The sequence below is a fragment of the Hetaerina americana genome, unplaced genomic scaffold, assembly GCF_022747635.1.
Source record: "Hetaerina americana unplaced genomic scaffold, ioHetAmer1.1.p SCAF_10, whole genome shotgun sequence".
In the NCBI taxonomy this organism is placed as follows: Eukaryota; Metazoa; Arthropoda; class Insecta; order Odonata; family Calopterygidae; genus Hetaerina; species Hetaerina americana.
The window spans coordinates 13,708,246-13,852,424 of record NW_027286070.1 but is presented as its reverse complement, the minus strand read 5'-3'; the positions used below and the strand labels follow the sequence as shown (position 1 = coordinate 13,852,424).

The following is a 144,179-nucleotide window of genomic DNA, read 5'->3' as shown; positions in this document are numbered from 1 at the left end:
GGCACCTGGTGTTTGGCCAGGAACTCACGGACTCGTAGCACGTCGTGGCAAGGCGCGTTGTCGTGATGGAGTTGCCAGGTAGCGGAGATGTCTTTTCTCGTCCTGGTGACCCTTTTTCGGAGTCTTTCTAGCTCATCCACGAATTAGGCAGCGTTAATTGTCTGTCTTTCAGGAGCAAACTCCTTATGAACCACTCCTATGCGGTCGAAAAACAAAATAAGCATTTTTCATTGTTTTCACTTTTGATTTTCTCATTCTTGTCTTTTTGGGCTTGGGGGACTGGTCGGTGTGCCACTCAGAGCTTTAGCATTTTGTTACTGGGTCGTGTTCAAAAGCCCAGGTTTCATCGCCAGTGATGAATTTGTTCAAATAATCAAGTTCGTTTCCAATATGTTGCAAAATTTCACTTGAAATTTCCGCTCGGTTGGTCTTTTGGGTGTCTGACAGCACCTTGGCACACACTTTTCTCATCGCTAGTTCTTCATAAACAATGTAAAGCACAACAGTAGACGACAAGTTCAGCTCATTGGTAACCATCTTGACACTCAATTGACGGCCAGAGTCCAAAAATTGTCGAACACGAGCCATATTGTTGTCGGTTTTGCTGGCTGACGGCAGCCCAGAGGGTTGTTCGTCGTGAACCTCTTCACGGCCCTCCTTAAAGGCCTTTATCCACGTCGAAACTTGTGAGTAGGAAAGATCAGAGTCCCCTTAAGTCTCACGAATGATTTTGTTTGTCTCCTCAAGAGAGTTTTTCAGTTTAGCACAAAACTTAATCGCGTAACGTTACTCGATCGTCGATTTCATTTTGTTCGTGACACGATTGGCGTACAGAGGTTTACAATAACCGGTGTCCTACGGCTTCCACAACTTGCAGAGCACTATGACCAATGTTTTGGCAAATTGTAATATCTACTTCACCTATTCCAAGTAATTTGACCCCACTCCAACCAATAAAAGCGGCGCGGGAAATTTAATTGCATTACTTTCAAAACGCACCCAGTAATCTCACTTCTCCAACCTGAATGTGACATATTTTCTTTACTTTTCGTTCATTTAATTTATCTAATCTCCTTCTCATCCAAATCTCAAAATTCTCCAAACTGCGCTTTCGCTTGTATCCTCGACCAGGTTTCCATATCATACAAAATAACCCAGGGTGTTATTTATTCCCACAGGCTTCTGCGATTTCATTTCCTGAAATGGCTTTCAATCCCATAGTCTATTATTACTGAGTCTCATCAATTCTTACGGATATAACATTTCCTTTCCATGTAGAAATGAACTGGCCAATTTTCTTTATCATATACTTCCTCTGGGACGTGGGATTTTTAGTGGTTGGTGCTGGGCTACCGAATCGACTTGGAGGATACTTGAGGGCCTGAGTTTGATTTCCAGGCAACTCCATGCATTCTCCATGCATTCTCTTGGCAACTCCATGCATCATCCAAGCTGTGTGATTTTTTGAGTGCCAGATCATCCTGGGAAACCATAGGCGTCACTGGGAAAAACTGTCTCACTTACCTCGATGTTTGAATTTCACTTACCGTAAATCTCATCACTAGGCGAATTTCCAACTCTCTTTCGGGCTTACTCTAGTACTATATGATTCTTGTGATGGTGATAGATTGTAAACATTATTGACGAACGCAACGGTATCACTTCATTTATTAATTCCAATAAAATATGACGGAACCAAATAAGAAAATGAGTACTTGCAACTAAGGGACATGGCCAACTGGATCGTGGTATGTCATGTCCAGCAGCGGAAGAGAAAAGTTATCCGCTGTTGATATCACACGAAATTCTTGCGAAATGGAATAGACAGCAGGAGCATAGAAAAAGTAACAGGAACGGGCTGAACCAGTTAGAATAGGGCCTTGCAATGCTACGACCATGTTCAGAAAAGGGAAATTATACATTATAAAGCATGAGATGAAGACAGAAAATATATAAATTTTAGGACTGTGAGAGGTGATAAGAAAGGAAAACAGGGATTATTGAGTTGATACTTAAGGAGTATCCGGCACAGACGATAAAGCAGACCGAAGACTCGGGTTATTGACTTCAGGACGTGAGAAATTTATGTTATTTTATTTCTTTTGGACCTATGGGGTGCAAGTTGATACTCCCGGTCTTTAAAACATGTAGCCTACGATCCTGAGTCTACTTTGATTACACTCTATCATTCGCTGCGTTTTATAATCCTCTTATAAGGATCGCGCTCAACAGGAATTGCCATTTTGTTGATTTAGTCTAATAGATCGGAGACGAAAAAAGTGAAATTGAGGTAGTGAAATCCATGCTCAAGGTGAAACGGCTCCAATCAACCTTCCGGCTTCAATTTCCATTTCTGAGTCAATTCTCACGGAGTTCATTTCCTCTGTTGAAAAAACACTGCAGAGTAATCCTTCACAGATTTCCCCACGGAGATGGTGCAATATTTGTTTCGCTGCCTCCTTTCCCAGTGGAAATGGAGAAAATTAGGGAGATGTTTCTTCCAGCCTTTCTCCTTTCCCTTCCCTCGAACGGGAAACCACAGATGTTTCTAGCTTTTAGGACCCGATCCCTTTTGAAAATTTCTCAAACACTTCTTCAGACGTCGTGTTCGCCTGAGTAAATACTCCCCCGGCTAAAGGAAAGGCAGTCAGCCGTCCGTAGCGCTAATTCTCGAGGAACAGCCCCCCCCTCTCTCTCTCTAGTTCTCTCTCTCCCTTTCTACGTTTTCTGATCATGTTCACCCCCTCCAACGTCGTCCACTCCCCTCCCCTCCGTCACCCCGTCATCCCCAAACCTCTTGAGATTATGTGTGAGAGGTTGCGATGGAAGAGCCTTATGTTATTGTCTCGTGTGCGTGGAAGGGTGCGGATGGGGATGCGAGACCTTTTATTCCCCTGCCACCTTTACCTCTTGCTCTCTCTCTCTCTCTTTGCCAAGAAGGGCAGAGATGCCCTAAAGGAGGAGGATGAGAGAGAGGAAGGGGGAAGTTTTGCTCCTCCTCTCCGGCCATCCTCCCTGAAAACTTCGCTCCCACAGCTTTTGTTCGCGGCAAAGGAAGTGCAAAATCTCGGCGAGCGAAAATGAGTAGGTGGAAGGGCGTTGTGGCAAAGGAGGGGTTCGCAGAATGAAGATGGTGCGGAGGCGATCGTAAGGATGCAGGGCGTGAAAAGGAATAAGGTAGGGGGGCTTGCCAAAGTAGGAAGGAAGGAACTCGGGGGCTTCTCTCGCTAATAAAATACCCCTCCTACCTCTCGCCGAATGAAGACAACGAGCACCTTCATCTTGCCACCACTCCGAAGTTCGACGAGAATGTGACATCGGGGGGTGAGGGGATGGGGGCGAGTAGGATGGGAGGGAGTGGGAAGTGGAGGATTTGCGTGAGGGAGGGTGTTCTTTTCTCACCCCTCTCTCTCCTTTTGACGCACCGTTTGTCACGCCGAGATAGATGGCCTATCGACCCAAGGGTGAAAATGAAACCAGCAGGGAGCCTCATTGGGTTTCACCTTGCGCAGCCAGTGGCTGCTCATAGCCGAGGCAACAGTTCGGGAGATATTACTTCCATTTTGGTGTCATGCGGTATAAGATAAATAATGTGGGATTAAAACTACGGCATTCGCAGACGCAAGTTGAATAATTTTTTGATAGTTTTGAGAATTTTTGTAAGTATCTAAATAAAGCTTTTTTACTCTCCTTTTCTGTGTTCACGATCTGAAAATTAATTTGCTTGATTGGGGACTAAATGAAAACCCCAAGGTGGTATAAAGGTTTACATTTTTTTCGATAAATAGGATAAAAGTTTACAAAATAACATAGGCTATGCCATATTTGGATACTCTTTTCTAAAAATATTTGAAAACCGAAAAACCCATTTTTATGTAAACTAAGCCACATATTTCACCAGGAGATGACAGCATATATTTGACTACTCATTAGCACTTTAATTTATTTACATCAATGAGGAGCTACAATTAAACTACTGCATCGTTTATCTAGTGTTTACAAACGTACATTATGGTTTAAGCCGACAGCTAAGAAGATGCTTCGTGTATTGTAAGCAACCGCCGCAAAATTCGATGGTTTCGAATTGTCTTTCAAATTTAACTTTAAAAGTGCATATTTTTTCGGTTAATTTGCTACTTCAAAATTCGATGGTCACAAATTTTTTCTTTAAGAAATAAATTTTAAAGTGCATATGTTCGCTTTTTCGAATTTAGTGCTCATTTTGCCCAGCAAAATCTATTAATCTGGTACTCGCACGCCACCACAAGGGTACATGTATGTGGCAGGATATGATTATGTACTAAGCATGCAACATCAAAAAGTAAGTTTTTCTTTACTTTTAGTTACATCATAGTTTTTTAAATAATTGTTCAAATGAAGGTCAAGTTAACTTCAGGTAAATACTCGTACCCTACACTCTCTATATTAGGGCTCAGAGCTCTAAGAGGTCCATGACATGACAAGCCCTTCCACCAAGTCAAAGTTGTGGTCCATTCGTAGGGAAATATAGTTTTATTTGGAAATTAATTTTCTGCCACCTATTCTTTAAAGTAGATTTGCTAGTTTAACTTTAAGCCAGATTAATATAAATTAAAATAAGACATTTAAAAAAGATTAGAGATCAGGATTTTCTGAATGTTTTCAAGAATTTTCAAAAGTGTAACCTACAATCATACCGTTGATTTATGTTACTTTTCGATCGAAGTTTTTTTTCATTTGTTAGGTTTAAGGACTGTCGAGATTCTTTCATTATCTAATGGTATGTTTTTAAGTTTCAATGATTTATTCAATCATAAATCCATTGAGTACACATGTTTAATATTGGAGGCAAAGATTTCCTGTCCTGGAGAGAATATTGCTTGATGAAATTTTCAGTTTTGTTAAGATACAATATAATATTATATACAATATTTACTTTCGAAAAAATTTCTTACTTCCGGGGCGCAGTAGTCCCGTGAATAAACCTCTGAACTACTAGTCGGAGGGCCTGGGTTTGGTTCCGGGTGATGCCACTGGGCACCGTCAGTTTCTATCTACCAGCATTGTAACTGCCGGCCACCGCTAGTGTTTGTGGCAGGATTAATTACAATGGATAGTAGAATGTAGCCATATGAAATGTGGATGCTGAGAAGGATGGAAAATGAGGAAGTGGATAAATAGGAAAATTAACTAGGATGTGTTAGGCATGGTGAGGGTGGAGAGGAAACTGCCGAGAGAAATCCAAAGGAGGCCATTAAGATGAATTCATAGCTCTTCATGCTCTATCTTCATGAAAATTCCATGAAAATCTGTTTGATCCATGATCATGAACGAACACTAAGTTACATTTTAAATTCCATTCGCGTAGGGTGATATACTCTACGGAAGCAAAGATACAACATCATCAAAAAGTTCGAAGTATATTGCGCACAGTGAGGCACGTGGAGGGAGGGGATATTAATGCGAAATAAGAGTAAATAAATGGAGCAAGTGCAGTTAACCAGCATATGAAATATAATCTTGGGATAAATCTGATGGATAATTCCCACCATGCCCATTTCAAAGATCATAGGACGTTACTTGAGCGCTTTGAATCGAGTAGTGGATCTATAGATTATATAAGAGGAGATCTTTTCATACATGAGCAAAAATAAATATTGCATCCTTCCATCCTGCAAAAAATTTGAATAACATGTTAAATATAGATATATAGACGCTAATATGGAGACAGCAACATACCTCGCAGTCTATAATTTTATGACAAGAGATATTAGGTATGCAATATTAGTTTTTTGCACAGAATTAATGTCCATTTTCAATTTTATAAAGCCAAAAATATTTCCCAAGGGAGAGAGAATCCCATCGTCCGCCCCTGGCTGGGGCAGAAGGGAATTTTCAAGAAGAAGAAAATATATGAGGCAGGACTATATTAATATAGATTCTGATCATCACGCCCCAATCCTATTTTCCATCAGATAAAAATTCTAGCCATTTAAGAAAAAATTATCCACCCTCCCTCGTTTCCTCAGGGCTTTCCTCCCCCGCGACAAACGAACTCCCTAGAGAGACACTACGTCATGGCAGGCCTGCCATCAACATTAAACCCTCACCTTCTCACAATCCTACCCCTTGTGATCGTCGATCAAGTTGGAGAAACCGGAGAACCTCTACTTTTCCACTGCCTGTTTCCCATTCGACTACCCCCAACCCTAACTTCACGTCCCGCAAACCATATGAAGTCGTCGTTCCACGTCATTTCCATTCGGCTGCACAATAGCCTCCCACAGGACCTTATGGGGCATCCACGGTGGTAGTTTCCCGGACTCTATTTCCAGCGTTTTCACCTCCGGTAGCAGAATTTTGACCCACATCTTAAATTAATTTCGAATTGTGACGTTTCCTTTACTTTTATTTAATGGTTAAAAACTCCTCAGTCGAAGTGTTTTGTAAGAAGAGGGTAACAGTAATAAGAATATTTAAAGAAGAATTTTGTTAGAGGAACAAGTTTTTAAAAGGAGGAGGGATTGATGATTGATAATTAAAGATTTGAACAAAATGCTTGAAAACTTCACTATGGAGCTGAGTGTTATATGGTTTGGAAACTTGGCCGCTGGGGTCAGAGGAAACGTGTAGCCCGAATATATGAGTGTAGAAGAGGATGACGGAAGCTAACTGTATGGAAAGAAAAATAAAATAAGTTCTAAGCGTGATGTGGGAGGAGAGAACCGGTTTTCGACCGGCAGCTGAGGTTATTGAAACTATTAGAGATTGGTAAATAATTTGCTGGAGAGAGTATTTGTACAGAATGAGGCATAGGTGGAGACAAACCTGTTGTGCTGTGTTAACAAAAGCCGCCAAGAATTTAAAGTCCCACCTGATAGACGGCATTCTCTACTTGAAGGGCACTCCACATATCACCCCAGCTTTGGTTCAGGATGCCCTTGAAAACTTTGGCCTCAGGACCCTGGATTCAATCCACCGGGATTCAAACCCTGGAATTTGCAATGGAAATCCCTTACACTAGCCACCCAACTGACTCATTTCTCTGTAGGCTATATAGTATTATTTATTGCTGCGTTTGGTAGGGTTTAGAAATGTAACAGAACTTGGGAAAAGGATCCTTCAAAAATCTACCTATACCGGTAAATAAATGATAAAATGTATAACTCTTCATACTTTTACAACTCTATAATGCTGTTACATATATGTATTTTATCCCTTTATTTTTCAACTTTACGACAATTATTAAGCTTAGCATTACGCCTTGTGGGAGGGAAGAAGAGGTTGTGTTACCGCACCCAACCGAATTAAAATAAAACGTAAATCCATATCAAAATCTCACTTCCCTCCTGGATATATGTTCGTAATTAACCAAAATAACTTAAATTCCGACCTTCATGTAATGATGACGCCCAGGCACTGAAACACGCTATGTATGTAATGTTGTGGCGTATATATCGTCCATCGTCATGACGATGGACGATGCACACTTTTCTCTTCATCTACGTCAATTTTATTATTTAATTTATGGTGATTTTATTCTTGATCAAAATTGCTTATAACACTTAATTGACTTGATACCTACAGAGCTCTTTTATTTTTATTTACTACACGGTTTAGTGGAGGTTTTTATACCAAATTTATTTCTTTTTTAACACTTTGTACTCTCACACAAAGCTAAGTCTTTGTAAATATGAACGTGGGAGGCATTAAATATCGGTTCATAAGACCATTGATACATATCTGTAAATAGTATGGATGTACAAGAGAAGTATTAGAATCCAAAATTGGAATTTTCACGGAGAAGGGACGATGAGTTTGAGTTTCGTTTTATCAATGCGATAAAGCAAACTTCCTACTTACTTTCATCAGTCTTTCACATCTGTCAACGAAGTAAATAGACCCCCCATAATAAAATATATAATATTTTTTCTTTGACAAATGTCGAGAATTAACGGTGTGGGTGGCGAAAAATGATAAGGCGGTGAAGGAAAGGGCAGAGTGCCATCGAGAGGAAAGGAGACAAGGGTGAATATAGATAATAACCCGCAGAGGTGACGTGTCATCCCCGTCAGTCTCCCGTCCCCTGCTGCCGGTGATTAGTCGACCCACCCTTCGGTGTCTTCCTCAATCCCTCCACCCTTAATTCTGACGCGAATTTTCTGGAAGGGCTATTGCTATTAATTTTGGATATTAGGTGTGATTTTGATATCTTCTTTCCGACGGCAACTTGTTTTCTTTTATTAAGTTACGAAGGACCAAATCCTCAAAGGTTGCTCGTATTTCATACCCACCCTTGTGAGAGGTTTTTTAATTTTTTTTTCTTTCACCTTTCCCACGAAAAATTTCATAATAAATCCAAGGGTTTTATGTATTTTCCTACCCTATTCCGTAATTTTTATTATTTATACACCTATGTTTTTATGCCTTATATAATACTTATACTTCACCAGTTGACAAAGTAAAAAGATTGTGATAACGTTTCAACGAGAAATATTTATACTTGACCACTTCGCAGAAGAAAAGCATTTCTTTGCATATTAATTTGAGTGTTTTGTGGCAATTATACTTGTGCGGAAATTTTTTTTGGCATTTAAATATAACTTTTATCGTTCAAAGAAGATTTCGGCCGAGATTTTGTTCGTGAATATTTCGTAACTGGATATTCATTGCATTCGTCGAATTAAATTTTATTTTCATATTTTTATTTGCTGAAGATAAAAAAATTCTAGTTTTCGCCCAGGGCAATTTTCACAATTATTCGCTTCATTAGCGTTTCTACCTTTTCATAACCACGCACATAATACAACTTGGTGAGACTCTCCCAATTATTTTTTCTCTCCGCAAAAAATACCAAGATTTTTTAATCCCTGGGTACATACTAATACGTGTAATCAAATGCTTTAACTCGATGTATTATAAGATTCGTATAACGTTACTTGAATGATTTGTATCGTTAGTATAAATTAGTCAGGAAAACTACACACGAGATCAATGTCTAAGTCCCAATCGGTATAATCCAATTACATCTCAATTTCAATCCGAATTATTTCGGCTACCCATCAACGCTGTCCTGCTGCCCTTTTTGTTTGAAAACTAAGTGACTAAGATCATTATTTTTTTATTCAGCAATACAGTATACTATCATAAATTAAAGTTTATCAAATTATTTCATATTTCATTACATTTTCCCTCCTAATGCAATAAAGGCTGAATCGGATCGGGTGTCAATGGCAGGTTTAAGCTTCTTAACAATCTTTTTTAAGATACCTGAAGGTAGTAATAAGCTACCGACCATTGTCCAAAACATTTGAGCCCACTTATGTAAAACGACCCTTTTTTGAGCTAGAATTGTGGCAAATAGCCTGCAAATTTGACAACAATACCAGTGAATAGCGCGGACAAATGTTTACTTAATGAAACTAAGAGAAATGATCCCTTCGCTATTACAAGGCAAGAGGCATCAGATTTTGTGTAATTTCAGCGGATATCAATACATATAAAAATTAAGTGTGACTCGTGAAAATAATTGTGACTTGATGCAGCAGTCGCCAATTAACTTTTGGTGTTAGCGATGTTTTGTCTCCATCACCTCAGCATTTCTAGCGTAAAACGAAGATCAACAAGGCAAGGGGTACAGTGCGCGTTCACGAGGAACACGAGTGAATTGTAATTAGGTAATTCCCATCAGGAAGCGAAAAGCAAACTCCACCTCTTAACAGGATCAACGCGCGACTTTATTTATGTCTTTCTGCTGCATTCAACGTGTCCCGGCATTTAATGATTACATTTGGGTTTTTTTTCTTTTACAGAATGATTATGTGCGATTACGCGTTCTAATCCTCCATTCCGTCTCACTCAAAATTTATAATCACTCATCGTCGGGCAGTTTGAATGAAAAGTGTGAAGCGGGAAGGAAAGGTTATGTCGTAATCACCAATGGTTTCGTTCACTTATAATTCCTACCTAATAGATTGTTGCTTGACATTGTTTCCAAGTATTAAATGAATTTTCCAATTTAATCGGTATCAATAATTAGACGTTCCGTTATATTCCCCTCTCTGAAATAATTGTTGTATTTTATGGGTTTTGACTGCTAGCTTCAATTTGATCAGCTTTCCACTTGGGAAGAGATTTGCAAATGTGTCTAAAAAAATCTGAAGTCCGCCTCTAACCAATATGCCTTTGTTTTCCCCTTAATGCATTATTTTCATATGATATACTATACTAGTATATTTATCACATTATTTCCATGTTATCTTTTACACGCAGATTAAAATATTTGGGTGGGTGTTTGGAGCATTTGGATTCAATTTAGATAAATTTTTTTCGTTAGTTTCATCTTTTCTTATTGACGACTTAGAAAAATGAACGGAAATAGACCATGAAAAGTATGAATTTCCTATTTCCTAAATGAGCTTCAAGGGAGAAATTACAAATAATTATGTGTATAAATATATGTTTAAATTTGATAATTAGTAGAAAAGCCCCTGCCAAACTTATCAGCCTCCAAAGAGATACTGAAAAAATAAAATGTCGACATGTGCACTCCTGTGATGGTCAATAAAAGACTACGGAAATGGGATGTATTCCCTATTTCCTCTGTTTACTTCTATTCAATTTAACGACTAATATGGGTGAAATGATAGAAAGTATAGGATAAGAGAGGTTATAAATAAATCGTACTAAAATAGGATACTATGTTATGTTGATGGTACGGTACCGATTCCTGAGACTGAGGTCGATCATGAGCGGAGTTTGCACTAAAACGTTTAATAAAGTCGTATAATAAACTGGCAAAAATATATACTATTGAGATATCCAATGGTAAAAAATTCTTAACAGCCACTAATAATTTTGTGAGATGTAACTGTCAGACAAAAATGATATTTTTGAGCAAGTGGAAGAAACTACGCACCTAGAAGCAAAACTGACAAGCTATTAATTGCCACAACATGAGGTGAAAACAAATATAGATAAGGTCAATGGAGAAACAGGTGCACTGAACCATATGATATGAAGAAATAGATATAAAGGAAAAGAAGCTAGAATATATTAAATAACCAGATATAACTTTTTTCCGTCGAAGATAAAGTGAAAACAACATACGAAAAATACTAAAAACAAGGTAACAGAAAACATTGGGAAGATATAGAAGCCAAGTTGGAATAATCAATAATAATGTATAGAAATAATGTATAACAACATATATACAAATTGGCCAAAAGAAAAATGTGGAATGATTACATTAACTAAATATAAAACAATGGGATAATGAAGATAATAACAAGGAATGTAGATGTTAAAAGACCTAGAAAGAGTAGGAGAAAATATTGTGGACGAGAAATTAGGAATAGGTGAAATTAAGTTATTAATAACAGGCTGAGAAGATTCTAAGGAAAAGAAAATCAACGTAAATGCGTTTATTCATACAATTTATGCCTAGCTTTCTCTTTACCATCATTTAAAAAATGTGCGAATTAAATATTCATAAGTATAATTTCCGGTGTGTAAAAGCCTAAATGAGAAAAGCTAAATTTTGTCCTCTTACCGTGTCACAACTTAGAATGTAATAAAAGATTATGTTTCCATCTGGCGGTAGGGCATATGTCTCCAGAGAGAGGGTGTAAAGAACGTATTAATTTCCAAGGCATTTGCTGGTGTGCTCTCTCCTCCCAAGGTCGAAGCAAATAGCAATTTGGGAGGAAAGACAACTGGTTTTCCACAATTGTCCTGGAAGATGAGTTGACTGCAAGATTAGATCATCCCCCTCCTTCTTTATCAACGATAATTATATGCTATGTGATGAAAAGTTAAATTCTACCGCCGGGGGGGCAGTAGTTCCAATCATTTTACTGAGAGAATTAGTAATTTTATTATGTTAATAATATTCCTTGCTTGCTTCTTTTCATTTATTTTAATTTGCTCCATTAGTTATTTCATCACATAATTTTAAAACGGGCGGTAAAGACAAAACTATCTGCGAATCGCTATTCTTTTACGTGAACTCATTGAATCAACTAGTCACTTCACCAACTGGGTGCGATAATATTCTTGATTTGTTAGCAACGGATATACCGGAAAAATTCTTAACTATAAAAGAAATTAGTGATCATAGGGAAGTAAATGCTAAGTTTTGGCTTCATGGGGTCCGATATAAGAAGACTAAAAGGAAAACTTACTTGTTTTAAAGAAGGCGACTAAAATGGCCTAAAGTGCGTGCTACGAAATCAATTTGTTAGTTTTAAGACAAATAGAAATCACCAAAATACTGAGAATACGTGGAATTACTTCCTTGATATCACACGCTCAGCAGTCAACTATTTCATTCCCAGTAAATGCATGAAAGATAACACGCAACCTAGATGGTACGCCGCGGATGTTAGAAAATCATTACGACGTCAAAGGCCTTGTCATGCAAAGATGAAAAATATTTGGGAAGATATCTCTGGTGACAAAGAGAATGAGATCACTTTTGATTGTAAGATGTTTCGGGTGAATGACAAGAATGAATTTTGGAAAGCGTTAGGGGAATGCAAAAGGAAAAGGTTAACGGAAAATTTGAATGAGAATCCAAAAGCGTTTTGCTTATATGCCAGAGAAGTTAAGGGAAAGAAGTCAAATTCAGCCAAAAATGATAAAGGCGAAAGAGTAACCAGTAGTTCGGAAAAGGCTGACTTATTAAATTTCTTCTTTCAAAGCATCTCCACTAATATCTCACAGAATACCCGATAGTATACCAAATCGTGCCGGTCAACAGATGCCCAAAATTGAATTCTCACATGATGGAATAGAGTGTTTGCTGTAAAGTATTAAGCTTAATAAATCTTCCGGGCCTGATGAAATACCCGCGCATATATTTAAGGATCAACCTTCGGAAATGGCGCCGTATCTAGAAATAATATTTCAGAAGTCGCTGGTAGATTACAAGGTTCCCAGAAATTAGAAAACGGCTAACGTAACACCAATATTCAAAAAAGGAGACGAGGAGGAACCGAGGAATCACAGACCTATTTCTCTTACATCCATTTTTGCATAGCATGGAACTTTTTGCATAGCATGGAACTTTTTGCATAGCATGGAACTGTAGTTGCTGGTTGGATCGTGAGACACCTCGATAATCAGAAGTAAATAATGAAAAATCAGCATAGTTTCCGAAAAGGTAGATCCTGCGAGGCACTGCTGGCGCTTTTCGATCATGATATTCTTATTTCGGGAGAGAGCAATGTTCCAGTGGACGCAATTTTTTTATATTTTAAGAGACCCTTTCACAAATTACCTCATAGTAAACTACTCGCAAAGCTAGAAGTACATGGCATAGATGAAAATATCCAGGGTTGGATTAAAGACTTTTTGAATGGTCGGACTCAAAGAGTAGAGATAGATGGAGTTAGCTCAAATGCAGTAGAATTTACTTCAGGTGTTCCCTAGGGAAGTGTTAACGGACGCCTTTTATTCCTTCTTTACCTTAACAACATTGATTCCGTAGTCACTAATAAGATACGTTCATTTGCCTACGATACAATGGTTAACTGTGATGTCTGTTATCCTGAGGACACAGCAGCTTTGTCAGATGACCTTAATTCTATACACCGCTGGTGCCACACTTGAAAATTAAGAGTTAAACTTTAAAAATTCCTGATTCATATATCTTTGGTAAAAGAGCAATTCCCACCCTAACGCCTACTGCATTAGGAACACCGAAATGAAATGTGTAGACTCAGTTAAATAGCTAGGTGTTGCCCTCACTCATTATCTCTCCTAGGTTAAACACATACGGGGAATGTATGGACAAGCTAACAAAAAATTAGAATTTATTAGAATAGTGCTTGGTAAAAGTGATGAAAAGGTCAAAGGAAAATGTTATCTGTCGTTGGTTAGGCCACATTTAAAATATGCCGCAAGGATTTGGGATCCACATGAAGTTGGATTAATATGCCAAATTAGATCACGTGAAGCGTAGAGGAGCTAGATTTGTAAAACGTTATGATGCTCTTTGTAGCGTATCCAAAATATTAGAGCAGCTAGGCTAGGAATCAGTCAGCGAAAGTTAAAATATAGATTGAAGCTCTTGCATAAATTAGAAGGACGTTCCTTTAACAGTGATGTTGAAAATATATTATTAACCCCATCGTACTACGGTAGGAAAGATCATACTAATAAAATTAGAGATATTAAGTGTAGAAAAGATGGATTTAAGATGTCATTTTTCCACGAACGACAGGGGATAAAAATGACATTGTCCGTCTGCGGTAGGGTTATGTTCTGGTAAAATTATTCTGGCGTGTATTCACCCCCTGTCACACACCCCAGCGGTGGATTGCAGGGTATCTATAAATGAAATAAAATAAATTTATTTCGTGGAATCCTCTTTTGACTGTGTGGACAATCGATTGGCTGGGAAAGAAGTAAGAAAATAGTGAATTAGTAAAACATGAGTTATATCTTTTTACTCGCACCAATACGCTTTAAAATTTGTGGCTATTCCAAGTTCTTAAAGTTATTTTCCTATGAGAAGCACACATCTGTTTTGCTTACATAGCAAATCTGCGATCAAACACTTAATCTGCGATCCCTATGCAACAAATTTGATGTTTCGTTTTTTTTCTCCTGGGGGCTATTAAATTTGGAAAGAATCATTCCCAATGGTTGGTCCATTTCTTCTCCTCATTATTCATTCTCTGATTTGAATACAAGAGACGGTGTAAAATGCCTACTCACCCATTATTTATTCTTATCTGCTCGGAAGAAGCGTTTCTGTCTCGTTTGCTGCTGCATACTAATCCAAACCATCTTCAAGAGTCACGTAGAGTCAGTTCCACAGGATAAACAAAACGGCATGATACTTTGCTATTCCTTGATGTTTTCTTTTATGATAAGAAATTTATAAAGGACGAGCAGCTTTTATTAACCCTAAGGGAGTCAAGTCCGTTCACGCGGATACCTGAAACGCCTCCATAGGAGTGTACGTGCATAATACCATAAATGCTTTCCTTCGGGATTATATACCATTGTCAAATATTCATAATCCCCTTAACTAGTTTTATTAACTAGTCTTAACTGTTTGGTTTATTTGTTGATTAGAGATACTAAACAGTTTTCACCTCAATGTGCAGTGTTTTTCAACCAGAATGAAGGACTTTAGATGGGGTAATTTCATTTATGAAGACTTCCTCCTTAACACGCATTTATCTTATTTGATTTGGAGAAGATCAATAATATAATGTGGCAGTGGTAGGTTTCAAGCAAAGAAGTAAAGTTCTGGGATAATTGTTAAGTAGACGATCTTAAAGTAATTATTTACAAGTATCTTTCCCGATTTGACAGCCGAGGACTTTATGTATTTGACATCCATAGCAACATTGTAATCCAATCACAGGTGATGTGTCCTTTCGTCGTGAATTTTCTGCAGAAATTAATAATCTCCAACTGCGCTCTAAACGAAATGAATTTGTTTCTCAAGAGAGAAAATTAAAGCCATATTTACACTGACTGCAGAATTTTGAACTTTCATTTATGCTGCATTTTATGGGAGCAAGTTTTCCAATAGTGATTTTTTCCATTTATTGCTCTTGAACTAGTAAATATACCTTTAAACTGCCTGCTAAAATCACAGAAATATACGAAATGCTAAAAAATAAAATTTAAAGTGATAGCATTTGACAATTTTTCAGCCTCTGCACTATGTTTGATCCTACATGAACTCAATTTCATAATAGAAGATCTGCCCCAAAAGTAGTAGTACTAAGTCGATCAAAAGAATATATTGCCAGAACTGATAAATTCGCTCAAAAGTCTTCGAAGGAGCACCCTTGTGCGCCCAAACACCACTGGCAGAGGGTTTTCCACGCTTCGTACGCCGTCTGGGAGGATGCGCCCGTAATGCTGCTAAGCTCCATTGTCACGGTATGCTGTACTGCTTACACCCAACCGTGGTGACGTCCTTTCAGCACGGATTTGAGGAATGGAAGAGGTAGAAGACTGGTGGGGCAACGTCAGGGTTGTAGGGTGGCTGAGACAGGGTTGCCACATTGTGCGGGGCCAGGTAGTCCGTTACTCAAAGAGCATTCGCGGTACCAACTTCTCATACACCTTTCTCACACCCATATTTTCGCTCACAATTCGATGCAAATCACGTTTAAGGACATAAAATTTATCATAAATCATGCGTACACTTAATCTGCGATCCCTATGCAACAAAATCTTCACTCTTTCAAGATTTTCATCACTTTTTGAGGTCAAAGGACTTTCTGAACATTCGGAAATTTCAATATCTTCTCTAACATCCCGAAACAACATGCAAAACTCATTTTCCCATGGTGTTATCACCATTAGCTACCTTCAGCATTTCATGAGTCTCTTTCCCGGTTTTGCCCGGTTGCACGCAAAATTTTATGGCGTAGTGCTGTTCCAATGACCGGTTCATGACGGAGCGTAGGGAGGTAGAGTTATAGAGGTTTCGCAAACGAACAATCCGCACTCCGCAAAGGCTGGGAGTCAACTGCTACCGACCTCCAGCTTTTGCTGAGACTCCTCCATCGAACTTAGCCAGTGAAACCACCGTTCGTCCGTTTGTCTACCCGGGAAAAAAAAGGCCATACTACTTTTGGGACTGGCCATGTATACCGTGTGCTGTTGAAATCGAAGTTAGATAATGGGGCTTTAGTCTAGTCATATGTGCCCGTCTCATTTTAACTCAACCTCATTTTACACCATGATGAATAGTTTACAATGCAAGGTGGCGACTGGCCATAGGGACTTCCAGGATATCTTCTTATTAGTACTTGGTGAGCCACCTCCAAACAATCTTTTTGTGTTTCATGTGCAAAGATGTTCTAAATTTTTCACCAATCATGGCACTCCCACTTTTTGGCACAGCTCTTAACCCTGAGCATCAAGCTCGGGCTGCTTATTAATGTTTACACGGCGGAACTTTTTGCAATCAATGTCAGTAACGGCTAATTTCTCGCTTGCATTGACTAAATACCCGAACCAAATCTATGGCCCTTTTCTTACTGCATCTCTATCAGTCAGGGAGCACAATCTACCCATAGCTGAAGGGCACTGAAGGTAAGTTTCCTATGGATCCTTAGACATGTGGGAATCGCCGGCAACGTAGAGGCTGGCAAAAAGGTGGATGAGGCAATGAGGTTTCAAAATCCACATCGATATGTGGATTTGGAAATTTCCTAAACCCTAAAGCATGACACTGAATGTTATGCAAAATTCCAGTATTCTTATCAAATTTGTTGTTATGTTACAATTCGGTTACTGGAAAACCTAAGTTAATTATAATTATTCACTACTAAATTTCTTAACGTTCTAATAACAGTAATAATAAGATGATGATCTCATTATTCCAATCGGAATAAATTAGATGAGACATTCGCATTTCTGCCATAGAATGTTAGGCAAACGTTTCTCAAGCCCTTTGAAAGGGTTGAGTGGGGCTCGAGGATCTGGGAATTTGCATTTCATTACGACAAGCTAATCGATTGACTTGCATTGTGTGTAGGTCATTTGCCCCCTAAGTTGCTGTGAACGCATTTTATTGCTTGTATCTCAAGCGTTTCCGTTATCTGTTATTTTGTTAGTTTCTCAAGTTTATGCAAACTTTTGTATTCTTTTTTACGTTAAAACTCAATTTAAATATTTGGAAAATATGAGTTGTTTTTGGTGTAATGCATCGGTAGTAATTGCTATAATATAAAGTTCTAGAGTATTCTGAACCTTTGCAGAGATTTGAATATTTTTCAATAGTATTGTTGCATTGGTAGGGATTTAACTTTTAGCCCATTTAATTTTGACGCACTGTTAAATTTGAATTCATACCCATGGCGAGTTTACTGATTGTCAGGTAAAGTAGTATAGCCTTCTGCTGGCCAGTGGCAGTATAATTTTGCCTACTTTTTGCACAACCCAAAAAAAAGTCAGAAAGATCATTTGGGCTTGAGTTACAGTTTCATTGCCATGTGAGTTTTGGCCTATCTCCAATGTCATTACATCGTACATTCCGCGGGTGTCTAAATACTGCAAGAGATAGATTTGGCTAAAATACAGGTGAAAATTATGATAAAATCCAAGAAAAACTATAAATATTAGAGCCTTAGGGAGACAATAGCAAGGTTTGTACGGCAGATCTGATCAAATTTCGCTCAAAACACGATCACCACCGAGCATTGGTTCAAATTAGAAAGTTAAAGAAAACTCTGTCAAGCGCTTTTGCCAATTTTCACGCTCGATTCCAAGGCTAAAATTGTAGTTTTGTTGATAACCATTAAAAATATTTATCCACCCGGCAATGGCCAGCCCTATGTTTGTTTTTTGAAGGTTCCCATACTTATCGCCTGAATCACAGCGTCATGACGCGCATGGATCTCTTCCTTTTCTCTCACAATGATTCAAATGACATTATCTGAGCTCTCCATCTGGTATAATTTTTATATACTGTTATCTACCAGTTTATTTCCTTCAGAGAGTATTATTGTCAATCAAACCGTTATGACCCTAAAGAATTTGGTCAAAGGTGATTTGTATGAATGTATCTTAATAATTAGGTTAATGTTTTTCCCGAGAAAAAGACATTAATATCAATATAATTACTATTATTATTAATACCTACGGGTATTATATACCGTCGTAGATATTTATTTTAATATTCAAAATTTTTGCTTTTAATAGAGGGAATATTTTAAGTTGGACTCGATTATTTAAGGACTCCCATCAAAATTTCCCATTTTAGAGTGATAATTCTCAGTTATTTTTTTAAAATGGATACCTACATTATAAAATCAAATGCCAACTCATTGATAGTTATCGATAGATTTATTGCATGCACATCAGCTCGTGGAACTCTAAATATATTTGAAGGTGCTAATGAATATGCTAATGAGCATATACAAGATCAAAAAATGAAGCATTCATTCTAATTTAAACTCCCTCGTTACTACTACAATGCACATTCTTACAGATGTCCATTTTTATACGCAGATAAAACTGATCATAAGTGGATAAGTGGTGTCCAAACACTATTATGGCCCACCTAGACTTCTAAGCACAACTTCATATTATAAACGTCTCTTTTACTACGTCTTCCATCTGCATCCGCATGTTGGCCATAGTGCACATTCTCATTCTTACTTTTCTGGGCTTAATTACAGTTTCTGCTTCTATTCTCCTTTTCTTCCTAATTAAGTTATGAGTGCAATTTATGTTAATAATAATGTCAACTGAAATGAGCCTGCTGCATAATCTGAAAATATTCCAATGTGCTTGCAAGGGAAAATGATATTTAATGCACGTTTTATAAGTTCCACTAAATTTCTGATCATGAAAAAATTGTTGATGAACAATGTGTTTTTTCTTATTTAATTTGGAGTTTCATAATTTTTGTCAATGCTTTTCCATCCTCTGCCCTGATAATCGAGTTTATTTAGAGATGCGTATGTAAAACATTAAGTAATAATAATTAATTAAATCAACAATTGTAAAGATTAAAGTAATAACCGCAATGGATACGTCTTCCACAGAGATATTAGAAATTAAGTATACAGAATGATCGCGAACCAAGACTTTATTTTGAAAAAATCTTCAACAGCAGTGAAAATATCTGTTTAAGCATTCACATTATAATTCATTTCCCTGCAGACAAGGTATAGATAAAACAACACAGTAGCAGCATTTCTTGTCTTAAGGGATAGTTGAAAATGTTCTTCGTTACATGCTTCAACAAGCACACCTTCTTAAATATCCAAATTTATTGAAATACCTTATTAATTACACTTATTTCAACAGCAATAATCATTTCATAAATATATATACAGAAAATGTATAGCATTAATGCCTTAAAAGTATTATTGTGAGGTTATACTTAAAGCATTTTTACAATTACCTTTTAACATTAACATTTTGATATAGTTATTTTGAAATTATATCTTCATTTCTAAATTAATATTCATGAAAGTATCCATGCCATCACAAAAAATTACTTGAAACACCATTCCAGGGCATAAAGGTACATTATCCATCAGATAGCATCCTTCGATGTACTGTAATTATTACCTGAAAAACAAGAGTATGAACTGTACAATTGCTACGCTCGATGCACGTTAGATATCTTTAACTACTCGAAATATTGCGTGATTCGTTTGACTTAACAAAAGATGTAAGTGGCAAAGAACGTTTTGCACCAAGATCTGATAAAATAATCTCACTTCTTGCTCTAATGTTAGTTACTTAGGTACAATTTTTCCTTGTGTTTTCTTTCTGCCATCGTATTTCACCAAAGCTATCAATAAAATTCAAACCCATATTCCCTGTGCACCAATTACGCTCTCAAACCCTCTCTGTGGCTTCAAGATAATTTGATAGCCATAGAGTTGATCCAAAGAAGGATTTACTTCAGCAGGGTTGCAAAAGCAACCAAAAGGTTATGTAGCGCACACAATCAAAACCAATATTACTGAAAACACCGCAGGTAGAAATCTGTCTCGGTGCTTTCGTTTTCTGTGTGCTTCCAGAGCATATTTATACATATCCACCACTCATAAATAATCCGAATGTCAGCGATGAAGATATTCCTGGGGCATCATTGCTTCTTTTCCCGTCAAAATATTTGTTAATATTGTCATTTTCTTCAGTTACACCATCAGTGATTCAATTTTACATTTTTTTCATAATATTTAATCAATTTTCCACAGATCTATTTGTCTAAAAAGGGTGGATGGTAAATTATAATTACTATCTAAATCGTCACGGTGCAGCTACCAAGAAGCATTATTATTTAAGTTTGATGATTTTACCTATATATATGCCCTTCTATATATAATAAACTGTCATTGAGGGTTATTCTTATAATCCTTTATTTATTCTGTATCAAATAATAATTTGCAGTGGGTAAATCAAAAAATTATTGATCCGAAAGTTTTGATAGAAGACTTTACAAACGTCTTTTCCCGTTTATTTTTAGGGGAAAGTTTTTCTAGTCTAATTCCAATAAAAATTAAAACTTAAACCTTTGGTTATTAATACATTTTATTCTTGCAAATTATCAAAGATTGCAGACGTTTCTAAACCGGTTAAATTTGGCCAGACAAATGCCATATTATTCCAAACATTACGTTCAGTCAAAGCACTTCTTTTATTCATAGACTTACAATTAAATGGAAAAGTAATATGCATAATTCGCGCCAGAATCATACTATGGACACATCGAACATCTTTTCCACTCAAATTTAAGTTTAGAGTTAGCCTGATGGTTTCATAAATGTCCATACAGAAAAAATTCATCGAAAAAATTAACTTCGGTACGTATATGGATAATGTCCATGAAAATTTACGCCACAAACTATGCAATGTGTCGTAAGTTGATTTGCGCTAAAACTAACATTGGAGACGTTTTGGAACTTGTAAAAAACACCCCTTCATGCTCCTTGTTCTAAATAGATACGCCGGGCACGTATACAAATTACGTGACCGATGAGAATTCCGCTAAGTATAAACAACGGAGTTTTGAGTGAGACAGAGCAGTTCATTTTTCTCGTAGAGTGGCACTCAGATAGTTCGCTGAAACTCACGTTAGCTTTCGAAAGGGCTGCTTCCTTTTTTTTTACCCCGCTTGACTCGACGTTTGAAGAGTCCTGCGAAGTCAAGATGAGCAAGAGCCCCCGTCCCCCCGGGACGCCCGGGAACATCCGAGACGGGAAACGGAAAGATAAATCACGCGAGTAAACGTTGGGGAGACGTGGGCGGGAATGAGGGCACTGGGCTGTCGGTCGTGTGGGAGGGGGAAAAGGGCTAAGAGCGATATCGCAACGCCGAATGTGCAGTGCGTAATGCAGATGCACACATACACATCAAACACGTACGCCTCGCAACGGGGAAAGAAAAGTTCCCCAGGGCGGAGCGGAAGTTTCCGGGTTAGGCAGTAGGCGTAGGATTGAGATGGAAGCTGTGACTAGGGCGGGGATGGAAGGATAAAGAGCGGGGATCTCGTGCTCTTGCCCTCCTCCTCCGCCCCTTCGATAAGAGGCAACGCGAGGCTGATCTTTCTACATAATGCATTGAGTTGGAGAAGAGGGGCGAAAGAGACAGAGAGGGGTAAATTGGGACAGAAATGTGAGGTGAGTGAAGATCAGTGGTCGAAGGAAGGCGGCGAGAGCGAGAAATTCGTGTTCCTCTCGGTGCGGAAAACTCTCCTCCATCCGAAACCAAAAGAACGCTAATGACTCGTAGTATATCCATCATTCCTCCAATCACGTCCGAAGCAGTTAGCTTTTTTTTATATACTTCACGCGTGCATCCAGAATCAAAAAATCTGTCGTTCGTTTCTCTTGAAGTTAAACTCATGACCTTCATTAGTTCAATCGCGTGCGCCGTATCTCCTGTTTGCCTCTGAACGAATTGGTGGTCGAATATTACAATTAAGTTTTTTTAGCGACCAAAGTAATATTTTTTTAAATCTCAATGAGTGCAAAACCTGTCCCTAGAATTGTTAAAAAGCTCGTCACTCTTGTCCTTTTCAAACCCATCACAATGCATTCCCCGGTTATAGGTCTTGGTCAAACCCCCGAGTGAGAATAGCGGTGACCGACAGTAGCCACCAGAGGGATAAAAGTCCACTAATTTCGGTCAGTAGCTTCACATCACCCCTTGTCCCCAGTGAATCGATCGCTAAGGTGCTAACGTCGGATGAAGAATCCAAGTTTCCTTCCCAACAGAAAGCACACATCTCAATATTTTTCCCCAAACAGGGGAAGTTATATACGCCGGGGTCGTGGCGGCATCGCCACATGAAATCTTCGGTGATCCGCCCCCCCCCCCGCCCCCGTCCCTTCCTCGCTCTCTTTATCCCCGTCAGAGGCCCATTCTCCCTCACAATTTGCCCCCCTTTCCTCCTTCCACCATCCCCTCACTCCTCCCGCCGCCTTCCCCAGCCGCCGTCGCCTAGAGTTCGTGTGCCCGCCGCTCAGCTGTTCTGCGCCGGGACGGCGTACGGGATCGTGGCCGCCGCGGCCCTCCGCTCCTCGATGTCCATGGCGGCCTTCATAATGGTGCCCATGTAGTTGAAGAGCGCCACCCACGCCAACTCCAGCTCGTCAGACCACGTCGCCTCCAGCGATGGCTTGATGGCCTCGATGAACTGAGGTGCGATCAGCTAACGGCCGGAAGAAAGAGAGAGAGAGATAGAGTGAAGAAAGAGAAGTTATTGGGATTCGCAATCTTGAGGAAGATTAGTCGGAAATATATTGTGATCTAATAGTCCGTAACTACTCACTGTATGTACTAACACATGCTACATTTGCCAACAGAAGTTTTACTTTGAAAACACCTCGGGAGTTAATCACTCCATCTCTGTTAAATGCACTCTTTCTCTTATTTTAAGTCTCTTAATTTTCAAAATATAGAATTAAGATTTTAAAATTCTCAATCGAACATTATTAAAATGTTTGTCTTGAATACGAACGTGTAATGACTCTTATCCCTCTTGCCACGTCTAAAACTTCGTCGGAAATCCACATTGAAGACAAATACAATGATTAATCCTAATGAGAACCTTAGGTTTGTGTTTAGCCCCTGTTAGGGGCTAGTAGATACGTGCATAAACCCTGCGGAAATTTCCAAAGTAAAACTTAAGCAGGCAAAATTAGCACGCGTTAACACGAGATGAACTCCACCTTCAATTACACTCGGGTTCTAAAGGGTATTTTTCATAATCTTGGAAAATTCCATAAGTACCTGACATCTAAATCTAATTTTACAATGAATGAATGTTCTCCAGCATAAAGAAAACTTAAAAATTGATATAAGTGTAAACATCTAAATATTATATGCATACACACTACCTGTTTCCGAGCAAAGAAAATTATAATTCTGATAAATGCTTAAAATTAAAAATTCATGAGTATTGGAAAGAATAGTCCAATTGAGAGATAAATTTGTTATTTACTTACGCCTTACCAATTAAAGAGTTCCAAGAGTAAGTATGCAATCAAATATTTTGTAACCTTTCTGCAACAATAAAAATATTTAGAGAAATTCGAAGTATGCGGAATGATGAATCAAAATCCGTCATTCATCTGCAATATTAGATGCATAGGTAGTTCAATAATGAAGGCAAAGTGATGTGCAAAGTAATAATAACTCGTCCTCCTTCTGACAGTTGTTCAGTTTCACAAAAATTTAACAAACGTCCCCTTCCCGAGGGTTTCAATTATCTTAAGAGAGAGAGAACAATATTCCTAGAAAGATCATGAGAAGTTTACGCAAACATTCAAGACAAAAATTGAAGAATCTTGGGGTATTTTGTCGATAAATCCACATACTACGAGGGTCATCCGGAAAGTAGTACCCGTTCGTGAAATAAAAAGACAAAAGTAAATATTAACAAACATAAAAAATTTTATTTGAAAGAGGATACTTCAAACTACTTCTCAACATAATCTCCAAGCAAATTAAGGCATTTGTCATAACGTGTGACAAGTTTCTGTATTCCTGCTGCATAGTCCTTCGCCGCCAGCTCATTGAGATACGCGAGGGACCCATCTTGCACAAATTTTTGCATAATGCAGATGGTGTTTAACAATTTCATGAACAATTGTTCGAGAAACATTGGGAAAATGCTCACAGATGTCATCAATTGTGACGCGCCGATCGTTCCTCACGAATTCGTCAACTGAGCTCACCAGTTGGTCTGTAATGACAGACGGTCTCCCCGAACGCTCATCGTCGTGTGTGTTCCCCCTCCCCATGTTGAAGTTGCGACACCACCGCCGAACAGACGACTCGTCCATTACATTGTCTCCATACAACTCCTTTAATTGGCGATGAATATCACATGGGCGAACGTTTCTTGCATTGAGGAATTTAATCACTGCCCTCACTTCACAACTGGCGGCGTTCTCAATTTTTTTAAACATTGTAAACAATCACAGAAACAACACAGGCAATGCTAGCGTCACGCAACTTGGCTCAGAGAAGGCAGACAAGCCACTGAAGCTATCTGACCTCGTCCAGCGGCTACTCGCGTCGTCAGCACTTCATGCGGCACGAACGGGTACTACTTTCCGGATGACCCTCGTATATTCCGAATACAAATGTCATTATTGTTAATGCCAACTAATTGATTTATCAAAGGTTTCATCCTTTGTGAGTCCTGTAGAGATTAAAAGTATCATATTCCGTTTAAGCAAGGATAAACGCAGATCAGCATGGCTTTAGGGTAATATGAATTTATACCAAGGGTCCTGCTCAAGTCTAGTATCTTGCTGCCAAATTGGGGTTCTACATGGTAGTTCATGCATAAAATAACTAATGATGATATAGAGAAACCTCAACTTAACCGAAGAGGTTGTAGAAAACCACATAAGATTGCGACCGATTTTTTAAATGAGCAGAAATTTTAAATCTACTCTTCCTGCGGCAAAGTTGAAAATCATGATACCTTTTAAACTAAATTAGAGAATGTAGCGTACCCTACAGTAGATAGTTTTATTCTCGGGTTCCAGTAGTTATTTAACATTAATTTCTAACATTTAAGTGCTACTAATTTTGAACGTCATTACAAGTAAAAATATTCCTCAAAGGAGGCCATTGCCCCCCACATTCATCTTTCCCTGCTTCAATTGGCTACTTTTAGGCCAAACTTGTTCTTATACACTATAATTACGCTTAAGTGGAAATAATTTATGTAACGCTGAGCAGATAATACATTTACCTCCGTCACCAAATATGAATATTCGAAGTAGGTCACGAGAGAAGTGAAGGCCATGGCTTTTTAGAAAAGGAGGATGTCGACCAAATAAAGAAGATTTTCGAGCTGAAAAACATTCGGGCCTGATATCGCAATATACTGATGATAATTATCCCACACCGCTCCTCTCTATTAATCCAGTGATTTTATCTCTCTCTCCTCAATATACCCAAGCAGCACGTTCCCAAGGTTGCCCTAAACGTCTACCCCTAGGTGCATAAGGAAAACGCCTATTCAACTCCTCTACTTCGGCCTAGGTTTGTATGTACGATTTCCTTTCATACAGTTCGATTGAAAAGCCCAGCCCACATTGGCCGAGGTTAACCATAGATACCGTTCGTTTCTCGATCGATGGTGCCTCCACACTAGGAACGCCCGTACAAAAACGAATTCACCTTTTCTCAGTCTCGGCATTTTTTTTATCCTCTTCTGAAGCAAAATCGAAGAACCAAGGCGCCTAGAAATGACGGCGTCCAGCCTACCTCCCTCTCAGCCATCCCCCTGCAATCGGCCCGATCGCCACGGATTCCGAAGGGGGCCACGCAAGCCGGTCGTTGTCTTCATGGAGCCCGATCACGCGATCGGAGCAATCAGGGGCGTTTCGAGAGGCCTCGCGGCCGCATATTCGACCGGTCGGGTTGCCCTCTTCCTGGTCACCGATAATTCTCTAATTAGCCGATATTTAAGTTAAGGGGAGTAAAAATCTCCGCAAGAAATCCAGATAGGGCACGGAAAAAATTGGATCGTACGCCTGTGTTGGCTGGCGTCAAGCCGTCGATACAAAACCTTCATTTTTTTCCCACGATTACGATATGACCTTGAAATATTCAACCCCTTCCAATTCTCAAGTTACCCTTGCCATTACTTTTATCGTTAATCCTTTGTATAACGGAAGATCCAGCTCTCATAGGCCTGTAAAAAATGTTTTGACTAAAGCGGATTCCATTGAATAATTGTGAGTAAATAGTACATGCAGACGTCCAGCTCAAAGCAGATTAATAACTCTCAGAATCCAGGAGATATTAAATGTACCCCTTATATTGTAAGTAAGTCATTAGCAGGATCATCAACAAAAAGATAGAGTAGGGCAAATTACTACTTAGGGGATGATCCCGTTTGGGTTAAGGAATGGGGGAGGCACGCATGATGCCATTGCAGTGTTGAGATCACTAGTTGAGAGGAATATGCTCGTATAATACAATCAGAACGTACTTGCCTATTTCTTAAATTTCGAAAAGGCGTTTGATAGAGTGTATTGGGAAAAACTAATGAGTATATAGCAGAAAACAGGAATCGATTGGAGGGACATGAGGCTAATCCGCAACCTATACATGTCTCAGACTGCTCAGGTGCGAGAGGGGAATGGAGGGTCCTGGTGGGCAGTGTTAAGAAGAGGTGTAAGACAGGGTTGCCCATCATCACCGGTGCCTTTCAACGTATATCTGAAGGAAAAAATTTAAGAGGCATGGGAAGAACTGGATATAGGCATGAAATTCGGAAGGGAGTTTGTAAAATCAGTTAGGTTTGCTGATGACCAAGCTTTAGTTTGTCAGTCAGCCAAGGGTTGCAATCATTGCTGGGGGAATGGGAAATTCAGTGCAATAGATATGGGATGAGAATCAATATTAATAAAACAAAGGTCATGCGATTTTATAGAAAGAAAAGGCTAAGCTAAACATTAAAATAGGAGGGCAAAAACTGGAGCAGGTAGAACAGTTAATGTATCTAGGAAGTGTTTTGGACCTACACGCTCAAAGTGGTAGTGAGATATGGAGAGGAATTTCTAAAGGCAAAGAGGCTTTCACAAGGAAGAGAAAATTGATGACAGGTACTGACTAAGGATATTAAAAAAAAACACTCGTTAAAACTTTTATATAGAGCGTAGTTATGTGCGGCGCGGAAACGTGGTCACTGAAGAAGGATGACAGAAGTAAATAGGAGGCTTTTAAAATATATGTGTGGAGAAGAATGGATTCGGTGAAATTGACCAAAGAGAAAACAAATGAGGAAGTACTAGTATGGTGAGCGAGAAGAGGAGTTTGTTAGGAGAAATCCTATGGAGGCAGGAAAAGTGGATGAAGGGCGTATTGATCGGCAGTGGGATGTTGAAGACTGTGATTGAGGGGAGAATGTTAGGCAAAAAAGGAAAGGACAGGAACAGGATAGGAATAAATGTTGGATGGGATGAAGGGAGGAAGGAAGAACACAGAGATGTAGACGGACTTGACGTAGAGTAGGTGGATGGATTGTGTTTTGTTAGGACTCACAAAATATTTATTTGGTAGTTGTGTCCATCCAAAACCTACCTTAACCGGTAGATTACTTAATAATAATTGCCAACACCTTGAATACAGTTCTCCTGGATATAACTTTCCTGATTTAAGTAATTGGTCTTCATTATGATCTTCGTCGTAGAATGTATTGAATTTTGGAAAATGTCATAAGGAATTCGGTGAAAGTAGATCGTCCAGGTGCTTTTCGTCACTCTTGCAGCCATAAAAATGTATTTTAAGTAAATTTTCTATCAAAGTTAATAATACACGAAGATAGGCAACACCTGCTGAGACATAATGCCTTAAATTATAAGAGGCGTGAAGTATTTCCTGGTCGCTCTTGGTTTTTTTAAGTTAACATTTACTATGACATTGAACCGCATAGTGCCTCTGATCTCATTGACCAAACAACTCAAGAAGTAGCGATATATTTTGACGAGATATATATTTAAGAATTGAGGACTCTCGTAAATGGTCAGGTAACGGGTTGGAAACATTTCACAAGTTTCCACTCTTTAGACTATGCACACAGAGATTTATATAAGCTATAACATCTCTCTGAGTTAAAGATTCAAAATTCATTGAAATGAATACCATTTGATAATTGTCTTTAAATTAATTATTTTAAGATAGTGGGATTTACTAGCAACTATCTGATACCTACAATATTTATCATTTTTATTAATTTTAATTTTGGTTGTTTTGTACGATACATTGTTTCACATTGATGTGAAGATTTCACATCATAATCTTTCCGTTTATCTTTTTCTATGGTATGGATATTACTAAACAATCGATATTTTGAAGTCACGGGGGCAGGTAGTGGACTATTTCTTGCCTGTTAACTACCCCTGGAAAACCACTAGGATCCTTATCATGTATTGGCAGAGATCTCTATGATTTAGGGTCAAAACGAGATAGGCGTAGAACGGCAAGATATATAATATGGAAAATGATTTAGGCTTGTTAGATATGATAATTGCGTGCTATATTTTCAAATTGCCATGGATTACTGCAGATGTGATGACTGCCATGTTGTACTTAATAAAGAATCATAATAACGTTCTTTACGTTAAAAATACTAATGAAATTTTCATTACGTCCAATAACAATTTTTTCAACCTCTTTTCTTTCATTGGACCGAGGAGAAAATCATTCCAACAGTATTTACTCCAGCAAAACCTCCGCATGCAGATGAAATTAGATTTGCTGGAATGTAGAAATGGATTAAGCAAAATTCTAAAAAGACTAATGAAAGTTCGGTGGATTTTTTACAAGTTATAAATTATACGAGGAATACTCGTTTGAAAGCATATTAAAGCCTGAAAACATATGCATGCAAATGGACTCCGAGGAGCACGAGCGTAAATCATAACAGGAATGGCTCATGAAATCCAGAAAGTACTACAAAGAATGCAGGAAAATAAGGTATTGAAAGTGATGGCATTAAACTGGAGCTAAGAGACGTATTCAACACGAAGATATGACGCAAAGAGAAGTTTCCAAAGAAAGGGGAAACATAAGGTAACTAAGCAAGAGATAGGGATGATAGAAAAGTGTTTTCAGGCTGCATGAATGAGGATTTAAATTATCATGAATTAAATAAGAGGGTAAAATTTTCGGGTAAAGGTTTCATTCTTTTATAAGGACTTAAAGAAGGTCTCGTATTACTGTAGAGGGATTGTAAATTCTACATATACACCTAATTGAGAACAAAAATGTATTATGTAATGACAACGGTGCACAATTTGGTACACTTCTCAAACTTATTTGAAAACGGAGTTCCAATATTAGATTTTCTTGAGAGAACAGAATATCTATTTGATGAATTCCTTTACAAGAAACGAGCAACACTTATTTGAGGAAATATAAGGAAATATATATATATATATATATATATATATATATATATATATATATATATATATATATATATATATATATGTATATATAAACCATAAACACAGTAATCAACCCGAAGGTCGGTTTGGTAGATGATGGTAGAGTTCACCCAGTTCTAAGCCCGACGGCTTGTGAAATTCACACATCAGGGTAGGGGGGGCAGTTCCTTTCCGTGTGCCGGTTATGATTTCCCAGGAAGATCCTGGTACTCGAAAACCTGGCCATACATAGCCTGGGTGGAGCTGCGAAACGAACCCGGGACCCTCCGGCCAGCAGTCCAACGCTCTACCCACTGGACTACCGCGACCCACATATATATATATATATATATATATATATATATATATATATATATATATATATATATGTGTGGGTCGGGTGTATATATGTATATATATATATATATATATATATATATATATATATATACACATATGTGTGTGTTCTTCTATTTTTAAAATGAATGGGTATTTATCAAGAGTGACTAATATGACAATAAAAATATAATATACATATTAGATTGATTTATTTATATGCACAATATCATAATCAAAATCTTATAAGGGCAAAATTATCAACTTATGAGTTAATTATTTTTGTTGATACATCTAAACTTATCTTCCGGACGTCTGGAAAAAACAGGAACTCTTCATCTTGAAAATGTCTTTGAAATCACACAAGGTAATTGGTTGTTCAAATAAAATCATCAAGTGTTGAGTTTATTTCGATGGCTCTTCCTATGACATGAAGTTATCCTTCTTTCTATTACCCTGTTTAATAGAATTTCGCTTTAATAGGTTATTCAAGAGGGAGAGAGTACAGTGAGCTATGAGAATGCAGATGAGAATTAAGGAAGAGATAGAAAATAATTTGAGTGGTAAATGTTATTTATAAAAGATACGTTCAATACGCGCTTTCGATGCAAGTAAATATGCATAATCACAAGTCTATGATGATGATTTAGGAGCAGACGATATTCAATGTAGTTTTAATCTAATGAAAACGGTCAATTCCATTTTGCAAAAGTATACCTCAACCTTGGCGTCTCGAAAAAAGCCGGTGCAATATTGTTGGAAAAAACTTCATTCAAAATGTAGAAGAGGGAATATTTTCGAGCCCTAGTCTGTTGTGTTCCACGAAAATTCAAAGAGCAACCCTCAATTCCAACGTGGTTTAATTATATTTTTTTGCAATTACTAGGTGAGCATAAATTACTTTAAAGTACTAGAAGATACTTTTTCTTCAAAATTACTCTTTTTTGTCATAATATCTATTGTTCTACTTGATTAATGTCAGAAAGTTAATGTTTTGTACGAAAATTATGTTTTTCAATGCATCAATTTCAAAGTGTAAAAATCATTCGCCTTAACCGGGATTCGATCCCGGATCCCGGCCAAGGCGAATGATTTTTACGCCCTGAAATTGTTGCATTTAAATGCATATTAGTGGATGACTCCGTTAAAAGTTACTGTTACGGCATTTCCCGCAATTTCTTCGAAAAATCGTTGTTATTTAATAGTTTGCCCTCGCATAATTTCCAACTAAGCCCCGTAACTTGACCATGTATCATAGACTTGACCACGGGTAGTGCTTCGTTTGTGCTATCTTCCCCGGTTTCCAACTCTCACTTCCGTTGATGATCACCTAGTTGACCGAAATATCGGGTTGCACGATGTATAGGGTTCCACAAAAAATCAATATTGGCTCTAGGAGTGTTGCCTTACAAAATCCAACTATATAGATAAACATTTCATTTATAAATACTCGTACTAGCATCCTTTTAAGCAGAGACGATTGGTTTAATAATGAATGATTATATCAGTAATAAATTCTTTGCTTTTGCAATGAATAAGCAATCGTAGGCAAAGAAGAAAAGGAAAGGGTGGCTGCATGAATAGTGTTCATTTTATTAAGTTATGTGATTCAGCTGCACCGTGGAATATATTCCCACGTAGTTATCGTAGATCATCAATTTTACTAAGATAGAAGAACAGCTTTTTTTCTCATGCTGGTATTTATCGTTATTGCATTGAAGCAGTCACAGTAAACGAAATCAAGTGTGTGCGTTAAGTCGATGGCAAAAAACCTTTGCAATATACTAATACTAAGTTTCAGGAAAAGGAATTAGATTATTTTTTACGATGGTATTTTGATAACGTAATATCATTCAATTTACATTGTCAGATACTAGTTTTATATCTAAAAATACACCGTGAAGAAAAATGTTTCAAAGTAAAAAGTGTCATATTTATTTTTTTACGCGTTCAATGCACTTCGATAATATTAAAGTCTTTTAAAGGAAGGTGGCGTATTTTTGTCACATGAAATATCCTTTGATGATCCATAATAAATCAGCCAGTTTTCTAAGTTGCCAAATCGATGTCCAGCTTATTCAAATTCAACGTTGTTAAGTTAAATATCTTCCATAATTAAGCGTTTTTAAATCCCCAACCTTAACCTTAAGTTATTCATTTTATTCAAATTCTAAGGGAGCAAATAAATACATATTTATTGGAAAAATTATAATTTTTTCCACAACTTTACGGAGCGTTAGATCAGATATTGGATTTGGCTTCAAGTCCTTGAGGCATTCATACGTTTAGTGTGATTAATCGATGATGCAATTGATGCGATTGATGCAATTTTGCATATTTAGCAGAAAACTAACTTTCGGTACCTAAAACACAAAAATGAAATTGGTAGGGATTTGCAAATAATCTCCAATTTACAGTATAACGTTAAATCCTACCCGATGACTACTAATTGACAATTATCATTTTATCATCTTTAACAATTTTATAATATCTTTACTGAAATTATGAGTCAGTCAATTGATATCACACGAGTGGTGTTATTATTAATTAAAAATGGTATCTTGGGTTCCATTCGCACTCTAAGGTCTGTCACGACCTAAAATTCCATGCATGTAGTCGATTGGAATAGGCTAATTAGGTAAAATAAAATATCTATCGAGTACGCTCTCTTTGTAGGCTATAATAAACTTAAGATCTTTGAGAGAGATTAAGTATTGTACTTTACAGCTGCTCGTTTGATACACAGGAAAATGCTGCGGCGAAACTCTTACGCGAGAAATCACGAATATCAGGACGGGCCTAGGTCAGCTACGAAAAGGTACTCCTTACTCATTCCAGCCCCTTTACCAACCAAGATATAAAATTCTGCGAGCGAGATAACTTTCTCGCAGTTCCTAGTTCAAATTCAGGCAGATTCAATATTCCTGAGGATTCTGCAGTTATTGAGCTTGCAAATCATTCTTGACTGGAAGTTCCCAGGCTTAAAGTTCTGCTGATGCAAGTAATTAATGCATGAGAACGTTATTTCCTCATGCTACAATCTGGTGAGGGAAACGGCTATAGATTACTCACCCTGAGAATGGATGACATATGTATGCTAAGCTGGCAGGAGTATTGCAAGGATGGGTGGGTGCAGGTCTTCCGCTTTTAATGCAGGTCCCTCAGGGTGAGGAAATGACCTGAGTCTCCTAATATTTTGTACAAAAGTCAATACTCTATCATTGGGTAATCTTGCTTCCTTTATAAATTGAGTCAAGTTACAATAGTATTTTTTGTACTAAATAAATCATCAATTTTTCAGCTTTATCTTTGGTTGAAATAACAATTTCGTTCGGGATCGAATTGGTGCGGTGGTTAACGTACTGGATTACCACCCAGAGGGCTCGGGTTTGAATTCCGGTGGTGGCAAAGATTTTTCAGTGGCATCCTGATCCCTACTTGAGGCGCTTTGTGGAGAGCTCTCTGAATACGCCGACCGTCGGATCAAGCTGGCGAACCATTGGCGCCTTCCGTTAACAGTAGGCTAATGCCGACGTCGAGTTTTTTTTCCACCCTTCATCCTTCGTCCTGTCCCTAATGGCACAAATGTCCTCAGCTGTCGGTCGTCTCCCATAAAAACTACTACTACGATCCTGTTCATTCCGCTGCAAATGAATTATTAATTGTAGCGTATTTAACAGAAAGAGAAAGAAAAATGTGAATGAAATAAACTTCACACTGTACGAAATTATATTTTAAATCCGACAGTATTAGAAAAATTTAGATATTTAATACCCATTACGTTATTTTACGTTTACGTTGTAATAATTATCATGAAGGACTTATCAACATGATTAATATTGAAGTGGAAGTCCTCCATGTATAGCTAGATTTTGAAACGTTTACCCCAGGTTAATTAAAAATTATAAACATTCTATTGAGCGATGACAAAATGATCATTCTCACAAAAATTAGAATTCGTCTTTCTGGTATTGTCTATCCAGATATATTAGGGGTTTGTAAATTGCGATGGAATATAAAATGAGTGTAGATGCCTTACTCCATACTCACGTCAATGTATTTCTGCTTCGCTCCGTAGCTATAATGCTTCTTGCCAAGTTCTCGGAGCAAGACGTCCAACTTATCTTGCTCGTAGAGTCTCGCGACAGCCTTCTGTACGAATGCCATGACCCTGAAAGTAGAATCGAATTCTTCACCATTTCTTTTTTTCATGGAAAACTTGGATAATTCTTAGTGGTAGTTTTATCTCCACTTGCAATTCCTTGAGTAACTTGGGAGAAGAATTTGAATATTCATTTCAATCTCTTAGGGATGTAATTGGAAACCACTCTTAGCAAATTTTAAAATGCACTGTGACTTACGTGAAAGCATTAAACGAAAATACAGTACGAAGAGAGCAATGTTTCGAATCTTAGATGTTAAATGAGGCACCTGAAAGATTTGAGTGCATGCGAAAACAACGTGCTGTGGAAATCTTAAAGCAGCACTGATATGACAATGGCTCTCCAGTTAAAATCTATTAAATTTTAAATTACGTTAAGCTGGTTAAATCACAAATGACTTTGCACAAGAAGCACTTACGTTTACAGAATCAACATTTGTCTTTGCCCAAGAAACATCTTTTATTTTTCTATGTACTAACTTTAATAATATTGCTTGGTATTTTTACCTTTATGAAGCTTTTGAATAAATAATGACTGGAAAAATTTCCCGCACTATGATCTGTAAAGGGATATTACAAAAATCGGTTATTTCACTTTCGACTACTAAAACTTTTTTCATATTTACCTGAGTAAATCTATGAAATTATCAAAGTACTTGAGGTTCATAAAAGAGACGCTGATGCAATTTGTCATGCTAAAATTTCTTAATTAATCAAATTTTTAGTTTTTCAATTTACTTTAAATTAATCACTAACTACCTGTATTTATGGTACTTAAATGCATCTATCGTTATCCATTCACATAAAACATTGTGTGTGGACAGCTATTAACGCCATTGACCTACCTCATATGCTAATATCTATCAATATGAGAATTGAATCAATATTTCCCTAAGCTCCAATTTAAATAATGTACGATTGGTATGAAATATAACTTCGTTTTGTATGCAGTTCACTACCAATTACACGGCTAATACAAAATGATCTTTTAGTAATTGCAAATATGACAAGCCCAGCCGATTCGCCAGAATTGGATAATTGATCGCTTATCCCAATCAAGCTCTCGTTCGTTTTTCAGCTCCTGCAGGTGATAAAACAGACAGTTTTTTAGCAAATTACTTTGATTCAATTAATTAAATAAATTAAATTGAAATGAGAATCGTTTTCCTCACCCATGCTACCTGGCCACAAAACTAACTAAACCGTCGAGAGAACTGGAAAAAAAAGAAAATATTGAGATGAGAGTTTCGCAGAAGCTTGCTGTACCAGATGCGGAGAAAAATAGATTGTCATCGTGCCTACAATTCTTGGCGCCCGCCCAATCACTACGGAGATTCTTTACCTAAATTTTCGACACAAAATTGAAGTTATGAGAAAAAATTTATAGAAATTATTTTGTTAATCGTTTGACATGTCTTTTTCAGCTTATAAAAATGTATATCAATGATTTCTCACTAAACTGAATACAGTCACCAAGACATTTGAATCAAATTACTTTCAATAATTGGTATTCTACCGGATAACATAGGTTAAAAAACCGACAAAACAAACAAAACAAATCCTTGCCTCTTCTAAAACGCACAACTTGACATCTGACGCTACAATAAGCCGCTCTGTAATTCCGTATACTTCCTTCCTCCCTTCGTTCTGCCCAACACGTCTATCCTTATCCTCCCCTTCCTCGTTTGCCTTACTTTATCACCTCCATCATAGTTTTTAACTCCCCATCGGCAGTCAAGATATTCTTCATCCATTTTTGTAGAAGATACAAGATATATTTATGGCAATATATAGCTGATTACATATTTTCTCCTTTTCATAGGCGTGACATAGAGGCTAGAAAAAGCTCTACATAATTGACGCTGGATGGTTATTTTAGTTAACAAAAATGAGTATTTTATTGTCGAATATTATCATTTCATATCAAATGATTCTCTATTGAAGCAATTGTAGTAAACTAAAGACTATTCTGAAGAGTAACTGTCTCAATTGTGTTACATGATTTCAATCTCGATATTGATTTCTGTTCAAACCCAAAAAGAAAAAACATATTGGTGCAATTTAAATTTGTGCAGATCAAACTGAAATCCATTTCGCTAAAAAGTTCTAAAATGGCTTTCAATAAACCAATTCTTCCATTACTATCAAGAGATCAAATTAAGAACTATTGATTGACCAGATTCAATCCCACTTGGGAGCGTTCGGTCCGTTCGCCCTGTCTCCGGGATTCCATAGAAAATTAAGGGGGAATGGAAATTCAGAATCATTGTGTAACCCTCTTTGTCAATTTTTGCAGATAATGGTGCCAATTCCATCTCAGATCATGACTCAGTTCGTAAACCATTTCATGTTACTCTGCACGCTGGAAGATTTGGAAGATGTTTCATACCACCACATCACCGTGCTTGTCACTACCCCATTTCTCTTTTTTTTACTTTTAATATCGGAAAGTGAGGCAGAGACTGTCAAAAAATTATATTTCACTGATTCTCTTTCCTGTAGTCGTTAAAGCACGTCTTATTTAAACCCCTCGGACTGAACCTTGCTTGGTTATGGTGCCATACGAGGCTAACCCCAGAAGTACCCGACCCAACAAAGAAAACACAAAAATTTTGGAAAAAAAATGTATTTAGCTCCTTTCAGCTATGTACCTTTTTCCCAGTGATGCTCAATAAGTTTGATACCTTTTTTTTATAATAAGAACTGTCATGCTCCTCAAAAAAGCCATCAACTGCCGACACCACTTCTTCACGGTTGGAAAATCTTTGACCACTGAGCCATTTTTTCAAGTTCGTGAACAGAAAATAATCCAAGTGGGCTAAGTATGGCAAATAGGGTGCATGAGGTAGCAATTCAAACTTTAATGCATGAATTTTGGCCATTTCAATAACGGATTTGTGAGCTGGTACATTGTCTTGATGAAATAACATTTTCTTCTTAGCCAAAGACGGACGTTTTTGCTTGATTTCTTCACTCGAACGTTGCAATAAGTTCGCATTATAATCGCCGTTGATAGCTTTTCTTTTTTAAAGATATTCAATGATATTTATACTACGCGCATCCCAAAAAACCGACGCCATGACCTTGCCTGCTGATGCTTTTGTCTCGGGTGTGAAGTAATGGATCCATGTTTCATCCATGTTTATGTAACGACGGAAAAACTCTGCTTTTTTGCTGTGAAACTTTGTTAAAGACTCAATTTAAACGTCTTCACGACATTGGTTTTGCTTGAGAGAGAGCATACGTGGCGCCTACATTACTTTTTTATGTCCAAATGTTCAGTTAATATGCGCTGTATCGCCCTTTTTGAAATTCCTACTATGTTTGCCAGCTCGTGCACTTTCATTCAACGATCATCCAGTATAACTTAGTGGATTTTCTTCATCGTTTCTGGAGTCGTCACCTCATTTGGTCAACCAATCCGATGCTCGTCTTGACAGCTCGTACGCCCTCGTTTAAACCCTGCTACCCAATATTTTACTGCTGTAAACAAAGGAGCAGACTCACCCAGAGCAGAATCCAGTTCAGCTTTTATATTGGTTTGGCTGAGGCCTTTCATATAAAAGTATTGTACCACATAACGATGATCAATTTTCTCCATTTTCCCAAAATCACTGAAAACGTTCATTATTGATAGCTGCCAAACAAATACTAAACAATTTAGCGTCTTCAAATTTAAGGCATATGCTTTATAGATTACATACTTTCTAATAAAGTGATATTTTGCGAACAACTAAGGCCATCTCTAGGCCAGGCCGGGTACTTCTGGGGTCACCTTCGTAAATAATATAGTTCCCTTGATTATAGTACCATAATGCTTCAATTCTCATGGTCACATTACATACCAGTCCAACAATGGAAAAATTAGGCCGTCAACTCAAGAAAAAACTATATGCGTTGCCTACGCTTTTATCTCCTCATAATTTCGGTTGACTCGCCTTAATACGTTAAATAAAGTAATAACTTTCAAATTTTATTCATTATGGAACTAACTTGGGCGGATATTACCAATAATAACACATTTCTGATGATAACACCCCCATCTGTCTGGTGATTTTTTTAAAGTTATATCAGCTTTATCCCACAGATGGACTCGAAAGTAAAAAGCACATGTCTAGGAAAGACTATCACACACCCTGACCTGTCAGAGATTCTTCCCATACAGTGGAAATGAGCTGATGGAGCTTTGACAAACAAAAAAAATGAAAGTGTTTCATTTCACAAGAGACAACACGAGGTCAAAATCAGTAATTATTTTCAGCCATTCTCAACTTCATCCCCCAGGTGAAAAAGACTTCTGGTGGTGGTGGCTTCTCCCCGCCGGTTCCTTACTAGTTCAAAATTACGAGAGGCAACGAGGTATTGCAGGGGAAGCGCAAAAGGAGCGGAAATAAGCGTGTTCATTGGTCCGAAAAATCCAGAGCACCCTCACGCAAACGCTTCCCTCGTCCTCTCAGCTCGATTTCCCTCCTCGATAAATTATTCACCCTTCACTTTCACTCCTTACGTGGTCGCCTCTCCATCCATCCACTCTCTCCCCCTAGCGTTTATTCTCTCCTTTTTCTCGTCACATTTCATCACCCCCACCCAAGCTTCACTGAAAACTTGTCCGTCAGTCGTTCAAAATTAAGGACAATCCTGGGGGAAAACGTGCCATTTATTATTTCGGCCTTAGATTATCGCCTCCATTAGCGATATTGATCTCCGATCATTTCCTGCAGTGGAAATTGTTTGCTCAGCAATCAACGGTATCCATGATCAATTCTTTATATCGTCACCCACTATAATGACCATTAAGCCAATAATCAATGGATTTGGTTGGGTTTGTGACCATATCACAGTAATGATTCTCTTTTTTATTGCGTGATCTCTTTTAACTGTGTGCAACTTTTGCTAGACGCATAAGCCTTGTTTAATGCGTGAAAGTGGAGCTCATATGTTACTGGGAAAAACAGGGGAAAACATTCTCACATTTTAGATTTGAAGGCCAATTTTTTCCTTGTGACGGCTTTCCGGAATGACCTGTTGCTTAGCCGGGCGTACATATTTTTATTACCATTAGGGATGTAATGCAGCATCTGTTACCTAAATACAGTTTACCCGAGCGCTTACACCAAAACTAATAGAATTAACTGCATGCGTGCGTTGGTCGTGTGAATTCCATAGAGCGAGAAGGGTGGGCAAGGATGAATCTTTTTTGTGCGCGTTTATCTCTTACACGCCACTCATAACGTGATTTTCCATTTGATCACAGCTTGCGAATGCACACCTCAGTACCAATAATTCTTGTTAGCTCCAGGAGTCTGGTTATGCCGAGTTTCATCGGGTGAAATTTAAACGATTGTTTTGGGTTTTAATTACGCCGCGCGTCAAAAACTATGAGAATTATTCGCGATAGTCTGGCAATACGCCCCTTGTTAATTTATTTCATTGAGACCCCCACGGTTGTTAACAATATCCATAAGTAAATACATAAAGCTTCCGGAGGCTAATAGGTATCTGATATAATAATGAAGCGATGGTAATCACTGGTGGGAAATAGAGTTTTATGAGATATTTCATTGGTGGTAGCGTAACGGTTACGCAAATTGATAATATCTACACAAATAGTTATCTAACGTTTGAGTGCATACAGGTACATAATCAGAAAATGGAAAAAGCTTGAATTTTCATAACTTAAATTCAAGCTTATCTTATTATTGAATGAGTTCTTTGACGAAATATTGATTTGTCGGGCACGTTCTGGAAAAAATTGTAATGATATACATGAATTTTCATCTAAATATACTGAAAAATGTTAGCAAATGAAGAAAAAATAATTTGCTCAGAAGAGAGATTATAATATCAGTAAAATTCAAATTAATGCACGTTACTACTTCCTGTATCATTAGATAGTTTTTTTGATTAAGTGAATCTTCGTTGCTTCTTTATCCATGGCTAATCTTCGTCTCCCAAGCAATGACCTATTTTTGTGACATTTCACTAACCCCGTTCGCTTGCGGTCTTATCTGCTCTAATGTAATAAGATACAGACACCTGCATTCGAAAACTTTATACTATCTTTTCATTCAATATTCCTTGTCTGCCTCCGGGCTATGTATCACTGCCACTCCTTATAAAAAATAAGAGCTGTCCTGGCCCGGAGATAGGCTGACTGCTGCCCAGAAGCGCCGGGCTCAAAAGATCTTTCAGGTGGTGCTCGAATGCGCGTAATCTTTTTCCCCGCAGAGGAAACCTTTTTACGAATAAGAGAGACCCTGGGAGGGTGTAAGGGCGGGGAATGAGGACCAGACGACCTCACGTGTTGGGAAATTTCTATATGGACAGATTCCACTAACCATTTTCCGGTTCCGTTGCAGATCCTGTTTTACCTCTTGCCCCTACCTTTTCTCTCTCTCTCTCTCTCGTGCTATTCGTGTACCTCTTCCCTTATTCCCTCACCCTCAATCCTCCCTCCCTTGGCTTCTTCCATCCTTCTCCAACCACACCCACTACCTCTACCCCTCATTTCTCTCTACCTCTCCTTCCCGAATAGCAAGAATTGGTTCGATATCCCCCGTTTCTCTCGAAAAATATATTTCGTTTGCTCGCCTCCGCAGCCCACCCTCGCTGCTATCCTCTTCCGCACCACGCCTTCTTTCAAGACTTTTCTTTCCCTCGCCCTTCATATTTTATTTCTTTTCTCGCTCCCACATGCTTCCGCATTTGCGTATCCTTGAGGTGGGGAGTGTTTTTTTTTTAAAGCCCACCGCATCTCACTCTCCAACCGTTATTTCGCTGAGCCCCAGACTTTTGTCGACATTGCACAAACGCGCTGCAAGCACTACTCGCATTTAGTGGAATGTTGGTTCAATATTCTAATAAAACTGCCCGCAGTATTCTGTCCCGAAATTTTCGTCGTTATTGTATATTCTGTGGCTTTGCGCAAAAAGGACCAAGGGAATAAATGGAAGGAGACACAGGTGCAAGTTTAATCGAGGCTCATGCTGACTTAAATTGGAATCCACCTAAGATTATTCATTGATATATATATATATATATATGATTACTTAAATTTATATGTTTGAATTACAAAAGGCTGGATATTGTCATATAGTATTCTGTCACGTATTAGTCTATAAGTGTAACTACGCACAGTTTATAAGTATAATTCTATAACCTATGATGTTCAAGCATCGAAACAACCATTGAAATGAGGGACTAATTTGAAATTACAGGGTTGCACACAAAAGTGGTAGGACTGATTTTTTTACAAGAATTTAATTGACGATATACTTACTTCGACTAAATAATCTTCAAAGTATGCTCCTTGAGCTGCTACACACTTAGTATAACGTTGCTCCCATTCCCCGTATGCCCGCTGGAAATTTTCTTTGGGTATGCCCTTGATGACCCTCGTCGAAGCCTCTTGAACGGCCTTTATCGAGTCGAAACGTCGTCATTTGAGCTGTCTTTTCATCAGGGGGAAGAAGAAGAAGTCCGGTGGTGCTAGATCGGGAGAATAGGGCGGGTGCGGCAACGTGGCAACGCCGTATTTGGCCAGGAGCTGTCTGACGACGAGCGCGCCATGGCAGAATTTTCGGCACCATCTTGGCGCACACCTTGCGCATGGCCAAATCCTGTGAAATAATGCGTGGGACGTTGGATGCTGACAGACCTAACTGGTCTGCAATTTCTTCACTGGTTAAGCGTCGGTCTGTGTTCAGCAGTGTCCTCACTCTGTCCACATTCTGTCGGTTCTTGCCGTCGACGGCCGTCCGGAGCGATGGTCGTCTTCAACGAGCTCCCTACCCTCTTTAAACAACTTGTGCCACTCAAATACTGTGGAACGGCTTAAGGCAGTATCCCCATAAGCCTGCTTGATCATATTGAGGGTCACAGTTGCCGTCTTCCCGAGTTTTGCACAAAACTTCACGGAATAACGTTGCTCTAAATTCAGATTCATCTTGTTTTTCGACGCAGACAAATAACTTGTTTCATTAAAAACGGTGTCCTCACTCAACGACAGTCCGCAGGCGACTGAAGTTGGTGTCGGTCTGTTGCTAAGAGCCCCCTCCACCTTACCCTGCCAGGCAGACTCCCCTCCACCGCTCCGTTTGCGCCAGAGAAAAACAGTCCTACCACTTTTGGGTGCGTCCCTGTATTCTAGCGGTTGTTTATTCATTAAAAAATATGAAAAATATCTGTAGATTTAATAAAAATATCAGGGTTATTTTTCATTTTTCAAAGCTAAATTATTTTATTGGTCAACTATCATTGGAGGTACATTAATAGTTTACAGAGAGGAGAAGTTACGACGGATTATTTATATTAAGAGTAAAATATATAAGTGTATAGGTTTATTTGTAATTCAGTTTAGTATACGGGATTTATACTGTAGGATGTACCTCTATGTTTGAAAACCACGAGTGTTCTGTTATCATATAGATTAGTACATATTTAAGTTGAGAAACAAATAATTAATTGAGTATAACATGACAACACTAGTGCACAATCTGAATTCGTAAAATTTAAAATATTTAAAATTGAAAATTACATTTAGTTTGGCAGGGATTGATAAGAGTCTGTGAAAATGCTTTTCTCATTTCCGTTACACTGCATTCAAAACTCTCGCAATTGGAAATCTGCAGAGTGAAATCTGTGTCCTTTTGCGTATTTTTTGTCACATTATTTAATGTTGAAAAAGTAAAACGAAGTGAAAGTTTTGAAAATTTAACTCTTTTTACAAAAACTTTCTGATTAATCCAACGATCGGTGAGGGATTAGCTTTGAAGGAAAATTCTGAAATCTTGGATCATTTATCGGGTAAATGATGGCTCACGAAAATTGAACGTAAATACTAACGAATATCTTTCGGTGAAACTAGATATGCCCATAGAATCGACCAAATCGTATAGTACTTTATTTCATTCCCTTGTGCAACATTTATGTAATGTGCTCTGCTCACCTCACTTTAGTGGAACTTGTTTCTGCAGAAAAGCCTGACACCTATTCTCATTCCACGAATTTCCCAACCACCATATAGTTATCGGCTTTGATATTACGGCGAAATTCTCATAAAATAAGATAAAAAACTGAAATTCGCTCTTCACTAATCGGACTATCTACTTTTATTAAGAACGTCTACAAGGAAACAATTCATTTCCGAGCGTCTTATTCTCTTCTCTTTGAATACATCGACCGTCGGATTCACAAACCTAAAGTCTTGGGGATTTTTAGCTCCATCTGTTAAAGATTTTCAGTTTCTTTAATTAATTTTATTTGAATTCTTTTACCTTAAATGAAAATTGTATAAAATCCGAAGGACCACTGCAGTAATTCTACTTAACATCTTAGTGATATTCTTTTATTTTTTGTGAGGCTTTTTTCAAGTAAATCGCATCGTCAATCCATGGTTTCCTATCCTCAAGATCCAGATTTTTCTATACTTCAAGTATCTTTCTTTGCCAGTATTCACATAAACTATCGGCCTATGTTACCCGTGTATCATATTTCTAGCAAAGACGACACACCACGCGTTTTCCAGCCAACCCGAATGTCGACATATTGAGTCCTGCCTCTGGAAAAGACATCATCCAATAATATATATTTCTCTCAACTGCGTGTAATAACTTTAGCCTTCGAAGTACCTAACCAACGCCCGTAATGATTACATTACTACCACTGTTTTTATCAATGCTAGCAGTAATTTTAATCTAAAACTAATTTCAACTCAACTCCTCGTAAGTGGCATTACGAATTTTAAACCTATCTTACGTCTTTAAAATGCGTTTCGACACCCCTTGAATGGAGCAAAATCCAACATATAACTGTGACACGAATTGAGGCCGCGCGTGAGATAAGCGACGCATTAAATTTCATAAAGGGCGATGGAGTCTCGAAATATATAACCTTGGCAATCACCCCGACCTTCATTCTTACCCGAGTCCCCTGACCTCTTACTGCCCACTAACCTCCGAAAACCATTTTGTACTAACTTAACTGAACCGGGGAGAAACTTTTTTTTTTATCAATAAGCTTCCTCACGGAAGATGAAAAAAGTGCTGAATACTCCCGATGTGTCACGCGAGTTAGAGAAAAATATATCGCTGATGGAAACTGCTTGCCGTGACATATGTAATGAATCACCACTGATATCTCTTGAACGATCATAAATGAGAAATATTTCGGCCTGAATCATTTGATTAGAGCCTCCCGACATATATAGCATTTGAATAGGCGATTTCCTGTTTGAATATTAATTCAAACTCGTCAGAAATCAAAGATCAAAGTTGCCATTTCGTCATACTGATTTCTTTTCCTGCGATACGTTTTAACTACATGATAGTTTTAGGGGACGTAAAAAATATGCCTCCATAGATAGAGTACCTGTTAGTGAGAACAAAACTACCCTAACGCTTTTTATTCAGCTTCTTCTGAAATAGCATTCTCTAGCGTTTGGTGTCGCTGGAAAAATGTATTTCGATAACGATACATTGCACATAAGTTAACTGTACGGAAAGAATGAGTCGATAATGTTTTTATCGAAGCTCATATTATGATCAGAGTTTTGCTTTACATTTATATATATATATATATATATATATATATATATATATATATATATATATATATATATTATTTATTTATTTATTTATTTATTTATGCATATTATTTTTAACTAATTTTACTTTGTAAAATAATTGATCTCCTTATTATTCAAATTATCATGAACAATTAACTCTTGAGATAGATAGATATTTGTTTGGCCTTACAACCAATAAAAATGTAATGGATAGGGAGTGCGTTTGCCAAAATCTACGCACTTTCAGATTTCTTTTATAAAGCATTAAAATGACAGCAATCCTGTTCCGTCGTTTTTAGCCTTACATATTTTTAATTTCCCTTGACTGAAATTTGCAGTCGTTCCTTGCTTTAGTTCTTCAATTATTGTAGCAATAGTATTCGTATAGTAAGAATGGCTCAAGTAAAACCTATCAAATGATATCTATTTCCAATAAACCTTTCTTTGAATATCAAGCTCTTCTTGCTATGGATGAACTATGGAACATTTTAGTGTAGTAATATTAACTGTATGCACATGGATAATCATTCCATAATTTAAGCTTCAGTGAAAAGTCTTCCCCGGCCAAGAAGAACGTGCGGTGGGTGACTCACCCTGGCTTCTTATTTTTGTACGAATTAAATTTCTTCTTATCGCAGAGGTTCCTCGCCTCGGTTTTGTCAAAACGATTGGAAATGTCCGTGGACGCCGTAACCTTTCGGCGGAAATGGAATGGAAATCGAAGGACGAATAAAAATCGACCAGTCACGGTCTCAGCTGGGGAAAGAGTTTTTTCGTTTTCCTCTCAGCTTGAAGCTTCACTCCCTGAAAATATGCCTTTGGGTTTCCCTCAGGTATCCGTTCCTGTTCCCAGGCAAATTCTTGGCCTCTCTTTCACGACCAATCCGTCCTAAATGTGCTTCACGTCTCCACACCGGCGTACCTCTCCGGCGTCCGCCTCCCCTTGTCATTGTCACCAAACGCAACCATTACTCGACAACAGAAATAAGCACCGATGGACTCGACAGTAAATCAAGCGGGTGAATCAGTAAGGGATCACATACTCTCTTTAGTATTTTCGACGTTAATCGCAACACAGCAAAAATGACGAGCGGTCAGATGGGATGAAATTAATTTCGGAGCAAAGGCGTCGGCACTTGGGAATTTCGAGATTTAATTGGGGTGGAATATTTTGCTAGAGTTTTCGCGTCAGGATGACTATATCGCTCCGCGCGGCAATCGTCTGAATTAAATTGCTTTCCAGCATCACGAATTGCCAAATTGACAAATTCAACCGAATTATTGACCGCAGATTAGAAAATCAAGATAGCTCGTACCAATGAAACGGGTCAAGTTTTATGTTTTTAATAAAATGGATCAAACAAATTATTTTTTCGAATGTTTAGCACTGTGCATTGTTCCCAGCAGACGGAACGCGTACCCTCAGGAACATACACTCCAGGAGCTTCGAGAGTGCGCAAAGCCAGTAATGTAGCCAGTTAGTAATGACAGAAAAATGTTTGACAGCATTTGTAAAAGACATAGCAACATTTAGGCAATACGCTAAGTGAGAGAACGTTTAAATTCAGTTTGACTTTAAAATATTACTCTTTGAGCCGTATGCATGCTTTTCTAACATTTTCCATTAAATTAATTAAATTTCGTACTGCATATGACTTACCTTCATCAATGTTTAAATAAAATTTGATCTACGATTAAAAATATTAAACATTTATAAGTGATGTGACGAAAAGGGTCATTCAAAGGCACCGGCTATGCACAAAGTTTTCCGTCTGACACTGACAACCAGCTGCACCTCTCCCAATAAAATGAATAATATATTATTTAAATATTTTATGTGACAACTATCCAAAGGTACTTAGAGAGTTCCTTCCCAGAGCCGTAAAAAGACAATTATTGACTTGCCAATCCTTTAGATGATGTATATTTGCAAAACATAAATTATAAATAAAACAAAACACCCCATTATATTTATTCAAAATCAATAATCATGCGAAACATACCTACTTTATTGTCAAAGGTAGTACATTAAGAGGTCTATTAAAAACATGGGTCTCAAAACAAGTACAAGAACAATACTGAGCGCATTCTGTATCCTGTCAGATATTATTTAAATTTTTTAATACAAATAACTTCTATGGCTATTAATAGAAATTTTATAAATTTAATAAAATTTTAATTTGGCCGAGGAAGTTGTAAAACATTAGTTTAAAAAATATGCAAAATTATCCTTTCAATAATTTTACAACTGTCTGAAAAGTATTTTTCCCATGCACTATTCACGTTACTGCAACAGAATTGGTAACATTTCAATGTATTTTTAATTCTCTACCATTTTTAATGAAATGTATTTTTTTATTTATTTAATATTAACAAAAATTTTATTATTGAGTGGTGAAATTTATTATTTCAGGCTCTATCTCAAAAATTTGTATCAAGCCCAGTTATGGGTAACATTCTATTAAAGATGCGTACTTATTTAATGGATACAAAAATATTAAACTTTGGTAATTACGAAGAATTTTCATGATATTCTAAATGTTTTAGATTAATTTTTGCGTTGTCAGAAATACCAAAATTAAGAATTAGGGTCATATTACCAAGAAAGAAAAAGTTAGTAAAATTGGAAATCTTTCCCCTCCAAGTATTCACCATATAAGCAATAAGGTGAAAAAATTTCACCGTTTTAAAAACTTGAATAATGGCCATAGGGTCGAAAATGCAGTCGCTACTTCGGTCGCGCTTTGATGCATGTAACTTTAGGAAAGCGCTGCTTTCATATCTCCGAGAGTCCGACCACATCCTTGGTACGGAACAAAGCGGAAGGGGAAATACAGGTATGTAAGTATGAGAGAAGAATCAAATGGAAGTGGCGAGAGGATGCTAGGGGAAATGTGACGAATGATAGGAAAACAAGAGAACATGACGTATACAAGAGGTTTGCTGGCGCGCCCTTTCCCCTCAAGGCGCTGAAAGGACTTAGGGAACAATCTGCCGATTGCCCACCACTCGCCGGTACCTCACTTGTCACGAAGCACTTGGCCATATAACTCACTTGAGAGCGTGCGCTTTCAACGTCTTATTATTCCTCAGCTCTTCCTTGGCCATCCCCTTGAAAGGAATGAACACCTCCTGGACGTCAGGATGCGTCTCGAAGAGACTGTAGAGAGGAAAAGAAAAAATAGATGAGTATAATTTTCAATTGCTCCAATGTCTTTGGAAAATTTTCGGCTTATATTAAAGAAGCGTAAAACTTTCATCCATAGATTTTATTTCATGTTTCAATAAATTTCAATTCCATAATTTAACTCCTTGATCAATGAAATTATATCAATAAATACACGTATTTATGAAAAATTTGTCCTCTACTCTAATTACTTATTTAAATTAGTTTAATGATGATAGAAATGACTGCGGGTTGCTCAAAATAATCAGGCTAAACTTAGTTTAATCCTCCCTCACCTTCTCTTCCCCATTATGTAAAGGTATTTCAAACAGTATCAGTGTTACAGCCTTGCATCATATAAGCTTCAGAAAATATTCCCCTTTTTCAGAAACTCAAAGTTGCCTTTAATTGAAGGTGCCAATATTGAAAACTATTTTTATCTTTCAGAGATAATATACTTTCATTTTGCCAAACAAGTTGTCTAGTAGCTTCAACGTAACCAAATAAGTTCAAACATGAGGAAATTCAAGTTTTTAGAAATTGTTTTAGATGGAAAGAATTATAAATTTTAATGCGGTGTTGGATTTTATAATTTAACAACCACAAATATTGAAAAGTAAACACAAAATTAAAATCTGGAAACCTGCACATAACCAATCGTAAAATGGATTACAATATCCAATTGGAGTTATAATTTTCATTCACTCAAGGTACAAACTGTCGTGGAGACTTTAAAACCTGGAAAAGTAAACGCGTATCACAGCATATTATTCCACTCGTGTATAATCCATGTTAAACTCCTGACTATTCTTGGAATACACATAATTTTTGGGAAGATATAATTGTAATGTGCTTATCTACATCAAGCTGCAATTCAGTACCAAATGCCGTGAATAAAAATGTATTAGTAAAAATGTATTGTAAAGTTTTGCATAGTGATTGAAATGTTACTAGGTTAAAGGCCCGTATAAGTATTCAATTGTTTATGGCTCAACTTTGTGGAAGTTCATGTTCATTAAATGAAGAACAATTTTTATTCTTTGAACAGTGGAAAACTACATTGTGAACTTCATTTAATTCCCGTTTAAGTGTTCTACATTTACGATTTAAATCAAGCATTTTGAACGGATAAGAAACAGATTGCCCAAGAGTTGGCGAATAATCGTCGTTGTCTGCTTTCTTGGAAAAGATCACAAGTAGTTTGGATGGGTCGCTTTCCCGAGAGAAGTTGGTGACACTGTGATATATGTTTGCTGAGTGATTCACTGATTTTAAGTTGCCAACTTTGAACCTGAGTTGCTCAACTTGACACAAATTCTTCTTCCCTCCTCCCATAAGTACCTCTTACCAGGTAGTAAGCTTAAAGCTGGGGGTGAAACGGTTGGAACTGGCTCATTTGCAAATACTTCTAACCGCCTTCGATCCGGGGCGATTTAGATCTCGCTACCCTAAGAAATCGCTACCAGCAGTTTATCCCGCTTAAAATATTTATTCTCACCACCATTATGTGCGTCATTACGGGTAATAATTCTTAATTTTAATGAAAATTTAATGATTATTTCAAGTCCCTTAAGCTCATTTGCTGCCTTGAAAAATGCAGCAATGGTATCACGACATAAAAAAGACAATTAAGTTCGACGAATTTAATGATTATTATGGCTCGTTAAGCAAGCTGTTCAATTAGACTCTGGCCAACTTAAGTACCAAGAAGGTTTACTTGCCACTTTCTTTTGCATTATTGCACCTTTAACTGTGCATTTTGATGCGTAGGTTACTTGCTCATGTCGCCGGTCTTTCATCTTCAAAGACTCATGTATTTTTTAAGTGAATATAAATATATATATGTATATACATTCAAACACGAAATCCCGCCAAACGGCGAACAAACACTCATTTACATAAAAATAGATATAAGGAAAAGGGATAGGAACACACATTCAGGGCGAACACAATAGAGGTGGGTAAGGCGGAATCAGGCAAATCACGAGTGTAAAAATATTTCCTAGACCGGGACTTCAACTCCGGATCTTTCCACTTGGCGGGCGGAGGCTCTCAACCTCTTGAGCTATCCAGGAAACGTGATTTACACTGAGATCTGTGTATGTGTATATATATATATATATATATATATATATATATATATATATATATATATATATATATATATATATATATAGTACCGCCGTTAACCTCGTAGTTTACAACGTATATAAAAGACGTAAAGATCTCAGCGAATCTTAAATATGTCAATGGATGTCACCAAAACAGATGAGAATCCTCCCTTTCGCCCCTCCCGTCAACTCATTTGCGATATACTATGGCTGCCCCCGACTACTCACCATAATAAACGCATGTAGATATGTGAGCGATGGTTCAATAGAATTTTCTTGAAATCAAAATGGGCAATGCTAAAGATAAATTTTGGGAACCGGGTAATAATTTTTATTTGTTTGCCAACATTGGCTTGTTGATAGACACCAACATAAGGAAAGACAATGATTGTAGAACGGCGTCAGTGTAAGGAGCTCTGAAGAGATGGAAATTAAATGGCAGACAACAGAATAACTTGAGAGTGGATGTAAGCTATTGCTTGGATTCACCAAACAATGACGATGATGGGAAATAAAATACATTACGCTTTATAACCGCTCATGGAACTCATAATATAACGTGTTTTCTAATATTTATGCTGTAATGAAAAGTTTTTCCTTTTAAATTATGGCATACAAGTAATAACCCTGGCAAATAATTCCCGCGAGCATTACTCTCTTTAAACTTGGGAAAGCTTGAAACCTTTAGATGCGATTAAATATATTGCTATTCGAGCGCCATTATCCTTAAATTGTGATTGCCTAAGTCCAGAGAACAGGGAATATCGGACGTCGCATCATAAATGCATGAGTTATTTTCTTGGCAGCTCCAGACGTCCCACCCTTGAGGGAAATTTCCCCGAAGAGCGTCATCATCCTACGGATTCGGTGAAGAGAATAATGAATTGTGGGTGCTCCAAACTTGCCCCCGTGTGGCACGGTTCCAGCCGTTCTCCGGCATGCATGCATTTTCTCAAGCGTTACCCCCGTGAAATGTCGGCAAAAGGCCTACGTTATCATCGGCCCTCTCATTACGATGATAACGTAGGCAAAAAAATAAAGGCAATTCCTCGTGCGCAGTCACTCACCAAGGATTTTGGAGAACGGAAACACTAAAAATATGAATAAGATCGGGCGCAATAAGGAGCTTAATTAAGAACGCACACGCATCAAGCAAAATACGCGGAATAACGTGTCCGCGGAGCTGCTTCGCATGAGTTATGCTACGGGCACACCACCAGAAGTTTATGGGTACAATTTTTGCCGAATTTTTTGGACTGCGGAAGAATATGTAACAGGTATGATCGAATAAAAACTCCAAAACCAGGAGTAAAAATTTTAAAAAGTGTAGTGCTAGTATGTATCTTTTCCCTGACCTTTGAGTTGCGTGTATTTTGATAAATATATTTCAACATCCTCGTGCCCCTGATATACTCTTTCAGTTTTTCACTGGGAATGATCTTAAAGATAACACATGTCTGATACTATTAAGTAATGTTTAATAATATAGTTTATCCTTTTCTTGTCCTATCGTTCAATCCGGTCCATTTTCTATCCTTTTTTCTTCTGATGCGGTTAGTTAATGCATGGTCTCTAGAAAAGAGAGACCTTTCATACCAACGCAATTTCTTCCACTTGCTTTCGATTTTTCACTTCTTTTTATTTCCAGGTCCATTGTCTTGCCCAATTTATCCACTATTTTGTTAATTATATATTCACCAAAATTCGTTTGAATTGACCCAGCGAAATCATCAAAGGAATGGAAATGTAACAAGTCACTTTTTGTGGATCAATGCGTAGTTTTTGGATTGATACATCAACTTTAATTGTCCATAAGCGCTGAGGTACTCCGCTGGTGTGCCACTGGAGATGAATGATGTGATGATTCATAAACTTTTCTTATTAGCTTATGTCAAAAAACCAATTAATACTTCATGTATATAGCATTAAGCTTTTACTTAATCTAACCTTAACGCGTTGTACTTGTTATTAGAGTTTATTTTGCGTAGAGAAGTATTTCACACTTGGATACTGTTTAACTAAAAATTCGTTTATTATGACCCTGTATTCCCTATACTATTTGAAATTTTAACAAACTTATGATTACTAAAAATTAGAAAAAAACTTAAGTTTTGATATTGCGTGCTGATGTTGTATTACCCCTTGCCATACACCCTGACGGTGTCTTGCAGGTACCATGTAGATGTAAATATATTTGATCGTTTATACACCTTAATATAACCGGGAGGGAAGCGCTTTAAATCTCTTACTTCTACAATAATTATCACTCATTTTTTCCAAATGGCTCTTTCTGAATTTTAAATGAGTTAATTTAATTATTTAAAATTCTCCCAACCTAAAATATTCATATGTTATCAAAAATTAGTATGCACTTCTCTTTGTTGAAATGATCCCCAAGGACTTCATCGGGATTCTCCTTTCAAAGTTCCTCCCTCTACAATCTAACCTCTTTACTTCAAATTCTGTTTAGTTCTGATCGAGTGAATTTTCAAAGATTTGTTATGAGGTATCGATGTATTTTCTTCCCTCGATATTCTTTACAAAGTTTTTATAATCCGTTCACATTGGCAAAGTTTTTTCCCATCAGTTCAAGAAGCTGCTGTCTCTCACGGCTGCAAGTACATCACGAGTTCGACATTCGCTGCACGCGCATGATGGCATACAAAAGAAGAACGTTTATATTTTTTTCATTCTATTGGAAAAAAACCTGGGCCACCAGCAAACGGATAGTGGTGTAGCGGCGGTCCAAAAAAGAGAATTTTCCGCCTGGTTTCAGCAATCACGGTGGCGCGCTCAATCCATCCGTCACTGCAAGTTAGGGGGAAAAACTCTCGCGACGGTTCCTCTCCTGCTCACCGTGACCCCTCCATCACACGTAACTTCGGGGTGAACGCTCTGTTCCATGTATGTCCCACCCCCTGCTTCCGACACGGAAAGAAAAAGGCTGGTGGAAACTATCGAACACGTTGGGAATGGAGCATTTTAATTTTACGAGCGGTTTATTCCATGCAAACATACGACGGTATGCACACATATATATGTATACATGTTAATGTATGTGAATATATATATATATATGTATATATATATATATATATATATATATATATATATATATATATATATATATATATATATATATATATATGAGATATCGAGTTCTATCGGGAAAAAATCACACTTCTGCAGTGAGTAACTGCATCTGCATTGAAAAGACGAACTGTTTCACCGAAAAAGAACTGCATTCTAGGCTGTTATAAATGGTTATCTTAGTGGATTTACAGGATACCTGAATACCTGTATGCAGGTATACCTGTATTAATAGCATTGTAGAAATGCATTTCTGGCACGAAATTTTACCAATTACTTGTATTTCAAGAATGGTGCTTTAGATGATTCAAAGAAGACTTTTTGACATTTTATGTACGGAAACTCGTCAGAGTATCCTGCTACTTTATAACTTAAAAAAATGCCATCGGAAAGAATAATATTAGTTAGCATTAGCTAAAGTACTAATTCAACTGCTAAGGGATCCAGGGTTGACCCTTTTCCAGGCGACTATTTTATCTCACAATTAAATTGTGGTGAATCAGTAAATCATGTTTATTTATTTATTTATTTATTTATTTATTCGGTATAAGTTCGAAAACAGCACATTTTGGCCTTTACATCGAACTATTAACAACGATAACAATGGTCACATTTACAAACACCCAAGCCCTAGATGGAGCGAAACTCACCCAGGCGGGAATCGAACCCGCAACCCTTGGAATGGCAGACGAGGACGTTACCCCGCCGCCACCGGGGCCGGCAAGCACCGGCCGGCGGTTTAATAAACCATTAGGGTTAACTTTGCCAACAAATGTATGCCAATTTTTCATGAGCACTATGAAATATGACATGAAATAAATCTCATCAAAAATATATGTATGTTGAATGGTGTAATTGGTTTGATATATTGCCTACTGTGACTTCATCTTCAATGAAGTTCGTTGTTATGCAAGGTTATGTTTTGCGAGTTCATAAATATTTGATTAAAATTAAACATAAATGATCAAATTATTTCATTAAAAAATCAGAAACTGTTGAGTTTACAGATTTATTCCATGGTATTGATCTAGCCATCTTGATAGTTACATGTAGCGACTTCTGTTATGGATTTCCGTTAACAGGAATAAATAGTTCGAGGAATAATAGTTAATAATAGTATAGGGATAAATATAATAAGTATTTAATATGGACCGAACACTTCAATGTATTGACCATGTTACTACAATAGTGTATTCAAACATGTTTTTTGTTTCCTCTCCTCGTCTTTTTCCCACGCCAACCCTACTCAAAAGAAGGTTCATATGATTGTCCTGCATGGTTTCCCGCTCTTGCTTTGTACTCGATGCTCAGGCCATTTCAATTCTGGTATTTTTTTCCGGATGAATTTTTCGTTAACAGAAAGGAAGCAAACTGGATACAATGGGTGCGAGTGGGAAGGAAAAAAATGTCGTGAATTCTTTTCACATCCTTCACTCCGTGCGTCAATTTTTCCCCCTCTGCTTCCTTTGTCAGAGTCTTTCCGCCTGCTTATCATCGTTCCCAACCGAGCGACGCTTCGTCTTTTTTCACCTCTTTTGGGAGAGAATTTGTGCCAGAGAAGGTGTAAAATAAACGGAAGACAAAAGAAGGGTTATTTCGAATAATTAGAGTTGTGACGTTGTACTGCTCAGAAACCTGGACGCTTAGAACGAAGCCGCGAATGCAGACTCATATTTTATCGCAGAGTTCCTTTAAGTATGAGATTTTCGGATTGTGCGGGCGTAAAGAGATAAACTTATGATGACGTGCTATAGAAGAAGGAAAATAATAAGGTCAATTTTGAGATTGGCTAAGAAAGATTAAAACGCGCTAAATATTTTATGCAATAAATCCCGCCATATGGCGAACAAATATTCATTCATATGGAAATAGATATAAGGAAAAGGGATAGGAACCCATATAAAGGACGAACACAGGAGTATGTTTGTCCTTTATATGTGTTCCTATCCCTTTTCCTTATATCTTTTTACATGTGTGTGTATATATATATATATATATATATATATATATATATATATATATATATATATATATATATATATATATATATATGCTTTCGTAGACGTAACACGGAAGTGCCGAATAGTGCAATACACAGTAACACCCAATATAGAAACACAAAAAAAGAAGAACACTCACACGTTATTTCTTGATATTTCGACGGAAACAATCAGTCTTCATATGAAGATATAGAAGTAATGATTATTAGATGTAATGATTAGTAATGATTATTATATTAGATGTTACTTCTATATCTTCAGATGAAGACGGATTGTTTCCGTCGAAATATCAAGAAATAACGTGTGAGTGTTCTTCTTTTTTTGGGTTTCTATATTGTGTGTTACTGCATATATATAAATACATATAAATATATATATATATATATATATATATATATATATATATATATATATACTACCTTGAACAAAATGTTCCCGGAATAACCACCGTGTGGCGCTCCCATCGTTCCGATTTGAGTTCTGTTTTTTTTGTTAAATTGGTACATCTGTTGTTGATATTCCAGTTTTGAGTCAAATTTGGACATACTTCTCTTGAGAGTGGGCCATAAGGGTAGGTGATAACTTAGTAATATCAATAGAGAAACTCTTCAGATATGACTTCTTTAAATATTTAACCCAGAGAGACATGGCAACACCAGCCTGCTTTATTAATTATGCTTTCAAATTGTTCTTAGCACATAGGTAATCAACGAAAGTGTCAAGGACAAATAAAACTGTTATGTTTTTATTTGAAAATCCGTTGCAAAATCTTTAATTCATTTTTTCTTAAATTATTGCATATTGTCTAAAGCAAATTTTATTTTGTTGGATTTAACGTGAAATATTTTGCGGTAGTCTCCTAACTTATAGACACCCAATTCATGTTTTTCAATCATTGGGGCGAGTGCTTAGCTCGTAAATAATTTAGGCAATTATCTCTAATGCTGAATACCACGTAAATCATAGCCGGCAATATCATTTTTTTACTTATATATTACAAACTAATGGGGAAAAAATTACAGTTAAGATTAAGAGGTAGTTAGCAGAAAATGGCTATAAAATAAAATAAATGTGAATATTCTTTTGCATAAATCAATATTCTTTATATAACACGAGGTTTTGAAGAAGGTGTAATAATTCAAAGCGCTAAACTCAAGTGCTTCTTATTTCCGCTATCGTTTCTTACTGCCTTTTTTTGTTTCCATTGGCACATTTATTACGAGGAAACAGAATAAGAAGACTTAGAGTTAGGTCTCCTGAAGTAGTTCCGCGCTGTAAAGTTTCAATGGCGCTACATGATGGTAATAAGATACAATACATTAGCTGCAGACCTGAGATCATCAAGTTAATGAGAGAAAATTCTACTCACTGAGCTCAGACAGCCATTACAGCAACATATAATTATCGTTTGGTCACTTTTTGTCTTTCCACGAGGAAGATAAATATGCATAATATTGTCAGTTATGGCTCATTTGTGAGTAAATAGCCCTTACCTAAGACCTAGATGTAATTTATTGGTAATGGTTAAATTTTTCACAAATAATGTTTGTTCTAAGCGCATTCCGACGACCATTTCACTGTAGAAATCTCGAACGAAATGGTCTCACCACTTCGGTAAGCTAGAAGGGAATTGACTCTAAGGAAAACAAAAGACACTACGTTTATCTATTTGGTGGTAAACTCGTGATGGAGTTATTTCTGGGTACGAAGTTTCTGATCGACATGCTTATAAACCTAGACATCGGATGTCATACGGCTAGGCTCCTGTTAGTATGCAAAATAAAACCTCCAGGCACATTTTGATCATTTTCCGAATGATTTATATACAGTGAGGGAGTTTTATACAGTATCCTTAATTCCCAAATATACGAGAATATGTTTTCAATAGGTTTCCCCTTTCATTTGTCCTTCGCGAGCACCTAATTTATGCTACAGTCAGGGTCGGTAAATGAGTATCTTATACCCTTTTCAAAGAAAGTTTTGGGCAATCATATTTTATTGCCATGAATTCAGAGTAATGTTTTCCAGTAAGTAGGTTTATGATTTTTTTAATTAATAAGAAGAAAATTATTCCGTATGTAATGCAAAATTAATTTTTGGGAATCCGGCTGAGATTATTTTTTAATTAGTTCGCTCATACATAATGCCCTGCAAGCCGCCGCAAGGGCGTGTGGCGTGTATATACTACTAGTGTATATACTATATATATATATATATATATATATATATATATATATATATATATATATATATATATAATTGCAGAAATGTTGGATCTATACAAATGCTAATCAGCAGCCAACGGTTCTCCAAACACAAAATACAACTTTTTCATATTCATTGTATGATGAAGTTTTTTAAACCGACTAATGCAACGATGTGTGGCTTGACTTGGAGAAATTTCAAATATCGGTGATGCCCAGAAGATGCCTTATCAAGGCGAAATCGTCCGCATAGATAAAATCCAGAGGGAAAATAGGACTTATCATTCCACCTGAATTCATCTCGATGGCTGAAACAATATGAAACATGAATAGTGGGCACTCATGCATACATTATTATCACCTGCCGCCCGTAGGACCTTCAGTTTTCACCAGCTATTCTAGCCGTCCCGTTATTTGCCAATCTTTTTTTTATAGTTCCTTACGCGAACATTTTGAATCAACTGCTTTTAATTATTCGTTCATGCACTTACTTATTACTGTATCCTTTAAGGGCCTCCCAATTATGGTCTTACGTACAAAATTATGCCACAATATATATCCAAGTAATTTCTATTTCTTTTTGCGTCTTCAATAGATCTTTTTTTCTCTTCTATTTCCAAGTGTATAATGACTTATTACTCAATTCCCTTTATTTTCATCATTTTTCTCTAATGCCACATTTATATCGCCATTGATCTTTTTTCACAACCAATGCTGTTTTTAATATTTATTGCATATAGTTGAAGTTACAAGTGAAATAAATATTTGAATCATTGATAAAATACTTTTATCCATCTAAAATAGTATTCTGAACTATTATAAGTTATTTCTTATGGTGTAAATCTAGCTTTTATCAGCTTATATCTGATTCTTTCGCCGCTATTGATTCTGCTTCCTAAACACTCGTAAAAGTAGATTCCACTTATTCATTTTTGCCTTTGATTGATTTTGTGCACTATCTTTACTCCTTCTAATACCTACTTTTTATTGCTTTTCGTTTTGTTCTTTTTTTATTACCTTTGCCTCACATGTTAGGAACTTTTTCAAGTATTAGCGCATTTCTTCTCCACAAATATTCCTGTGTCTTCCACAAATGTCAGCTGCCTCGGCCGCTCTCCATGGAAGCAAGTGGTGCCATTCATCATGTCCTTGATCTTTTTTGGCATCCACGATGATGTTTGCTCTCTATGCACACATTAGAGGACAATGACATAATGAGAAACCCAGTCTTTCTTTTTTCTTTAATCCACATCCGTGGTCCTTGATTTCAGCACATTTAATCAACGCCGCCTCCTCTCCATGTAGATCGATCTGCGAACTGCTGTCATAGTATTTAAATAAATTTTCTTTCTGAATACGAAACCTTATGCTTAAATCCGCATTATACAGATAAATTATGGCATGCTTGACAAACCATATCTGGCATATATACAGGTATATTTCAACCTCCGTTGGTACGCATGACAAGTGTTAATGTTAGTTGTGGTAAGTGATTATGAAGCCACAGCAGGACTGGAGTAAAAATTGGGTGAAGAGGGAGCAGTGGACGAGTGAGAGTAATCAGTACTGAATTCTCTTGCTCATAGCTTGATTTAAAATATTCCACATTATTGGAAAAATTGACGTTGGCTAAGGTTGCTACGAGAGCGACGTCAAAGAAAGACAGAATTTTGGTAGTTTTATCTAGCACCCATTTATATCAAACGATGACATGAAATCCAATCAAAATAAAATTAACGGCTGGATATGCTATGAAAGCAATTATTTTATGGAACTCAGCATTAAGCAAAAATAAATGTCCAGGATTTCTATACCTATGTACAGAAGGAAAAAATTCGATATAATAATCAAACTTATTCTACAATTTGCCTCTTAAAATTATAATTTCAGAGGATACGTGAATGATGGATCGTAATTGCTTTTCATCCGTACAATGGAAATGTTAAATATTGGTGTGTTAAATAAATAAATGCGGTGGAAAATTACGCATAGATTCATTAAACAGTAAAGTCAAGAGACAGGTTGGATACCGGCACCCCGGTGAAATGAGAGCCGATGCAAAAGAAAGATGTCCAAATATTTTATAAAATAATTTTCGAACGTCCATCACTTTTACATGTTGCTGTAAACACAATATTATATGAATTTCAGACTAATCATCGAGTCATCATCTCGGTAAAAACAACTTCATCGCACCGCAAATTCACACTGGCCAAACGATCCCCTGTCAAGATACCGATTGCACAGCGTAGTTGTGAATTTCTCATTAGGATTTTCATCAAATTATATAGTACTTGTGTAGTTATTAAGTAGATATAATGAACCGGTAAAATTAAATATAAATTTCGCTGGTGAAACTTTTTCTAATCACGTCCAAGTTAAATAGGCCAGAACGAATAAAAGTTACTGAGCTAGCACAATCTCTTGTCAAGGCACCCGTCCAATACTCGAAATGTTCAAATATTCATCAGATGTCTCCCTATATGTTAAAGTTATTTTATAAATAAATTCCCTAATTAGGACATCACTAAAAGGCAGAGATGAAAAGAAAGAGAATATTTACCGATGCATCTTACGCTTTCAGTGTTTAACTTGTTTTAATTGATGGTGAAATATAATGGGTAATTTTCAATATGTATTGTTTACATTTAAAAAAAATTCATTGAAAGTACTACCTGAGAATTAATTAGGTAATATTACGCGAATTCTCTTCTTGAATATGGAACAAGAATATGATCAACATCATGGCACAATCTTGATCTTGAATGTACTTATCTACAGTTCTTCGATTACCTTAATTTTCAAATGTTACGATAGTCACTGTTATTGCGTGTTTGATACTCAATTCAGAGATTACGTTTTATCTCAGGAATTTTAGATACTTGTAACGCTTTGTTGACATTTCTTATCAATAAGATCAAAAGATCGGAGTGTTTTTTTCGGGTCTATCGCTTCAATCAAATATTTTAGCATGAGTGCTTTTATATGTCATCAGCGCTGAATTATAGGGTAGGCAATGAATCTAGTCATAGCGGCCAGCCAGTCCAAGTCAATGGCCCTGATATTGATAAAACGTGAACAAAGGTTAGTCCTAATACAGGTATACCATTTATATTTAAGTCAGGACTCATCTACGAACACCTGTTCGTAAGTTATTGCAGTACATTTGCATAGGCATTGATAATACTCGTATGTTACCAACGTAACAAATAAACTCTTGTATGATACCAAATTCTAAATGAAAGAAATTCATTGAACAAACAATTATTTATTTATTCTTCTTACATGGCAGATGGTAGGAGTATGTTTTGTATCAGATGGTATCTTCATTGTGGCTTCCTGTTGAGCCCACCCACGGCATTCAGTAATCACATTTGGTAATAAAGAAGTGCGTAAAAGAATTAAACGAACAAACAAAATGAAAGAATTTCATATTTAACTTAAATAAGTGATGATAAAGTCCCCGTCATGCGCATGACAAATTTTTCACGGCGCTCCTTATGTTGCTTTAACGAATGAGTCATTCCTTCATGATGAGTCGCTTTCAAAAGATTGAAGGTCATGGGCATTTTTTTTCTTTCGCCTATTTCGGTACATAACCCATATTAAAATTGAATCTCAATCGGCGTGTAAATAAACCCCCAAGAAGTAAATGAACGCATTTGAGCAAATCCAGCGGACATTCGCTCTCCTTAATCTGATACTTTTTCCCCCGGAGAGCGTCAACCCGTCCGTCAAGTTTTTAAATTTTATTCCGTCGCGAACATAAACTTACCGTAGTCATTTTTACCTTCCTTGTGCCAAAAAAAAATGAGAGAGGATATGAACACCTAGATATTTTTCTGTTATTATGACCGCTTTACCTTAATTGATTAAATTTCGAGAATTTTGACTCGTGTGCTTGGCGTCCCAAGTAAAGGGAATGGGTGTGAATCCCGACAGTAAAGGAATTTACAACACATCCATTCAGGACTTTGGCAAATGGTGTGTAATGGCATCCCGGGAGGAAATCATTGTTAAGTGCGACTCCCGTCCGGGAAAACTATTTATTCTCTTTCTAGTTGTCCCCGGTAGGCCGTCGTTATTCGGAAAGACCGTTCTTGCTGCCTATCCTCTGGCGCCTCAATGTCCAGATCAATAAGACTTTTGCAGAATCACTATCCTAGACGACAACCATTGACCTTTGTATTAGCATAAAGGCACTCAGTAAATATATCCAGCCTGCACTTTAAACTTTTGGCAATGTCACTTAAAAAGTTCACTTATGAAGAGTTCCTCCTCGATCTATTCCCGACTTGAACACTAATGGTGCAAGTAATTTAGCAAAGTAAAGCAGGTAAAAAGCAGAGAGTTAACTAGAGTAGTATAAACTCGTCAAAACAGTTGCAATACTCAAATCAGTCGTGGCATGGAGTTGATAAGGTATAAGGGGCATATAAACTTAGGCAGTTTTACGATCCTTCTGTGCCTTCTAATCGCTCCGCTACACAACCATTGTGGAAGGGTGACCCAGTTTACTTTAAAAATTAGGGAATGCAGAAATTAAGGGTTAAGGGGTGAGACATTATACCTTAATTGAATGGGATTCGGGAGATTCGGGTGATATTACGCTGGTGGTATTTTCATAGACGTTGGCCACCGCGATCGTTTCCGTTAGAATTTATGGCACGAGGGGGTGGAAGGGGGAGGGTACTGGAATGTGAACACCTTGAACACGACTGGAGCGGCCCAGTATCGAAAGTAGTTAAATCGGAAACTTGAGACGCGTGGGCAGGGTCTGCGGAGATCCCGCATCCGTCCTCTCCCCTAAGCATCTATCTCTCCCCCCCGGAATGGTTACACGAAAATCCCTGCTCTTGACGTGACCGACAAAGTGGAACAGTGGTGCCGGGTGAGACCGCCGCTCTTACTCGCAGAATCTGGGGCAGAGTTTCAAACCAGGGCCTTTGGAATTCGGATGGAGCCCTTTTCCCAACTTGAATTATTTTTTTTTCAAACTCCTCTGGCAGCGCACGAAATTGCCAAACTTTGACGGCCCCAAATGTATTGATGAAGGGAGCTTTGAAAATACTCTTGAAATTGTAATAATTTGAGGTTGGTAAGAAAATATGTCCACCACTGAAGAACATTATTTTCAGGCTGCTAATATGGAGTTCTCACACTGCTGCTTGGGCAGTAAATAAAAACATAACTATGGAAAATATTTAGCACCCATTGAGCGATGCAAGTAAATTAATATTAAATACTCCCAGTTAATTGTGAATGTTTAGTCTCGAAATTCGGTGGTTGAAAAATTTAAGACTGCTGAAAAAGAAATAGAAAGTAAAGTGTTAAATATTAATTAAAATTCAAGTATCAATAAATGCACACGTGAGTAATGCACCTGAACAAAATCCAAACTTTTTGAAAAAAAATTTTATTGAAGCCTTAAGAGTCTTAGTCCGCTACGGTATCTGTCTGTATCTCAAGCAATTTCATCCTTTATGTTCTTCCTTTCAAAAGAGATACCTGTGCAGGTCCGTTCTTATAGTTATATCTTTTGTTTTTAAAAGATTTTTGTGCTGTTTTTGACCGGCGACATTAGCAAACTTTGTTTATTTTTAGTAATTCACGTGTATTAAAAAATTTTATAATATTTTAATTTTCAACCCTTTTCAATTTAAAACATTTGATTCTACTTTATTTTATTGCAGTTCCTATAATTTCATCACATTAACGGGCAAAAGTATTATCTCGCGAAAAAATCTACTTCTTTTTTGGCACTGACATTGAGCTCAGACATGTTGATGAATGATTCAAGAGTCGGATATTCATTTATCTTAGTAACCTTACTGTTGTGCGCTATCGATCCTCCTCGCAAGTCATTGAGCGCATCCACAAAACTTCAATGGCAATGACGCTGTAAACTTCATGATTAAAAAATAGCCTAACTCATCAGGGACATTTTTGGCTACGCCCTAGAGGTATTTGCGGAGGATAGTTTTCTCGTACGTTCATTTTGGATCCCAAGCCCAAGGAAAATGCTTATCTTTTTTTTCCCAGGCTTACATGGTAAATTAACCCTCTGTGATGCTATATATTTCCCGTTGAGGTTTACATCGGATTTTAATGATCCGGATATGAAATTTGTTTTTTTTTTCTGAGAGAATTATCATTGTAAGATGTTTTGTCGAGTCCCTGGTCTCTTGCCATGACTTCACTCTCGTGTTCATCGGTTCCCACCCGAGATCTTTTCCTAAGTCTCCTTTCACCCTCCTCTTATTCCCGTTCCCTATCCCCAAAACAATTGTTTTTAATACGCCTTTCAAACTTGAAAAAAAAAACAAATTATCTCTCCCCTTTGGGTAATTTTCAGCAGTGATTTATTCTCCATAATACTATTTTTCATCTCCATTTCTTACAGTATTTAACCTCTTCCACACCCAAATTTCAAAAGCCTCAATCCTGTCGGATGTGAGAACAAAATAGAAATATAGACTTTCTCCTTTTAGAGTCTACTGACGCGATTGAGATTTGAAAATTGTATGGACGCAAAAAATGGTACCATAGCAACATATTGATGGACAGTTAAAGGAAATACGTATTTTGAAAAACAATTACAGTTTTACGAAGTAACTGATGACAAAATCAAGAGTTGGAGAGGTAGTGTACACGTATGCTTGCTGTTTTTAGAAGATTTTGAAATTAACCAATTGCTTTCTACTAGGTGACTATCGAAAAAAACCGGTGGATTGTCAAAACTGGGCTATTTCATTTAAAAGCTCCTGCAAAGACCCTCATCAACATCCATTGCATATACTTTAAACCGCCACGTGTACATGATACAAGGGACTTTACATATTAAATGCGTTTTATAAAGCGGTTTCAAAAAATGGGCGATAAAGCCAGCGAGGCCTCTCCATGGAAATTTCTGACGTGCCTAAACTCTTTATTTAGCTCAGACTCCGGACTGTAAGATACTAATAAAACGAATTTTTAGGCCACTTGATGCTCATTTATATTTTTTGTCCGTGTGATCTAATCCGCCGATATACATTATGGGGTCTCGATAATTCCCTCCCTATCAAGAGTAAACTCAAAAAACCCTCACAATATATCCCTCTAAAAGTCTATAAAGGTCCTTCCACCTCTCTAAACCTTTTCCTACCCTTGGTGTGCGTCCAGGGCTCTATCCGCTCCCCACATTTTTTCGGGCCTCGACCCGACGAAATTGGAGTTTGCTCTACCGCTACCACTTGACTGGAGGGCGTCCGGGATAAAAATAGTCGGCGCTCAAAGAGATACGCACATCGTCGCGATTATGACATGCCGCCCTCAACCTGGGGGTGAGGGGGGAGGGGGTCATCCCCTGTCCTGTGGGTAAGCGCGCCGCCGTCGAGGGTCCTGGACGTAGAAGACGACGCACGAGACCGTGAAAGAAAGCCATCGATTCCGCTCCGGGGAAATTCTTGGTTCCTCAAGAATCGCTGGCTATGCGAGCGATGTGCTGGGGTATTTTTTTCATGTTTTTTTCCCGGCCACCGAGTGTCGTTACCGCCACCGTCGTCCCTGGGGGGTCGAGAGGCAAAGGGAGAGGATAGGAGGTGGAGGGTGTCTCGGAGTCTGGAGGGAAGACGGTATTTTTGGGGTGAGAGGAGATAGATGATCTGGTAGGCGCGCGCACAAAGGGCTTTTTATTGGTGGGGAGAAGACGAAATTATGACCTCGATGCCCTTCCCTATCCCCCCAAGGATTATTTGACTCATCCTCTTGGACTGGATTGTGACGGTGGCCGTGAGCGGATGAGAGGATGGAGAATTGAGGAGGAAAGAGAAGGATGGCTACTGAAGGGAAGGGGTTGAAAGGAGAAAAATTCGGAACGGGAGGGATGAAACGAAGATAGAATTTTCATTTTCATTGCCTGCATGAACTTGTTGAAGGTAAAATGGATACGAAAACTTGGTTGGTATAAATAGATCATGGAGGATGAAATCTTTCTTCTTACTGTTACTTAACCATGCGGCAATAATTTTGGAGCATTTCGATCCGAAATTACTTAGTCTTATCTTCGTTTTTCTTGGCACATGGAACGACTGGATAAAACACTTTACTTTTATCACCTGGACTTTCCGTTCAGCCATTCAGAGAACTTGTGTTAAGGAAAGGCAATGTGGAGATGAAATTAATTTAATCAAAGCTGAGGAAGTTTAAATTTCAGCCCTTTTAATTTTATCATAAACGAACGCAAAATAGAATATCTATGAATGAACATATTTTTCAGATTATCCCTGTCTCAAATAAAATTTTCGCAAATCCGTGGATGTACCCTCTTTACCTTGTGGGCTTCATAAGTAAACTTAATAATACAGATAAATTTAATAAGATTTTAAGTTAAGTTTTGAAATTCGTGCAATAATTTTTTCTAAGGATATTACGTGATGATGTGATGAAAAATAATATCATAGAATATCCAAATTTGATTCTATGTGTGCCCAAAAGAAAGAAGTCTGTTGGAAAAATGTTTTCAGCATACGTTGAAACTCCACAAAAGAAATATCTCCAGGAAGAACTAACGTTACGAAAAAAGGTGAAACCAAACAAATGAAGAAATTGTGAGTACAAATAAAAGTAATTGTTAAAGAGATAACTTAAGTAAAATTTTATTCAATAGTACTGACTTTTTACAAACAATAGAGTTTTTGTCGAAGGGAAATGGATATTGTGGTAAATATTGATCACTTCATGGTTATTAATACATTTATGAAGCAAAAATGAATTGACATAATATTTGCCGTTTGGATACAAATGTTTTACGCATTTATACGCTAATGTCTACTTTGTGACATTAGAAATTGACTCCCTTTAAAATGTTTTAGTGGTTATGTAAGACATAAAGGCTAACGAGTATTAGTTCTGGTCACGTATTTCTTTTCATTAATCACGTGAATAAATCCTTGAGGCTTGAGGTACCGTAACATTAAGGTATTTTCAAATGGGATTGACTATAGGCCTCAGTAAGTGCCTCACCAAAAGGTTTTTTAGTGTATTATCTGAATATAATGACAATAGGAAAGAAACAATAAGACATTCGAGTAAATATCACTTGTATGTAAATGTCTAAATTAGTTTCACATGAAAAATAAAATCCTAATATCAATCTAATGATGACTACTAGCAATGAAGGTTGTCATGAAAACAAAATTTAATGGAATGGCTTAACATATGCCGCCCTTGTAGCCATCTTGGCAAAGTACTACACTAAATTTGCCCTATGAAGCCCGTCTTGTCGGTGGTAAACTCTTTCGCCATGAGTGATAGAAGGAGGAGGAATGAAGTGCCATCACACGGCTGAGAATAGGGCACACCACCATGATCCCTTCATACGTAGCTATTCAGGGGCAAGAAAAACCACCACCTGTCGCACACACTCAACATTCGCCCTGTTGAGTTCGACTGTCCTATTAGTATCTGAGATGTCTTGACAGAGGGCGATAATTGCCGGAATGTGAACCGGAGGAGAGACGTCAAGGAAGTCATCAGATACGTTCTAGGTGACCACCCTGACATTCTGGGCTGAATTATATTTTTAAAGCAAATAGCTTATTTAACCCAACAGAATTGACAAGGTAAAATTTTCATGCTTAGAGATCTGATCAATAAAATAAATAATCTTCTTTTTAGGAATTAAATAATTTATTAATATTAGATTGCAAGTGGAGCAATATGCCATAGATGCATCCAAAAACCTAAACACCACTGCTGTCATGTTCACATCAGATATGTTCATTGCTTTATTTCGATTGGAACCACCTTGGAAATTTATTCATAGGTCATTCTCGACTGGTTTTACAACCCAGTCGGGCGTTGAAATTTGACAGAGAAAATGGGTGAGGATATCAGAATTGGCGAAGCGTGAACCGCATTGGATAGAAGGTGGGCGGATAGGAAGTTTAGTGGATGAAGGGGGGAGGCATAAGGGGGATGGAGGGACGTGGAGACGAGACGTTGGATTCACTTCGGCGTGATTCAAATCACGTCTGCGGATCGTTCCTTCAGTCATTAGACATGAATTGGAATCTCTCCAATTTCCAATTCGAATAAAAAAAGAAGTTGGAACGGAATTGGAGACTAAATATTAATTAGCATTCATTCCATTGGCATTGAATTCCGAATTTTTAAACTGAGCGAAAGCTTCATTCATAAAGCAAAATAATAAAAGTATTTAACCACAAGTTTTTTTCCAATGAGGCTCATTTAATATAGATATTAACAGACTGACTTACACTACTTTTTGCGGAAGTTTACGATGCACTGAAGTGGAATCCTTACTTAAGAGGCTAGTCCCATATATCCTTGCTATGACTGCCAGGTAGCATAAATAGAACCTCAAGACTTCCTGCAAATTATCAGCTGCCATTTTCAGTATTAAACATTGTATGTCTGAGCGGTCGGCCTCAAATGATTATATTATTAAAGTAGTGGAATACATGTATTTCTTGCTTTACCAGACTTAAGGTACATATAGTGTTGTAGTTTTCCAATTTTCGTTTTAAATTATGGTTTAATCAATTTATCCATGAGGATCGCCACTCATACAATGCATTAAATGTCGACAAGCATGTTATTATTTAAACAATTAGGAGAGGAATACGAGTTTCTTCCTAATTTACAACCGTTTCACAGTGTTTGTTTGTTTTAGTGCATGGAGTGATTGTGATGAAATCAAATATTTGAAGGCGGTCCAAAGAACGGATATTTGTTAGTTATATTATGCAGTGATATTGGTATTTCTCCTGTGAAATATATTACATTTAAAGTTGGTAGATGCACGGCCTCAAATGCTTCACATGGCGCAAACATGGATTCTAGCTCCCTCCTCATCCCCCACAAGGTACCACTCTACCCATAGCGTCCCTGACCCAGTTTAAATTCTAAGCGTTGTTTTTGAAAAGAATTATCGTATGTACCAAGAAATATTCAGTATGCAAAAACTCCTTTTCCATTTTTGCCATTTTCCGGCGCCAGAGGCATAATTTGGGGGCACTACCCCAACCCTCATCTCCATAGTTGCAACTAGTATGTTAGTTTAAAAAAATTGGCGTGTGTTCAAACTTTCTGAAAATCATGATGGCCTTTCTTTGTCAAAACCGTTATGTTATTTTATTATCTGTTAAAGTGTTTTTTTTGTATTTTTAGTACCCGGCAAGGTATTCCACCCCATCATTAGGGTGTGTGGCAGTAGTAAATACAAACCAGATTAATTTTCACCCGAATATTTTTACCCCTACCCCCAGTATCGTTTATTCTACGTCATCAACCGTGCCATATGCCCTCAAGTGTATTTCAATATATTTTGAAATGGTATTCTCTCATTTTTTAATAGTACCAAAGAGAATATTTTACCTTCCGCATTTGAATTTTTAGGCACAAAGAGTGTATTCACGTAAATTTGCATTATTTACTTAAGTTCCTCCATTTGGCTTCATAGACTACCAAAATTCCAGGAAAATCAAATTTCCAATATTACCACTGAAATAATGGTTTTATACTTCCCAGAATTTCTTTCCACGAAGAGTATAGTGAGGAAAAAGAGCCCTTTCACCGTAAAAAGCTATCGTTATCACCAGCGAGAGATTTATTCCTCGTTTCCTCAAAAATATGCACTAGAGAAAAAATTAAAATTCCCAAAAAGCATCATTTTTCATCTTTTTATGGAAACTACGTGTATATTAAGCTACTCATAAATATCTCAATTGAAAGTCGCGAAAAGAAGGGTCATTTATCTTTCTGTGGAAGTTACATAAATTTTAAAAATCTGTAGAAAAACTATAATCTATGTACAGTTATATAACCATTGCAAATGATTGATACAAGAAAAACCTGGCTATAAGTACAAGCGCATGCATTTCTCTCAAAAGACCAGAAATTTCCGCATTGGCAATTCCAAATATAATTTCGTAGAACTAGTAGGAAGAAATTTTTGCTCTCCCTTAATGACAGTTGCAAAGTAAAAGAGAAGATATTCGGTAGCCGTTGGAGTTATGGTAGACCTATTCGCGAGTTTGGAGACCCTTCAGCTCCATATATGAGCGATAATTTGTAACAGTTTAGCTGCAAGACAACATCAGTTCAAAACCTTCATTTTTAACGATAGTGAAATATGGATCCCCGGGTGGAGATTGTTACCATATTTTTCACTTCCGCGTAATAACATTGAGCCTACACTCGATTGTATCAGGCTTGACAACTTGTGTATTAGATTTTTGAAGGAAAGAATAATGATAAATATTTTCCATAAACCTTTCATTTCGCACAACCAGTTTCAACGCATAGGCGCCATCAGGTAAGGTACCTGAGGTTTCTTCTACCATTCTCCAAATTTTCATGTTTTTGCTTACTTCTCATATTGGCTATTTTATTGGCAATCCTAATATTTAACGAAGTATGCATGCATTAAAGGAGTTAGGCCAGAGTTAGAAAAGGATTTTTCAAACTATCGACCAGAAAAAACTTTTTTATAACTCCATGGCTTAGCGTTTAAATAGCCTTTACATAAGCCATCATAAATGAATGGAAGATGGGTCGATGAGCTAACAAGGTTTATTCCCACCATTCCTTCAGGGTTCCTTTCCCTTGCGTCTTGCAATTCCTGCATCCAATAATTCAGCATTGGCTTTCTTCCGTTACTCTTTCCCTCCATTTTTCCTTCACCATATGATCATCAGTAAATTATCGTGCATTGGAAAACGTCAAATTAGTTTTCCTTTCCTTCCTCAAAATATCCTCCACTGGCTTCTCTATCTACCTACCATTAAACGTACGTATTCGTAGTTAATTACGTAATATTTACTTTGTCAATCCATTTTATTTAAAGTATTCACCCGCAAAGTCTCTTTTCCAATTCCCTCTGCTCTTTTCCTCTCGTCGTTTATGCCTCACATGCATGTGAACATCATATTTGCGTTTCAATGAACCGCTTTCTTAAGTCTACATAGTCTAGTACAATGCGTGCAGTTGAGTTATTGCAGAAAATTTCTTATGATTAAAAGGCTTTTTTACCATCTCTATTTTTTTATTATAACTAGCTTCCTTCTACCACAATCTTGCTGAGTAAATATAAAAACTCTTTCATTTATTTTACTGTCTTCCCCTTGTTTGAGTTAATGAACGTTTTCCTATCTGGAACTGCAGGCCATTATTTTGGTTTGTTCCCTTTTTTCTTGGAAAAGGTTCTATTCTGATATTCATGCAGGCTAGTATTTATGTCGGTTTTTTCTTCCCTAGAATTATAGCTATGTCATCCAGAATTCTCCGCACATTTATCATTTCTTCCTAAAATTGTGCATGACCATCCTTCTTTTTTTGATCTCATTAAAAACAGCCTCAACGTAGACGTAGAGATGATGGTAGAAATTAGCAGTCATTACTTCCTTTATTCAGCTTCTTCTCAGATTTCTCTAAATTTAGCCACTTCCTCCTGCTCTTAATCTCATGTTTTTGTAGATCATTCCAATTTATTTCGGAACAAGTATCGCCATGTACCAGTCCACGCAGTCAAAAGCATTCTCCGGATCAATGTATACAATAAAGGTCTGTTACGGTTTTTTTTATCCTCTTCTCTGCGATGAACTTCAGAGTAAGAGTTGATTCTTTTGTTCTACTCTTTCTCCTCAATTCGAATCGTTTCTTGCTTTAATGTTCTTCGGTATAATAGGCTAATCATAATTTTAGATTGGTTTCCGAACTAATTATTCTAAATCGTTCATGCCGCTTGCTCTTATCTTTTTTGGAATGTAGACGATTTAATTGTCCTAAATTTCCATTAACATTTCTTCGCTCGTATACATATCATACACGAGGTTGTAAATCTGAGGTAATGCCTTATTTATAGAATATTTTATTAGTTCCGTGGGAATTTTGTTGATTCTCAGTGCCCTGCTTTCCCGTAAATCACACTGTATCGTCGAATTCTGATCTGTGTAGCCTCGACAGTAATAATATCGAATGATTTTCTTATACTTCTTCCCCGTATTCCAGTACCTACTTGGTAGCATTTCTTTCAAATCTTACAGAACCTCATAATATTTATTCATTCTTTTTGTTCTATCTTTAACTTCAGTGCTGTTGTCATCGCTGATATCCAGAAAGGATTTGATCTTTTTTCTGTGTTAATGATACCGCACGGTTTGGTAACATAATTCGACATTCCCTTGGCAAGAGTATGCCGGAACTCTTCACAACGGTTCTACTGGGACAACCATTCTTCCCTAGATTTTCTCACATTTACGTGGAATTCATTTCGTAATATAGAGAAAAATGTCTTCATTTCTCAATCCATAAATTGTTGTGCTTTATTCTCTCTTTGATTAGGTAAGGTATTTTGACTGCGATCCATCGGTTCCTTTTCATACGTTTCCATTATTTGTATATTTTTTCACCAATTCTATTACACCTCTATTCCTAATTCTCAATCATTTTTTAATAAAACAGCTGTGTTCCTACGACTTTTTATTTCCGGCTGGATGGCCATCTTTGGCTGTTTCCTTCAATCTATCTCTCTATCTTCGATTCTTTGCTGCCTTCTTCAGCTTCTGTAATTCATGATGGCCCATCATTAACACTAACTTATGGTCACTTTCAATATCTAGCCTGGAGTAACTATTCGATCCTTTATTTGATTATAAAGTCTCTTTTTTGCAGGCATGTGATTTTTTCTTCCTAAATCCTTGAATGTTTAATATATATATATATATATATATATATATATATATATATATATATATATATATATACATACATACACATATATATGATATTAGTTTTGAAATAGGTTTCCTACCAGCACAAATATGGACTGTTCACGGAAATCTAAAACTTTTGTCTCTTTTATTTCGTTTACCGAGGCTATACCTTTCCATTATTTTGTCTTCTTCTCTATCTCAGTGTTTTATGATAATTGCGCGATATCCTTGATTTACATTTTTATCAATTCAGTGATCATTTCTCCGCTGAAATTGAAAAATAAACAACTTTGCTTTTCCACAAGTGGAAAAGCCAAATTGTTTGTTTTTCAATTTCAATATGAAGATTTTCCACCATGGCACGCAAGGAACGTTTTTATTATCTAAGCTAAAGTAGTAAAGAGAGGGTATGTAGGTAAACTTTTATCACCACGGTATCCCTGGATTTCTTAGCAACTTCACCCTATAGTTATTTCATTGAATTTCAGAAAGGCCTTTTACTCGCGCTGAAGCACTCTTTCATGGTATCATACCCATTCCCCTTACTCGTACTTACTGATCATGTTTCAATCATTCTATGTGTACCGTTCCAAAATTCTCCTTCGAGACATTTCATTTCACTTACTCCTAAGACGTTTAATTCCACTATTCTTGCCTCTACTTTTAAGATTCATAAACCTTCATCATGCCTGTAGAAACTTAACCTCTCCAAGTCAAATCGTAAATAGATCTACTAATTTGATTGATGCACTCTTTCGGGTAATTCTCACCCGAAGACCTGAAAGGAGAACTAGACTACCTCCAGAATGTATTCTCAATAGGTATCCATCTCGCCTGTCATAATAGGCAATAAAAAGAGAAACACCAAGATACTGAGTAATTATCCTTCTCGGAATAGGGATGCATTGGTTACCTTTTGCCTTCTTAGATCGCAGTAATGTAGCCATTTAAGTAACTGTTACGCCGCCTGCAGTGAAATATGTATCGGTGCCCCGATCATTTTGGTTTCTACCTTCACTGATATTACATGCGGGGACAGCAGGGAACTGCTGCCCCCTCATGTAATTTACCGGGTTACATTGGCAGTCTTCGCGTAGTTCACGGCCCCTTGATTAGATTTCTTAGAATGTTTCAGCTATCTTCCTCCAGATTGACTTTACCTTCCAATAAGTACTATCGCCTGGTATCCACATCTACGTACTTGTCAGGTAGGCTCTCTTATTTTCAGCTAATCTTTGCACCTTCAAACATCCTAATTAAAAAATTGATTAATCTTCACCAAGTCAAACATCCTTATTAAAAGCCCCATGTTTTCTTTTCTTGCTCTTAATACCTTAGATCTTATACAATAACCTTTTTGCATACATTTAACAAAATACAGCTTAAATGAAGCTGATGGTGTCCAGAGGAGTTCCCAGGAACCGAACACGGGCCCTCCGATCAGTAGCCTAGCGTTCCACTCACTGCGCTACCTTGTCTCACTACCATAAACATTACGTAGGTATAAAATAGTACCTGTCTCTTATAACTGAAGTAGCAGTTGCTTATGCGATAAAGATCAAGGCTGTCTGCCGATTATCCTCAAATTATAAGTATGAGTATGCACAAAAAGACATTGTACCCGAAAACAAGAAAATTAATGTAGAAGTAATAGAATGTTAGAGACTTTAGCGAATGTATGATAATCAATACTTTAAAATGTTTAAGGAATGAGGATGAGAAATATGAACACCATTGCGGAAAAGAGTATTTTATCCTTTGGAACACAAATATCGGAGAAGAAACCGAGCGCCTATGAGAATTTTGCACGAGTCACCGACTGAGAGGCTTGATGCTATTTTCGGCGGGTAGAATATACATTGCTTTCGGCAGATAATATATAGACAAACAATTTATGGCGAGTTAAGTGAGGGCATTTACAGGTGAAAATATACCTAACACAAACATGGGTGGAGAGAGCCATGGGGACGGGCTAAGGGCAGGTGGCAGGGAGAGAAAACGGATGTAGGTAAGAGGAGGAAGGCAGAGTGGTCGATGAGATGAGAGAATGAATGAGAAGTGAAAGGGACGGGAGAGGGAGTCGGGAAGAGTCCCAAGCAGTCGCAGGGAGATGAATATGAAACGTCGGATAAATCGGGAGTCGGACGCCACGCCCTCGACTCCCGACTCCTCTGGAGGGGAGTCAACGGAAATAGAGCCGGCGTGGGTGGAAGGAAGGGGTGAAGAGAGAGAGTGTGGAGCGGCGGGAGTGGGGGAGCACATGTTTGAGAGGTCCCTAGCGTTGGGAGCCGGGGGGGGGGGGGGCGGGGTTCCCGTAGGTGTCAGGGCTGGGTAGGCAGTGGAGTGTGGGGGAGGAAGGATGACTCCGCGGAGAGGGAATCGTTGGAAGGGATTTCCAAAGGCGAAGACTTTTTGGGGATCATCCCCCTCACCCTGGGACTCAGCCTCCCTCAGCTGAAGCCCTCAACCACCTCCTCCCTCCTCGGTGGAAACTTTGCTCAGGGGGTGACACGAAAAATACCTAGCGTGGATTCACATGTAGCAGTTGCTCCAACAAATCCTCTTATCTTTTGTCCCCGAGAACAATATATATATATATATATATATATATATATATATATATATATATATATATACTGGGGGAGGTTTATGTCGCCCCGCTCTCCCACGCTTGGCATTGAGGGTTCGATCTTTGGGAATGGAGCGATTTTTTTCGCGGAAAATATTTTATTTTCATCTTTCGAGCGCTACAGTGTTATAGGAAAATGTTTCAAGAGTGGGAAGTAGAGAGTCAGTCGGAAGGAACGTATTGTATATGATGTAACCTAGACGTCATTCACTAAGATAAGAGCAGGACCATGACTCAATTACTGTCGTCGATCGACATGATTGTAAGTATATTTTCCCATCAAATACATAATTTTAGTCTACATGGATTCCTGAACTATCTTTCTTCATTTTCTATGCATGGGTTTTTCGTCATTTTTATAGTTATCTACTGGTTAAGGTAGGTATTTGGACCAAAGTTTTCTATTGTCTCTCTTAGTAAAACAGAACCCAACAGCCTACTTTAGAGAAAGCTCTTCATCAACTCCGTACATTTTCTTCCTTCCTTCACTTCGTCCAACATCCCTATTTTATTCCTGCCCCTTCCTGGTTTACCAAGCATTCTCCCCTCTATCAAAGTCTTCAACATCCCACTGCCGATCAATATGTTTTGCATCCATTTTTTCTGTCTCCTTATGTTTACTCCCAGCATTCTCCTCTCCTCTCCCACCACTCCCAGCACTTCCCATTTGTTTTCCTTTCTGTTCACCTCACCTTCTTCATTTTTCTCCACACCCACTTTTCAAAAGCCTCCAATCTACGCCTATCCTCCTGATTCAGTGACCATGTTTCCGCGCCGTAAATAACTACGGTCCATATCAAAGCTTTTACGAGTCTTCTCTTAACATCCTCATTCAAATTCCTTATCATCAACTCCCTCCTCCCTATGAAAGTCTCTTTGCCTTGTGCAATGTTTCTCCTTACGTCCGTACTGCTTTGACCATTTTGGTCCAAAACACTTCCGAGATGTTTTAACTGTTTCCCCTTCTCTATTTTTTGCCCTTCCGTTTTAAGGTTTAACCTGGTCTTCCTCTCTCACAAACTCATCATTCTGTGTTCCTCTTATGATATCCTTTGCCTTCTTAAACATAAAATTACAAGTGATTATCTTAATAAAATTATATTATTACCCGTATATATTACGTGTATCATGCAGAAATGGTATAACACTGTTGATGCGATAAAACACGATTGACATTAATTTATGATCGCCATTAAACAATGTAAGTAAAGCATCGGCATTGAAATTTTACGGCATTATACTATTATAATTTTCAACGGTGACATCATACGTTATTTTAAAACAAATGAGTATTATATGATGACAAGTACATTTTTCACCTTATTTTATTTGAAAATGATCACTCTTTTTCATATAAAACAAAGAAGAATGAGGTGCCATTTTCATCTTGCAGAAAAGTATTTCAAAATCAATTCTTCAGCATTCAATACCTAAAAAATCGATATCGCGGACAAATAAATAAACATGCGGTTGAACATTAATATGATCAAGAAAAATGAAATTCTTTCATTGTCAGTATTACATAAAATCTGTACTGTACTAACGTATAAAAATGAAAGTTATTTGAGTTTTACTGCATGGACTCATGAGAGCCCATGTCACAAGTTTAACATCTAAGGAAAAATAATACAAAAAGTAATACCTCGGGAAGAAAAACTTTCTAAATTACCCAGTTCAATAAAATATACTTCAAAAATGTTCTATTGAAATTTTTAGTACATCTGAAGTGGCTTAAAGATCATCCACAACATTTTCCTTATAGCATCTGGATAGTGGACGGTATTCTTCGCCTTGCTTTATTTCCATTTTTTTTAATCTTATCCAGCATATTCTCCTTTTAAAATTTATAGGTACCACCCCCACCAGCTGGTGGATCGAGGAGAGGGAAATATTTCCTTCTGATCAAGCGTGGCGTTTGCTCTACCGCTGCTTGAAATATGAAAGAAAATTATGGATCTGAACTCGTATGTCAAGTCCGTTTCGGTAGACCATTCTCGACATCCTGAAAGAGGGCATTCATCCTAGCCCTGAGAGCATTTCCGCTGTTAGCGCTATTTCCAGTTTTCCTCCACCGAGTCATGCTAATGGGAATAAACAACGCACGCTTAAAGTACGCTTTCTTGTATAAATATTTCACTCATAATATTACCTAAACTTTTAGTTATAAGTCTTCACAAGGCTCACCTTGTGAACACGTATTCCCTTTAAGTTGTTTTAACAGAGGTCAAAGCCCATCAATTACGCCGCTCCTATTCTCGTCTGAGAGCATAGTTCGCTTCCGTATCACTCGCAATGCAGGGGCACTTAAAATTGGTATGATGGCTGGATGGATTATTGAGTCTCTTTAAAATGGAGCGGAGGAACAGCGGATACTGCGAGCAGATCCATTACCTCTGTGGCGAGTATACGCTTTGAGAGGAATTCTTTCATAGCCCTCGCTGTCTTTGAAACACCAGCTATGCTTTCGCAACGCCATGGGTCATGGTTGTATTCCTTGTTTTGTCGTATCGTGCCCCTCAAACGTTCGATGATTCTATCATCTTGAAATCCAAAATGAAATATAAATGGCCTTAATCTTAGCCGAGTTTTAATGCAATTTTTTGTCATAACCAGATGGAGAGGAACTATAGATGAATTGCAAACTGCAAATAATCGGTCGATATTTGTGCTAAAAACTCTAGTGAAGAGGGTTTTAAAATTGGCAGCGAAAAGATTGTAGAACTAATCATGGAGTTTATTTATATCCCATTTGGTCACGTGACGTTTAATGGAAATGACATCTAATGGAAATAGATATCCATTGGTGGTTATATGCACCGACCTTATCATTACTAGTGCGCTACGCTCTTCTACACACGACTTTACACGATTTCAACACAGTTTATCTTCAAAAATTAAAGTTTTGGTTCAGATCTTTCAACTTGTACTGATTGAAAATTCCCACGCACAATAAATCAACCAATTCTCTTAGTTTTCGTTTCATTTGAGTCATTTTGCTACGTCCCATATTCATCATTCACACCATTTGAGAAAGAAACCGAATTCTTCCGTGCGTGGGACTCGGAGGGATTTTTCCAAGCGCCTTTTCTCCTGACTGAGCCCACCGCCATCCGTGATTCCTTTCCCAAATCACCTCCCCTCGCAAATCCTCTTACCGTTGCGACCAGACCGATAAACCCCCCGTAGTTAAAAATTGATTTCTGCGTCACTTCGACGCCGAAAGGGTTAGCGACTCCCGTTTGCTCGCATACGTGCCCGTTTGCGTGCTGCATCAGGGCCAGATGAGTTTCACACCGCATGTGCTCGCAAATGAAAACACTCTGAGACCTTCCGTCCACCGCGTTGCCTGGACGAAGGGAACACGCGTGTCGTGGTTGCTTCGCTCGCCTTTCGATGACTCTCTCCTTGCCGTGCGCGTCCACATCGCCGGCTCGCCCGGGAGACTATCTACCCCTTCCCTCGGGAAGATTCAATTCCCTTCCCCGTAAACACACGAGAAGAGGGTTAATCCCCTTCTATCTCTGCACACGATCCCGGCGTCGCTTCTCATGACAAAAACGTTGTTATCTCCCAAAGTTTGCTCACGTGTGTCTCCCATGTCGCTTCTAGGATGGTTGGAGAGGGGATGCTTATGAATTTCTTTCCCTCGATACCCAAAAGAGAGAGGGAGAGAGCTAGACCGCGGAAAGGGGGTGTACGCACTGGAGCCATCTTGGTTCGGGGGAAAGTTTTCGAGTTTCCCTACCCAATCTCACTCACACCCCATCCTTGTTGAGGGATTGGGACGAGGAATGCGTGTGCGAGACAAGACGAGAGGCGGGATGATGAGTATCTCGTAATTAAGCCTTAGGAAGGGGTGGGGGATTGGGGAAAGTGGAGGAGGGTAAAACTAACCCTTACGATACGCAATATAGAGTACCAGAAACGTGAGTTGGGCTCATATCGCTTTGTCTCCGGGATAATGTTTTCCTCGGAATTTCAATTTTCGTGGCATCCTTGGTCGTACCAAGACCCGCCACCCTGACCGCCAGTTTTCCCCGAATCACCGCTCCCTGGCTCTCAGCCTCGCAGACGACTCTTCTCCAACTGATTATTAGTATGTGGCCCACGGACGTACAAATATCGGAGAGAGAGTTTTAAAGAGGACAGAGAGACGGAGAGTTGGATGTGAGACCCACGAGGGGGTTGAAGAGGACGGACTAAAGTTAGAAGAAGGGGTAATTACCCTTTATGATATCTTTTGGCGCACATCTGCTTTAAAAGTTTCAATATATACGGTACGAATACATTGTAAATCTTTTCATCCACCAACTATACCATTACATAAATCTGCAGTGAATAATATCCTTCGAATAATCAACGCAATGACTCTAGTCGGCCTATCTTCGAGTTTAGAATAATTATTACTACTCCATGAAATAGCATTATATATATACCTGTGCATATAAAGCTCTATGTAAGCACCTAATATATATATATATATATATATATATATATATATATATATATATATATATATATATATATATATATATATATACGGGGCTCGGCCCAGTCGGCCGTGTGTCGTGCCCGGCAGCGGGGGAGGCAAGGCTTCCGCGGTCGTCATCCCACGAAACCCTTGCCAGGGAAAACCAGCAGCAGCAGGACAGAAGACGCAGGAGAAGAAGACCAAATTAGTTAGAATAGAAACGTGGAATGTTAGGACAATGATGAGAACAGGGAAATTGGAGAATGTTAAGCGAGAGATGGAAAGGGGAAATATAGATATTTTAGGTCTATGCGAGGTGAGATGGAGAGATAGCGGGGATTACTGGAGTGATAAGTATAGAATAATATACAACGGTGGGGACGAGAGCCAACAAGGGGTTGCCGTAGTATTATATGGAGAGGTAGGAAGAAGCGTAGTTAACTTAGAGCAGGTAACGGATAGAATACTACTAGTGGAGATAAAAGCAGAACCGACGTACTTAGTTATTATTCATGTATACATGCCACCGAGCAACCATAAGGAAGAAGAGGTCAATAGGATATACGATCAGTTAGAGGACAAAATCGCGTGTGTTCCTGCAGGGAAACATTTGATAGTGATGGGGGATTGGAATGCGACGGTAGGCGAAGGAAGAGATGGTGATGAGGTGGGGGACTACGGTTTAGGCACGAGGAATGACCGCGGGGAGAAAGCAGTTGAGTTCTGCAGGAGACAGGGGTTAGTCATCACCAACACTTGGTTTAGACATCACAAAAGACGCAGGTATACATGGAAAATGCCAGGTGACTCAGGAAGGTATCAGCTAGATTATATCCTGGTTAGACACAGGTTTAGGAACAGTGTGGTAAATTCCCACAGCTTCCCGGGGGCAGATGCGGACTCAGACCACAATTTAGTTCTTATGAAATGTAGCGTACGTTTCAAAAAGATAAGGCAGGGGCGGCGAGTTTGAAAATGGAATGTAGAAGCATTAAATGGGTTGAAAAGGAAGGAATACAAACAGGCGGTAGAGAAAATCATGGAGGATGGCAAAGGACTTAGTACTATCGAAGAAAAATGGGAAATGATCAAGAAAGGGTTGTCTAAAGCCGCAAAAGACACTATTGGAACGGTTAACACTAAAAGGACTAGGAAACCATGGATCACGGATGAGATGATGACAAAGATGGATGAGCGGCGAAAATGGAAGAATATAAATACAGAATCAGGCAAAATGAAGTACAAAGAATTGAACAATAAATTGAGGCGGGCAACAAATAAAGCAAAGGAAGCATGGTGAAGACGCAGTGCAAGGATATGGAAAGTTTGCAGAGGAATGGTGAAATCGGTGCGCTGTACAGCAAAGTTAAATCGTTATCTGGAAGTAAGAAAGGAAGAGCTATGCTAACAGTTAGAGATAAGGCGGGTAAGGTAATAGTTGACGCAGGAAAGATCCAAGAGAGATGGAAGGAGTATGTAGAAGAACTGTATAGTAAAGAACTCAGACCAACAAAGTTAGATATTGAAAAAGAAAATGACGTAGAGGAAGACAGCTTAGGTCCAGGCATACTAGACAATGAGATAGGAAGGGCATTAAGGGAAATGAAACTAAATAAGGCCGTGGGGGTAGATAACATTCCCGTGGAACTTTTAAAATGCTTAGGAAAATGTGGGAGGAAGAGGCTATATGGGCTGATCCGTAGGATTTATGAGGAGGGAATCTGGCCGGAAGACTTTGTGAGATAAGTTTTAGTTCCTATTCCGAAAAAGGTAAAGGCCACGCCATGTGAGGACTATAGGACAATTAGTTTGATATCCCACGCAGCTAAAGTTGTTCTCAGGATCATAAACAAAAGGATAGAGAGTAGGGCAAATGGTTACTTAGGGGATGATCAGTTTGGGTTTAGGAAGGGGAGAAGTACGCGTGATGCCATTGCAGTACTGAGATTATTAATCGAGAGGAATATAGAACACAACCAGGAGGTATTTGCCTGTTTCGCAGACTTCGAAAAAGCGTTTGATAGAGTGAATTGGGAAAAACTAATGAGTATATTGCAGAAAATAGGAATAGATTGGAGGGAAAGGAGGCTAATCCGCAACCTGTACATGTCTCAGACTGCTCAGGTGCGGGTGGGAAACGGGGAGTCAGGATGGGCAGTGTTAGGAAGGGGTGTAAGGCAGGGTTGCCCATTATCACCGTTGCTGTTCAACCTGTATGCAGAGGAAATGATCAAAGAGGCATGGGAAGAACTGGAGGTAGGAATGAAGGTGGGCGGGGAATTCATAAAATCAGTTAGGTTTGCGGACGACCAAGCTTTAGTTTGTCAGTCAGCCAAGGGGCTGCAAGCATTGCTTAGTGAATTGGACATTCAGCGCGACAGGTATGGGATGAGAATCAATATTAATAAAACAAAGGTTATGCGATTTTCTAGAAAGAAAAAGGCCAAGCTTAACATTAAAATAGGTGGACAAAAAATAGAGCAGGTAGAACAGTTTACGTATCTCGGTAGTGTTTTGGACCAACACGGTCATAGTAGTAGGGGCGTAAGGAGAAGAATTGCGCTGGGCAAAGAGGCTTTCACAAGGAGGAGGGAGTTGATGACAGGGACTTTGAGGAAGGATATTATGAAAAGACTCGTAAAAACTTTGATATGGAGCGTAGCTATGTACGGTGCGGAAACGTGGTCATTGAAGCAGGAGGATAGACGTAGATTGGAGGCTTTTGAAATGTGGGTGTGGAAAAGAATGGAGAAGGTGAAATAGACAGAGAAGAAAACAAACGAGGAAGTACTTGGTATGGTGGGCGAAGAGAGGGGTTTGTTGGGAGCAATCGTATGGAGGCAGGAAAAGTGGATGAAGGGGGTGTTGACCGGCAGTGGGATGTTGAAGACTTTGATAGAGGGTAGAATGTTGGGCAAAAGAGGAAAGGGAAGGAACAGGATAGGGATGTTGGACGGGATGAAGGGTAGGAAGAAAGTACTCAGAGATGAAGAGGGACCTGATATAGAGTAGGATGATGGATTTTGTGTTTTGTTAGGAGTAATAAAATATTTGTTTGGTAGTTGTGTCCATCCGAAAACCTACCTTAACCGGTAGAATACCTTAAAAAAAAAATATATATATATATACACACACACACACACACACACACACACACACACGAGGGTCATCCGGAAAGTAGTACCCGTTCGTGAAATAAAGACACAAAAGTAAATATTAACAAACATAAAAAATTGTATTTGAAAGAGGATACTTTAAACTACTTCTCAACATAATCTCCAAGCAAATTAAGGCATTTGTCATAACGTGTGACAAGTTTCTGTATTCCTGCTGCATAGTCCTTCGCCGCCAGCTCATTGAGATACAGGGTCACTCCTTCTTTAAGTTCTTCATCGCTGTCAAATCTTTTTCCTGCCAAAAAGTCTTTAAGCTTTGTAAAGAGATGAAAATCTGAAGGGGCCAAGTCCGGGCTATACGGTGGATGGTCGAAAGTTTCCCATTTGAATTGCTGCAAAAGTTTTTGTGTTATCCCAGCTGCATGAGGCCTGGCATTGTCATGAACGAGAATGACACCAGTAGACAATAGACCTCGCCGCCGATTTTGTATTGCCCGCCGTAATTTCTTTAATGTTTCACAATACGCATTGGCATTAATAGTGTCTCCACGGGCCATAAAATCAATAAGCAATACACCTCGTCGATCCCAGAAAATGGTTGCCATGAGTTTCCTGGTGGACAGAACTGTCTTGAATTTTTTTGGTTTGTTTGGTGAATGAGCATGATGCCACTCCATTGACTGTCGTTTACTCTCAGGTGATGCATAACAAACCCATGTTTCGTCACCAGTAATTATGCGAGTCAAGAAAGAGTCTCCTTCATCAGAATAACGTCCCAAAAACGTCAGTGCTGCAGCCATACGCTTGGTTTTGTGCTCATCTGTAAGCTTGCGAGGGACCCATCTTGCACAAATTTTTGCATAATGCAGATGGTGTTTAACAATTTCATGAACAATTGTTCGAGAAACATTGGGAAAATGCTCACAGATGTCATCAATTGTGACGCGCCGATCGTTCCTCACGAATTCGTCAACTGAGCTCACCAGTTGGTCTGTAATGACAGACGGTCTCCCCGAACGCTCATCGTCGTGTGTGTTCCCCCTCCCCATGTTGAAGTTGCGACACCACCGCCGAACAGACGACTCGTCCATTACATTGTCTCCATACACCTCCTTTAATTGGCGATGAATATCACATGGGCGAACGTTTCTTGCATTGAGGAATTTAATCACTGCCCTCACTTCACAACTGGCGGCGTTCTCAATTTTTTTAAACATTGTAAACAATCACAGAAACAACACAGGCAATGCTAGCGTCACGCAACTTGGCTCAGAGAAGGCAGACAAGCCACTGAAGCTATCTGACCTCGTCCAGCGGCTACTCGCGTCGTCAGCACTTCATGCGGCACGAACGGGTACTACTTTCCGGATGACCCTCGTGTGTGTGTGTGTGTGTGTGTATATATATATATATATATATATATATATATATATATATATATATATATATATATATATATATATATATATATATATATATATATATGTATATATAGATACACTATGCATAATATATATGTTAATATGGAGCTGCTGCTGGCAGTTATTCCAATCTCTTATTCTTCGTGGAAAACATGACATCTTAGATATGTGGGGTTTAAAGTTGATTTCTCCAATTTCATTCCCTTGATCTATTTTACCCTACCGTTCTTACATGGATTCACTTTAATGTCATCGAAGAAAAGAGACCTCCTTTCAGGTGATTTCCTATGTATTTAGAAGTACACCATGTAGGATTCCTATCTTACCTGTTCCAGTAATGGGAAGAAATTCATCCTAGAATCTCTTAAATGAGTTATATCTATTTACGTTTAAGATAAAATAAATTTCCCCTCCAGTGTTTCCGTAATCCAGTTTTGATAAAGGCATGCATTAAAAGTATGGTTTAATGAACGAAGCTGATATATTAAGGGAAAAATATTTGGAAAATGTGAAGGGATACTCCAAATTGTAAATTAGAAAGTAGCAAATAAATGCAGTCTCGAAAATTCATTTTGACATTATTTTAATCGAATAAAACAAAGCGTGCTTGTTTCTAAATCTCTGGCGTGAATAAATAAAAGTATTATTTGGTAAATGGTCATTACACTACGGTATTTCTTTCTTCTCTAACTCCTAAATTTTCCTAGAAGATAGGAGTCAATTTTCAAAGCTGTCTGTGGGAATTTATATTTTGTTTTTAGGCAGTATGATTATTGTCGTCATTGAGGATAGTTATTTGAGTAAAAATGTAATGAGTAACAGAAAGTTTGTGTTGCAATATGATTTGAATATCAGGGATGAAAACTTTTATTTTGGTATGCAAGGTATGAGATTACTTCGGACGGGTGGTAAATACCGCGTTTTGACTCGGAAAAATTTTCTCCAAGGTTGTGGCGGAGGTAGTTTTGTTTTGAGAGCGGATTATTATCCTCCTCCCGAGTAGGTGCGTGGAAGGCGGACTTGTGGTGCGGCGAGGGAGGAAGGGATAGAGGGGGCTTCCCTGCAGTTCATTTTCTGCTGCCATGCAGTCAGGGAGTGTCGAATCGACCAACACTTTAATGGCACGCGATCTCAGGAAGGCTGGCCAATGTCCATGGCAGCGAGGCCTTCCTACCCTCCCTCTTCCCTCCTCTGCGGAACTCTATTGCCCCATCCCCGCGCTAAACGATTTCTCACCCCTCAAAGCTCCCATTCATCCGCCGTGACCCAGGAGCGTTCGCGCCGGTGATTCTTTGAAAGCACAAATCAGGGGTACGGTCTAATTTTGAGGAACACCTTGGTACGAAGCCTTCACTCCATGAACCCTTTGACGGTTCGCAGGGTAAGACGTAGCTGTCGATGTATGACAGATTTGACGCGGGCCACGGTCCACACGTCGTGCCGCAAGGTTGTTTACCGGACTAGTTGAAGGCTTCCTGTTGAAATGGATTGGTCTTTGCAGTTGTGTATAAGCAAATTATATTTCGACTCAACCTTTCAAAGAATACTGGGATGTGAACGCACGTGAATGAGACTGATGTAGATATGTATACATATACCGATGAGTTCCCAACAGCCGCTACATGTTAATCAAGGTGATTGCAAGCAAATTAACTTCGTGGAAAAATTGAAAATAAACCACTTTGCAGTGTTCCTCACTTGATTGGTTTCAACGTCCTTCCAAAACTATTCTTTCGGCATATCGTTTGATGACTATTATTAACCGTCTCATTCAGAGTTCATCATTTTGAGTGCATACAAACAAAACTATTCAAAATATAGAGGATTATGCCTCTCTTAGATGAATCTCACACTTGAAAGATGGTGAATATTCTAAATCCAAAAGAAATCATTAAGTGGATGCAAATTGGGTTTTATGAACGCAGTAAATCTAAGCAACACAACTCTTAATAACGCATGAATTTCGAATCAAACAGGTAAACATACGATTGCGACTCAATTTATGTCAAAGACAGTCCCTCAAAATACTGAGATCAGATGCTTGTAAGAAACCGTAAGCATTTGAATACCATGAAAGTAATAAAATTCCAGGACTAGTTGTAATTCAATTAGTCATTATTTTGGCAATGATAACAAGTCATTGATTGCATTATTTACGTTACGTAATTTATTTTTGCATTTTATTCACAATAATACAGGAAAATTGTCCCTTGCAAGTAGGATATTAACGAAAGAGCATAAATCAAGTACTACCTGCAATTCTAAATGCACCTCTGCACTCTAATATACGCGGTACGGCATTCATTTACACATGCAGCGTGGATTGAGAGAACAGGAGCATAAGAAGATACCAGCATCAAGCACCTGCTAACAAATTTAGGTAAAAGGTATATCTCTACATATGACTCTAGCAGTTGCCACGGGAGCTTTTAACTTTGTGTATTAGGTCATCAGCCATCAGAATAACTGATGAAAAATTATCTATGTAGTAATATGCCTTTGACTTCTCACTGCGGTTGCGCCTACCAATTTAATGCGGTATCAAAATTATTTCTTCTATGCCAGCGTTAACCTTGAATGATTTTTAGTTATCTAATGATTCAAATTCCACATAGACGATATTTAAAGTCAGTTATTAGTTACAATTACCAGATTTCAAATTCTAATGCATTTTTCGACAAGGGTTTTGGATCTCCACGCAAAATAATTCCTTCGGTTGTTTTTAGTTTCGCAGAATTAATGTGCAAAAAAGAAGAAATATCGGTAGCTTAAAATTTTAAAAATAACCCTTTTAGTTAAATTAAATTATTCAATGGCTTTTAAGTCAATCTCCAGTAATAATCTTTAAAACTGTATTTTTTTTAAATCCTTTGGTTAGATCAGCTTGCCCTAATGACACAAAGAGATATTAGGTCAATTTTCTATAAGATGGCTTTGTTAATTTTACAGCCAATGATATTGTTTTTCACATTTCATGATCGCATTTTGAAACAAAAGGTTTTAATTTTTCATGAGCCCTTTGCTACAGTTAATGTAGTTATTCCGCTTTAATATTATTTTTTGCCCAAATTCATCCCCTCTAGCAACCGTGGTCAATCGGATTAAAATCCCACCAAAAGCATTGACATTCTCTGTCCTCTGGGATGAGTGACTTAAGTTATATGGTACAAAAGGGCATTAGCTCCCTTGAGCAAATATACTTCCTCCAACCAGTGATGCTACAGTCCATATTTGGCTGAATATATGGAAACTGAAATTAAACCTGTGTGATTGCATGAAAGATTTACCATCCCAAAAAATGGGAAAGGTTAAATGCCTGATTTTATGAATAATACGCCCAAAACGAACGTACTACTCCTGCATGATCAACTTTGGTCCCACCAACATTCATATACACTCGGTCTTTTTAGATCAAATTACTATCTCAAAGGAATTCCAACAACACAAGGACATCCACCTTAGCCTTTTTGAATTCCTTCATCCGGACAAGATATATTTGTACCAATCATAATTGAGTCAGAGCCCCTCTTCCTCTGGAAGGCATATTTAATTTACACCACCAGTTTCAATAGAAAACCGAAACTTCCATACTGCAATACCTGACCTGTATCTTCCAACTTCCCACCAATCAGTAACTGCTTCCTCAATATACCGTGACTCAAACCTCAAAATACCCTCAACTGTTTTATTCCTGTCAGGCCAGAGCCTGGCATCACTGGAAATTGTTTTCTGTAGCCTGGTTGTGGAGACTTGGCCCCCAAGAAACCAGCCAGGCCACATTTATGAACGAAATTGTTTTTCAACATCGAAAAAAGGTAGTTTTCACAACGGAGCAAGTACGTGTGCCGATTTTCTCCAGTCCATATCACCCACAATCGTAAGCCACACGCGAGCAGGCAAACGTAAACTCCGAGGGATTGTATCTCCATCCAAGAGGGGAGGCAGGGAGGAGTTCCTATTCATAAGCGTCGGAATCAAATCTGTAAGCCCCTATGTCGAAGAGCTTTCACCGGAAAACTTGTCGATGAGCACTCGAGTGCCTCCGCCAAATATTCCCTCGGGTTTGCTGGAAACAATGGCGTAGCGGCGTAAAGAATTCGAAGCGTTGTACACAAAGAAGTGCATTCGCGCATTTTGGAAGAGCCCTCAAGCAATCTACGGAGGAAATCTGCACAGCATCCGAAGGCTCCCGCATCACCTCGTTTCGCGACACAAATCGGAGTGATGCGAGCTCGGTTCTCTCTCTATCTGTCTTTCCATCTCTTACAGTCGAAAGCCGTTGGCCGCCCTGCCTCTGGCATTCTCTCGGGTGGAATTTGATCGGCCCTACAGAGAAAATACGGAACCAGAATGCCCCGAAACTTTATGGGGTAGCTTCCATGAGGGAGGCAGTCCCGTCGGTTCTAATACTGACAGAGAAGTAGCGCAGAGAAGATAAATCCATACGCGGAGTAGTCATCTCTTTAGTTGGATGGAGAATATTAGCACCTTGCGTACTTCCAAACGCTCTCACCTCATTGGTGAATGAATTCAATCGAAGACATTTCTATCAAGATTTTTTTTTCTTTACTCACCCCTTCCACTTTTGTTTTTAATAATGTTCCTCATGAAAATCCCAATTCGCTTGAACAGAAGATGATATTGTGCGCTCGAAAGCTTTATCATATGAACCGAAAAATATGATACATTTTCTTCCAAACTTAAGATTATTATTATTATTAGCAGTAGTCTACCGGGTCAGGGCAGGTTTTAGATGAGCTTTGGCTCAATACACTACTGTAGTTGTTAGCTTTGACTAACATTACAAAAAAACTCTTAAGCCCCAAATAATAAATACAAATATCACAATAACTCAATCCTTCGGCTCTACCTGCTCTCTGTCTCCCTTAATTTCATTCAAAATGTCTATTATTTTCCTTCCTCTATCTCTCTTTCTCAGCATACTCCGCTCTGTTACCCTCCTCATTATTACACTGCCTTTCAGTATAACTTTAATCCACCTCCCCTGTCTCATTTTAATTTCTACCACCAGCCGCCTCTCCTCCTGCACCATATCTATAAAGTCATCGTTTGTTTTCCTTTCCGTCTATTTTACTTTCTCGATTCCTCTCCACACCCACCATCCATAATCTCTCAATCTACGATCATCTCCTGCTTCAACGACCATGTTTCCGAACTATATAAAACTACCCTCCGAAGTAAAGTTTCCAATATTCTTTATTCTCAGTACTTACTAAGAGTTCCTGTCATCAATTCCCACTGTTTCTTAGAAGTGTCTAACCTTACGTAAGTTTTCTTTTTAAGTCCCTAATGCTTTGCCCACCTTCATTCAAGCACTTATTGAAAGGATAAATTATTCTACCTCCTTTATATAACGAGTAGTCTTCCAAAGAATTTGTTGAATTCCAAAGAAACGTCAAAAAAAACTCTTAGTCTTTGTAAGAGGCACTGTAATACATGTTCTTATATTTTCGATTTTGAATTGTTAAGATTCCTCTTGGAAATTCTGTATTCATAATTCGCAGATAAATTCAATGTAAGTAATAAAAAATATTACGAGCAGCTATATAAGCACTACGAGATCTACTACAGCTGCTAGATTTTGAGTGTGCAACAAAAATGTTTTGTTCAAGTCACATTTTTATCATCTTATTAATATTTTTCATCTTGGTGAAGTAAGTACTCGTCAACCTGACGACTGATTTGTTATAAATCAGCAAATGTTGCTCAATAAATCCGCTGAAACTCATATGATCGAGTTATCAAGGTGGTCATAATTAATGTGTGTGTGCGTGTATACACCTGTGTGTGTATATGCCTGTGTGTGTATATACCTGTGTGTGTATATCTATTAATATATATATATATATATACATATATATATATATATATATATATATATATATATATATATATATACTAGGGTGAAGAATTTTTAGCAGTGGTAAAGATTGAATTTGAACGCCTATATCGGTCAAAACCCAGCTTAGCAAATATGGTGTTGGTTGTAGACGTGAATCATATCGCTGAACGATTAGTTTAATGCCTGCCTTCCGTTGTATTCTCATTGACAGTTGAGCGATAATTCTTCAAATATAGATATTGTTTCATTTTCCTTGGAGACCTCAAAAATAAAAAATCGAATATTATTTCAACACTAACAATGACTGGAAAAGCCTGGGTTTGCGTTACCCAAAATATTCCATTTAAGATAACATTTCCTAAATTATGCACAAATATTTTAAAAATATACCATTAAAAATCAACTACCCCGCTAAATATAGCCAGAAATCTATTTTATGAGGTGAAAATGCGATGAAATCGGAAAACGTTCATAATTTGCATTCATCGGTTTCAAAATCACGGATAGAATTCCTTGGAATACTTTTTTCGCATTCTATTTCATGCTTCGATTCTGAGGAAATATGCTGGGACAATTGATTTATTCCACCTTGTGACGTGTGAAGCAATTTAAACTTGCGTGACATATTTTATTTCGATTATGTCACCTTTCCCTCTTGGCGGTGCTGGGTGAAAAAGGCGAGAAAGTCTCCTTGCCCAGTTTGAAGCAGTTGAAATTCGATCGAAAAGCAGCCTATGGATATTTTTCTGGGGTCACAACAGTAGTAAACGCGCATGACCACGAAACCATTCACTGAATACATTTGTCTCCTTTCTTATCTTAATAATCTTTTATAACATGATCTCTCCCATTATTTTAACTCAAGCGGTTTTCTCTGACACGATTTACAAAAAGTCACATATTTTCCGCATTTTCACGGTGATTTCCGTGTAACATGAATTCCGTTGCAAGGAACGGAAGCGCTTGTTTTGCCAAATGTATTCATAGTTTCGTAAACATTTTCATCTCTGTATCTGTAGTGCAATAATGCCCGGTATTATAGAACTGATATCCACAAGTGCTACGGAAAGGATTGAATATGGGAGGGAGTAAAATAAAAGAAAGATACGGGTGATTTATTGGTTTATTTTATTTATTTATGTACCCTGCAAACCACCGCGAGGGTGTGTGTTAGGGGTGAATACACTCCAGACTAATATTTACCCGAACATGATATTACCGTGGTCGAACAATGGATTTTGGAGACATTAAATCTTGTGAGACAAGTTTTCAAATGATGTCTCCAGAACGGCAATGTTCACATGAATAAGAAAAATAAGCGGATAGCAAATGCAGAAGTGATATTGCATTGATAAATGTTTAGTGTCCTAACCTCTTCAATGGCAGTAAACGGGAGGCCTAGTCTTCATACCGTCCGCTATAATTTATTACGAGTTGACACAGCACCAGCTTATTCTGTAGATTACGAGCTCACGACTGGAGTACATACTATGCGCGTATACTTCCCTTAAATTCGTTTTCCCAAGCTTTTTTAGGTTTTATCCGAGCCTAGCTCCTTAATGTTCCAATGAAAATTATAAATAGCTGTGGCTCTTTGCTGTCAAAACTGGAATATTAATTACAGGTATAGATAATTATGTATTCAAAAATATTACTTTTCGTCATCAGTTCACTTTTTGTCTATATTTTCATTTTATCACTTTAAATAAAACCTGCTATAATTTTCCCATTGTTTAATGATAAACATCAATTTCCTGGGAGAAAAGTTTTTTTTTAACTACTAGTTTAAAAGGAATTTAAACTTTCAGGATAGAATTCAATGTGTCTATTTTTAAATGTGTGTTCCTTTGCCCACCTTGTAAAGAAAACCTTTAATTAGGAAACCGTCAAAATGTATCAGGGATGACCAATTAGTAGCATTTAGTAAAAAATGTTATCAAATGAAAATTCACCAAATTTGATCCTAATGCCTTAGAAAAATTAACTGCGTTTAAAGATTATCACAAATATTTTCAATTTTTCACTAAAGTTAACGTATGTTAATTAAGCTGTATAATGACGTATAGGTTCGAGTTGAAACATCAAATAAGTACAAGGTGCAATAAATGAGCTGCATGTTTAAAATACGGAAGCTTCGTTAAAAGTAAATAAATCGTTTTTGGATTTCACCAACACTGGCGCCGATTTACCCTGCAGAAATTCGGCCGCTATTTGATGGAGACACAAAAATGGATTTCATGCTCTTTGAGCCTTTAAAAAATTATTCTGTAAAAAGAATTTAGCAAGGAATTCCTCCCAAATGAAGAAGAACAAACTGCATAAATGTTTTCAAATACCAAATAGTCACCCCCATGAACTATTTTGTTCACTGTGCCCGGAAAATATTGAGTTTCAATACCGTGTGGCATAAAATGAGCCGTCTTGACCTGCAGCCCCGCGATGGTAACCCATAAACGTGGAATAGACGTACAGCAACCAATAAATCACTGGAAGTTCCGGGAAAAGGGAAACTTTTCTCCAACAACACACACATATCATCTGCTAATCCCCCCTTCCCTCATTTCTTGACAGGGTTCAACCACCATCTCAGCCATTGTATTTCTGGTCATCTCCCATTAATATTTTCTGTGGGCGTTATCGCCGCCTATTGTGTTCCATACAACACCCCGGATAAAAAAAGGGATTGAACAAAAGAGCAAGTGGTAGGTTCTAACAATGGAATGAGGTCCACTAGCGAAAATCAGAACTGTTGGGAATGCTACTGCTACACCTTATATTCTATAATCATTCCTGACGTGCCAATTCCTCTTGCGGTATCCGCAAAGCTCAGTTTACAAACAGTGTATACCATTAGCATTTTCTCCTCCAATTATTAACTATCTCTTAAACAGAATTTGAAACTTGACTTTCCCAGGCTAATTAAATCATTTTTCTCGACGCGGGCCTTTCCATTTTGCGCGCACAAACAAGTAATACGCCTGACATAATCTTAGTTAAAAATGCAAATCTACGTAAAATAAAATTTTCCAGGAGGTGAAAGTTTGAGCATTCATGGACGCCATAAAAAATAAATAAAATCACAATTATTTCGCATCCAAAGCTATTTGACATATCGTACAAACATTTCCTAGTCGCATAAAATGCGAATTATACCACTATGAATAGATCATATAGAAATATATTTAAGGAAGTATTAAGAATGGTTATCATTATAGCATTCTTTAATTTTCCTTTCTAACTATGAATCAAAAATATATTCGGAATAAAGAAAAATAAAATGCCTAAAACTTAATCTCACAATGAGAGAGTGAGAGTCTTCAATAAACTTCTGATATAATAATAATAATCAAGATCTTACGAGTATACACTTACGGTTTGAAGAGTACGAAGGAAAATGCTGTGAAAAAGCTGTTATATAGAGGTCGAGGACTCACTATGTAACCATGGGAAATTCACTTTTAATTACTTGAAGTAGTAGTTTTGAGGGGAGGCGACCGACAGCTGAGGTCATTTGCGCCATAGGGGATGGATAGGAAAGGATGAAGGGTGGAGAGAAACCCGGCGTCGGCATTAGCCTACTCTTTACGAAAGGCGCCAAGGGGTCCGCGGCTTAACGTCCCATCCGACGGACGGCGTACTCACTCAAAGTGCCCTCCACAAAGCACCTCAAGCAGGGATCGAGATACCTCTGAAAAATATTCAACACCGCCGGGATTTGAACCCGGGCCCTCTGGATGGGAAGCCAGTACGCTAGCCCCCGCACCATCTCGATCCCCTTTAATTACTTGAGTAGGGAAAATAAACAGTAAAAATGCATTCTCTTCCTTGGTCACCAAGGATCGTGCCACAGTGTAGTAAACTAATTTTTCGGAGCCTGTGCGTAGAGACTGAAGAACAGTCGAAGTCCATTATATTTTAAGTTGGTAGCCGACAGCTTAAGTACCTATAACAATTAGTCATGGGTAAGAGATTGGTTAAGTTTATTTTTGTTCAGAAAAAGAGGGCGGGTTGCGGGAAACATTATTAATACTGGACTGCTATTGAGGTATGGCACCATTGGAATTTTACCTGTAGTTTAACACTCCAACCTGCAGATAAAGAAATGCACTCAAAGTGCCCTTCACATGGCACACAACGGTTATTACTATTCTTGAATACCTAGCCAGTGATACCACGATTTTAACCCGGTCCCTGGTGATAACTAACACAAAATCTGTGCCTGATGAGGAAAAAAACCACTGTACAGACGTTCATACTGGTAAAGGTCAACGACATAAAATAAGTAAAATATATTTGTTCGCGTGTCAAATATGAGTTATTTTTCCTTTAGAATGCCTTTCTCAAATACTACACTCACTGACAAATAATACAATTATAATATTCATGCAAACATTGCGCAGACTTCCGACATTAATTTGAAGTTTGGAATTCTAGTAGATTCATTACCATTTAGCTAAAGCCAAATACAGAGTTCTACTGTGCATTAGACCACCTGTTTCTTGAGTTGAGCATGCACAGAAGCTAAATGCATATTAATCAAAGGATTTGGATAATTTTCATGACCATTACTGAAGTTACATGGCTAATATAATTTGGTATAGGAGAGTACCTTCCGTTAGCGCACAAAGGAATTTGACGTCGAATCAATTAGGCTTCTATTTAGAATTCACATAGGATGCTAGTTTAACAGGCAGGGCATGAATTATTAATTAGTGTTTGGCATTGATACATTTAATTATATTATATACTTACACTCCACTCAGATAGTCTTGGCTTTATTTTGGAAAAATTAAAGAGAAATTAAGAATATTTCTCCCTACTTCTGGTACTGATGGGCTTGAAGAAAAAAATATGAGTGGAGTTCATTTTACCGCTTGGACGACGCTGTATGCTGTATTAGTAAATAATTAATTTTGTCATATTACTCGCAACTTTGTTTTGAACACTACGAAACCAAACAAGTTCCCTTACACACACACACACACACACACACACACACATATATATATATATATATATATATATATATATATATATATATATATATATATATATATATGGAATTTCGACCTTTCGACCTACTTGGGGTGCCCCCTTCATGTTCCAGCCTTTCATGGATGTCCTCCCGCATTAACGTCCCAAGGCTATCGATGCTGCCCAAAGTAATTGATGGCGACCAAAAAATTGACATTAATTCAAATCAATGGATATGTCGAGTGGAAACGAGGTGACGAGATAGTTCGGAAAGGAGAGACGGGAGAAAATCTCTCTCAAGGCTCCAATATACAGGTCAGATGCCCTCCGAAATCCCCTATTCTCTCTTCCTATGTATTTCTTCCACGCATTTTCTCCCTCCCCATCCCGATGTTTTCCCCGGAAGTCTGTCTGCACCTTCCAGCCTCTCTTCTCATGTCGCCTCCCCGGAGTCTATTTCCGTCCAGGAAGACGAGAGAAGTCGCGCCACCTCCCTCCAGACCTACAAACCCCACCGACTCGCGGCATTCCAATTCTAGCTTTGACTCAACGTTTACCTCGCCACGCACATCCAAACAACTAGGGAAAGCGCTCACGGTTCGGATTAGATATCCCACGAGGCATTTCAGCCGATATTTTCCCTGATTAATCCCCAACTTCCACCCTAAGTGGGGACGGGAGAAATGTCGCGTAGTTGAATTCCTTGAAACAACTCGGGAACTCTAATAATCCCATCCGTTATTACTTCGACTCGCGCATTTCAATTTCGAGTCGTCGCCAAACTCAAGACATGTTAGCTGTTTCTTGAGACTTAAGCCATTGCTGTCTTAGCATATAGGATTTCACGCACGGTGATATCATATCTTCACCCTCGCATAAGATTCATCGTAAGGAATAAGCTTACGCTAATTTAATTTCATCTGTTGGATTTATAGAATAATATCTTTTAACTATTTTATCGGTCATATGCTTCAGATTACATCACTCTCATTTCTACCTGTTCAATACTCTCACAGAAGTTGTTTATTTATTTATATATACCCTGAAAGCCACCGCCAGGGGGCGTGGCAGGATGTGAATATACACCATAATAATTTTACCCGAACATGACCCTACCGTGGTCGAGCAATGTTATAATGATACCTTATTGTTCTTGGAAAAAACATCTTAAATCTATTTGATCTACACTAAATCTCTCTAATTTGACAAGCGTGATCTCTCATACCGTAGTATGACGGGGGCAACAATATATTTTCAACATCACTGCTAAAGAGACCTCCTTTCAATTTATGTAATAGCTTCAATCTGTAATACAATCATCGCTCCGTGAGTTAGTCTCAGCCCAGCTACTCTAATATTTAGGATACGCTACTTAGTTTATCATAACAACGTTTTACAAGTCTAGCTTCTCTGCGTTGCGAGCGAACCACTGCGGCAGTTAATCCAACTTCGTGAAGACCCCATATACTTGCAGTATATGGGATAAGCCTAGAAATCATTTGGCTCTACGGTCATGAAAAATCCATTTAAAGAATGGCTCTTCGAAATTGCATATGGCCCCTGTTTTCGGTGGAAGATAGTGATGGCGATAGTAATAAGGGATGGCGTATCCACATACATTAGGCACAGTAAGTATTAAATTTACTGTCTACCTCCATTTTGCCTGTACTTGAAGGAAAAAATTCGAGTAATCTGTTTACACACGATTTTGACAATTTCGGCGGAGCCTGCCTTGGGTGCGAAGTAGTGAAAAATATGGAAAACGACGCCTAAAAATCAATTTTTTAACAATTTTGTCTCGTTTGCGAAAGTTGATGACCGAAATTATAAAACTACCAGTTCATACTTGTATGTTCGATGGTATACAATGTAGAGAACTGAGTCAATGCTTATTTATTTAAATACTGATAATTGGAAAAGAACGCCGTTTCATAGTTCCAGGCTCAGGCAAAACACTTTTTTCAAGCGCCTTTTGTATAATATATATGCGTATTTTATGCATCAAATTACATATTTATAATTACTGTGTAAATGTAATTATTCATGATAAGTATAGTGGTGAAAAATATGCTTCGGTACTTAGGACTCTCCGAGACATATTTACCTACTTGCATTAGGCCAAATTTAGGCAAATTAGGTATTATCTACTTATGTAACAATCAAACTCAAGCATACGAATTATTTTTAGCAGAAAAACTTGCCATCACACAATTAACTGTTTAAATACAATTACAACCAGCAGTTTTATGGTCACCGGTTTAATCATCATCTCGAAGTTTTGTCCCCTGGCAATGTGGCTCTGAAACAGGAATCTCATTATTGAATAACACGCTAGTGAGACCCATTATGTAGATTGAAACGTTAAAATTGTTTTCTTGGTGGCTAAACGAGAAGAGAGGGGTGTATGAACGGATAATCAATGTCGCCCATATAGTGAAGTTCTATGACATCGTAAATTTCATAATTTAAAAATATACGTGCATGACATTAAACTCGAAAATCGCTATTCGCTACCAATGTTGGCCCCAAGTAATGATTGAATAAGCATTGGTGTTATTCGCAGATATTTATGTCAAACACGTCATGCGAAAAGGACTTGTTACAATTGAATCAACGAAAAGCATTCATCACTCGTCGTTCAGCCTGTCACTCCAGTCAATCCTTAATAATTCGATGGGGTGGATTAATTGAAGTTCCGGAAAATTGATAGCCTGCTAATCAACTTTGCAGACAGCAAGAAATTATGGCATCATCGAGAGATAAATGGGATGATTTTTTTCACTTTTTCAGGTTCCATTAAAACATTTCTCTTCGCAAATTTTTTTTCTTTCTACCTTCAGACAAAGGGATTGCTCCTGCTCTTGCTGCGGAGCCGTTCGTTATATTTTCGCTTAACGAGTTTCGAACGGCTTATCTTTTCAGTGTCACGCAATAAGTACTGGTATTTGATGCGACGAATACGCACAATATTGTTTGAAAAACTGGAAGATATGTTACATTAATAAAAGAGAGATCGTAATTCTATTTTCCATGATTCATTTAATCCTAAATTATCGTACTCAAGTTTTTTGATGGAAAGGGAAACTGAATGATTAATCCTCCACTCCCCAGCATCAGTATGCAACTAACATTCTGCCATTTATTTTAACGTCTCCCATTAAAATTCTTACCAAAGTTCAAAAATGTTAATAGGGTATTATCTAAAAACGTCAATTATTAAATCTTATTATGGGATCTTCTTTTAATGTTTATTTTGAATTTTGAGAAAGCTTTATTCATTTACCACCCGTCTTATTTTTTCCTCCACACGAATTTTTATAATTCTGCAAAGTAATACATTGATAGAAAAAGAAGCTTACGACTTAATACACAAGGTGTCTGGCGGCGATGATAATTGTTTCATCATGAAAACTATCGCTTTGATCTCTTTGATGATTAAGGCAATATATACCAAAGGATTTAATGCTATTGAGACTTTTCATTGTCTCCCCGGTATTACTTGAAGAAGAATTTATAACGGCAATAGTATCGTTAAAATTTTATGTGCGTAACACATAGGTGCATCTTGATATGAAGCTAATGATACAAGTAGATATGGAGTTACACTTAATAATGACCACAACAAAGATGATAAATGAGATTTTATGGTTTTCCGAAAAGCCAGTCATAGTTTTTGTGGCATTGTGAAGGTCTGCTGTTGACAAATAAGCAGGTAATTAGTTACACGCACTGGTAGGTTGAAACTTTATAAGTGTCGTGAAAAAGCGATGTTGAATAAGGAGTACAGTGGCCATATTCCGCAAATGTTTTATGATGTCATTTGTAAAACCATGAACTTAAAATGCTTGAGTATCAGATTTATAAGATCTCGATTGAATTATAAAAAATTTCATGATTAGTATCGTATTTTCCCAATACAAAACACGTAATAATGTGGTCATCAAAGAAATATTTGTCCTAACCATAGCTGCTGAAAATAATTGATCACAAAGAAGAGTATTGATAAGGATCAATAAGTTTATCGATTGACAGTAAAAGCGGAATACGACCTCCTTTATTCAAAGATAGATTAAAAGAATTGATAACAGAGTAGATAACTTCTCCAACATGGCCATGTGAAGGGTCTCATCAAACAGGAAGCAGAACCACCCAGTCAATCAACAGTTCTATTCTCACACAGGATGGCGCTGCCACTGGTCTTTCTTACAAGAGAAACAAGGCCTAAGCATGATGCTGTTAGAAGAATCTATGGAGAGTCTTTTTAGGTATACGTTGGTATAGCAGTAAATTTATTAATAGCATGAAAATGGAAACTGCGGAAAATGCATTGATACTGACTGCCGCATATAGGCATTGCATTAGCATTTTATTTATCATTAAACGAAAATTAATTCAACAAGTATCTCCAATCCACATTCTGTGCAAACTATGCCTATAACGGTGGGATATGTAGATACATGTATATTATTCTTCAATTGATGAAAAAAGAGGAGGAAGTAATTTTCACAAGTTTTACTCGATATTCCATGGTTTTTTTCTCCAGGATAAAATGTGATGGATCCAAGCTCGGACATGTTCAATTACTCATCCTCCCTCACGCAATAAATAATCATAACAAAATCAGAACTAATCACTCCTGCTTTCTAAATTTATAGAGCAAAATTTAAAACTTTACTCGAACATTCCCTTCATCGCAGTATGTTGATAGATGTCCTTAAGACTATATGAGTGAAAATGATATGTGAGCTAAAATATATCTATCCATGTGCTGGTGATTTTTTTTGCAAAAAAGCATGGTACCCTAAACCTCCCCTGTCTTCGGCTTGTGAAGTATTCTGTGGGTACAGATGGAATATTTTACTTTCAATTTTAGATGAACTGACAGATTATTCGTGTCGAGGATCTTCAACCACAAAATCGGCCGACACGCAGAAGCGGCACGCAACACTTACGATCGAAACCTGCTCACTTCATTTAAATGTTAAGTGCCGTCCCGAAGGACTTCCACGCTTCCACGACAATAGAATTTTATGCTTCGCGTCGTTTAAATATTAATACGCAAGTATTCGTTTTTATTAATGAACTTAATGGAGTCGTTTTGGGATAGCAAGAGCTGAGAGCTGCAATGAAAATTCCAGGGACTCCCGAAATTCCCACCCATTAGGCATATAAATAATTTCCCCAATGCGTCACGCGGGACGCTTCGCATTTTCGTTTCGGACGCTTCCCGGAGAGGCATAACGACTGTGAGAGTTGAAGCCGACAAACATTCCTCGCCCGCCACTTGACGCTATCGTGCCCAGATAAACGAAACGTCCCCGAATAGGATTTCCTGCAACCCCTCCCCACTTCCCCACACCCGTCCCACCCACACCCTAAGGGAATCAAACGCTCGGAATGCGGAGAGAGAACCCCTAGTAATGGTTCGTGAAAGGGATGGGCCATGGGGGGAGAGGTCGAGAACCCTTGGTCCCTGCATGACTGTGCACCAACGAGCATTGCGTGCCCAGGGCCGCGCGTGGGCGACGTCCCGTCTCCCGTGGCTTCGGGGAACGGACGTCCCAAGGGCGGGCCGGGTCCACTGGGGACATGGAGAAGGGGCTTCGGTTGGGGAAGTGGAGGAGTATTACGTTGCGGTGGGGGGGGAGGAGGGGGCGAGAAGGCCGTAAACAAGCAAGCAGTGACGTGTAGTGCGTATGTTCTCCGTTCGACCCCAATTTTCTACCACCCGCGTCGAGGGGAGTATTGGGGAGGACAACGGGAGATTCGACACTGCAAACAATGCCTGTGCACTCTCTCTATCTCATACCAACCCTCTACCCCCACCCCAGTCTTGTCTCCCTTGCCCCATGACGCCCTAGGCCACCCGGGGACATTAAGCGCATTTTAGTTTCCGACGTTGCGTAACGTGGGGATGGGTGAGGGTTTTGAGGGCGGTGGTGGTGAAAGTAGGGAAGGTCCCGTGGCAACTTTCTTCCCGACAAATGCGATTCTGCCGAAAGGGGGAATGGAGTGGCTGTTAAATCCCCCCGTGCTCCCTCACGACCCCCCCCCCCAACTCACACCACGTCCACCAGTCCCCATTTACGCACCAAACATCGTCTCCCGAATAACCCCCCCCCTTTCCTCTCTTCCCCTCGTCCTTTCATATCGTCCTCGCTCCCCGTCTCTCTCACCAGGTTTCTTCCGCAAACTTTTCAGTAGCTGCGCCTTTTGGCTCCTTTGATGAGCTGGAAAAGGAACAGGAATGGTCGTAACGGGATTGAAAAGCAAACGAGGGTGTAATGGGATATACTAAGTGATTTTGGTGAAGAGCTCCTTTTGAGCGGCCTCGAAAGACAACAATATTTTTGGGAAGCACCACGTGCTCTACATTTTCCTACGCAGTAATTTTCGTTAAGCTTCTTTTAATTTTTATCCGATATCTGTACGGATGGTCTGGGGTCTCGATCAGTAAAAGGTTTAAGGTTTCGATTAATAATTAAATTTATTAGGAATGAGTTGAAGTGAATTTTATTCGATGAGAACGCCCATAAGAAATATATCTATACAATATTTATAAATGTTGTCTTCATTTTAATAAAAAGATAAAATAGGTTAATTTTTACACAGTAATTACCGACTAAGGATTTAACATAGGGATTCATTACCTTGATAATGAGACACTCTGTTGAACCCATTGCCGGCGTATTGCATTAATAGTGAAAATTCGCTTGATTTACCTTTAATAATTCTAAAAGTATTTACGTTTATATATTTCTCTCATTTGATTGGTACAAGTATTTATGGCACCGAGAAATGTGCAAATTTAGACTTCTATTGATTTGCAATCAATCAATATAAGGAGTCCAAATAAGAGCCGAGAAAAAATCGATTTAGAAGGCAGAATTCCACATAGAACACATTGGTAAAATAAATACAGCAAAAAAATTAAATAAATAACTAGTCAAATTGTAACAACCTGTTTTGGTGTAATTGTTCTCAACTGATCTTGCTGACGATCATTTGAAGTGCGCATTTCTTGCAATTTGTTCTCTTTAATAGTACCTGAACAAATAATTTCCTCGTTTTCAAATAAATATGACGAAGCGGCATGTATGACACGATATTATAAACGCAGGGCTGAAAAATCACTAACATTTGAGACAAAAACGGAACTGCGACTCTTATTAATTCATACCCCACAGTTACGGTGGTGATCTTGTCATTTTTGCAAGCCTTTGGTAAAGAATGTAGAAACAAAAAAAGTATTTTGGTGAAAAGATTCTATGGCCAACTATGCGCAGTCAGATAAAGTCTATGGGAGATAAAGAATAATAAATTACTGATATCCATGAATGTATGGGGTAAGTCTATGCGTACGTATAGTAACGATATTAAGTTTATTATGTCAAAAAAACGCCTGGTTGAGCGCAGGAAATGAGGAAAGAGTTTTGTGGTAAACGAGCGATGTGGAGATAGGCCAAACGGACCATGCCAAATAAAACCTTTCAGTCAAGTGAAATCATCACGTTGGTTTATTTTAGGAGGAATACTATGGGCCTTACTTGACCCTAGGATTGCCAGACATAAAGCATTACTCTCTTCATTTTCGACATAGAGTCTCCATTATATTTCCTAAATAAAGTAAGCCTTATGGTATTTAAAAAATAGTTATCCATCTTCATAGAGACATGCGCTTAGTCGGCGCAGAAAGTCTGAAGGTCAACGAGCCCCCGGGTACATAATTCTATGCTCTCCAGAGAAGGGTGACGCGGTCAGGAATTCTCCGCCGGCTGCAGAAGGGACCTCGCCCTCTCTCTTTTCACCCTGTCCTCGACGTGGACGACGGATGCCAAACAGGCGACCTACCTCCGCTCCCCCGGGGAAACGTAAAAGGCCCTCCGCGAAGAGCAAAAAAATATATCAGTGAAAGATTTCCCCGTTTCCCTTCGCTGCGAGCAAATGCCACTCTCGACATAAAAAATATAAAGATGAATGAAATGGCTGTTTACGCGATAGCTGAATCCGAGGTGGACACAACAAAAAGAAAATCTCCCCCACTCCCCCTCTCCTGGGGCAATATATCCCGAAACGGGGTTCTGTGAACGTTGTGTTGAAAGACTGGCATACCAAAAACTCTATTCAGAGTTTTTGTTGTTCATCTCTGCATGATGCTAAGTAAGCACTTTGCGCAACATCATAATCATGGGTTGTATACCGAATAGAGTTAGGTTTTGGAAGCTCCCTAACATATCGTAGTAGAGTTCCTTCGGCCTAAATTTTTACTTGACCTGGATTATTTTCTTTTCGTTTTCTTCAATCTTCATTCAATTTAAAGGACACTTTTTCCATCTGTTTTGCCCCTGCCTGCTTTATCTCACATCATCTCGTATTTATCTGTCACCACTTTTAGCACTTTGCGTACATGTAAATATCTCCCACATCAAATTTTTCTGCCTTATTTTGATAAATTTTATCTTCTTTTACCCTATTATTTTATCTTCTCTGTTACCTTAATCACATGTATCCCATCACCTTTGTATTCTTCTGCCTACATTTTTTCCGCGATTCTCCTTCATACCATATGTTTCATTCCTCAAATCCACACACAACCATTTGTCACGAAGCTCAGCTTCCGATTCCATAATTGATCATATCAATCAAAGAAATCTCGTTCAAGGATACTATGACGCACTTTGAATTCACCCTGAATTTTTTGAACATCAAATTTTAAGAGAAGTAGGAGTGCGGGGTCGTTTTACCGTGACCACCGTCCAACCTCGACGCTGAGAGTAAACTAAAATACATCCTCCCCGGTGACCCCAAATCCTATGCGTGAGACTCGGCTGAAGTCCTATAAAGGCGATCCCAACGTTGAGGCAGAAGCCACGATTGTGACCCCGACATCCTCTTCCTCTCCAAGCCAGCACAGGAATGAGATTTTTGTGCACGGGCTTGCCGTAACTAGAGGACCTACGCCTTTCCCCTTCAAGCCTCCCAACAACAAAGGATCAAGGGAGACGAATCTGTTTTACCTGTGCACATTGTATGCATCAGAGTAGGCTGGCCTACGCTCTTTACCTGTTTTCATCATGGAGACGGGAATGGGTCAAATACGAGAGTCAAAAATCACAAAGGCAGCGTCATTCTCTATTTTCATGTTGTTTCCGTTTCCAATCGCCAGTCACAGCATATAATGGTGTCAGCCTTCAATTAATTGACCGTTTTTGTTTCCTCATTCCTGAACGTCCAATTTCGGCCCAAGTCCAATTTTAAACGTTCCCCTTTCATCCGGAGATGACTAGTTAAGGGGGTTTCACCTAATTTCCACGCACACACACCTCTTCTTGAGCGTTTTCCGGCACTGTTTTTCCTAACCTTGCCAAGTCCCGTGGGTGGTCCATCGTCAGATCCCTTTCGTTTTTGCTTCCCTTTCCTACGCTCGTAAAAATTACGTCCTTAAAATCTACTTTATTGTGTTATTTACTACCAATAAAATTCATTACGAGTTTTTCATCAATATCCTCTCGTATAAGTACAGCAAATATTTATTGAATTACAATGGTTATTTTCACAAATGGGTATTTTTGCTAGGCATTTTATTTTATGATTAATTCTTTCTAATATTTTGATATTCGTTTCCATTGTTTTCAGTCAAAGGGTATATTATTGATTTGCCATGTATAGTCGAGAAAAGCCGCAAAACGGGAAGAAAAACACTTATTATGAGATTAGAGTACCATATTTTCACTGGGGGATGTTTGATGGTTCATCTATCAGCAAGCTTACACCGTAATCTACCGCAAAGGGGCAGAGACGAGAGAAGAGAGAAAACCACCCTTATACGCATAAATATTTACTTATACATAAATTTTCGTCGTATACTTACGCATGCATAATGCACGCACACCAACATACATACATACCTAAACACATTATGCAATAAAGAGATCATTGTATTGGAGACCAAAACTTTGCAATTAGAATGATGAAATTAGTCATGTTTTTCGTAGTAATTGTTGTTTACTGATCAAATTGGGGTTCATGCCGCACCTAAAAGATAGCTCTACTACCAATTAAAAATATATTAAAATTCAATCGAACAATGTGAATTCAAATTCCAAATTAATATATTCGATTGTAACTCATTAGAGGTAATGAAAGAGTTCACTTCAATCTCAGCCGTATGGAGTGTAGACAACACCTGTTCAGCAAAGATGGGGTCATTTATTTTTCCTACACCACAAGTGGTGTCCCATGCAGTTCCGGTATCAAAAAATTGCTCCGCTTAGATTGCCTTATGGTGTTGTCAAGTAGGCGAATTCATTAAAAAATAAACTTTTCCATCGTCACCGGTCACAATACTCTTCCATGGTCTTATCCTTGAATTAGGTGCGCCCGTTATCTTGCAGCGTAAAACTGTAGTAGTTTAAATGAGTTCCCGAGACGAAAAAAGGGAAAATGTATCACGACGAGTGAGCCAGAAAACTCTCCATATTTCGCGTGCAAAAAAAAATATCGTGGTGCAGTCCCCCCACTCCACTCTTTCCGACTCCCCCCGCCCACTTCAATCCTCTCCCTCATTTCCACCCCGACAATGCTCCCCTCTCTCTCTATCTCTCTCCATCCCTCGACACACCAGGGAAATAAAAATCTCTCCACACGGCACCGCAGTACCTCCCTCCCACCCTCCCCCATGTTAGGGACGGACGACAACCGGTGGGTCGCGGGCGGCGAATGGATCGACGGTGGGGAGGAGGTCGGTGAGGAGCGGAGGAAATGGAACTCTGGGACGGGAAACGCGCTCAAAAGCGTTGTTTCAGCGAGTGCCCGGGTGGAGTGTTGTCAAGAGTGCCGGAGGAGGGCTGAGGGGTGTGTCGGTGGGTATAGGAGGACATTATGAGTGGATTTCGTCACGCGGTGGGGGCGGTAATCATTCCGGGTTTCGGAGGGTTTTTTTTTATTTTATTATAACCCCTTCGTTGGTCGGCAGTGTAGGTCCTTGCTGGCGCGGACAGGCGCCCACTCCTCCTCCCCCAATCTCCTTTCCCCCGAAACTCTACCCGCAAAGTGGATCGCTCTCCCCCGAAGGCTCTGAATGCACGTGTCGGGCCTGTGTGTTTCTGTGCCTGTGTGTGCAGTCCAAAATGATGCTAATGACTTCGTGATTGGATTTTACCCATGGGCAGATACTAGGGCTTTGGGGATTCTCCCCACTTAGGGGAATATTTGTGGCTTCAATAAAACTCAAAATAAATGTTACTTATACGACCCAAACTAATTTGGAGATATCTACCATACCCTGAACACAAAATATTCTACTGTACTGGGCTGGGACGAATCCAAGTGAGTCATGTGAGTCAGCCTTTCCCTTGGGTAATATTTTTAACTTTTAAAAAACATTGAAATGAATATTGCTGATGCATTCGAGACTGATTTTGATGAGCTGCACTCCCTCGAGCAAAAAATTATCAACTGGAGGGTTAGTTGTGGTTTATAAATATTGCGATTACATTCGAATTTTGCTTGATTTTCCACATTGATGAATGGAAATGCCCTTCCTCCCCCCTACCCCTCCCCATTAGAGGTTTTCTACATCTGATGGTGGTGGGTAGTGCGATCTCTAAATTAGTGCAATAGGTTTCAAATTGAGCAGCAAATTAAATTGTAGAAAAAAGTTAAAATTATTTTTGGCACTGCATTAAATTTTCCCCACTCCTTTTCAGAGGTTTCCCAGATTTGCTACTAGCTTCACGAGGCAAGGATTGCGGCCAGGCCTCTACCCGAGGATACACGTTTTAATTCGTGGGAGAGTGGGACGAGGAGAGGGAAGGAGGCGATGACTTCGGGGAAGTTCAGAAAATGAAAAAGTCTCATTGGTGCGTTCTTTACTGTTTTCAAGCGGCTGCGAGGAGAGGATATATTCATGTGGTGAAATATGGGTTGGAGGTGATCCATTTAATGAAAATAAACATGAATGAAAGGAAATGGCGGGGATACTGGGGGGACGGCTGAGATTCTTGCGAGTGCCAAGTGTTTTGAGTCTCGGCCTTCCATTCTTAAAACCACAAGTAAAATGTTCAAGTCCCCTCAAAACTCGATAAAGATATTTTAATGTAATTCCTGCCGTATCGCATCTTCTGGAATGCGATGTGCCGGAACAGATATGCTGTAATCAAAATGACATGGATCCGTATCAGCAAACTATCGTAAAATCATCTTTTCTCTAAATTTTACTGCGTAATCCACGCCCGAAAAGTGGTTCTTTCAAATTGAAATGGCTCATTTCCGCAAAAAGCTCCTACGGCTAAATATTTCTTTATAAATATTGACCCAAGTATAAATTTTACTCGCCGATGAGCAAGTTATTAGGCAACGAAATATAAATTTGTGTAAAAATTCATACTCCTACTTAATTTATGTGATTCATTGAGGAAATGTCAGCAAAAAAAGGAATACGCAAATCAAGGTTCGCCAACTTGTTCGTGGCAGGATTGCTAGTGACAATATCACAACTGCTTGCACCCAGACTGCTTATGAATACCGAAGGTACGTATAATACCCTATTATTGGAATCGAGTACAAAAACCTCGTTCGTACAAGTTGCTATTGAAACAGCAAACAGGTATTCATTTTTTATGGGTAAAAATACTGGAATTCAATCGTCTTCTCTGCCTCGAATATGGTTCCCTAACCCAAGATTTTTTTTTTAATTTCAGGAGAATGTTTTAACTCCAAAATGTTTACACATATTTCTCTCCGCGAAAAAAATTTGGGAGAGGCACTCACCGTTGGAAAATGGAGACAAAATCTTCTCCCCTCCCCCATCCTCTCTCCCCGGTGTTCCTAAACTTAGATTTTTCATGACCTAATTTTTCCGGAGTTCCTCACTCACCCTAGTCCATTCCTACCCATCTCTCCCAATTTCCTTCTTTATTCCGTCTCCTCACCCCCCTCCCCCCGACCCTACCTATCACTCCACCTCTCCCTCCCTCCCAATCCCCAACGATGAACGTGGCACCTTGCTCTGAATGTCCGTCAAGATTACTGGAAGCCATGCGCCGTCGCCTCTGTCGTCCAAATAACCGTGTTCCCTAGACGGGGAGATGTGGCGGTTGGCCGCGGATGGCCGGAGGGCTTCGGTACGCTGCAACCGCGGGAAGGCATCAGTCGTATTCTTGAGCTCCCTCGGGGCCTTCGGTCGGAGTGCGGGGATACGGCTCCCATCTGCCTCCCCGGAGGAAAATAAGCCCGACGCATAATACACTCGGAATGTGGGAATATAAAAGTGACTTCCTTTTTTTTAACGGGGCCAGGATGGGTGCGGCTCGTCGCAACAGCGAGAACGTAAAACATTATGAAGACGGGTGGGAAATGGGAGAAGCTATTTCAGAACGGGAGTGAACCTTTCAGCCTTGCAGTAATTACTCCTGCAAGAATATGCACCTAAGGTTTCATCATGCGGTGGGATACGCAAGAAACATTTGGAAACCATCAGATTGTACCCTGAGAACACCACCAGATGTATCAACAATCTTTGTGGCATTCGAAGTTCTATCGGGTATTAAGGGAATCTTGGATTAGGAGCCCCTCTGGCCAAGATGGAATCAATAGTAATGCTTTTAGAAATAAACATGGCATATCATATTTCTGTCATTAAAATTATCCATACATCGCCATATATTTGAGGGGTGAAATAAGACTCCCAAAACGATCACTGTATTTATGTGTATTTTTATGCCCGATAACATTTAAACCTAGTTGTCATTGTTCTTAGCTAACCTAATGGCTCAAAATTTGTTTAAACTTGGCCGTGTTACCGTCTGCCTTTTCCTTTCCCGAATACCTCTTCAAATGAACTAATAATGAAATTTCCATCAATAATTTTGTAATATGGTAGAAAAAGTCATGAAAATGGTATTAAAAAGATCAATTGGATAGCTGAATGGTTTAATATTTTCCATTTTCACGCGACCGGTGAGGGATCAGAATAATGAAATGGGTGAAAATGTATGCAATTAGTTTTGCATTTTCACATCATTATTTTTCTTCAAGTAACTAACAGATCGCCTCACAGGTGTAGATAAATACATATTTATCATTCATATACCGTAGTGTATCGGCCTGTTGCCAAAATAATTTCCATTGGTGGGTTTATTTAATATCTGTATTGGCAACTAACAATTAAGTAACCTTCAACTTTAATTTCTGCGACAACACCCGCTCCCACATACCCCAGTGGTGACTTGCAGCGTATCATGTATGTGGAATTAAACCCTGGTATCCTTGGACTTAGAAGAAGTTATCGGCTAGAAAAGTTGAGTGGATAGTTGCCTAGAATGCCTTGTATTCATCTAGCATTTATAACCAGTAACACCGACGGTCCTTAGCTGTGCATTGTGAACTTGCAATGCAAATATAAAATTGCGAGTCTATTTTTGAACACGATAGAATTAGACTATGCATCAACACGAAATATTTTAAAACCATAATTCTTTCGTGAGGTGGCCAGGCACGCATTCACTTTTTCTGGATCGACATTTAAAATGAGAACTCTTTTTTGCATTCGTTGCTGAACCCGATTTTGTAATTGTTTCCAAAATCAAGCCTTAAGTTTACTATTTCCATAAATTATGAAAGAATACAACAAATTGAAACTAAATTATCATTTTAAATACGCAAATAAATACTGAATGGAAAATTCAAGCTGTAAACTCAAATTTCTAGTTTTGGAAATAAACTAAATTGTTGAAATTGCAAAAAGTCAGTAGCATAGGGAATCATCAAAGCTTAATCCTTAACGAATGTGATGCCAAATAATTCTGAAGTTACTTTTACATTCCCCCTTAGCCCATCATCTCCTTTCTCTCCCGAATAGCGGAGAGCACGAATCATACCTTTTGGCTTGCAATCGGAAGGTTTTTTAAATTGTTTTTACTCAGTCGGATTAAGTTTAGCCATAGTTAAAATAATATAAACTTTATTCATGATAAACCTTTATCAGTTCAGGCTTTCGGAGATACATTATTCGATAGGTTCTGCGAAAAACCATACAACTCATAAAAAGGAAAGAATATAATTCCAAAAGCGTATTTTGGTAACTAAAAAGGCAATTTATAATTCATTATTTCCTTTCGGATTCCCAGGCTTTCAGTTTGGTGAACGTTTTAAAAATGTTTGTAAATAAAGTAAGTAGTGGTGCTTTTAAAAATATGTGCGATTAAATCCGCTATCTCATGCTCAAATTTTAATCTGCCATAGTCATAAGTGCAGGAATGCACAATCCTCTTTATGCCATCATGCCTAGTTATTATTTAGTGCATTTGTAAACTCGACGCCTAACTTCTCTGCACATGTAATATTTCAGTAAATCCACATTAAAAAATCCGCTAGTAGTTACCCAATCCTCTTCAAGAGTATTCAGAACTTGGAAATATTCCCTTTAAGATGCAGTGGAACTTACGGCTTCTAACTCAGTAGAAATAAAATTCCATCATTTATATATATTCCATCATGATCAACATAGTTATCCTCTGAACAAAGTTAAAAACCTTATTCGTATAATAGTATATCGAGACTGAAATTATGAGATGTTATTGTACATTATTCCCTTCGCTTAACTAATCATTTGGGTTAATCACAAAATATTATTCTAAATTTAAAAATTATATTAATTTTTCAATGCAAATGACTGTATTGATTCCGAAATTTAAACAATAAATAAAAATAAATTAATTTATTATTATAATAAAAAGTATTCATTAATATTGCTACTAATAAATAATTAATATTACATTTTAAAAAAAGCAATGTTTTCAGTCATTAAAGAAATGACCCTTTAATGTGAGTTACCTGTATTGTTGAGATCGTGACTGTTGAATTGCATTATGATGATAGAGAAGTAACACAACAGAGACTGCATATAAAAGGAAATAATTAGTCACCAACTACTGTCACTAGTACTGTATCACCTTCAGTGAGCAATTAGTCCATAGTATGGTAGACGTAGGTTTCATTAATACAGTTAACTTTTTCATTGATAAATATATTTTGTGGAACACCAATTCTAGATGTTGTTTCTTTGCTACCATTAAATTTAAAAATAGATTCTTTTTTAATGAGTATGGTGAGAGAATTTGGAATTGTTATGTTGCTTTTCCATTGGATTCATCCTTTACCTATTCTTTACCTTGCCAAGCCTTTCCACAAATAAAAGCTTATGCGTGGTGGTAATAACTGATGAAAAGTAGCTATATTCTTTGAGTCATAAGCCCTGGATGTTGAGTAAAACTCAATTAAAAGTATGTGAACGCTGTAGGCAGACAGCAGCAGTATGTGCCATGGCCACCAGTGAGTGACTTTCCAGCGGTTTCCGGCCACCCGAAAGTAACTGTGTCACACAAAATATATCAAGAAAATTTACGTACTCCCATATTCCAACATTTTTCTCTCCAATCTTTTCAAGATCGCAAACGATTTTTATTGTATTTTTTCATTTACCAACACCCTTATCGTGCTCGGATCTTAGACGTAAGACGTAATTTGTTGTGTCCGAGGGATGGTGATGAGGGTATGACTACGTGCCAGTTCTCACGGAGATAGCCGGTAGGAGGATACAGAACGTTGTGCCGTCAAAACTCTCCACGAATATTGTGTGGCGTAGAACTTGCCTCCGGAGGTCAACGATTCCGCATTCACGTCTCTCGAGTATCCGCGGTAGAGTGAGGAGCATTGAAATCCTGGACCGCGGAGTCGTTGCGACCTGGGCAATGGACGTTCTATCGGTCCGATTTCTCGTGCAGAGGAGAGTGGGTGGTTCGTGGGCAGAGGAAGGAGGGGTTGGAGGAAATGAAGGCTTGTGATTGACGACGGCAATATCGTCCCCACCATTCCTGCCCGACACGCCCGAGCGGATTACAGTGTCGACCGGGGTCATAAACGGGGACGCTCTCCCGTGGTGACTACTCGTTCTTTGTATCTCCGCCGCGTCAATGACCGACTCATTTCTTCTACACAATTCGCCCACAAAAGTAGAATGCTACTCATATTTAAATTATCTTTTGCGCGACATTATTAATTAGAGCGAGCTCCGAACGCGTATGGATTGAACCAACCTCCAGGGTTGCTAGTAATGGGAAATACGTTAAGCAAATAGACAGCCTATCCAACCATTATTCGCGAAATTTTATATTGGCATTTTCTATCATTTCTCAATATTTTGTAAGTTATGCTAGTAATCAAATTTAATACAATTAATGCCGGCTAAAATTAATGCTCGAATTCGTTCTCTTGTTGATTTTAAAAAGATATAAATGCAAACGTAATTGATAAATATTTTTCTTGGTGAGCACTTGCCCTTGTTACGATGGTAAGTGTCAGCTCTTAGGTATTGTTTTCATGTGCTTCGATTCATCGTTTTTCTTGGTAAAATCGCCTCAATTTTTTATGGCATATTTTGGAAAAAAATTGGTGTCAAAATAAAGGTTCATGTCGGTTGGAAAAAAGATTTTCCCTCCCAAATTTATCACGTCTGTCACTTTTTTAATTTTATGAACTATCTAATTTTCAGCCCAGTTTGCTTAAAATTATGTTCTTAAAAAAATTAACGAAGACTGAGCATAATTAAAATAATGAAAATTAAAGAAAAGTTAGTATATGATGTGAAATGTTATGCCAATGTTCGCACTGCACCTTATGATTGTTTAATAGATGTTTTTTCGACAATATTGATGAAAATTGATACCATCAAGTCTTTTGTCTTTCCTCTGCCTCATCGTACATGTTTATATTACCAGTTTGTAAACGGGTACAGTTCGTTTGTTTGTACTTATCTTTCCGTTAATTCGCTTAGAATTGAGATGAATCATATGTTTTCTGTTATCTCACTTCCGATAATTAACGTGCCTAAGATCCTAGTTAACATACTGGAACGGCAACTGGAAGGTCTTATTTTCGAAACACGGTCATCTCTATTTATTTTTCCAGGGATTATCTCTTATCGTAATCGCATGGGCATGCGCATGTATACGTACTCTCGCGCGCGACTTCTGGTCTATTCTGTAACAGCACTACATCAAAATTTATTGCCCATAACGTAGGGTTTTTCTTTTATGGATTTGCACATCCGATTTCTTGAGCCTACCTCTTCGACTGGATCTTCGCGACAAAGCAGTGAATTCCACGGCGATTAGCAAAGAGTCCTACACTCAATGCCGCGACCGACCGGTCGAAGGTGCACCGAGACCCTTTCGTCCCCCAGAAACCAACGGTGAGGGGACTCAAAAAAAAACGCCGGGAATGATCGAAGATTTTTCGCAGCCCTCCATTGGAGGGCCATTGTCCCGAAACCGACCCTTTTCTTGCCAACCCTCCCCATTTCACTCCCTCCATCCTCTCACTCGCCCCCTCCCCCTGGATTCCTGGCCACGCCACTGTGAGGAAGCAGGAGGGCGGGGTTGGACGGAAGGAGGAGCAGTGTCGCGATAGGTGGAAAGGATGGAGTGGGAAGGAAGGAAAGAATGGTGAGGGGATGGAGAGGCGCCGGGGAGAGGAGAAAGGAGCCGAAGAAAAAGGAGGCTGGGAACTAGGAAGGGGGGCTCTGGATGGGGTGGAAAGAGACGTATCTTAATGGGTCGAGTGCTCTGAAAAGAAGTAATGGACAAGTGTAAGGAAGAAGCCTTTTGTGCAGTCCCCGAGATGTTTTATTTATTCCCACTGCGGAGCACCCTTCTCTTTTTAAGCGCGCTGCCTGTTAGTAGATAGATAGTTTCTCCTCCGGATGGAACCCCTTGCCGCAACATAACGGGACTTTGTGGACCACCAATCCATCGCAGTTGTTGGTCCAGGAGTGTCAGAGCAGCCTAAAAATAATTTTTCTCCTTTAAGTGTAAAGGTGAGCGGTTTGGGACATGAGATATAGCATGGTTTGGAATTGGGCGTAGACAGAGAAAATCAGCGGCGGAATGCAAGGTCTGTTGCAAAAGTAGAAGGACTAATTCAATCAAAAAAATGTATTGCTATAATTGAAACATTAAATAAAAAGGCTTCGAAGTAGCACGCCTATGCGTCCTCACACTCCTGACAGCGGGATTTCCTCGTCACGTACGCCTTCTGGAAGGCGGCGCCCTGAATTCTGCTGATCCCCGCTGTCACGGCCTGTTGCAACGCTTCCAACGAGCCCTTGTGAAGTCCTTTCAGTACGGATTTAAGGTGGAGGAAGAAGTTTGGTTCAAATTTTGATCCTAAGGAAAATGTTCGAGAAGCTCTTGGCAGATCCGCGTGCGAGTTTCCTTTTTTTTCATCAGAAAGCACTCACGGCAACAAATTCGCACATAACGTTCTCATGCCCATTTTTACGGTCACAAGTTGATGCAAATCACTTTTAAGGATACCAAGTTCATCAAAAAACATGCAAACATGTGATGCCTGTCTAACAAATTCTTCACTCTTGCAAGATTTTTGTCACTTTTTGAGGTCGAAGGGCGTCCTGAACGTTTGGCGTCTTCAACATCTTCTCTACCCTCCCGAAGCAAGTTATGGCACTCAAAAACACCCAATCTACCCATGGCGTTATCACCATAAACTCCTTTGAGCATGTCACGAGTCTGTTTCCAGGTTTTTCCCAGTTGCTCGCAAAATTTTAAGGCGTAGCCCTGTTCCAATAACCGTTTCATGATGGAGCGTAACGAGGTCACGTTATAGAAGTATCGCAAACGAACGATCTGCACTACGCAAAGGCTGGGAGCCAACTGCCACCGGCCTCCAGCCTATTCTGAGACTCCCCTCCCTCGGACCCAACCAGAGAAACCTCCGTCTGTCCGTCCGTCTATCCGGGAAAAAATAAGTCCTATTAACTTTGGGACAGACCTTGTAAGCCTACTCTCGGTAACTGACATCGGCAGACCGGATAGGAAACATGAATGAAACCAGTGATAAACACGGGGGTTATTTTGATAGTAGTGGGTTGAACTCCCCTCGTAGAGCGCCCCATACGCCGTTTAAAATTTACAGTCGCGGAGTAGATGGTCCAGAATATTTCCCTTAATTGCATGTGGCTTCCCAGAAAAATCTAGAGCTTGAATAACAGCTTGGGTGTAACTGAGAGTGTAAAGAGGCAGCAACTGGAATAGGACCCTGTCTCCCTGGCCTGTAACCTTTCACTCTACCCAATGGGACTCCACAGAAAATGATCCGCAAAATTTCATGATAAAGTTGAAGTTTGAGATTTTATATTGGATTAACAATATTTAGATAGAATAATAATGAATAAATGGTGACATATCATCCTACATGAATATGTGTATGTACATCGAAACCGGTCGTGTGATAAATCAATATCTAATGGAAATTGAAATGTAATGAAATAATTGGCTTAGTAATTCCACACTTTATTTTTAAAAACACGACCCAGGTTTCGACGTACGTTCAACGTCGAAACCTAGGTCGTGTTTTTTAAAATAAAGTGTGTGGAATTACAAAGTCAATTATTTCATTACATTTCAATATGTTTTGCAAATTCCATAAAGTTACGCCTAAGACAACAAATTTAAAAAAAATCTAATGGAAATTTACCATAATTAGTTCATTATTATGTTCAAATTCCACCATATCACAACTAAAACTACGCAATTAGTAAGAGGAAAATATGATAATTTTATTTATGAGTTTTTCAAATTATCTTGTCATTTCGAAATCTGGTTCTAACTAGTAGAAATCTTGGAATTCGAGTATTAGGATGAATGCCAAGGCGCCAGCCCCATTTCTTCTCCCGGTCAGGGTCGATTCAAGTTACATCGTGAGAGATGATTTAAATTCAGATACAATGCAATATGCAGAGTGCTATTCATCGAGTGGTAAATCTTAACGTTCTCTTCAGCTTTATCTTCTATAGCCTGGTGAGGCAGTAATATTGAGGGATATTTGGAAAGCGGTGTTCCGTAAATCACCCGATACGATTTTTTCACCACGATTAATTTGATGACTGGTAGTAGGATTGCAGAGAATTTTCAGAAACATCGTGCAAGGCTAATAGTGAAAAATATTACTTAGTTCTGCCAAAAATTCACTGTCAATTTATCAGTACAAGTTTATTAATAGTACTGACCACCAGTGAGGTTTGTTTTATTTCCATCCCATCTTTTAATTTCTGCCATTACTGCGAGATTATCTTCTCTCCTGAGCACCTAATGCTTAGTTTATATTTTTATAACTGTTCTTACTGATGTGTGATGAATTAGTTCATCAGAGGACACTATTACAAATAGTTTGAAAATCTTGTTGGCTAGAGAATGCAAATATTTGGCATACTTTGAGGTCAAGTTTGAAGCTCCGTAAGTGTCCCTTATGGTAATAAATAGGGTAATGGGAGCGCGAAGAGGCCCCGAGAAGAGTCACCCGAGGTCGAGGGGGTAGTCTTTAAACTCCGAAGACTAAGGATCAAATACGGAGCGAAGGCAAATCAGAACGCGACCTACTTTGCAAAATAGTTAGGGTATGATTCGTGCAAAAATGACTCACGGCCGTGTTTCGCAACGGGGAAAGGCTTTGTGTAAGTTCTGTTTTAGTTTGAGGAAGTCGTGCGCAGGGACGAACAAGTAAGTGATAGTGTGTCATTTCTGCGCCTCACTTATATCACCCGCAAAAACTTTTCCTCGTGCTCTATCAGCGAGAGCCTAAAGCATGCGAAACTTACTATGAAAAACACCATTGACTGTGGAAGAGTATCTACGATAAAATTTCAAGCCACACGTAGCATGAATTTCCGGTTGCTTTTAAGTATGCAGCATTATTCTTCATATTAGCATCAGTTCTTTCAAAAGTACGCCCAGTTAGTTACAAAGTGTTTTTAATGCATCATGGCTTAATCTTTTTTTCCATTGATTCAAGCATGAGGTTGAAAAAATTACTCTGTAACAAACTGAATAGTATTTATAACGTTTCATTTTCGGTCGGATTCATTCATGCGTTGCTGAGAGCTTTTCGGCCATCCAGTTTTTTCGTCTTTAGCTCTAAGGCTAGGAAACATCTTTTACTTCTTTTAAAGAAAGCATGGCCATTTGCGATAAAAATAAATGAACATTTCTCTTCCCCAGACCATCGGAAAATATCACAGGTTGAAATATATTACAACAAATATTTGGAAACACATACCTTCTGAAATATTTTAGCCAGGATAGCATCTTCTAAGAAATATCCACGAAGAGATTCAAATCCTAGGTTGATATTGAAATTTTATTTGATTATTATCATCAATAGAATTATACCGGTCAAGAATGGTTTTTGATGGATCCACTACCTAAGTCCTGCTATACATCTCTAAGCCCATCCTAAAAAGACGCTATATATGTGCTCTAAAAACCTTCATTACATTAATCAATATTCAACTCCACGTACTTCCTTCCTCTATTCGTTTCACGAAAAGTAATAATCCAAGTGAGTTATAAAAGCTTCATTTTGCCCTGGTAGTATCGATCATTGATCATGGTGCCTAACCTACATGTGTGCCTTTTTACATTTGCTTGCAGTAAATGGTCCACGATATATTTAAAGATAAAATCGCCAAATAATGTAATTATAACCTTTGATATTTTACATAGGTTTCGGGTACTTCTTACTTTTTCTGTCTTTTGAAGAGGCTCTAAATACAGTAAAGCATTGAGTTTCAATAAACAATGAATCATTATCATGTAGCAGGATTCTCAGAAATTGTCGAGCGTACGCAGAGACAATTTTTAGTTCTGAGGTTTCAAGGAACACTTTATAGGCTGAGGAGATGTGCCATTAAAAAGTTTTAATATCATGAGGTATTATTGAATTTCATATATGGTTTTAAAATTCGGGGAGTGTAAGTATCCTATGATAATGGTATGAGTACAAAAACCAGCCTGTGGGTTCTCGTCTCGAAACCCCAAAATTTTGAACAAATCTGCTGAAAAAAGGCAGTTTTATTTTTCCTGAAAGTGAATACAAGTCTGAATGACTGAGTCATTGGATTACTGCCCAAACTACCGAAAACCAGTGATTAGAAGAAATAATTTTCCCAAAACTCGCCGTGCGCAGATCAAAGGTATCGGTAAGCTATGATTCTCCGCAGCTGTGGATGGAAAGGAAGTTCAATGAATCTGCTCCAGTTTCAGTTCGGAGTGCATGGAGACAGAAAGCTACGACATTACTCTCTTGAGAAGACTCAGTCTACTAATCGTAAATATAGCGTGATGGTGTTATTCGTGGTATAAAAGATTACCTAAGAAGGATAATCCCGCGATCGATAACCTGATCGTGGACTTCTTGAAGTGGAGCATTAGTCATATTTGATGGACGTAGGGCATAGACATAAAACTTGAGATCTTTGGGAGTAAGTGACTAGCTGGAAAATGCCTAGATCAAGAAGAAAACGGTTGTGAGTGGACGTAAAAAAAAGGAGAGAGTGGTGAATTATTGTTGAAAGTATGTAAACAAGATCCTAATAATCAATTTACAGGCGTAGATTAATGATATATTATAGGGTTATTACAAGTTTATATGCCATGTAGAAGAGAAAATTACTGGTTAATTTCCTCGCAGTGGTAAAGAAGAAACCTTACAACAGTTTTTTGTTGAAACGAAGTGGTTTTAGAAGGCAGAGAAGAAAACAACATCGAAAAAGATAACCGAAAATTCTGAGGAAATATATCAATGGGGTTCTAAAAGTATTGGAATAGCATCGTTGCAAGTACTCTTCGAACAGTATCGGAAAACTGTACATGGAAACTTAAAAGACAGAGCCGGATAGCAAATTGACAATATTCTTTTCCGAGAGAAGAAAAAGAAGCAATTTAAATATGAAAATATATTTGAGGATAGAAATACTCCTGAAAAGCTAGGAAAAAACCCAACAAAGGGAACTGAAATGAAGAAAAGAGACCAACAACAAGAAACGGTGGAGAGATCTTACCAAAAAACAATCATAGTAGCGGCATTTGTGTATAAGAAAGATGACGGTTGTGGATAATGACTGAAATACATGAGTTTATACCATAAAGAATAAAACTGCAATAAGCCGATAAATGAAGGCGGGAAAGCCTACAATAAGCTACTTAACGGAGTAATTCCATACCAATAACGCAAAGAAAGTGTTTACTTGAAAGAAAAATAAAAATATCTCACGAAATACGCAAATATGAAAATAATACGATGAAGTAAAATGAAGAGGACGACGGAAATGGTGGAGATAGAAAATATCAGCATACTTTCCGAATTCCATTTTACAGTTGGGGGTTGAATGTAGCTTCAGACATCCTTGAACTCAATGGATAAAGTCCTCGTACTCGCAAGAGATAAAAATGAAACTCATTATAAATAAAATTAATATCCTAAAACGCGGAAGAAAAAATTTAGGGGATAAGAATGCACTTGAGAAGAGAAACTGGAGCAAGTAGAATATGTTATTAACCTCTGCAGCAGCAATAACAATGGATGGGAGAAGAGCAGAATAGTTCAAACTAAGAAATCGTTTTTCATTTAGAGAAAAAACGCGCTCAGAGAAATTCAGGTAACAAATAGCGATGCAGTAAATAGGAACAAACTTCTGGATCATCGCACCCGTCGAATCAGATACGATGACCGATGGAAAAGCCGGGAAGTACGAGTGCTGACCAAAAACTAACATACATTTCGGCCTAGCGTCGCAGTAGGTAGGGCTAGAGCCACCATCTTGGTGTCTAAACGTCCCAACCACCACACTACCAGGACCTCAGTCGTTAATAACCCGTAATAGACATTACCACAACATGATGCATACTGAGTGTAGGGACGTTTAGACACCTAGATGGTGGCTCTAGGCTAACCACCGGCAAGCTAGGCCGAACTTAAGTTACTTTCTTGGCAGCCCTCGTATAAAGAAGAATTGAAGCGAAGAAGACCTTGTTGAGGTCTACTATTCTCTATGGTTAAGATGAACGATGTGAATTGGAAATCTTGCGGAGCATTACATATATAGAAATTTTTGGAAAAATGGAAGGATATATGCCCGTGAAAATCGAGAGACAGATTTGTGGTCATAACAAATGAATGGGGACAATATCTAAATGCCATTCAAAACCAAGAGAATTAAAGTCAAACGGAAAGACCAAAGGATTTGTCTTCTTAACGGTCATTGAACCAGTATAAATCATGCTTAATTTACGAAAAGTTATGAGTTTAAGGTAATTTTTTAAGTTTTACTTATTTCGCGGTTACCAGTTTACAATTTTATGTAGCATAAAAATTAGACATAATGGCTATTGTTATACATTTCATTGATGCGTATTTCCATGATGAAGTTATGTTAACTACAGTTTTACAAATGTGTGCATTATAAAATTAAATTACTTAAGATTACTCAGTTTCCTGTGTTGGCAGGGTGTGCGTTAGTATCTATGCATGTATATATATGGATGTATATGTATATATATGTAAGTATATATATACATATACATCCATATATATATATATATATATATATATATATATATATATATATATATATATATATATATATATATATATATATATATATATATGCATACATACTAGGACTTGGACAGCAAAAAACAATGTAAGAACACATAAAAAGAACACTCACACATTATTTCTTGATAATTTTGACGGAATTTAGCTCCGTCGTCATCGGAAGAAAGAGAAGTACTGGTGTGTGTGTATATGAATATATATACATATATAATATATAAAGGAAGAAGCGAGATAGCGCTAGCGAGCATAAACACAGAGAAACACTCACAAATGAAACTCACATGTATTCCGAATTTTCAGTGGTCAAGCCACCTTTTTAAAGGGTGAGAAGGAACTACGTTTGTACGCACACACCTACCTGGTTTACAAAGAAAACTGAGTTTGAATGAACTATCCCTCGCCGGAGGGTTTTTAACCGCTACCTTGGAAAACCACGGCTAAATTCCCTTTAATTATGCGAGTCCCGTAATTAAAATGGGAGTAATTGAGTAGGAAAACTGTATTTCACCTTCACAGTGTAAAAATAAAAATATGATTGGAGATTAAAGCGTTTCGCCCCACGTTACTCATGGGACTCGCTGCTTGGGAAGGACGTCGAATAAGGAGTGAAGGCCCCGGCCTCGAAGTTAGTTCTGCGTTCGAAGTGGGAGGGTCAAGAGGCTAAAAATGTGAATCCGTAACATTTCAAAATTCAGTCCCCTTTGAAATTATTTGAATTCATAATTATGGGGTCAACATTCCGAACGAACGAGAAACACATTCCACTATACAACCCGTCGTAACGGTTGTGCGCTGATCAAGGACAGTCTTTGATACGACTAAGAATTTTTTCCTGGAAATTGACCCTGAGAATTACAGTAAGCCAGAAAAGTAATGATATGCCGAAAAAAGGAGGAAATGGATGTTAAGGTGTGGGTGGAAAATCAGAGGGAGTGAAACAATTTGCATTTTTCGTTAGCATTTTAGCAGCGGGCGCAGAGATGGCGGCAAGGAAGAATTAATGATAAGAAATGTGAAAGTAGCGCTCGTCAGGAAGAATAAATTTATGTCCGTAATCCTACACCGACTAGTTGACAAAAACGTTATCAGAAATAAACCGTTGTAAAATTCAAATACCTACCTATATTTAATTCTTACTATTTGACTTGTGCAACAAAGCAAAATTTAACTGTCTAACTTAATAAATTTTATGCAGTGATTACGGTAAAATAGTTTCCTTCATTTCTCTATTTTTTTGAATATTTTTAAGCCCCAGTGGCGGCGGGGCAACGTCTTTTCCGACCAACCCAGAGGTTGTGGGTTCGACTCCCGTCTAGGTGGGTTTTCCTCCATCTAGGGTTTGGGTGTATTCAATTGTTATATCATTGTTCAAAGTCTGATGTAAAGGCCGAAGTGCTGTTTTCGGACTAATGCAAACTAAATAGATAAGAAAATAAATGTTGAAGACATGAATCATAAAATGCATAAGATTAATATTGGCGAAATACATCGAAGTGACGTAAAGGAAAACAGGACGGATGATGAAAATAAACGTGATAGTCAATCTCGTCGTACGCGTTTGCACTATGGTTCCCTTCTCTTCTTTAGTACCAAAACAAATGGCATTTCCGGTGAGTTTAGAGATGTGTTTTCACGCCTCGGCACGAAGCATCATTTATTCTGTTTCGCAGAATTCATCATTGGCCTTCAAGTACGCAGAATGATAGTTGTTTACGTAAGTTTTGATGCATGATGGTCTAGCGTAAGTCAACATCTACGCAAGTTGTCATTGTCACTAATGACATAATTTGCCATTAATCCCTGTTCGTACCGTTTTCGTTTTTGTTGAAATATATGTATTGTTTACCATTTTTACGTTCAAATCATTGCAAATTTCTTGAAAACCCCATTGAGAGATTCAATTCAGATGGTTGAAGCAGGAAAACTTGGAAGATATTGGAGGATGATTTGGTGACCAGTGGGTGTAATTCAGAAGCGATATACGAGGGTCATCCGGAAAGTAGTACCCGTTCGTGAAATAAAGGCACAAAAGTAAATATTAACAAACATAAAAAATTTTATTTGAAAGAGGATACTTTAAACTACTTCTCAACATAATCTCCAAGCAAATTAAGGCATTTGTCATAACGTGTGACAAGTTTCTGTATTCCTGCTGCATAGTCCTTCGCCGCCAGCTCATTGAGATACGCGAGGGACCCATCTTGCACAAATTTTTGCATAATGCAGATGGTGTTTAACAATTTCATGAACAATTGTTCGAGAAACATTGGGAAAATGGTCACAGATGTCATCAATTGTGACGCGCCGATCGTTCCTCACGAATTCGTCAACTGAGCTCACCAGTTGGTCTGTAATGACAGACGGTCTCTCCGAACGCTCATCGTCGTGTGTGTTCCCCCTCCCCATGTTGAAGTTGCGACACCACCGCCGAACAGACGACTCGTCCATTACATTGTCTCCATACACCTCCTTTAATTGGCGATGAATATCACATGGGCGAACGTTTCTTGCATTGAGGAATTTAATCACTGCCCTCACTTCACAACTGGCGGCGTTCTCAATTTTTTTAAACATTGTAAACAATCACAGAAACAACACAGGCAATGCTAGCGTCACGCAACTTGGCTCAGAGAAGGCAGACAAGCCACTGAAGCTATCCGACCTCGTCCAGCGGCTACTCGCGTCGTCAGCACGTCATGCGGCACGAACGGGTACTACTTTCCGGATGACCCTCGTACAAGTAAGGTACACAAGGACCTTAAATGAGAGAAAATGACCCACCTTAGCAGTACCTTCTAAACTTTTTCCATCTCGCACTCTATAAAAAGACACATTGGTCCGTTTGAGGCTAGAGTTCACCCAATAATTAACCCTGTGCGAATGTGTAATCACAAATCAGGGTAGATTATTGGATTATTTTCAACTTTCATGCATAAAGATGCCGCCCTCTCCTCGACGTTTTCCGCGCACTATACTGCCTGGTACTCATTTAACAGGGATAAGGTAAAACAAATATTTGGTTAAAGCAATTGTGAAGGAAGAAAATAAGTAAAGAAGGAACAGAAGATAAAACGCCTCTGATCATCGATTCATTTCTATCGTAGTTTTTATAACAATATTTAATTTTAGTAACATTTTAGCAATAACAATATTTAATATAACAAATTTAATAATTAGTATTAACTAAATATTATTAAAAAATAATACACTAACTGTTTGCATGGAGGAAAATATCAATACAAATTATCCACATCTCGACGGGATTATATTATTAAAACATTAGAGGGTATTGAAATGAAAAAAAAATGGAAATTATCCTACGGAGACTCTGCCAGTTGAAATAGCCAGTACGTTAGAGATTCATGTATAGACTTACAGGTACCCTATTATATTCTGAAAGTCTGCAATACTTATATTCTAAGAATACGGCACCGCTGATTGGAAAACTGGCAAAGGTCTTTCAGAAGCATACTAATTAGAACAGCGACTCAGGACAAACTTAAGTTAGCATATAGGGGAGGAGGAGGGGAGATGTGATTTTTACGAATATCTACAAGTAAAGAGCAGGCTATTTAGTCATTCATCTATCATTAAAAATATTGAATTCAAGAGGAGGGCGAAGGGATATCGGAAAACACTGTTTCCTTCCGCGGAATTTGACTTTGAAAATCGGAACAATTTTACTCACTTTAACTCTGGCAAGAAAATAAAAACTGGCAAAAAGCTACAGATTCTTTTTAAAGTCAACTCTTTGCGTCAAATTTGGACATACTTCTCTTGAGAGTGGGCCATAAGGGTAGGTGATAAACTTAGTAATATCAATAGAGAATCTCTTGAGATATGACTTCTTTAAATATTTAACCCAGAGAGACTAAAGCATGGCAACACCAGCCTGCTTTATTAATTATGCTTTCAAATTGTTCTAAGCACACAGGTAATCAACGAAAGTGTCAAGGACAAATAAAACTGTTAGACGTTATGTTTTTATTTGAAAATCCGTTGCAAAATCTTTAATTCATTTTTTCTTAAATTAATGCATATTGTCTAAAGCAAATTTTATTTTGTTGGATTTAACGTGAAATACGAGGGTCTTCCGGAAAGTAGTACCCGTTCGTGAAATAAAGACACAAAAGTAAATATTAACAAACATAAAAAATTTTATTTGAAAGAGGATACTTTAAACTACTTCTCAACATAATCTCCAAGCAAATTAAGGCATTTGTCATAACGTGTGACAAGTTTCTGTATTCCTGCTGCATAGTCCTTCGCCGCCAGCTCATTGAGATACGCGAGGGACCCATCTTGCACAAATTTTTGCATAATGCAGATGGTGTTTAACAATTTCATGAACAATTGTTCGAGAAACATTGGGAAAATGCTCACAGATGTCATCAATTGTGACGCGCCGATCGTTCCTCACGAATTCGTCAACTGAGCTCACCAGTTGGTCTGTAATGACAGACGGTCTCCCCGAACGCTCATCGTCGTGTGTGTTCCCCCTCCCCATGTTGAAGTTGCGACACCACCGCCGAACAGACGACTCGTCCATTACATTGTCTCCATACACCTCCTTTAATTGGCGATGAATATCACATGGGCGAACGTTTCTTGCATTGAGGAATTTAATCACTGCCCTCACTTCACAACTGGCGGCGTTCTCAATTTTTTTAAACATTGTAAACAATCACAGAAACAACACAGGCAATGCTAGCGTCACGCAACTTGGCTCAGAGAAGGCAGACAAGCCACTGAAGCTATCTGACCTCGTCCAGCGGCTACTCGCGTCGTCAGCACTTCATGCGGCACGAACGGGTACTACTTTCCGGATGACCCTCGTATTTTGCGGTAGTCTCCTAACTTATAGACACCCAATTCATGTTTTTCAATCATTGGAGCGAGTGCTTAGCTCGTAAATAATTTAGGCAATTATCTCTAATGCTGAATACCACGTAAATCATAGCCGGCAATATCATTTTTTTACTTATATATTACAAACTAATGGGGAAAAATTACAGTTAAGATTAAGAGGTAGTTAGCAGAAAATGGCTAAAATAAAATAAATGTGAATATTCTTTTGCATAAATCAATATTCTTTATATAACACGAGGTTTTGAAGAAGGTGTAATAATTCAAAGCGCTAAACTCAAGTGCTTCTTATTTCCGCTATCGTTTCTTACTGCCTTTTTTTGTTTCCATTGACACATTTATTACGAGGAAACAGAATAAGAAGACTTAGAGTTAGGTCTCCTGAAGTAGTTCCGCGCTGTAAAGTTTCAATGGCGCTACATGATGGTAATAAGATACAATACATTAGCTGCAGACCTGAGATCATCAAGTTAATGAGAGAAAATTCTACTCACTGAGCTCAGACAGCCATTACAGCAACATATAATTATCGTTTGGTCACTTTTTGTCTTTCCACGAGGAGGATAAATATGCATAATATTGTCAGTTATGGCTCATTTGTGAGTAAATAGCCCTTACCTAAGACCTAGATGTAATTTATTGGTAATAGTTAAATTTTTCACAAATAATGTTTGTTCTAAGCGCATTCCGACGACCATTTCACTGTAGAAATCTCGAACGAAATGGTCTCACCACTTCGGTAAGCTAGAAGGGAATTGACTCTTAGGAAAACAAAAGACACTACGTTTATCTATTTGGTGGTAAACTCGTGATGGAGTTATTTCTGGGTACGAAGTTTCTGATCGACATGCTTATAAACCTAGACATCGGATGTCATACGGCTAGGCTCCTGTTAGTATGCAAAATAAAACCTCCAGGCACATTTTGATCATTTTCCGAATGATTTATATGCAGTGAGGGAGTTTTATACAGTGTCCTTAATTCCCAAATATACGAGAATATGTTTTCAATAGGTTTCCCCTTTCATTTGTCCTTCGCGAGCACCTAATTTATGCTACAGTCAGGGTCGGTAAATGAGTATCTTATACCCTTTTCAAAGAAAGTTTTGGGCAATTATATTTTATTGCCATGAATTCAGAGTAATGTTTTCCAGTAAGTAGGTTTATGATTTTTTTAATTAATAAGAAGAAAATTATTCCGTATTTAATGCAAAATTAATTTTTGGGAATCCGGCTGAGATTATTTTTTAATTAGTTCGCTCATACATAATGCCCTGCAAGCCGCCGCAAGGGCGTGTGGCGTATATATATATATATATATATATATATATATATATATATATATATATATATATATATATATATATATATATATATATATTATTTATGTATAGATGATTTCGTTGGAGTAATACGGAAGTGTTGAATAAAAAACTTGGACAGAAACAAACAAGATTAGGACACATAAAAGGAATACTCACACGTTATTTCTTGATAATTTCGACGGTATTCACTTCCGTCTTCATCGGAAGAAACAGAAGTACCAAAGTAAGTAATTTGTGTCGAAATTATCAATAAATAACGTGTAAGTGTTCTTTTTATGTGTTCTTCTATTGTTTGTTGCTGTCCAAGTTTATGTATGTATATATATATATATATCCTGCTGTAGGTTCAATTCCATCCTCTATGAATTGTAGCTATGCTCTTGAATGTTTTCTTGGCATCTTACACGCAACTAATTCAACTATAAATATCCACAACTAGAGCAGTGAATCATTTCTGACCAATTTGGGACTAATGCACGTTCACATAAGTTTTAATTTTTATTAACTTTTCTGAATCTACTGAAACTGGAAATTTTTAGGCAAAACTTTTAAAGACATAATAATATTTAGAGCTATGCATATTATACCATACTTATATTTTATATTATATTATATTTATTATTGCGTATTTTTGAATCTTACCTGAGAATATTTTTTTGGCATTCGTCTTGCTATGATTCACTATTGTTCGTGGGCATTGTTGTATTAGTAGGTTCAGTAGGTTAATGACTGAAGGTCTCGGGTTCGTTTCAGCGAAGATTTTCAATTTACCATCATGGATATTTTCCCCAAGATAAAGCAAATATTTCTCTTAATATTCAATTCTTTATTTCATTTCGCTGTCGGTTATAAATTGGACAAACATTAAACAATTCTCATTTTTGTGTTTTAAAAAATTCACCTGAATAGAATCTCTGACTGATTAATTTGGAATATCAATGAGCACATAATCTACCTCGTATCTAAACTAAGGCTAAGCAACTTTATGATTTTTGGTTCAAATAGTATATATTTAACATTTTAATATGTAGTTTTTTGATCCATCAATATTTTTGTGAGAGAAAAACGCCCCTAAGATATTGCCTAAGTCGGCACCAATTCCACTAGACTAGCCAACCGTCCCTAGTGGTGACTTGTTTTTCCACTTTCTATGCTATAGTGAAAATGTCCCTCGGTGACTGCCTATTCAGCGGTGTTCTGATTCCAAATACGTAGAAAGGTTTGGTGCACCATCCATTACAGGAGACATAGCCTTCCTTTGTTCGAGAATGATTAAAATCTAAAACAGAGATATGAACAACCCTTTCATAAACCTGTACACAATGCTAATCTTAATTGTGGTAGGGTGAAATTCAGCCATGAGTCACGAGCCTTCCTGACTCACTAACTTGTAGATCTTAGGGTTAATGAAGTTTCATTGAGAATTGATAGCTTTGAATGAAATTGGATGAGTAATAAAAGCTTTTAAATTTAAAAATTTCGTTTTTGTTGACTGCATTTCAAGAAAACGCAGTCAAAAAAAAGGCATTTTATCTTTGTTCATTAACAAAGATAAAAGGGTGGCCCATTTAAGTTTCTCTCAATTGTAAGTATAAAAATTGGATTTGTTTGCCCAGCCATATCGGATCTACTACTTCTTGTTTCTCCTTGTGACCTTATGGAATTTTTAAATTACCTGCTGCATAATTATATCGTGAGCTTCATTTAGATTTCTGAATGATAATCAAAATTTCAAACCCCCCAGTGCAAGACTACAACTAATGCTTTCTTTAGTTATCTTGGCGTTTCTGGTGACCCGCGTTCCCCTGAGACCACGATAAGCCATGCCTGTTCCCGATCCAGTTGATCCAGATAAGCCGGTCCTTGCTTATAATCGCGTTTCTCGGGGGCAAAACCAGCGTAATTTTCGATTTCATCCTTTGCTATATCCATGCTCGACGCAGAACAAGGCAACCTTTGCTGGCGGTCGAGTCACCAACTGGCTAATCTGCCGCTCAATAGGTCATCATATATATTAATTGATTGAATACAAGTACAGAGGAATCAAGAATGTCGCTTTAAGTTAATATTCGCATTTCCCTTCAATTAAACTGTTTTTAAATAGGTTATACATTAATTTTTTTGCGCAAAAGCATCACTAGAAGTGGAATGTACAAAATTATTGATAAAAAATGGATACTTATCGGGAATACAGTTATTTGATAACGGATAAATAATCTGACAATAGGTTAATATCTGCATTATCTAATAGCTAATTTTAAATACGCTCTAATACATAAGTGATTGCGTGAAATATATTTTGTAACATATTTACAGTTGTATTTTAACGATTTTGTAATACATTATTTAATTTACGTTTCATGTTTGACTTTCATAGTCGGAGTGTATTTTATTTTACTCCCTATTGTAATTGATATCTTACTGAATTGATCCCTCAATAAATTTTACTAATTATAACAACTTTTAAGCAAGAGCTGATGCGAGAAATGTACGAGGGAGCGCGAAAGATAATAGTTAACATTATTCATCATTAAGTAATTTGCTCAAATTTAGTTGAAGAACTGTTATCAATTGTTTTGTTCTGAATAATTTTGTGGGAAAAAACTTTGGCACAAAAGTTTAGTATTTTAACGAAAAAAATTTGACCGACAACTTTTCCTCAAAATATTTATTCCGGAAATGTGTTTAGATTTCTAAGGAACACATAAAGCAAACTCCTAGCTTAGACTAAACTGTTGTGCTTTGTTTGGAAATGCGGCAAGTGTCTGTTCAATTAATTGGCAGAAGCATCAAGCTTTCCTTTTCAAAAACGTCTAATGGATTTTTTAAGGGTATCATCTGCGGGCGCTGTTGATATCAAACCTCAGATAACTGCTGACCTTAAGACAATTACATATAAATCCTTTGTGCTGGTGCCAGACCAAAAACTTTGAAGAACGATTCCTAAAGGGGCCACGTGTATTCCTCAAAGGCTTGCACGGAAATTCTAGTCTAATGTCTTCCTTTGGTATTCAGTCCAAGACGCTCTCTAAAAGAGAGCATTCAAGAGTTTACGAAATGAATCAATACCGAGAGCTACCCAAAAAATAGCCGAGAGGTCGCTAGAGCCACGCTCCCACCGATAAAACATGGCTTGTTTTGGGAAAAACTGAGAATAGAAATCGCTATCGGGTAAAGTTTGGGGCACAATTACTTCCGCCGCTTAAGAGCGGGTTTGCGGCCAGACCCGATAAACATTTCTTGCTACTCGTGTAGGCCCTGCGTGGAATCAGCATGTGTCAAAAAGAGCATAATTATTAGCGGCACTTGGAATACTCTACAAAGTGCCGTACTTCCTAATGAGACTTCTTTTTCGGCTACATTTGGGACACTCAATAAATATATGTATACCCAAGTGCTGTACCGGATCTAGAAAACCTAGAAGGAGAGGATATTTTCAAGCATTAACAAAAGGTTTAAAGCAATTTTAACCGGCAAAATCAAAGAAAAAATAATTCCTTTTAAAGTTGGAAATGGTCGCGCTCGTTTAAAATCCTTAATACTGCACCCAGTAGTAGATAATTTGAAACATGGGGGACGACATTTATTCAAAAATAATTCCAGGCAGAGAAGTAATTTTTATTTTAAACTATTAAAGCCAAAAATATAAACCTGGGGTGGGGCATAGTCCCACGCAATCCGATGAACCGAAAAACACCTTTCCTGGCCACGTGGAAAGGTGTTTTTGACTGAGATTCGATGGTGGAATATTTTTTTACTTCAACCTCATTCAGCGCAGCGTTCCGTGTCCATGTTGTAAAATATTTATAATTTAAATTGCTTAATTTATGCCGATGTATTTCATGCGTGATTCCAATGCCCCGCGAGTTGTATCCTTGGACGTCGCCTTCCACGAAAGCAACCTCGAGTAAGTCCAGGGTCATTTAAGGGCGTCATTGGGTGGTATACAATAATGGCACTCTGGGACTAAGTCCCTATAGGTTTAAGCCTCTGTCAAGGATTCTTCAACACGGATTTCCGAGACCACGTCATCGAGAACTTCCATCTTCCATAATCTATGCTGGATTTCTAAAAACATTATTTTCCCCCCTGAACGCCACAGTTTGAGCTGACATTAACCTCTTGGGATACCTACTCGCTTAATACATGTTGAGAACACATTAAGAAAGCCCGTCCAAATTTCAAACGTAAAGAATTTCCAAATTTGGATATTTTTTCTTCAGTACGCCTGTGAACGGAAAGGTCTTGCGAGCATGAGCGTAGTTACCTGACTACTTAAGCAATAGAAATACACACGAGATGAATCTCCCATCCCCGCGGGAGTGTAACATTCAATCTCGTTCATAGCTCGCTATTAACGCTGTTGCCTCACGAAAATGAGTTTCGTCCTTCTTTCAATTTATTTTATGGTGGTGTGTGTTCTAGGTTACCTCTGTTTAAAAAAAATGGCAGAAGAAAATGTTAGTCTACGGTAAAATGTTGTAATATCTCCAACAGACATATGCCCTTCAAAATGCAAAATTTTCCACCAACGAAGCTTAAATATTTCGTTTTTTCTTCAGTAACCTTCTTTCTCGCAGGAAAACTGGAATCTCACTATCTTCGTGCTTCAAAAAGAAAATATTTGACCCGAGCACGTGAAGGAAAACCTAGGCTCAGAATATCGCTCCTTTAGAAAGAGGACATTTTCGTTACGCCTCAATGAAGGCTGGACCCAGTTAACTCGAGCTATGCGTAGCATCTCTCAACTACGAAGGCGAGGTTGAGAAGGGAAAGGAGAAGGAAGATTCAGCGTGCAGATACTGCAAACTCTGCCAATCCTGCTGAGCCTGCCGCCTTAACCGTAAAGGTGTACACGGGATTCGTTCCTCTTCCGATCCCCATTTTAACCTGCTGCAGCATAAGTCCTATAATAGGTGATTTACGGTTTGTTATGAGCTCATTAAACTGGCGAGGAGGAATTTATTTTTTTAGATTGCGTGCTCATTGAGCTCATTCTCGGTACCGATATTGGTTTCAAATTAGCAAATCCTGGTGGAAATGAAACGACAAGACTGTAATGTATTTACGCAGTGCCAGTTAAAAAAATAAAGCCCGCAGAAGCGCTCGTGAAAGCTGTCTCGCATTGCTAACGACACGCATAACACCAAATTTTATGGTACAGCTTTTTTGTTACTTTTTCGGTTGTTTTAGGCATCTCCGTGTTTGCGATATCCAGATATATTACGGCTTTACCAGAAAGCTTGCCTCTTTAATAAATAATAGCTTGTTAGAGCTGCTAAATAGATAAATCAAAATATCAACATGCATTAGAATATGTCATATATTATCAAATATTTCCATCATAACGTCAACAGTATCGTGCAATTATAAAAAATAAAATATTGGTGTGAATATGTATGAAAAACAAATTTGTTTATACATGCGGTAATTCTTCCGCTTATATTAAGCATCATAGAAGAGCACCTCTAACCATAAGGTAAGCTTTATTTTATTTGTTCAAGGAAATATCTTAGCAATTTATACTTGATAATGAATTCTCTCCTCACGAGTACGCTGTTATAATAATTGTGCATTTCAATTTTAGCATTGATTAGATATTATTTCTACTTACCACAGAGACTGATAAATAGTACCTTTGAATATTTTTTAACTATTTTTTTAAAAGCTTTCTAAATTCACCTTTACTTTTAAGATGAATAAAAGATTTCAAAGTAAAGTTGGAACAAGTAGTCTTTGCGCTGCATCGGCGAACTTTCAGTAGATCCAAATAGAGGGTTTGAGAACCAAATTACGCACGTATTATGTATTGCTTCATAAAATTTTCAAATGAAGCGGAGTAATGGCCCAGTACAGGCATAGGCAAACCCTACAGTAAATGTATGCTTGTCATTGTACCACTTTTCTTCTTTTTCATGTAGTTGCAACATTTTCAGCACGTATGTCTTCGACACCAGGCACTCGTATCAAAAAGATCGAGATCTACACAAATCGCATTTACGTTTATGTAATGAATAAATAAATTATGATTCGTCAAATGAAACAATATAACAATTACGCATTCTTACCTATTCTTTGCGTTTAACTTCATGTATTTTCTTGAAATTGCTGCCTCTTGCAATTACTTCCGCCCTTAATGGCATATCGGTCATGCTTGACCAACATGTGCATGGCGACAGAGGCAAATGAGAGTAGCATAAGGATATGAAAATATCGAAGAATTTCGAAAAAAAAGAATTTAATTACCCACCATGAACTAGAAACAGGCTTAATTTTCACTGTACTTACTCCGAAGTGAAACGAATAGATAGGAATGTATGTTTTACAATAGATGTTTCACAACTGTACGAAGTAAAATTTGTTTTTTCAATTGTTTCCTCAAGATAGCACTATTATGTCTTCTTCATGTGACAAATGTGTTCTGATTAGGATTTAAATAACCAAGCGCAATGCTTAACGAATTTCCTTTCTTTTAATCACGTTTGGTGATGGTGAATGAAAATTCACGGAAACAACTCGACGACCTTCGTGTGGAAAGGACTGCTGCGAGTCGGGGTCAAGATCGGGGCAATGACTTCACGTCGAGCGGTGACGAAACAATTCGCGCCGGCCGGACCTTACCTTATGAACCAGATGACCCCCACTTTCTCAATGTTGTCCTCCAGCTCCTTCCAGTTCTCCTGCAACAGCGCGATCTGTTTCTCCGTCAGGGGGTCCGGCTTCACCGTCAGCTCCCACTCTGAGGAGGACCTGTCGGCAGGCCTGGGGGGTGCCGCCGAGCCGTTCCCCGCCTTCGACGTCGCGGCGTCCCCGTCCTTTTTGGCCGCGTCCGCTTCCTTACAGGCCGCTCGGCTCTGCGCCGAGTTTCCCATCTCCTCAGATGAGCGTGCGTGTGGAATACGGAAGGAGAGGGCCGAGCGGTGCGCCCACCGGCGAGATCGAGGGCCGAAGAGGAACGAAAAACGCAAGCAGAGCCGAACGGATGAACGCACGTGGTGAGTTTAACGGTGAGGTGATTCGGATGCCGGTGGTTTTTTCACGTTTCGTCCCGTATTTTTCCTTATCTTGTCGAGCAAACGCCGGGTGCGTCGGGTAGGGGTATGCGCAATGCTCTCCGGCCTTGCGAATTCGACTTATGCCGCCTTTGCGAGAGTCGTCGAACACGCGAGAGAACGAATGCTCGGGAGGAGGGGGTGGGCGAACGTGCAAGTCTAGGAGAACTCGGTCGCAAAGGCGCCGCTCGGATTGGTGAGCGTCGGGGGATGAATGTCTCCTCCACTTCAAGCCTCTTTCACTACGACTGCCGCAAACCCTCCCCTAGCAGCCTGCCGTCCGACCCTCTGGTTCTGTCTTCACGAGATGTGGGCAGCCAGTGCCTGTCGACCGAGCATCTCAGCCCCCTCTCTTCCCGTATCCTCCCAACACTCCTCCGCCCCTTCAGGCGGCCGAGGGGAAAAAATCTTGCGCCAAAATTTCCGTGGTGGCGCGGAGAGCGATAGACAGAGCAGTAGGGGAGGGGGGAGGGGAGTGGAAGGCGGGGTGAGAGGTCGAAGGAAGAAGAGGGGGAGGAGGCGGGTGGGTTGCGCGGCCTCGTGAAGCAAAACAAACCCTTGGGAGCCGCGTGCGGGATCGTTTAAGTGCCAGGGGAAACCCTCACGTCCGACCGTCCGCTCTCTCGACCCTCATTCGCCAGCAGTTCCCTCTCGTGCGTCCCGCGTCTGACTGTTTTGTGTGTGGCGGTGGGTTTATTCAGAGGCGACGGACGACGCGCCACCGCGGGCAGAGGAGGTGGGTGGCGCTTGTGCGAGAAGGATGGGTTCTGGAAGCGAGGATAGGGGGTAGGGGGGAGGTAGGGGGATTACTGGAGGAGGGGGAATTAAGGAAGGGACCGGCCTTCTGGGGGGGATAGGGTAGGAGGTGAGGGGTGCGGTGCCGGAACTCCAACGATGTGCTTGCTGGCAGAAGGTTTTGAGATATGTGGGCGAAGGGGGGTGGGGGAAACAGTGGAGCGCTGGAAAGAGGGGAAATGAGGGGAACGTGATGGGACTCGTGGGGCAGTGCGTGGATGGGATTCCTTTAGTCTTCTCTCAGAGCCAACATCCTAAGAAGCGGTCACAGTCAATTGTCTATGGCGGGTGAAGGCCCTTGCTCTCGACCTATTGTGTGTATATCTCACTGTGGGAACGCCAATGAACGCTCTTTCGAAATTTCTCAAAATTAGAAAATTATCTGGTCCATTATATATTATCAGTTTGCTAAAATTATTAGAGTCAAGAAATGTATCGCCTACCACTAAAAAAAGATGGACATTTTATTAATAAAATTTGATATCTCATAACTTCGATATAATTTGATATAGATTCATTTAACCTCGATATTGCGCTGCTTTCTTAAGAAGCTGTACTTTTGCAGGAAACTTTGATTCTATTAATTAGCCTAAAGTTATACCTTCAACCATTCAAATTTAACAATTCTAATTACCTAACCAAAGATGATTTCATATTACAATGATTAAAAAGAATGTAACCGATAATTTTTGTTGTCACACAATAATTGCAGAACTATTAATGTTCATTATATTTTACCTGCGCAATTTATCTCTGGATCAAATTTTGAAAGCAATTTTAACATACGTAATATTCTTCATTTCTTTATAGGTCAAATATCTTGCATCAAAAGTGCGATGAATATGAAATATTGGAAAACACTTCATTAGACCACTCCGAAAAAAAATATTATTTATATTATATAGCAATGATATTTTGACCATGAAACTTGATACCTGAGCAAAATGTTGAAATGTGTCATCGGTATTGACCCAGTGGATTTGGTGAGCAGTGAACTTGTCGGTAATCAGTAAAACAAATCAAATCGCATCTCTAAAATAAAAGAACCGCTGTTATATTATTTTCTTTTATCTTAGTTTATTGAATGTTTACTGTTAGGTATGAATAGCGGAATAATGATTTACACATAACGCTTTTGATATAAGTTGGTGAGTAAATTTCTTCAATTTTTCATATATTTATTCTCATGATTAATAAATTGAATAATACTCCATTTAAAATTAATGATGTTCAAACTTAACAAGCGGTCAATAATCACCACCCCTATCAACACATCTTCGCTTTAAAGGTCACCGGGTGAGAGCCAGGTGTAGATGTTACTGATATTTAGTGTTTCACGACACTGACACGAGAGATCCTTTGGGGAAATTAACGAGATCAGGAGGGAAGAGAATGGAGCAACAATGCCCTGGTGAAAGATATAAGAATGAGATTAGGAAGGCATCCCGGATGAAAATCCTCCCCAGTGTAAGCGGTGAAAGTCGATCTTTTGGTGGGCGGCCGTAAACTCAGATGAACGATAAGGAACGGCAGAATGTCGGGCTGGGGGAAAAGATAATAAAAGAGGTGGTGGCGCTTCGTGTGAGAAAGGAGAAAGGCGAGGGAAGTGCGGCGGAGAGGAAGGGAGTGAGCTGAGCCAACTCCGTGATAATGCGCTTTTTTTTGTTTCCCAAGACCTAAGAAATGCCTGAGAGTCGATCCGCGCGACGGACCGATTAAAAAGACTCGCTATCGCCCAAGGAAAATCGAAGGCGTACCGCATTGGGCGAAAAAAATATATAATATTTATGTCCTTGAGAAAAACTTTTCAATGGTTTTTAACTTACATTTTTTCGATGGTTTTTTACAGAAATTCATTTGAAAACTTGTTTTTATTCATTTTCATGGTATAATGGAAACTTTATCCTTGTCAATCCCGATTTCCGCTTCCCTTCAGAGCGACAAAAACTGTTCATCTTCTCGCACTTAGCTCATTTTTTTCCGATCGAATCAAGACTTCCTCTTCGTTACAATGACGTGTGGTGCACGAGATAGAGTTCTTTACGTGCATGTGCCTCACGCCAAGATATTTATGGAAATATTTAAAATAAAAATTTACTCTATTTATATGCAGGGTGCGCATAATAAGTATCAGGACTGGTTCCAAAAATCAAAAACTTCATTGCAGTTATCATTACAATTACTTAATTATCTTCAAAATACATTCCTCCTGCATCGATACACTTAGTTCGGCGGGTCTGCCACTCGTCAAAAGCCCACTGGAATCGGTTTCTGGAATTCTGTTGAGAGCCTTTGTCGTCGCCGCTTGAACCGCCTCGATGGAGTCGAACCGATAGACTTTCAGGGCCAACTTTGCGCACACTTTCCTCATCTCAAGATCCTCTGTTACAATGGTGTGGACGGTTCCGACTGATAGGCTGGTCTCCTCATTGATTAGGGCGATGGTTAAACGCCTGTCAGAGTTCAAAACCTTTTTCACTTTGGCCACCTGAGCATCAGTTCAAGCGGTCGTCGGGCGTCCGACGCGGTGCTCGTCTTCGACGAGCTCCCGGCCTTATTTTGTGCCACTCAAAAACTCTTGTGCGGCTTAAGGCATCATCCCCATAAATCTATGCTGGCGTGACGACGCCACAAACAATCACACGTCACAAAAATCCACATCCTATCTCAATAAATATCTTGTTTCTCATAATAAAAGTCAAACCACCACCCTACTCAACAAAAAACCCCTTTTCATCACTGGGTTCTTCCTTCCTCTTTTCATCACATCCAACATCCATATCCTGTTCCTGCCCCTTCAGAGTTTGCCTAATATTCTCCCCTTTATCAGTCTTCAATATTCCACTGCCGATTAATACGCCCTTAGTACGAAAAAGGGAAAAACGTCCTGCGTGTATTATATATTCCTCTTGCTTAATAATCTCATTACTGCAATGACATCGCATGTGCCTCTCCCCTTCCTAAACCCAAACTGATCATCCCCTGAGTAATCATTTGCCCTGATCTCCATCCATTCGTTGATGATCCTGAGAACCACTTTAGGTGCATGTGAAATTAAACTTGTTGTACTGTGGATCTCTCATGATGTAGCCTTTACGTTTTTCGGAACATGAACCAACACTGATCTCACAAAGTCTTCCGGCAAGATTCCTTCCTCACAGATACTACGAATCAGTGCATTTAGTTTATTCCTCCCAGATTTTGCGTAACCTTTGGGTAGTTCCGCAGGAATGTTGTCTACCCCGCAGGCCTTATTTTTTTCATCTCTCTAAAAGCCCTTTCTGTCTTACCGTCGAGTATGCCTGGATCTAAGCTACCTGCCTTTACGTCATGTTCCTTTTCTATGTCTAACCTTACTGACCTAAGTTATTTACCATAGAGTGCTTCTATATTTTCCTCTTGCATCTTTTCTGTGTCAACTATTATCTTACCCGAATTATCTCTAACCGTTATCACAGATCTTCCCTTTCTTACTTCCCGATAAATATTTAACTTTGCTGTACAGCACACCAATTTCACCCATCCTCTACAAACTTTCCATATCCTCATACTGCGTCTTCTACCATGCTTCTTTTGCTTTATTTGTTGCCCGCCTAAATTTATTATTTAGCTCTTGGTACTTCATTTTGCCTAACTCTGTGTTTACATTCTTCTTTTTTCGCCGCTCATCCATCTTTGTAATTATCTCATCCGTGATCCATGGTTTCCTAGTCCTTTTAGTGTTAACGGTTCCAATAGGGTCTTTTGCGGCTTTAGACAGCCATTTCTTTATACTTGCCAATTTTAATTCGATAGTACTTAGCTCTTTATCATCCTCCATGATTTCCTCTACAGCATGTTGGTATTCCTTCCCTTTCAATCCATTTAATGCTTCTACATTCCATTTTCTAACTCGCCGCCCCTGCCTTATCTTTTTGAAACGGACGCTACATTTCATAACAACTAAATTGTGGTCAGAGTCCGCATCCGCTCCCGGGAAGCTGTGCGGATTTATCACACTGTTCCTAAACCTGTGCCTAACCAGACCATAACCTAACTGATATATTTCTGAATCACATGGCATTTTCTGTGTATACCTGCACCTTTTGTGGTGTCTAATCCAAGTGTCGGTGATGACTAACCCCTGTCTCCGGCAGAACTCAATTTCTTTCTACCCGCGGTCATTCCTCGTCCCTAAACCGTAGTCCCCCCCTCATCACCATCTCTTCCTTCGCCTACCGTCTCATTCCAATCCCCTTTCACTATCAAATGTTTCTTTACAGCAACACACTCGATTATGTCCTCTGCCTGTTCGTATATCCTATCGTCCTCTTCCTCCTTATGGTTGCTCGGTGGCATGTATACCCGAATAATGACCAAGTTCGTAGGTTCAGCTTTTATCTCTACTAGCAGCACTCCATCCGTCGCTTGTTCTATGTTGACTAAGCTTCTTCCTACATCTTTATTTAGTATTATGGCAACATAATGGCCGTTGGCTCTCGTCCCCGTCACTATATATTATTCTTTTTCCAAGTTCCTATTCTAACTAATTTGGTCTTCTTCTCCTGTGTCTTCTGTCCTGTTGCTGTCGGTTTTCCCTAGCAAAGGTTTCTGGAGATGGTGACCGTGGAAGCCTTGCCTCTCCCGCTGCCGGGCACGACAACGGCCGATTGGGCCGAGTCGCATAGTTGCTAGGATTGATATTCTCTCTAGTGTCCGTCATTGCTCTTGGGAATGAGAATTGTGGTGGTTTCCCGTTGCCTTCCTCAATAGTGTTTTTAACAAGGCACCATCAATGGCCGCCCCACTGGGGTAAGACGCCCTTGTAGCTCCCCATTTGGACGGCACAATAGAACACTAATAAAATAGATAACACTTAAAAGGATTTCTCCTCAGTCTTGCCACTTTTGTTCTGACTAAAAATGCATTCTCGTTCCAAAATTGTTTTTACTTACTTACAGACCAAAGTCACGGCAATGGAAACGAGGATGGCACCATCATACGCCAATATCTTCATGGGCCCTCTCCAAGAGACTTTCCTGTCACAGCAACCCTTTCAACCTCTTTTCTGGGTCCGCTACATAGACGATATTTTTATTCTCTGGACACATGGCTCTGATTCTCTCAACAATTTCTTATCCGCCTTAAATTCGTCTTTCACTGTTAAATTCACCTCTTCCATTTCAGAATCCACCATCACCTTTCTTGACACAGACATCTAAGTTCACAATAACAAATTCGCCACTTCAGTACACATCAAAGCCACTAACTATTAGCAATACCTTCACCACACCAGTTGTCATCCTCAACAAAAAAACGCTCGATTCCCAACTCTCTCTCTCTATCGGCGGTCACCGAATTTGCAGCACCACAGACCAACAAATACCTAGACAATCTACACCTTAAACTCCACAAACGCGGTTACCCAGAAAGGTTCCTAGAAAATAAAATCCGCCGCTCCACCCGACCACATAAAAACAAGCCCCCATCTGACGCAGGACTCAACATTTCTACCACCTGATTCCCCGGATCACACAGACTGAAAACCTTTCTTAAAGAACTGTTTCTTATTTTACACGACAATGGCGCGACCTCATCCTTACTACCCCAATGCCCATTTCTCGCATACAGACCTAAAATGAGCCAATCTCAAAAACCTTCTGAGATCCACCAACCCTTTGGTGCCCCCCTGACAAATTTCCTAATATTTCCTCTACTTGCAACCACCCCCGATGTAAAACTTGTCTACTTATTAGATCTGCTCCTCTCTCCCCACACCCCCTCATTGCCCCCTCACCTCGTTCCCACGCTAATTGCCTCTCAAAAAACATTATTTATCTTTGGCCATGCAAACAATGCACTTCATTTTATATAGGCGAATGCATTACCCCCTTATCCATTTGAATGAACAATCTCAGGTACTCCTGCAATTCTGCCTCACTCTCTTTACTTCCTATCCCTTCACACACAAATTCCCACAACCTGTCATTCGACCAGTGTTTTGCTCTTACCATTCCAGAATACCTACCCGATTCAGCCACCAATATAGATGTGAGAACTCGAGAATCCACGTATATACTAGTTTTCCGATCTTTTAAATTTCCCATCCTTAACCGCTATCTTCAATTTCCCTCCCAGTATTCCCTGCACCTCCCCTCCCCCCCTGACCCTTAACCTCTCTTGGAAAATGTTCAGTCCTACTTGAAGAAGGCCTCTGAGAAGGCCGAAAGCTCAAACAATCTACAATGTGTGTCCTTTTAAGTGTTATCTATTTTATTAGTGTTCTATTGTGCCGTCCAAATTTTATATTGCTGTTTTGAGTGCTTCAACATCATCGATATATATCGTGTCATATGATAGATGTATAGAATTTCAGTCAACCTTGTATCAGCAGTGTTTTAGTTTTTAGCCTTTTAAGTCCTGCTTTATGAACGGATATTCTCCTCCTTTTTTGTGTGTGCATTAAATTCACATCGTAATTCCAATGGAAATCTATCTAAAAGGCTCTCTTTTAATCACTGTACCCTCATCTATATTTTTTACCGTCAGATGAGTTTTTAAAAGCTTTTGAATACATTTTAATGCCTTTTATATCCCAATGACATATTTTGAACGTGAAAGCATTGAATATTCATGCCATTGACACTTTTAAGTAAACTTTGTTATCTTAATTATAATTTAACTTGTTACATTTTTCATCCGAATATTTATTTTTAAATGCAATTTAGTACCCTCAAGAAAACAATCCGTGATTTTCCGATGTCCCTGGTCATCGAACTCAGTTCTTTAAGGGATCTCGCAATTGATCACATGATATTTTTACACCGGGACCAGTGCCAGCGAGGAGACGGAATAGGAAGAGGGAAACAGCTTGAATGACAACCTTTGGCTGACATGCAGACTTTCGCTGCGATCAAGATCCTCGCAATGGCAGTCTATCAATACATTGTTTAGTGCGTGTATCAATCAATGGCTCTTCAGCTTACAAGTGACCATTTGGCAAAGTTCGTCAACTTAAAAATTAGATAAACGACGTTTCTCAGCAGCCACTTCTCTGTCACACTACAATGGGTGTTCGAGTTCGATTTTTACACTTGAGGGTAAACCCAAGAGAAACAGTGGTCGTTATTTTTATGCCTCGCAGATGCTTTACACGGTGAGAAGAATTGCACTTCACACTGAGAATTCTCTTGCACTTTCTCCTTAGGGCTACCTGCTTCCTGAAATCTGCTAAATATGACAGATTGGAAAGATTTGGAGCTTAATAATAGCTACAGGGGCGTATTTTTCACTATGTTCAGCCATCTTATCAGTAAAGGGCTGAAAGAGTTAATGCATTATTATGAGCCAGTAAGATAAACAACTCGACTCTTAGGGGGCTTGATGAAACCCAATTTATGAATGTTGTATGATACCCAACATACAGCCAACATCGTTAGCTATCATTATTTCTTCCTAAGGGCAGTAAATAATGATAGCCAACCTACAAGAATGACTTCATACTATATTTGAATAATTATTATTAAGTCCCGTACGACCTTGAAATACTTGCATGGTTAGATTTTCTCTCATTTAAAATTCCCTCATTACTCTCCAGGGCGTCGTTTTGAATTCCAATTTCTCTTATTTGTTTCCAAATAAATTTTAGTTAAATGAAAATCTGCAAATAAGATTCTTGCATTGAGAAGTGAATTCTGCACAGTTATTATTTGGCCAAAATATGAGTTAGGATCAATGATTGTAGTTATAAAAGAAAATTTGCTCATAAAAATGCATTGATTTTATTTCGAACCTCATTCTTATATCAGATGACAATGAAATTATTAAAACGCGGGAAAAATGTTTAAATAATCATGCATGTAGTAAAGAAAATGGAGATAAGTTTCAAGGTTGCAGATTCACCACTCCTACGTATTGTTATAGTTGCTTATTGCAGTGGTGTTGGGCATATAGGTTTCAGAGTTTGCTAGCCCATAAAATTGTATTTACGTCTGAAATTAAAAAATTTCTTTCCCGTTAGAAAAAGGTTATCTTATCTGTAGGTTATTCAATTCATCTTATTTAAATATTAAAGAAAATGTTCCAAATAAACAAACAGAATATCAAATGCACCAAAAATTGAATTAATGCTAAATCAATTTATTTCAATTCAGACTTGTTTCATGTCAATCGGCAGTATACTATTTGTCGCCAATTTTAAAATTAGTTTTATTTGTCAAAATAATAACCAAGTAGGTTAATTAAAAAATGGTGCTGTTCTCATAACATTTATATGTAATATCAAGGAAGTAATTTTCGGAAGAATTTGGTTTAGTAAAATAAATACGGGTAAGACAAAAATCTGTATAGTAATTGATATTCCTTACGCTATGTTTTCTGAAAATTCGTAGAGCTAATTATTTTTTTGCAACTTTTATTGCATCAGTGGTACGGTTGTGGTGCTCCAACATGTCATGTGATATTTATGTATATATTTTTAATTATACCAAAATATCTAGCTAGTCTACACTTTCATCGTATTTATTGACGAACTTAGTAGATCGCATGTCAAAGTTGACGTACCGCGGACGACTCACAATCTCCTTGGCCCAGCGACGGAGCCCGCGTATTAGAAGTAAACACTCCATGTTTCTTGGCAGGAAGATATATTTAGTTTTCTTTGAAGAAAATAAACCCATCACTTAGAAACCTTTTTTCCTTTAGTCTTTTTTTGCTTGTCAAAAAAATATGACAGTTAAATTTTCTTTAATCATAATTAGTAAGAAACGTTTGAAGAAGAGAAAGATCGACACTATGAACTAAGTAAAATGTAGATTTTGTAGCCAATGCATATTTTTATTCTACTAATAAGAGGTAGAATCAATATTCATATTTTACAATTTCGCATCTGTGATACTAATTAATCATTCACATTCAAGTATACGAGTACCTATGTATCTTTCGGTGGTCCACCAACAAAAATACGTTTTGGATAACATTTCGTGCGCTCAGTCATCAAGGAAAGTTTTTCGCCCTAGAGCAGTGCGATAAGGCACAATTTTCCAAATGAGCTGTGATCAATATGGATTTTGAACGACTCACACCCATCGATTTTCAATCCTTCGTATTAAAATATAAGTTATGACAGATACGCATCATTCGTAAATAATAAAGACACAATAATTAATCATTGGGAGAGATATTTAGGAAAGGTAACGGTGCGACCACATATCCCGCTCACTGTGACTCATCGAAACACTCTCCATTTCCAAACCTTTCGGTGATTGCCCAAACCAGTCGTCGGTGCTGGTTTAGCTTCCTTATTGAAATTCCGAAGCTTTCTCCCACCCCCAAATTGTCCTAATACCCCCATCCTCCTTTCTGTTTTTTCCAGTGACAGTTCCAGGACAGGTTCGGAGAAAAATGTTGCCTTCCCAAACCCTACCGGAGGGATTCGGCGGCGACCTCGTCGAGTCAACGGCTCGCCGTTTTGAGGATCCCTAGGATCGGAACCGTCAAAGATCAGTGTATTATCTGCTGGTGTGACACTCCCGCTCTCTCTCACTCGAGAGAGAGACAAAAAGAGAGGGAGGGAACTATCGCAATTCGCAAAATAGCAGGATAAGGAGGGTGTCGAGAATGAAGAAAAGTGGATGAATTGAAATAAGCTGCGGAATTATTTGTTTATACTTTTGAGTCACTTAAAACAGTCGTAGAGATCTAGAGCAACATGAAGAATTGCTTATTTTTCTTATTTTTCATAATAACTTTCAGCATTAGATTGGAAAAAATCATAGAGAGTTTCCTCAGCAATTAGCCAGTCTTTTTCGCAGTGAATTTCTTCATCCCCGAAAAACGCCTTATCCTGACACCTCTAAATTGTTTCATGCTATTCCATCTTAGGATTCATCATGATTCCTTATTATCGCTGTTCCGTGCATTCGCACCTATTGTGGAGTATCAAGTCTAAGAATTTATCCAATTAAACCTATTTTCTTCATTTTG

General features: G+C 38.4%; 1 protein-coding gene across 1 annotated transcript; it reads right to left on the bottom strand.

Moving 5' to 3' along the window:
• Window positions 1-22,945: 22,945 nt before the first annotated feature.
• On the bottom strand, window positions 22,946-133,860 carry LOC139700253 (uncharacterized). The gene is made up of 4 exons (XM_071598876.1): window positions 132,991-133,860; window positions 48,000-48,104; window positions 34,269-34,389; window positions 22,946-23,134 (listed from the first exon to the last, which is right to left on the bottom strand). Exons 1-4 carry the CDS (start codon window positions 133,239-133,241, stop codon window positions 22,946-22,948), a joined length of 666 nt encoding a protein of 221 aa, XP_071454977.1. The 5' UTR covers window positions 133,242-133,860.
• Between the last annotated feature and the right edge of the window lie 10,319 nt (window positions 133,861-144,179).

Bases quoted from the DNA above. Each gene is read 5' to 3' on its own strand.
- LOC139700253 (XM_071598876.1), bottom strand. From the start codon at position 133,241: ATGGGAAACTCGGCGCAGAGCCGAGCGGCCTGTAAGGAAGCGGACGCG. The intron at 48,105-132,990 runs GTAAGGTCCGGC...TCCTCTCTACAG, and splicing joins GGGGTCATCTGGTTCATAAG to TCTCTTCGAGACGCATCCTG. The intron at 23,135-34,268 runs GTGAGTATGGAG...TCCGGCCGTTAG, and splicing joins CGAAGCAGAAATACATTGAC to CTGATCGCACCTCAGTTCAT.